At 37.8% G+C, this 144,179-nt stretch overlaps 4 protein-coding genes and 1 pseudogene across 9 annotated transcripts; 2 read left to right on the top strand and 3 right to left on the bottom strand.

Moving 5' to 3' along the window:
* Window positions 1-11,357: 11,357 nt before the first annotated feature.
* On the bottom strand, window positions 11,358-14,249 carry LOC109489296 (annotated as a pseudogene).
* Window positions 14,250-15,854: 1,605 nt separating this feature from the next.
* MED21 (mediator complex subunit 21) lies at window positions 15,855-22,183 on the bottom strand. Of its 2 annotated transcripts, XM_002917108.4 has the most exons (4): window positions 22,084-22,183; window positions 18,148-18,262; window positions 17,156-17,256; window positions 15,855-16,336 (listed from the first exon to the last, which is right to left on the bottom strand). In XM_002917108.4, exons 1-4 carry the CDS (start codon window positions 22,123-22,125, stop codon window positions 16,160-16,162), a joined length of 435 nt encoding a protein of 144 aa, XP_002917154.1. In that variant the 5' UTR covers window positions 22,126-22,183; the 3' UTR covers window positions 15,855-16,159. The 2 variants fall into 2 exon arrangements, with proteins under 2 accessions (XP_002917154.1, XP_034501489.1); XM_034645598.1 differs by lacking the exon at window positions 15,855-16,336 and having other exon boundaries at window positions 17,205-17,272.
* A 7,411-nt stretch (window positions 22,184-29,594) lies between these two features.
* TM7SF3 (transmembrane 7 superfamily member 3) lies at window positions 29,595-67,336 on the top strand. 2 transcript variants are annotated; one of them, XR_004621137.1, is made up of 13 exons: window positions 29,595-29,867; window positions 39,368-39,522; window positions 42,427-42,577; window positions 45,128-45,248; window positions 45,985-46,156; window positions 50,744-50,921; window positions 56,040-56,126; window positions 58,315-58,395; window positions 59,008-59,160; window positions 61,837-61,934; window positions 62,504-62,666; window positions 64,133-64,574; window positions 66,412-67,336. XR_004621137.1 is itself a non-coding variant. In XM_002917109.4 (12 exons), exons 1-12 carry the CDS (start codon window positions 29,777-29,779, stop codon window positions 64,393-64,395), a joined length of 1,713 nt encoding a protein of 570 aa, XP_002917155.2. In that variant the 5' UTR covers window positions 29,595-29,776; the 3' UTR covers window positions 64,396-65,737. The 2 variants fall into 2 exon arrangements, 1 of the variants encoding a protein (XP_002917155.2); XM_002917109.4 differs by lacking the exon at window positions 66,412-67,336 and having other exon boundaries at window positions 64,133-65,737.
* A 2,394-nt stretch (window positions 67,337-69,730) lies between these two features.
* On the bottom strand, window positions 69,731-107,905 carry FGFR1OP2 (FGFR1 oncogene partner 2). Of its 4 annotated transcripts, none has more exons than XM_034644592.1 (8): window positions 107,645-107,905; window positions 90,832-90,987; window positions 86,333-86,481; window positions 82,435-82,552; window positions 80,935-81,077; window positions 78,459-78,572; window positions 75,655-75,768; window positions 69,731-74,213 (listed from the first exon to the last, which is right to left on the bottom strand). In XM_034644592.1, the coding sequence occupies exons 3-8, from the start codon at window positions 86,465-86,467 to the stop codon at window positions 74,076-74,078; spliced, it is 762 nt and encodes a 253-aa protein (XP_034500483.1). In that variant the 5' UTR covers window positions 86,468-86,481; window positions 90,832-90,987; window positions 107,645-107,905; the 3' UTR covers window positions 69,731-74,075. The 4 variants fall into 4 exon arrangements, 3 of the variants coding, with proteins under 3 accessions (XP_034500483.1, XP_002917156.1, XP_011220497.1); XR_004621138.1 differs by lacking the exon at window positions 90,832-90,987 and having other exon boundaries at window positions 69,738-71,872; window positions 71,992-74,213; window positions 107,645-107,904; XM_002917110.4 differs by lacking the exon at window positions 90,832-90,987 and having other exon boundaries at window positions 69,736-74,213; window positions 107,645-107,904.
* A 136-nt stretch (window positions 107,906-108,041) lies between these two features.
* INTS13 (integrator complex subunit 13) lies at window positions 108,042-136,062 on the top strand. The gene is made up of 17 exons (XM_011222198.3): window positions 108,042-108,596; window positions 109,559-109,794; window positions 111,769-111,843; window positions 115,311-115,513; window positions 115,884-115,964; window positions 117,033-117,123; window positions 118,662-118,790; window positions 120,317-120,401; window positions 123,832-123,921; window positions 124,125-124,214; window positions 125,726-125,904; window positions 127,017-127,187; window positions 127,438-127,592; window positions 127,900-128,130; window positions 129,891-130,030; window positions 134,566-134,701; window positions 135,495-136,062. Exons 2-17 carry the CDS (start codon window positions 109,570-109,572, stop codon window positions 135,532-135,534), a joined length of 2,121 nt encoding a protein of 706 aa, XP_011220500.2. The 5' UTR covers window positions 108,042-108,596; window positions 109,559-109,569; the 3' UTR covers window positions 135,535-136,062.
* The last annotated feature ends 8,117 nt before the right edge of the window (window positions 136,063-144,179 follow it).

Raw genomic sequence — 144,179 nt, 5'->3', positions numbered from 1 at the left:
ATGTATCAATAATCTTTCAACCAAGAGGTTCTTGCAGCAATAATCAGGGGACTGCCTAGTAAGATTCTACCTCTCCTATGCTCACCTTGTGCCCACTGAACTTAAAGCCAACGCTTCTGATATGTCGCAGTGGCTCCATCTAATTTCCAGCACAATCATGGGAGTGAGATTCAATGCTCAGTCACCATGTAAGTCCTGCGTTCTGCAAGGTATGCTTTAGCGGACAACTATTTCTTTGTTTTGATTTAGCCAAACTGAAAAAAAGGCTGACATTGAACTTGCATCTCAAATCTGAAAAAGTCTTTCTGAATTCCTGTGTATCAACCATTGTTAGAAAGAATAAGTACAAATCAAGGGAATTAAGTTTAATCCCTCTAATAAATAAAGAGAGCCTCAGCCAGGGTTAGGGAGAAATCTCTCCCAGCAGGGCTCTCAGGAAGGATAGGAATTTACTGTACGATTCTGCATTATTTGCTGAAGCCCTGAGAATAAGCCACTGTCTGAAAGGGCATACTACGTCGGGGTGAAACTTAACTCTCTTCCAAAATTAAAGTGCATATTCAATCTCTTATTAGACTTTTTTCCTTGGAAAAGGCTTGTCTTCCTTAAGCCATTTCTTCACTGTGGGTTGAGAACAATAATTTCAAGATCACAGATATGACCACGGTACCTAAGGATTTTCTTAAATTTTTAGCTGTGGAAAGAGAAAATTGTCATTTAAGAAAAATTTTCCAATTTTAGCCAGTTCTTAGTCTGAAACATAAACATGATGAATGTAAATAGTCTGTGTAACTGCAAGGAAACACTCCACTTGCATGCCCAGCGGGGCCATGTGACTTAGGGAGGTTCATGGTATTGTCAGAATGCTTCCTGCCATGATAAAACAATTAAGATAAAATACCAAGCCATAACAGGCCTCAACTACAAAAGAAGAGAGTAAAAAGAAAAATGTAACCACTAATTGTTGTATCCATCCCATCACTGTTTGATGTAAGCATCTTCTTTTACTTCTACCCTTAACCAATCTTAGCACAGTAACGGGATCATGCTGTCTTATCTTTCTTTTGAAGACAGCAGTTCTCAAACTTTCTGGTCTCAAGAGCCCTTTATGTTCTTAAAAATTATCGAGGATTCCAAAGAACTCTTGGTCATGTGGATTATATCCATTAAAACTGAGAAGTTGGTAAGGTATTGATTTATTTTACCATAAAAATAACAAATCCATTATATGTAAATATGAATAATATAGATTTTATGGAAATTAACTGTATTTAAAAAAACAATTAGTGGGAACAGAAAGATTTTGCAAATTCTGGATTGTCATATCTGCTTCTGCACTCAAACTATTCTAATATGCTGTTTTGGTTGAAGTATGTGGAGAAAATCTGGATATGCAATTTGAACAGGGAAGAATATTTTAATTGCCTTTTCAGATCATTGTGGATATTCCTTTTTGATGCTGCACTAAGAATCAACAAGTGGCAGTTTATTAAAAGTCAGTTTCCATGTGATCCAAAATCATTATCAATGAACTTTCTGAACTGCGTTACATTAAAATCCATTGCATTTGAATGGATATTTTACTCGCAGATTATTTTGTAACACCAAATATCGGCCCATTGGGGAAATTTGGTTGCTGAGCTACTCAGATCTTAATACATTAACACATCTCATTAAACAATATTTTAAAAATCACAGTCGTTAATATCACCACTAATCTCATCAGAAAGATATCAGAAAAGTGTTTAAGTACCAGGAAGCTGTCAAGGTCATGCAGAAGATACAAGGTTTCCAGAACTCTAATTGTTTTTTATAAGCAATGAGGTTTTTAAAAATATTTTATTTATTTATCAGACAGACTACAAACAGGGGGAACAACAGGCAGAGGGAGAGGGAGAAGCAGGCTCCCTGCTTAGCAGGGAGCCTGACTCTGCTCGATTGATCCCAGGACTGTAGGATCATGACCTGAGCAGAAGGCAGGCAGTTCACCTACTGAGCCACCCAGGCACCCCCAGAATTGTGATTTTCACTCGAAAACTCAAATTTGATCATTGGTATCAAATACTGTCAGTTGTGTTCCTCGAAGTGACAGGATTACTTGATTAATTTTTGAGATACTGTCTCTCAAGTTACTAAGTCTGAATAACCATAATTTGTCTCTTAGTCATTAGTAAGTGATATTCACTGCAAAAAGCAGCTAGTAGAACCCACAAGTCAAAAAAATTGTGTAAGTTCTTTCTCCTTGATACAACCATAGTACTTGGATATGCAGAAGTGCTGTATGTAGGCTTCATATTTTTTGTCATACAGTATAATAAAAAGCTGTATACTTGAGGGTCAGGATTTAATAAAATTAATTTAGTTTTTTGTTTCTGTGAGTGCATGACAGTGAAGAGTATCATGACTAGCTGGGACCCAGGGTCTTGATTCATGCTAAGGTGCCAGCAGTTTTATCCACCATTTCTTTTGCCCCATCGGTACACATGCCAACAGAGTGAACAAGGCAAGTAATGTCAGCATTATGAAAATAGTTTTGACTTTGCAGACCCAGGGGTCCGTGGGCCACACTTTAAAAACTGTTCGCTAATAATAACATAGTACATTAATAACCAAATTAAAAGTACCACTTTCTAGGTTTTTTTGAGAGGAGGACTGCCCTAGAAAAATATTTTGACTAAATGTTGCCATTGAGATGACCTGATATTTACTTAAGTATATGGATTGTTTTGTCATCACATAGGCCCATGATCCCCAAAGGTTTTAATTGGACACCCCGTGTAAGCAATGTTGAACTGATATTACTGCTATATGCATATTTATTTCTTTATAAACTACATAGGTAGTGCTGTAGTAATATTTTTATACATTATAAGTCACACCTCCAAAGATAGAAATTTTGAAAGGATGAGATAGAAATAAATTCTATTCCTAATAATTTATATATAATATAACTTATATTAATTATATATTATATATAATAATAATTTATAATAAAATAGATTATTTTCTTATAAATAAAACATTTCTTTGCCTTCACCAAAGAAATTTTAGTGAGAGAAATGTAATCGAATAGTTTGTTTCTATAAAATTTGGTTTGGTACTATGGGATAAAGTGATACAAAGTTGTAGTTACAAATTTAGTTTATTTCAATATTTGGCATTAATGGCTCTCACAGATAAAAAAGATCTTGCAAATAATTATGAATTCAAGTTGAAGAGTTAGCTGCATTTACTAAATCAATCCATCTACCTATTTAAAAAATATTTTTTGACATTTATGTGGAAAATTTCTATCCCAGATATCAATAAGTTGTTCTTGCAAACACTAAAAGTTTTTGCATTTTCATATTTTAAACAAATGGATTCAAAACTAACCTTTTGGAATAGTTAAACATAGATTAGATAGTTTTATTTTAGATATATTTTAAGTGTTCAGATGATAAAATTTTATAGATGACATAAATCATGTTTGGCAAAAAAAGAAATCCCATAATGATGGAATATTTTCCAACATCTGTTATCAAAATGTCTTATATGTTTGTACAATGTTTAATGTATACAAATGTCTTATACCAAGGAGTTTCTTTCAAAATGCAGATGCATATTTTACTCATTGTTATATGTTCTCTTTTCATTGAAATGAGAGATTAAATGTGGTTTTTTGTATGTTTATTTTGTTTCTCATTCTTATTTCCATGCAACCACTTTGAAAGCAGTTTTGTAGATTCTTTTAAAAAGTTTAATATACCCCTATTATATAATCCAGTCATGCTACTCCTAGGTATTTACACAAGAGAAATGAAAGCATACATCCATACAAACACCTGTACATAAGTGTTCATAGCACTGTTTGTGTTGGACAAAAATTTTTTAAAATCTAAATGTTCATTAACAGATGAATTGGTAAACTGTGGTATATCCATACAATGGAATAATACACAGCAGTAAAGTGAATGAACTATTGATACATGCTGCAACATGGGTGTATCTCAACATAATTATGCTAAGCGAAAGAAACCATATAAAATACTACTGTATGATTCCATTTATATAAAACTCTAGAAAATACAAACTAATCTATAGTGACAGAAAACAGATTAGTGGTTGCCCGGGGACAGGAAATGGTTATGGGGGTGGGGGGGATAAAAGAAGGAATTTTGAAGGGGCTTGAGGAAACTTTTGGGAGTTACTACTACATATCTACTAGAATGGCTAAAGTTCAAAGACTTTACTAAGTGTTGGTGACGGTGTGGAACAACTGAAATACATTGCTGATAAGAAAGTAAAATGGTACAAATTTGTAAAATAGTTTGGAAGTTTCTTAAGAAGTTAGATACATACCTAACAAATACTCCAGGCATTCCACTTCTAGATATTTATTCAAGAACAATTAAAACATGTCCATACAAAGAGTTGTATATAGCAGCTATATTCATAAAAACCAAACCTAGAAACAGCCCAAAAATTCATCAGCAGGTGGAAGGATAAACACATTTGGCATATCCATTAAATGGAACACTATTCAACAGTAAAAAGAAGAATGAATTACTGATAAACTCAGCAACTCATACAAATCTCAAAATCATTATTCTTAATGGAATAAACCAGACAAAAAGACTACATACTGGGGCGCCTGGGTGGCACAGCGGTTAAGCGTCTGCCTCCATGCTCAGGGCGTGATCCCAGCGTTCTGGGATCGAGCCCCACATCAGGCTCCTCTGCTGTGAGCCTGCTTCTTCCTCTCCCACTACCCCTGCTTGTGTTCCCTCTCTCGCTGGCTGTCTCTCTCTGTCAAATAAATAAATAAAATCTTTTAAAAAAAAAAAGACTACATACTGTATGATTCCATTTATATAAAATTCTAGAAAATATAAACTAATCTACAGTGGCAAAAAATGGATCAAAAGTTACCTGACAATGGGGGTGGAAAGAGGGATAAGAGGGGTAAATTAAAAAGATTCGGGAGGAAACTTTTGGGGTTGATGGAAATGTTATCTTGACTTTGATAATGGTTTTGTGAGAGTATGTGTATGTTAAAATTTATCATACCCCACCCACATATATCAATTGTGCCTGAATAAATTTGTAAAAGAAAGAGGGGTTGGAATATGATGGTTGTTGCTAAGCGCTATCAATCAATGCAAGGTGGGGGGACGGGGAATAAAAGGCTAAATGTACTAATCACCAATTTAAGGCAAAGCCTAAAAGCCAGAAGTCTTCCTTGGTAGTAGACACTAAGCTCTTGTAGTCTAAAGGCAGAAAAAGGTGAAAATCAGATTCAGCCTTTAATTATAAGATAAGTGAAGCTCCAGAAATATTTGATTTTCAACCTAGGCAAGTCAGTTTTACCAAGGTCAGGGCGTTGATTAGAAAGGAGTGATCCTAAGACTTAGAATAGGGACTCTCTGATTAAAGCACGCAAAAATCTTAAATCCTCAAACTCCTCCCCATTGAAAACTAGCTCTGTCTACTCCCTGGAAGGTGATGCAAAATCTCTGCTTTGCGCGACGAATGCCATCCCCATCCACCCTTGTCCAGGATATGACCATACCTTATATCCCAGCTGCCAGATAATAACCCAGTGTCAGTCACAATCTGATACAGCTGAGGAGGTGCAAGACCTGCTGAGGAGGAAAAGGTGCTGTAGGACCTGACAAAGGTGTATTGGCAGGAGCCGAGAATATATGTTATGGGACTGGGACATGACAGGAGGGTACAGAATCAAGAAGATAGAACATAAAGTTGGACAAGGAAGAGTTTATCAACATAGAATCATTCTCCTATCCCATAACATTTAACATCTTCCGTTTAACAACTGGCTCATAATATTCCTAAAAAACGTAACAGCTCTTGTGAGAGCTGGGAAGAGCTACCACACCAGAGCTAGCACACCAGTGGCCAAGGAGACACTGGCACCACACTGGGCTACTTAACAGAATGGGAATGAGATGATCCCTAAAAAGCAGGGACCACATGGAAGTGCTTAACTATCAGAAGCAAGGTGGGCTCAATTATCATAATGAGCTGCAAAGTCAGGGTGGCTAGTAATGGGGACCCTGACTCAGAGAGCTATGGAGATTATTAAGAAAGCACAGGTCCTTAAGGGCAAGAGAGAGTCTGCAATCTTCAATCAATACAATCAAAAGACACCAAGGATGGATGATTAAACTCCTGAGAGCACCTGTCTCAATAGAAAGTCATGGTCTCTTCCCTATTTCCAAACCTGAACCCCCTTTCAGGTTCAGAACCCATTGATTTTATGCGGAGCTCCCATGAGAAAACCATACAACATAGCAAACGTTTATGATAATTCTCCCAGACCTATACCAAAGGGACCTATAGACATTTATTCAGGTCACTGTATACAAGGGAAGGAGAAATACCAAGGCAACTTGAGGAGTGTTGGCTCTAGGATCTGATTTGACATTAATACCTAAGAATCCAAAGCACTATGATGGCTTCTCTGTTGGGGAAATTAATAATAAATAATAAATGGTGTCCTGGCCAAGATCTCACACATAGTAGGTCCATCGGTTCCATGACTCATCCAGTCATAATTTTCTCCATCACTAATCTTTATAGTGAGCAGGACTCCCCAGGTCAGTTTTTCAGCCAATAGCATATGAGCTATGGAAGTGGAAAAAGCCAAGTAGAAGCTCTAAAACCGTCCCTCCCACTCTACCTTGGCCAACATAGTAAACCAAAAACAATGCGATATTATAAATAAAAACAAATATTGTAAAAATTTGAAAAAATATTATAAAATGTCATTAGAAACTTTGTAAACAAAAAAACAATATTGCCTGGAACTATGGCAGAAATTAAAGCCAGGGGCGCCTGGGTGGCACAGCGGTTAAGCGTCTGCCTTCGGCTCAGGGCGTGATCCCGGCGTTATGGGATCGAGCCCCACATCAGGCTCCTCTGCTATGAGCCTGCTTCTTCCTCTCCCACTCCCCCTGCTTGTGTTCCCTCTCTCGCTGGCTGTCTCTATCTCTGTCAAATAAATAAATAAAAAATCTTTAAAAAAAAAAAAAGAAATTAAAGCCACCCTTAAAGACATGAAAGATACAGGGACTGTGATCCACCACATCCTTATATAATTCACTAGTTTGGCTCCTACAAAAACCATGTATGTCCTAGAGAATGATGCTGCACTACTGCACATAGATGAATTTATTTATTCTTGATAACAACCCCATGAGGTAATTAGTAATACTATCCCTGCTTTACAGTTGTGCTGTGACACAGGTAACTTGCCCAAGGTCACACCGCTAGTAAGGGGCAGTGCTTAAGCAGTTTTTACATTGCTTTTCCACATAAGGCTGCCCTTCAGCTAGGATGTAGCAGATTTCTAATTTGTGCCCTGTCTAACACACACACACACACACACACACACACACACACACACACACGAACATGCACATGTGGCTACTGCCACCAAAGTAGCTAATCCCCAGGCATCCCTCTGGGTCACAAAATATCTTATCCAACCAGTTCGTGAATAGAACCAAAAGTCAGGGTCAAACTGCCCTCTTGTGGTGAAATATTGTTGTTTGGTCTCAGAAGCTCCAATCTGCAGCACCAGGGCCTTAACGGAGTTCTCCTACTATCTGAGGCCTTCTTTCGGCAACCAGAAAGGAAAAAAAATGAGAACCCTAAATAGTCAGAGACAGGATGAGGAGCAGAAACATGGTGACAAGAAGTTTATCTTGCTAAATTCTACCTACTGTTGAACTTTTGAGAAGGAGTATGGCGGACAGAATGTGGGTCAATCATGTGGAGGACGATTGAACAGCCTCTTCCAGCAGCATCTTTAATAGTTAAGAGCAAGCCAGTTTTGCCTGAATTCAAACACAGATGAAACAATATAATCATGCTGCTCAAAACTGTGCTGCTTTATGCCTTATTATTGAAAACATGACCTTTAGATATAGTTGCATTAGGGGCGCCTGGGTGGCTCAGTTGGTTAAGCATCCAACTCTTGATTTCAGCTCAGGTCATGATCTCAGGGTTATGAGATCGAGCGCCACGTGAGCTCGCGCTGGGCATGGAGCCTGCTTAAGATTCCCTCTCCCCCCCGCCCCTCCCCACCTGCTTGCACCTGTTCTTTTGCTCTCTCTCTCTCTCTAAAAAAAAAAAAAAGAAAATATAGTTTGCATTAAATATTGTTTTATTAAATACATACCTCCCAGTTCAAGAATATTATTACATTACCTTAAAAAATTCCTCTGTGCTCTTCCCTAATGGCATCCCTTTCCCCCCACAAGAGGTTAATCACTGCCCTAAATTTTGTCTTTGAAATCTCCTTGCTTTTCTTTAAGTTATATAAACCTACATTTACAGGCCTGCCCTGAACATATGTAGCCGTGTTCAAGAATACATGGAAACCTATGGACCACATATCCAAATGTATAAAATTTATAAATCAAGCTAGGAAAGCATTAAATTAAAAAATAACTATGCTTATCTTCCTACTTTGAAAAACAAACCTTCCTAAAGACCTAGAAAGCCAGATTCAAATTTCTCTGATTACCAATGAGGTGGTGCATTTTTGCTTCTTTCTCTACTAAGAAATTTTGCAATTTTTCTAATGGGTAGTTCATCTTTTTTGCTATTGATTCTTATTTCATAGGAGGGTTTTATCTATTCTAGATACTAACTCTTTGTGCAGTTACAAGTGTTGCAAATAACTGCTTCCAAGTTGAGCTTGCACTTTCACACTCTTTATGGAGTCTTCTGATGGACAGAAGGTCTCAATTTTAATGCAGTTCAATTTAACCTTTTCTAGAATGGTTAATATACGTAAGTTTGAAACAGTGTCTGACACATATTGCTTATTGTAATTTTTCTGTTATTTTCCTTCATGATGTGAACTTTCTGTATCTATTTTTAAAAACGCTTTCCTATCCTGAAGTCATAAAAATATTTTCCTAATAATGTATTCTAAAACATTTTAGGTATTCGTCCTTCACGTGTTTTTAATCCACCTGGCATGGTTTTTTAAAATAATGGTTTAAGATATAATTCACATACTATAAAATTAATCTTTTTACAGTACACAATTCAGTGTTTTTAGTATATTCATAGAGCTGCATGACTAATTCTAGAACATTTTCATCACCCCAAAAAGAAACCTGTAGTCATTGACTTTAATATATGGCATATATATAACCAATGTTCCAGCACCATTTCTATTCTTTTCCCAGTGGTTTGTAGCATCATCTCTGTCAAAATCAAAATTTCCTATCTGTGTGGATTTCTTTCAGATATCTCTGTTCTCTTCCATTGGTCTATTTGTCTATCCCTATACTAATATGTGTTAATTACTATTTTTAAAAGATTTTATTTATTTATATGAGATAGAGCAAGAAAGCAGCAGAGGGAGAGAGAGCAGACTCCTCGCTGAATGGGACCCCCCCCCCATCCCGATGTGGGGCTCCATATGGCCCTGGGATCATGACCTGAGACTAAGGCAGACACTTAACCAGCTAAGCCACCCAGGCGCCCCTGTGTTAGTTACTATTAAAGCAAGCTCTGTCATTATGTTATCTTTCCTCATGAGTGTCTTGATATCTATTGACACTTTGTACTTTCAATAAATTTTAGAAATCACTTGTCGATTTCCACAGACATCTCAGTTGGAAACCTAGTTAAAATTGTATTAAATCTATGAGTCTGTTAAGGAAAATTGTCATATTTACAATATTGACTCTTCCATTCCATAAAGATAGTATTACCGTTTCTTAAGGTTTTTAAAAATGTTTAAAAATTAAATTTTAGAAATTTTTCCTTAATTTTTGTCTTACATTTGAGTTGTACTTATTCCTTGCAACATCATTTTTGATGTTATGGAGAATTTTTTTTTAAAAGATTTTACTTATTTATTGAGAGAGAGAGAAAGAGAGAGAGAATGAGTGGGAGGGGCAGAGGGAGAGGAATCTCAAGTAGACTCTGTGCTGAGCCTGGAATCCGACAGGGGCTCCATCCCATGACCCTGAGATCATGACCTGAGCCCAAACCAAGAAATGGACACTTAACCGACTGCACCACACAGATGGCCCTGGAAAATACTTTTTGAAAGTATTTTTTCCGGGGCACCTGGGTGGCTCAGTTGGTTAAGTGTCTGCCTTTGGCTCAGGTCATGATCCCGGGGTCCTGGGATCAAGTCCCACATTGAGCCTCCCTGCTTGTTGGGGAGACTGCTACTCCCTCTGCCCCTTTCCTACTCGTGCTCTTTCATGCTGTCTCTCAAATAAATAAAATCTTTAAAAAAAAAAAGTCTATTTTCCTACCCTTTGTGGCTGGTGTGTTGCACATTGGTTTTACATTCAACAATCATTCCAAAATATATCTATGGAATCCTCTTGATTTTCTCTTCAGGTTATTATTTCATCCTTAAATAATAAGAATTTTGTTTCCTTCTTAAAATCTTATAATTTTTATTTCCTTCTCATGCTTAGATGTATTGGTTAGGACTATCAACACAAAAATAAGTGGATATGTTTAAAGCAGTCATCCTTGTCTTGTTCTCAAACTGAAAGGAAATACATTTGACCTTTCAATATGATGTTCACTGTATTTTGTAAGATACCCTTCATATTTTAAAAAAAATTTGTTTCTCCTTGGCCAAAAGTTTTTTTCATAAATAGATGTTGAATTTTATCAAGTTACATGATCATATGGTTCTGATTTTAACCTGTGACAAATTACTATTTTTAATCAAATCAAAGATTCTAGCAATTGTAAATCGTACCATTATGTTACAATAAGGAAGGAAAAAACCACCACCCATTGAATATTCCAATTTAAGATACAATTTAAAAAAATGGTCAGCATCTTCGTATTCATAAAAATGCAAAGTACTTAGAAAGATAAAACTCTCAAGTATCCCTGCAATTAAACATAAATTTGTGATATATTCAATTTTTAATACCTAATGGCTTTTAATTTACTAATATTTTTGCATGTTCATGAGCAAAACTGGTTTTAATTTCTGTACTGTCCATGAAATTTTGATAATAAGCTTTGTTTTGTGTGAAATTAGAATTTTTCTCTCTGAATGTTTAACAAAACTAATAAAACTCTCTATACTTAGTGCTTTATTCATGGAGACTTCTGACTGAATTTTTTTAAAGGTTATATGACCATGATTTATACATCTCTTTGAGCCTATTTGCTACATTATTTTTTTCTAGGGACACATCCTTTCTATCAAAAACTTTCAAATTTATTGGCATAACATTACTCAAATTATCTCAATATTTTAAAATCAATGTGGGTGCTTGGGTGGCTCAGTCAGTTAGCATCTGCCTTTGGCTCAGGTCACAATCTCAGGGTCCTGAGTGGGAATTGAGTCCCATATCGGGCTCCCTGCTCAGCGGGGAATCTGCTTCTTCCTCCCCTCTGCCCCTCCCCGCTGCTTGTGAACTCTCTCTCAAATAAATAAAATCTTTTTAAAAAAATATTTTAAAATCAATGCATGACTTTTTAGCTCTTCATCGTTTTACATTTTTTTCCTTGACCAAACTTGCCTAAGTTGTCAATTATTACTTTTTCAAGCCCAACTTTGAGCTTTCCTTATTTTCTCATAGTATGGTTTTATTTCTTCTGTTGCCTTTATTATTTCCTTCCTTCTTTTTTTTCAACTGGAAACTTAGCTCGTGAATTATCAGTCTCTTTTTTTCCTAATACAAGCAACGAAGGTAATACTTGCATTTTCTCCTAAATCCTTAGAAGAATGTCACAAGTTTTTGTTTCATTTTTTGTTTTAACAGTACTGGGTACTTTTATTATATGGAACTTAATAAACAAAAATGACTTCCATTCTCATGGAGTCCTTATGCGAGGACTTAATAAAAGAAAAATATTGAGAAGCTCTCTTTGTGGAGACTGAGGTAAGGGCTGCAGTTCTGCAAGGATGAAATTTGCTCTGGTGGCCTGGTTGCAACTGCTTTTTCCTCATCAACATTCTAGAACAAGAAGCCTGACACTAGTCTTTCATCTGAAGATTTCAGAGCCCTCAATAAAGCTCCATCTGCTGTATCCAGCACTATTAATCCCATTTAGATGTTTCCCTCCTCACAGAACTGTGTCCCTCACTGTCAATAGCTTCAGAGAGGTTCTTTGTATTTTCTTGGGTTGCATGTAAATAACCAACGTAAGCCACGGGAATCCAAAAGCCATTACAGGTTTGTTAGGTTTAATGAAAAGCTCTGAATTCACAACTTGAAATAAGGTTGTTGTACAGACCTCTGAGCCATGGGTTTCAAAAGTCTGTCTCTTTGGGTGGTTCCTTTTTAAAGCCAGGAGGCTCAGTTGCTGAAGACATATTGACTAATGATTTATTACCTGCTGCAAGGTCACCTCCCTTGCACACCTACTACATTCCTCATTTCTATGCATAATATTTTCATTAAGTTCAGAATTTTGTCTTAATCTCCATTATAATTTGTTCTCTCATCCCAGAGTTATTTATATCTCACAGGGTTGGGTTTTTAATGTTTACTATTAATATCTTCTTCATGAATTTTTTCCTAACTGTACATATAAGATGTTTTGAGAGATAGATTTATTACTTCACAGCAAATGAGTGCCTCAGCCCACTTTGCCCCAGCCTTAACCCCTGGGGGTATGTGATGAGAGATCAGGTTTTTTTCCTACACAAGTGGTATCAAGTAAAAACAAATCCAGGCTTAGGTACAGAAAAATTTATTGGAAAATATTGTGGCAATGAGAATGCTCTGACCATAAGATCTCCAACTGTCTCAAAGATCAGGTGGAAAAGAACTTTAATAGAAAGGAGTACGTAAACAATGACAGAAAAATTTCAGTGTGAAGGAGTGAGACAAGCAGGTGATATAATGGAATGGTTGATGGGTGAAAGCCTTTTTTAGTGGTCAATTTTCAAGTGTCACTGAGGAGATACTATTCCACATTCCAGTGCAGGTGCAGACAGAGAGTGGATTAAAGCTCAGGAGTTTGTGAGCGGAGAAGCCTAAAGTTTGATCAAGTTGTTTTAGGGCATTTTGTCCAGATTGGTCTGTGGAGACAAAGAGTTCAACTAACCATTTATGAGACAAAGAATGGGAATTTGGAGGTCTGGGTCTAGCTTCATCACACGTGAACAAAGTCATACAAGGAAAAGGTTCTTTGCAGTAAGCCATTGCCAGGAATACAAAAGGATGGAGGAACTTAACTGTTTTCCAGGAGCACAGCGTTCAATTGTCAGTGGCCAGGCACTTCATAGACAAAGGAGAGGGAGATGGGTTGGGGATTGTTTTACAGGTCACACGACTACCTCTCTACCTTTAGTGTGTCCTGAGTGGGAGTATCTTCTCTGGCATTTGTGTGAGAAATTACAAGCGTACAGGATGTCTAGTCCAATAATACATTCACAGAAGCCATGACTACAGTGTTACCATATCGGCCTCAAAGTTATATTTAGCAATAAAGTTATATTTAACTTTCTCACTGGTTACTTTGCCTAGACCCAAAGTTGAATTTGCACATCCCTTCTCCCCATTGGACCAAGTATGATAGTAACTTGGGCACCCATATCCAACAAAGCCATGAAGGGTTGTGTCCCTCCTTTCCTTATTCTCCAGAAAACTCCAAAAGGGATATGGGGTCTATGGTCCTTTGGGAAGAGAGAGATGAGAGCCCCATCTTCAAGGATTTTTCTCTTAAAACAACTTAGATATGGGTAGAAGGGAAGGGTGGGAGGAATCAGGAGATGAAAGACAGAGATATTCATTGTTTTCTGTCCTCCCAAAGCTGTGTACCAGGCAGCAAAACCATCACAGCCCATACAACCATTTCAGCTTTTAGGACTTTCTCATCCAACAGCCATATCCACAAAATGATGGCTAAGAGAAGCTGTTGTATACAGTCTTTTTATGTTATACAATCTTTAGAATATTTCAGAATGTATACTGTCTTTCTTCTGTAACACCTTAAACCAGAAAAAACAGACAATTTCAAATATAAAAAAATCTCAGGTAAGGATAAAGTAGTCTACCAGCTTAAGGCTGTAACTTTTTGTACTTCTCTCTTGAGACTAACTGTATTGCTCAGTACGTTGAATATTACCTTCTTTTGTGAGTTCTTTATCTTCTATCTCATGCTAGTATTTAAAAATAAAATTCAATTTACGGGGTGCCTGGGTGGCCCAGCCGGTTAAGCATCTGCCTTAGGCTCAGGTCATGATCCCAGGGTCCTGGGATGAAGCCCTGCGTCGGGCTCCTTGCTCAGTGGGGAGTCTGCTTCTCCCTCTGCCTCTCCCCACCCCCAGCTTGTGCTCTCTCTCACCTTCTCTCTCTCTCTCTCTCAAGTAAACAAATAAAATCTTTTTCAAAAAAATAAAAATAAAAATTCATTTTAAATGGGTGCCTGGCTGTCTCAGCCAGAGGAGTGTGTGCCTCTTGATTTTGGGGTTTTGAGTTCAAGCATGTTAGGTATAGGGATTACTTAAATGAAACTTAAAAAAGAAAGAAAGCATGATTACTCATGGGGCCCCTGGCTGGCTCAGTCGGTAGAGCATGTGACTCTTGATTTCAGGGTTGTGAGATCAAGCCCAAAATATTACTTAAAAAATAAAAAAATCTTACATAAATAAATAAAATGCATTTTAAGTGATGCCAGAGAGAATAAGTCAACATTTTAAATATTTATTAGCAGAGATAACACTTAATATAACTTTAAAAATTAATGATGCTATAAATTGTATTTTGGAGTTAAAATGTGCCTCTAAGCAGTATTTTTCAAGAACTGTGGAAGAGCTTGATTATGATGGGAATAACAGGCAGAATCTCAGACTATTGTTCTTGCACTTTCTTAAACTCTGGATAGTAACAGACTGCAGGAAAAGTAGCTCAGGATATTCTGAAAAATGTAGTCTCAGGAAACAGAACCAGTTACAATGTAGAATACATTTCAACTCCAGCATTCTTGTGGAAATAATCAGAGGCTTCACGGAGAAGGAAGAGTTGGGTGCACAATCATACTTGATAATATTGACACAAACGTTAGCAGTAACAAAATAAGGTGGAATGCAGAAAATGACTTAAAGTAACCGATGTAGTAGAATTATGTTCTGGTCAAATTAGAATGCAGGAATAAAGACCGAACGGTTAACAAGATCAGAAGTCAGAACGTTCAGATAAAAAAGATGAGAAGGAATCGATGACTCTGGGAACATACTTCACTATGCAAATTAAGAAGAATGAAAAAAGCAGGTCAAAAGATACGGGAAAGGATAGTTCAGGATGAAGAAAAATCCTCTCACAATACCACGGGAATGCTACAGATAGAGAAGATGACTTCTTAGTAGAAACACATGTGGAGATGAAGTAGAATGGGTATGAGGTTCTGGAAAAAGAGGAATGTTTCCAGAAAAGTGATCTAATCTCTCATCCAGCCACACTAGCCCTCTGTTTTTTTCTTTTTTTTAAAGATTTATTTGACACAGAGAGAGAGAGAGAACACACAACCAGGGGCAGCAACAGGCAGAGGGAGAGAGAGAAGCAGGCTTCCAGCCAACCAGGGAACCCGATTCACGGCTTGATCCCAGGACCCTAGGATCATGACCAGAGCCAAAGGCAGACACCTAACCAAGTGAGTCACCCAGGCACCTCATAACCCTCTTGTTTCTTAAAAACAACATGATTTCTGAAACTTTCCTTGCTCAAACTCCAAATTTATATAACGTCATCTCTGAAGAGGCAGAAGAACACCACCCTAAATTGAAATGTCCCGTATCTCTAAACTTATCATCCCTCCTCTGGCTTGAGGAATGTTTTGATTTGCAAAAAAGACTGTCGAAATTTGATAAAAATAAAGATAGAAATGTCACAATAGAATTTTAAAGTACATCTGTTTAATTACATTATAACCATTAATGCTATACCTGCCTCAATAATTTCATTTCAATAATAAAAAATGATGGTATTAATGATGGTTTAAAGCTGGTTCAATTGCAATTTTAGAAGCTTAAATATCAAGAGTGAAAACAGAAGAATATTAAAAAATAGCTAAAAAGGTAACGTGTGTCATAGTGCTTAATGTTTCTATAACTGTTGGTAAGGCTTACATCTAAATTTGATGCAGAATTCTTAATGGCACTGAAAAAGTTCTTTTCTCAGCCACGTGGTATATACCGGTACTATGAGTCTGGAAGAGACTGGCTATGGGTACCACTCCTTGTCTTCAGTTGTGACTGTGCAATATCAGCAAGTGCACTTTGTATCTTTTCCAGAAGCATGTCCCCTCGATAAACAACATCCTCCAGACACGTAGCAGCTTCGTGGTTTTCTTCTTCGAGCTTATACAAGCTAGCAGCCTTTGTAAGACAGAAAATAAAAAATCTTTTGAGAAGTGAAAAACTTGGAGATTAGTAAGAGTTGAGAAGGAAAAAAACTACAGAAGTATTTACTTTTAAATCTGGATGACTCTGAAACCATTCTGATAGATTTCTCAGTGTCAGAAATTCTAAAATCAGGTAACTTTTAAGAGTTTTCCCTGTATGAATTATTTAAAAGAATGAATTTTCAATAGAGATCTCTGGATGTTTATATGTGACTCTCTTCCACACTCCTTTAGACACTACAATTCTACTCCGCATCCCAGAATACCACCCTCCTCTCATTCTTTGCTACAAAAAGAGGTTCAAACTGAGAAAAATACGTTTCCTTAAAGCTCAAAATTGGACAACCATATGTACTTAGCATGGTCTTTAATAGACCACAGTACTTTACAATTAACAAAACTTAAATTTTACAATTTAATCTTGGGGCACCCTGGAGGGCTCAGTCTGTGGAGCATGCAACTCTTGATCTTGGGGATGTCAGTTCAAGCCCCATGTTGGGTGTATAGATTACTTAAAAATAAAATTTAAAAATAAATGCACACATACATACATATGACTTAATCTTAAGGAAACTCTGAATACTATAATAAAAGGTATTAAATCTCCTTTGGGGCACCTGGCTGGCTCAGTCAGAGGAGTACGTGACTCTTAATCTTGGGATCATAAATTCAAGTCCCATGTTGGGTGTAGAGATCACTTTTTTAAAAAATAAATAAATCTTTAAAAAAAAATCTATCTCCTTCCATCACAATTCTCTACTAGCAAACTTCTCAAAGGAAAAAGGATTTTTACCTGTAAAGCAGCTGTAGATTCTTCACTGGGTAATGAATCTATCAAAACATCAATGTCTTTTGCCGTTCGTGCAATCAGTGCTGCAAAAAGCTGGGCATATTCTAAAGAAAGATATTACTCATTCAGAGTACTAGGGAATGTCAAGTTTTCAGAAAAAGAAATTAAATTTGGAGCTAATGAAACCAGAAAAGTTCACAAACTTTTTCTGTACTAGGCTTTGAATGATTAAAATGTAATTTTAACACACTAATCCTATTACATGTTTGAGAATTAGCCTTACTATTAATTCAAATTGGGAATTAAACATAATTATTTCCTTTTTTAGGACAATATGCCAGTCAATTGAATAAAGGAATCTGTAAATGGGATGCCTTCCTTATTAAGGTCCCTCAAGTGAAATTCAGCTAAATTCATACAAACTCATCTCTAAAGGAGTAACAATCTGTTATTTGACATGAATAGAATTATGAGATGTTATGTAAATTGACTGTAACAAATTCATTTCTTTTTTTTTTTAATAATTTTAATTTTGTTATATTAGTCGCCATACAATACATCCCCAGTTTTTGATGCAATGTTCCACGATTCATTATTTGCATATAACACCCAGTGCACCATGCAATATGTGCTCTCCTTAACACCCATCACCGGCCTATCCCAATCCCCATCTCCCTGACCACATGTTTTTATTTACAAATTTATTGTGGAGTATAACATTGCTTGTTTTCAGTATATCAAATAAACTTTGAGATGTTTGTGAAGAGACACTTGCTGATGATGCACAATATATTTAAGAGCTTTTGGTTTTGCAATTTTTCTGATCAGGCTTCTTTTTAATTCATTTCTTTTGTAACAAAACTTGCAGTAATATTCTCAAACAAGACTGTAAGAAAGCCATAAGTAAGCTACATTTCTCAATAAATTTAATTTTAAAGTATTACAAGTAATATATATGATGGTCAAACTAAGAGAGGCCAAGAAAATCTATTTACCTTCTGTAGGATTAGCTGGCTGATCTTTGTTAATTGCAGTCTGAATATTACTAAATGAAGCAGGAGGACCACACTGCTGCAAAACTCCAATGGCATTACAAAACTGATCTGCAAGCTTGAGGCCAAAGAAAATGTGTCAGAATTAGAAAGGATTTATCAGCTTTCAGGATTTTATCAGTAATAGCAACAAAAATAAGTTTCTATAATAATGACCTCTGAGCAAGGGAATAGAACAGGAATAATTGTGGATAAAATTGGCCAGTTATTATTAACAATGGTTAAATGTTTTAATCATGCAGAGAAACAAGATTTGGTATCAACATATTTGAAAGTTAAAAGGAAATACAAGATAATCTTTGTTTTCTTCCCCACCTAACAGGATGATAAGAGAATTATATGCCAATATTTGTTACAAACATAAGTAAAGATTTTTTGGGGGGTGGTGGTGGGAAAGAGCAAATTTGACTGGCAAATAAAAGTATGGCCCTAGGACAATTTTAAAATGTGTAACTCATATACAGCGTACATAGTCCCTTTTTTTTTGAGACTAAAGTAGTTACAAGTATAAAGAAATTGTGTGGAAAAGACTGCACCTTAAGAAGTCTTAAGGCCACTGACGGATGAATGAATAAAGAAACTGTGGTATACACACACATAGGAACATTACTCAGCCATTTAAAAAAAAGGGAGGGGAATCTTGCCATTAGTCACATGAATGGACCTTGTGGGCATTACACTAAATGAAATAAGTGAGAGAGAGACAAATACTACATGATGTTACTTATATGTGGAATCTGAACAAAATAAAAACTGAGCTCACACACAGAGGACAAACTAGTGGTTATCAGAGGTGACGTGGGGGTTAAGGTGGGCAAAAAGTACAACCTTTCAGTTATAAAATAAATAAGTCATGGGGATATAATGTACAGTATGGTGACTACAGTTAATACTGTGTTATATTTTTGAAAGTTGCTAAGAGAGTAAATCTTAGAAGTTCTCATCAAAAGAAAAAAATTTTAACTTTGTAACTACAGTATGGTGACATGATTTATTGTGATTTCACAATATACACAAATATTGAATCATTATGTTGTACACCTGAAACAAATGTTCTGTCAATTATACCTCAATTTAAGGAAAAAAAAAAAAAAAGGAGTCCACCTTAAGTATTTGGGAATGTTTTTCTCCATGACTCAAGTTGTAAATTCCCACTGCTCTAAAAGTGTTCCTTAAGCAGTTCTGAAGACTGAGGATATCAATTCCTTACCATCAGCAAACTTAAGACTCCTATCCTACCCACCAGCGTCCCTCAATAGTCCTGACCTCTTGAACCTCACCTCCTTATTTCCAATCAGTGAATGACCATTTCCACTAAGCTTCTCTGACATTATTTAAATGACAGAACTCAAAAATCAACTGTTTCCTTTGTTTAATATCTAAGATGTATTGAGAATCTCCTAGTTATTAGCCAGTCTAACTTCAGACTCTCACTTTCCTTTCACCTTCACATCCATCTATTTCCTTTTCCTTCTATCATCATTGCCGCTGTGTTAGTTCAATTATCTCACAACGGAAATGTTGCAACAGTCTTCTTATTGTATTCCAGTTCACTATGTTATTTTACCCTGCTTAAAAATTCTGAGCTCAGGGGCGCCTAGGTGGCACAGTTAGTTAAGCGTCCGACTCTTGGTTTCGGCTTAGGTAGTTATCTTGGGGCTGTGAGATCCAGCCCTGGCTTGGGCTCCATGCCGAATCTGCTCAAGATTCTCTCCCTCTCCCTTAGCCCCACCCACTTCTGTGCTCTCTCTCTCAAATAAATAAACCTTTAAAAAATTTTTTTTAGCTCACCCCAATACGGCCTTTAAGATTAATGTCAATTCTTCAGGCTATTTCAAACCTTTCAATAATCTAACTCAATTCTACTTATTCATTTTCTACTAATCTTTCATATATACCTAACTAGTGACAAATTCATTCCTGACTATACTGTGTTGTTCACATTTTGCTACTTGTAATGGAGCAGCAGTAAGTGCTCAGAAGCTGTACAAATGTGGACTCCAATTCTGGTTCTAGTAACCTGAGCAGGGTTTTTCATTTTTAAATAGGGAACATTTTCACATTACACCATTGTCTTGAGGAATAGAGAAAACACACACACAAATATTCAACACAGTGGCTATCTATTGTGTTCTTCAAAAGCTCTCAAAATCCATTTATTCAACAAATATTTCTAAAAATAAAACTCTATGACAAGCATTGTATATAAAATTATAGTGATAGAGTGAAAAAGACATAGTTTCTGCCCTCATGGAGTTCTCAAGTGGGTAAAACAAACGTTATTTTAATATTTTTACAAATAATTATAATTCAGATCAACGCTAAGAAAATTTCCTCTATTTTAATTCATATCACTCTATATTCTAATTTACCTCAGCACTTACAGTTGAAAACACTTGATTCATTATAACTACCTAATCAAATACTACTTTTGTATTATTTAAATGTCTCTTGAGTATATGACATCTTTCTAATTAGACTGTGAACTCCTCAAGGAGTATTTCTCTGTAAACATGATAGTGCTTACATACACAGTAGGCATTCATACCAGTTAACCTAGAGGTTTCTCCAAAATCCAATTATCAGCATGCTTACCTGGAGTTAAGGCCATACTTACTTTCCCCTACTATCTTTCTGATTACAAGACATGTATGAATATGCAGCATTTCTCCTAAAATAACATTTCTACCCAGCAGCATCATTACTATCTGATTTTGAAAAACCTCAAAGGAATATCTCCCAGAGGGAAGTTGGCTGGCAGACCAGGCAAGTCATAATAAAGTAGAATTTATCTTACTGAATTCATCAACATTTAGGGGCTAGCCCTCTCAGTCCTGAAAGGTCTTATTTTATTTACAGATAGATCAGTTTTTCACAAAGAGATTCACAACTTTGAAGTGAACAAAGATTGATGCAACAATAAGAATCCTAACTTCTGAGCCTCCACTGTGAAAAAATTGGCAAGGGACCAGATACTTAGATTTTCCAGTCAACATATTCTCTCTGCAGTCATTTTACCTGGGACATGCAGTTATAAATAGAATGACAATGAGAAGTATAACTACTAATGGGAAACTCTTTTAACTGTTAATGGTAATGAGTTTATGAATCCTTCGGTTTGCATAGACCTTCCAGTTAGGCTTAAAAGGAAAAGTATTAAGAAAGCTCAAAGTAAGGGGACCCTTAACAGGAAATAGACTTTTTGAGACACATTAAAGACGACTTAAATAAATGGGAACATACACAAGGATTAGAAGACTCACTCCCATAAAGATGTCAGTTTTTCCCAAACTGATTTATGCTAGGGAGCGCCAAGAGATGGAGTAAGACCCTTTGTCTACAGGAACCAACTAAAATGAAACAAAACTTCTCACCTCACCATTACTCCCGCCTCAACCTGAAAGTCCAGGGGAAGGAATACTCTCGGCTGACATTTAACGAAAAAGCTCCAATCATCAAGAGCCTAATTTCTCCTCCGCGGCTTAACACTGATACGGGAAAAAGAAGCTTCTGCTGCCTCTCCCCTTACCCCAAAAGAAAGAGAAGCGATCCCATAAGCACTACTGACAATAAAATAACACTGTTCCCAGGGAACAAGACAGGACCGCGACGCCTAAGTGTCCTGACTGAGAGATCCTCTACTTTTCAGGCGAAAGAGGCTGCTTCCCTCCCTCGGCTCTCCGCAAAGCCGGCAGCCGGCCTCAAACCTCCCAGGACGCCGCGCCGCCGCCCGCCGCCCGCCGCCGCCGCCAGCGCTTTTTGCCGAAGACCTGCCTCGGTCCGCTCCCCACTTGCGGGTGTTTCTCTAGGATCCCTTTTCTTTTCTTGTTTTATTTCAGGAAAGGGGAAGACAGAGACTAATAGAGCGAAATTGCTCACCGAGTTCACCGCGTCCTGCAGCTGTGTAAGCCGGTCCGCCATGTTCCTCCAGCAAGCTGAGGAGGCTAAAGCAGCTGCTCGCGCACGACTGGGCAGCCTCGGGGCGCGTCGTGGCCAATCACAGGGCAGCGTTCTTGGAAGGGGTGGAGTCAGCGGAACTCCACGCCTGGCGAGAAGAAGGAGGGTGGGACTTTCCCGAAGCTTTATTTAGGTTAGCTCCAACCGCCAAAGAGTGCTGTTGGCCGTATTTGAGTAACTAGGGGGTTCTTCCGACTCCGTTTTTTGGGTCCAACATACTGTTCTTGAGGTTTTTGGGTGTTAAACACTTTACGGAGATTGTTAGATTCTGCGGTTTTAAAAGTAATGTTCCCTACCCTCCCTTGTATTCATGTCTAAACATTGCCTTGAATACTTGTGTTCCATTGGATTTCCAGGTGGACCCACAAAGCATATACACGGCAGGCAACTCAAGAATACTTGGGGGTCGCGATACCGATTTAAACTTCAACAAATCCAAATTAAAATTCACCAGGCAATCTTGGCTGCGTGAGGGTGCCTCCTCTGTTGCTTTTGGGGGCGGGGTCTCCCAAGCGGAGAATGGGTGCGTGCTTTAATTCTGAGTGTGGGTGTGCTGGGGAAGGTGACACACATGGGATGGAAAGCATCCGAAAAATTAAGTACTAAATCGAGCAGTATTGACTGTGTAAGAAGAGAATGGTTAGAAGAGGAAGGTTTCTGTAGGCAAAGGTGAGTGACGGAAGAAGAGCAATTTGGAGTTCAGAGGTAAGGTGTGAGTATGGATAACTAATAAGGATTTCTTTCCTTTGACAGCGAGGAACTTATTGTGAAAAACAAGAGGGTTTGTGGAAAGGAGATTGGAGGTTTCAGTGTGTAGTTGGGAGAAAGATTCCTGGAAAATGAGCCGTATGTGTAGGTAGGGCAGGAACAATTTTTAAACAGATAAGTTGTGCAGTTTAGACTTAGCCTTGAGATCTGTTGAGGGTTTAGGTGTGAAGGAACATAATAGAAACTTGGGTGTCTGGCCGTTTCAGGGAGTGGAGCATGTGACTCCTGATCTCCTGGTTGTGAGTTCAAGCCCCAGGTTGGATGAAGAGATTACTTTAAAAAAAAGAAAGAAAGAAAGAAAGAAACTTGGTATCTAAGGGAAGTTAGATAGTGTTAGGTAGTGTGGCAATAAATGAGCCTGGAATCAGCAAATGACTGGTTTGTGGACTTGGCACAAACTCATCTCATATACCCCACCTTCTCCGACTGATTATTCCTGCTTACCCTGCTGGGGTTGGGGGAGGTGCGGGGAATTATCCGTTGAAAACTCAGCTTGTCAGATTTACCCCAACGCTAGCTGGGAAGCTCTACTTCCGCTTCACCACTCCTTCCCCTCAAACCCCAATCTACAGACCTGCTGGGACCTAATTAGGAACCTCTCCAGGTGAGTCCCCCCTCCCATAGTGGGATTAATGAGAGATAACTCTAATGTGTTTTAACCGTAATATGGGGTAATCTTGTGACTGTCTCTTCCCACCCTCAGTTGAGAGTATACCTTATTGAATGCTTGCCACCTACGAAGAGGTATGTTAGGTTCTGGGCTTGCAAAGATGAATAAGCCAGGGGCTCATTGGGAGGAGGGTTTTGCAGTTTCAAGAATGAAATGGGTTGGGCCTAGACGAGGGTGTTGACTATGATAAGAGAAGAAGAGAGGCTTGTTTTGAAGGAAATGTTAGTATGGATTGGTGCCCAGTAAGATATGGAGGGATGAATGAGAGAACCCATAAAGGAGAATACTGTTTTGTGGCCTAATTGAAGAGAACTTGGGCACCAGGCAGAGAGGAGCCACTTGAAGACAACTCATGTTCTGACACAGTTTTTGTCCTGTTGTTATCTTCTTACAGTTTTTCAGGAGCTCCACCGAAACCTTAGGTTGATGGACAGCCATCTCTGCCTGGTTTTCAAGGGTCACTATAATCTGTCTTCAGAGAACAGATCCAGCTGTCTCTCCCAATAATATTTTGCGTGAAATCAGATTATTCATCCATGGTCCCTGAACCTTTGGTTTTCCTGGGCTTCTCAGGACCCTTCTGGCTATGGACACCTTTAAGAATCAGATGAAATCTATGGACCCTTTCCCCAGACCAGGCTCAAAATGTTGCACACATTTTTAAGGGGTTTATGAATCTCTTGAAGCTGTGGACTTCGGGGAAAAACCCACTGCCAAAAACAGTCTCTATTGCCATTTTAGGCTGGATTATTCTTTTTTTCTGGAATGTGTAGGATCATCACTGCCCTTACCCATGAAGTGACAATGGCAAACTCCCCTTCCAGGTGTGACAATACAAAATATCTCCAGATAGTCCCAAATGTCTCCTGCAGGGCAAAATTGCTCACAGCTGGGAACCACTTGTCTAGCTCTTCCCTCATTCTTTACCTTTTCCCAAATAATTTCTTTGCTGCTATTTCTTTACTCTTTTACAGTTTTACCTTTTTCATGTAAATTTTATGAATTACTGGAGTCCACATGGACCTCTCCTTTTTCCCTTTTATGATTTTGACACTTTTTCATATGATTTTTCACTTGCTGTTCTTGCAACCCCAACTGGATTATATGGTTTGAAGAGCAGAAACCCAGTATTACATATCTCTTAAACACATAATTTTGGTAAGTACGTTCTTTTAAACTTCATATTATTTTTTAAAGTTTATTTACTTATTTTTGTAGTAATTCCTACACCCAGTGTGGGGCTTGAACTCACAACCCCGAAATCAAGAGTCACATGCTTTTCCAACTGAACGAGCCAGGCACCCCAAGCTTTATATTATTAAAAGTTTCAAACATATACAAAAATAGAATAATAAGGTGGACACTCATATATTCACCACCAGCTTCAATGATCAACTCATAGCTAGTCTTGTGTTAATTACTTTGATTTTTTTTTTAATCTGCAATGACTCCTTATTTTATCAGGAAAAAAAATCGTTAACAATACTTCAGCTTAGTATTCTAGATTCTTAACTACCTTTATTACCTACTCAGTCACAATTAAACTTCTAAAACATTCCAAGCACTGGGCTGAAATATTATAAATAAACATTTGGATTCTAGATTCCCTTTGTTCCCTTCCTGACCATCCACTCACCTTATTTTAAACATTTCTTTTTTTAATAAAACCCTTCCTAAAACCCTACAGTAAGTTACTCCCAATATTCATTACGATTGTTCCTTATACTTCTGTTATTGCACTTAGCATATTGAGATGTAATTATTCATATATGACAAATTCACTCACTACCGTGAGCTTCTTGTGGGCAGGAAACATTTTAATTTTCTCCATGTTTCTAAACCTAGTACCTAGCATTTAGCCTGGCACATAGAAGCCAATGAATGCATGCTTGTGGACCAAATGAATGCATTTTCTAACGTAAGGATTTACATATAATAACTACTAAGCAAACATTTATTGGATTTAATTTAATAAACACAGTCAAAAAAAATGCAACCCACAGGAACAAAAGAGTTAAAAAAAATACAGAGAAAGGTGAGATTAGAGTGGGATAGGATAAATGGACAAGTTTCACAGGGCGCCTTTCCTGCCTTTCCCTTAGAGCCCTGTTCCCATCTCTATCCAAGGTCTTGGGTTTCATAAAGTATGTAGGATAGATTGCTGGTCTTCCTTCCTTCTTTTTCTAAATTTTAAGCAGACTTTAGGACTCTAGTTATCTGTATCTTGGGTTTAGGAACTGTCTCAGTTTTTGCATTTCCTTTTTTTTAAAATTAATTAATTTATTTATTTATTTATTTGAGAGAGAGGTCATGAGTAAGCAGAAGCAGGGGGAGTGGCAGAGGGAGAGGGAGAAGCAGGCTCCCTGCTGAGCAGGTAGCCCAAAGTGGGGGCTCAGTCTCAGGACCCTGGGATCATGACATGAGCTGAAGGCAGACACTGAATCAACTGAGCCACCCATGTGCCCTTGCCTTTCGTTTCAAAGGAATGACAAACTCATCGGCAAAGCTGCTGAGTCCATTTGCTTCACGGGTTGCCAGTGGACCTCTGACATGAGCAAGGAAACCTCAGCCAATATTCTTCCCATGCTGTTGCAGTATTTCAGAGCCAAGGTACTAAAGCCCTCTTCTGACTGCCGACACATCTGTCACCAGCTGTCCTCTGCAAGCAAAGGGAACTGCAATACAAAGGTATGGAGGGGAGACAGTGGGGTGAGTCCAGGAAACTGAAATTAATTCAGTGTGGCCGGCATAGAGGAATTGAGTTTCGTTGCAGCATGAACCTGGAGAGGTGGACAAGGGCTACATCAGTAAAACCATTGTATCATACTCAGGAAAGTGGACTGTTATCCTGAATGCTTTTATAAGAAAATCTTTAAAATTATACATACCTTTTAAAAATTAATGTTTTATTCAAAAGCAATACATATTCAGTGTTGAATTTTTACAAAGTGCAGAAATGTGGAATGAAAACCATTCTTGGGGCACTTGGGTGGCTCAGTCGATTAAGCCTCTGACTCTTGATCTCAGCTTAGGGCTTGATCTCTGGGTCATGAGTTCAAGCCCTGCACTGAAATTAATTATTAAAAAAATTAAAAAATTAAAAAATAATCATTCTTAATCTAATCACCCAGGGATAACTATATGAAACATTTTGATATTTTTCAACTTTTCTATGCATATAAACATGAATAAAATGAAAACAAGATAAAGCTCATACTACATATATTTGTTGCTTTGTAACTCACCTTTTCATAAACACTTCATAATCAGTTGCTTTCTAAAACATGATTTTTGAAGGGCTACAGAGTATGCTATTATAGATGTATCACAGGTTATTTAATCAATTCCTTATTGTTGGGCATTTAGATTGGGTTTTGTTGCTCTAACACCCTGATGAAGGGGCAACTGGGTGGCTTAGTCAGTTAAGTGTCCTACTCTTGATTTTGGCTCAGGTCGTGACCTCAGGATTGCAGGATCAGGCCCCACGTGGGGCTCTGTGCTCAGTGTGGAGTCTACTTGTCCCTTTTCCTCTGCTCTTCACATCACTTGTGCTCTCTCTCAAATAAAAAATAAATAAAATCTTGAATACCTTGATAGTTTTGTGCACTAATTTTATTCAGATATTTATTGTTTGTACATATATACATACTTAAATCTCAAAGTGGAATTATCATAACAAAGGTATAAATATTTTTAAGATTTTTGGTGCAGATTATGCTATAAAAAGTTGTGTCAATTTACTCTCCCACTGGTCCTATCTTAGAATGTCTACTTCTCAGCTCTTGCACCCACACTGGATATTCTTTTAAAATATTTACGTCTTATGTCTTAATTTTTTTTTTTTTTTTAAGATTTTTGTTTTGGGGTGCCTGGGTGGTTCAGTTGGTTAAGCATCTGCCTTCGGCTCAGGTCATAATTCCAGGGGCCTGGGATGGAGCCCTGAATCAGGCTCTCTGCTAAGCGGGGAGCCAGCTTCTCCCTCTCCCATTGCCTGCTGTTCCCTGTGCTTGTGCTCTCTCTCACTCTCTCTCTGTCAAATAAATAAATAAAATCTTAAAAAAAATTTTTGTTTTTAATTTATTTATTTTGAGAGAGAGAGTGCAGACCTGCACTAGTGGGGGGAGGGGCAGAGACAAGGGAGAGAGAATCTCAAGCAGAGTCCATGCTGAGTGCCGAGCCTGAGGCAGGGCTTGATCTAATGACCCCAAGACCATGACCTGAGCTGAAATCAAGAGCTAGAAGCTTAACCGACTGAGGCACGCAGGCACCCCCTCAGTGTCTTAATTTGACTTTTGTTGTTTTTGTTACTAGTGAGTTTAAATGTTTTTCATTTATTGGCCATTTGTATTTCTTTTTCTTCTTCTTTTTGGTCATTAACTTGGCTCTTTTTAAAGATTTATTTATTTTAGAGAGAAAGAGTACAAGCACGAAGGGCAAAGGGAGAGGGAGAGAGAATCTGAAGCCGACTCCAGGGTGGATGTCACCACCCTGAGATCACAACTGGAGCTGAAACCAATAGTCATTCACCCATGGGACTGGGCCGCCCAGGTGCCCCTTAACTTTTCATAGTGCTTTTGGTGTTTTTTTGACTTTCATACAATTTAAATTTTTAAGTAGCCAAATCTATCAATCTTTTCCTTTATGGTTTCCTCCTTTGTTTTTTTTGCTTAGAAAGTTCCTCCCCTGAATGCTTCTAACCACTTCCTGCTTGGCGCTTCCAGATTCAAATAGATTTTTGCTTAAATGAACTCTTTTAAAAGGAGGTTCCTTCCATTTTGAGATCAATTTTTTTTTTTTAAAGCATTTATTTCAGGTCACCTGGGTGGCTCAGTCAGTTATTAAGCATCTGACTTTGGCACAGGTTCTATCTTGCCATCCTGGGATCAGCCCCACCTCTGGCTCCCAGCTCAGGGGGCGGTCTACTTCTCCCTCGCCCTCTGCCCCTCCCCCCATTCGTGCTTGCTCTTTCTCTCTCTCTCAAACAAATAAAGTCTTAAAAAAATAAGAAGCATGTATTTTTTCTCTCTCGTGGTTTTAATGAATACGTTGGGATTTCATTTTGCTAGGGTGAGATAGAGTTCTAATCCTGCCTCCCCAATAGGGTGCAGTTAATCAGTTATCATACAGTTTATTAAATTTATCCATTGATTAAAATGCTACCCTTATAACCACTGTTATCATCATCCTGGGATTTCATCTATTGAGAGTTACAGGAATGACATGTGGGACAGAAGGAAAACAGGAAGAGTTGTGCCTGTTCAGATTATGGTGATTGCTATGGGTGTTTAGTAGTGGAATAACCGAATATGTATTTTTCAAGATAGTTACTCATTAAAATATCTAAATGAAAAGTTTAACGAGCAGGCAAAAGAGAACAGAGCAATTTTCCCCCAATAACTAATTCCACAATTAGCTCACGAGCCCTCTGTCACATGGACCGCTGTCCTTTAAACAGCCCTCAGGTATAAAACCTGAGAGAGAAAGTTGGGTTAAAGTCTGGAGTCTTCGAGGATATTTCGCTTTGAGAAAAAGAAACTTAATTTTTAACTGTGGAGCTCACCACTACAGAAATACAATTCGCCCCGCATTTTCGTACTAACATCGGCCTGAGCAGCTAAGGGAAACGACCTATTGCTCATGGGTTTTGAGTACCGGATTCGTATTTTTCCTTTTTGCAAAGGGCAGTTAAGCCCGGGAGCAGGAGCCTGGAGACGTTAGGCCGCAACAGAAAGTTATTTTTTACTCTAACGGCGGTTTTCGTAAGTGGGAAAGATACAAAAGTGAGAAGTACGGGTTACATCACAGAACTTTCCGGGGTCTCCCCTACCCCCACCCGCGCGGAGGGCCGCGGGGACTCTGGGGAGCGCGGCGCTGGGCAAACCTGTCGGGCGCGGGGAGGAGGCGCGCGCCGGCTGGAACCGCCCCTCCTCCTTCGCCCTTGGCGGAGGGGGACCCGCGGCGGTGACGTAAAGGGGGCGGGGAGAGGCGCGGTGTGGGGTTGCGGGGTTTTTGCCGGAACAGGAAACCTCTCGGTGGGGCGCAGGCGTGCGGCTGGTCTTGGATGCCCGCCCTGTGGGGCTGGCAGGTGTGCGGCGTGTGCGCCTCACTGGTGATGGAACCCGGCGCGAGCGCCCCGGGGTAGTGCGGGCGAGGCGGCGGGGCCCGGCTTGGGCAGTCATGGGGCTCCTTCGGCTCCTGGTTCTGGCGGTGCTGGTGTCCGAACCCAGCGTGGCCAGTGGAGCCGAGACCGTCGGGAATTTCAGCGAGGGTAAGGTCAGGGGAGCCTCACTTCTGCAACCTCAAGTTGGTTTTGCATTTCTTGCAAGGTTGCAGTCCAACTCGGGATCTGTGCATCTCGTAGGGTAGGTGGTGAGTTCAGAACCGTCAGGAGTGCATCAGGGTCTTTTCCTGCTGAAGGAAACTCGCATTGCCAAGGAGGCCTCACCGTCAACCTTCCAATTTAGGCCGAGGAAATGGGAAGGGTTAAGTAACCTGTTCAGACACGTTATTTTATCTCCCTTAGGGAGCAGCCCTGTGTTTGTAGGTTTAATTTAACGCATTAGAACACCTCTTTTGCTCTCAAGTGGTGTATCTGAGACTCGACAGGAAGGCTTGGTGCAGAACTAAGGGCTTTATTAATAATGTTCCTCCAAGCTGCTGCGGTTTTTTACACTCCAAAATCTAGATGCTTTTCTAATTGGTTATGCTTTACGGAGTTTGAAAGGAAAAGCGAGCCCAGAGTGGGACTTTGGATAGTATAGGTCACGTGCTGGGTGAATGCCTTTTAGTGATAGCTCTTGGTTTGTTAATATAAACCATAAAAAAGCACTAATTGTGCTAGGCTGATGATAATCATGTGCTTTTCCGTGACGTGAATCACATTCTTAGTTTTATTTCGAGCTTAAGAGATAAGTTGCAGTTCCGAACCAATGTATTTTCTGAATAATGTGGTTGTATTCTAATTGCTCATCTTAGAAAAGCTCTTGTGCAAACTGAATCATAGAATCATTGCACAGGAGTTAAGGCCAAAGCTGAAAAGGGCAGTTATATTTTTGCAGAAAAAATAGCCTTGTTAATAATAAGGGCACTGACATTTCATTGTGTGCAGTAAGTGCCAGCTGTTTTCCATAGCATTATTTAATCCTCACAACCTATGAGATCAATTACCTTCTTCACTCAGCAGGGGACGAAGCTGAGGCCCTAGATGATGTTCATTACACAGGAGAACAGTTAATAGGGGCACAGGCGGTATTTGAACCCAAGTGTGGTTTGCTGCAATTTTAATTTTCATGGTCCTTCCACTTCAACAAAGGTGCCCTCCTATAAGAATATTTTACTTAGTTTGGTGCTTTACACTTAATTCTGTGAATTCTCATTCCTCAAAATAGCTTATGAGGGAGGTAGTGGTGGTGCTATCTCCATTTTATTTCATTTTTTAAAGATTTATTTATTTACTTTAGAGCTAGGGAGTGAGTGAATGTGAGTGGGGGGGCAGAGGGAGAAGGGGAGAGAGAATCCCAAGCAAACTCCCTGCTGATGGTGGAGCCTGATTGTGGGGCTGGATCCTCCCGACGGCCCTGAGATCATGACCTGAGCTCATGACCTGAGCGGAAACCAAGAGTTAGGTGCCCCAACTATCTCCATTTTAACAGGTGAAGAATTGGAGAGATTGAGTTTGTCGTTGTGTTGTAGGCTTCTGAGTCAGGAGGGCTGTGATTCAGACCTTTTCTAGTTCGGTAGTTTTGTATTTAATACCTTTCATTCTTGTTTTGGATTCATATCCAGTAATTTACATGGAATTACATAGTAATTGGAGTTGAGCAGAATGTCGTGTGGGCCTACTAGTATTTGTGTTATTGCTGGTGCTGAATTTAAGGTAGTAGGCCATTTCTGTACTTCGTTGTAAGTGATCTCTTTTAAAAGTATGTGAAAGGTAGTGTGTACATTTCTGTGTTTCCTTTCAGCTTTTAGGGCTAATGAAAATTCATAAGATATAAATGAGACTTGGGGAGGGGCAGTTGAATGCTGACCAATTTAAGTATCTGAACTGTTTTTTTTTTTTTAGTTCACTGAAAAGAACTATAAAGACTTAGCTTTCAGAGATCTAGAATTTGGTTGTGTCAAAGCACAAACAGGTAAATTTTAGTAAAACAAAAAATAGAGTTGGATCATTTTAAGGTTTGAGTTTAGGATCTGATTGGGAAAGAAAAGGAAAAGATTAGAATCGGGCAGCTCTTTTTAGAAAGAAATTATTGGAAAGAAAAATAACCCTGGGTAGAAGTGGAGGAACGTATGAAAAATAGAAGAGAGTGCCTGGCTATGGGTCAGAAGGCAAAAAATATCTTTGGCAGAAAAAGCAGAGCCATTGTTTTTTAGAGGAGAGCCACAGCCTAAGTGCTCTGTCTCCACGTTAGCCATTTGTCTGCGATATCATTTGATGTGCTGTCTTTTTCCTTCCCACTCACAAAGTCATAAGATCTAATTATGCCTCATAAAGTGAATCCTTTTCCAGATGGCTTAGAGGAGAAGTTCCTGTTAATTTCTTCAGGATATATTTTGGATACATGTCTTCTTTTGCTGTGTCTATTCTTTGAGTAGAAATTAAATGCATTTTCTGCCAGACTATACTGTTAAGTTTGATTTTTAGTATTTTCCCCTGTCGCTCTGTGGAAGTCTCTTTCTCATTTTGATGTTTATGATGGACATGCTGGGTGTGTATAGTCCCCGTCTTTCTACTAGTTTATTTGTAGGGCCGTATTGAATGCCTGACTTCTTTTTTTTTTTTAATAAGGAGATGGGCCTCTGTAATGCTGGAAACCTAAGGGAAGTTAGTAATGATACTTTATTGTGTAGCATTGGACAGTTTAAAATTTGTTTTTCCTGTTTGTTTTATATTTTCAGCAGCCAAATGATGTATGCAGTACATGCCTTCCATTTCACCATGGGGAAACTGAGGCCCACAGGAAGTAAATTACTTTCCTGAGGTCATAACATTCAGCCAACATTCACCAAACATTTACTGTGTGCCAACTATGTGACTGGTACTGTACTAGACACCAGGATGTCAAATATAACAAGGCCCTGCATAGCCAAGAGTCAGACCACAACTGGTTTGGTGAATATGCAATCTTCTATAAAAATTGAGAAATGGCTAATAGACTGCCAAGGTAATACTGCCGAAGGATTTTCACACAGAAGTTAGGTTAAAGATGACTAAAAATAGGAAAAATATACTTATCCTTTCCTAATTCATTAAACATTATGTTAGGAGTTCTCAGACCTGGCTGAACATTAGAATCACCTGGAGAACTTTTTAAAAAGGCAGATTGGTGAAGAGACAACTAGAAATTGAAATTTAAAAGAAAAAATGAATTCCCATGAGCATCAAGGAACATAGAATATTTAGGGGTAATTATAATGAAATATGTAAAGATGTCTACAGAAAAAAAACCGTACAGCATTCTTGAGATAAATTGAGAAGCTAAATAAGCAGAGGGATATCTCAGATTCATAAATTAGAAAATTAATACATTCATTGTCATCCCAGTCAGACCCCCAGCAGCTTTTTTGTGGAAATTGATAATCTGCTTTTGAAAATATACATGGAGTTGAAAAATGGCCAAAATAGTCAAGACGGTCTTGAAAGGAAGGAACAAATTTGAGGCAGAAATGAAGATGATGTAATACTGGTGTTAGGATAGACAAAGAGACCACTGGAATACAATTAAGAGTCCAGAAACAGACCAACACTTGTGGTCACATATGTGAAAACTGGAATTGCAGAGTAGTAGGAAAATGGTGATATTTTCAATAAAGGCTGCTATGTCAACTCGATATGCATATGGAAACATGAACCTTGACCCCATGCCTCACACCATGTATAAAAATCAACTCTAGATTGATTTTAGACTTAAATGTCAAAGGTAAAAGAAAGGTCTAGAAGTTAACATGGGGAATATGTCTTCATGATCTTAGAAGATGTTGGCAAAGATTGGGTTAGAATCACACAAAAAGGACTAAGCATAAAAGAAAAAAATAAAGAAATTGGACTACATTAAAATGAAAACTTCTGTTAATCTAAAGGTAACAAGAGTGAAAAGATGAGCTACAAGAATCAGAAGATACACTGACAGAATGCTCATATCAATGATGTATAAAGAACTAAAATTCAGTAAGGACAGTCTATTTTTAAAGTGAGCAAAAGTTGTGAACACAGACCCTTTTACAAAGGAAGTGTCCAAATGACCAGTAAACAAAACAAGATATTCTTAACATCTTTAATAATTAGGGAAATGCACATTGAAATCACAGTGAGATACTACTATGCACCCAACAGAGACACTGATGATACCAAGTGTTGGTAAGACAGTTGGGCAACCAGAATACTGTTCCACAAGTTGGTAGGGGTGTAAACTGGCAGAATGATGGGGGAAAACTGTTTGGCAATATCTACTAAAGCAGAGCATAAGTATACCCTATTACCTGATAATTCTACTCTTGGGTTCTACCCGGTAGAAATGTTTACGTAAGTGCACCAGAAGACAGATACAAAAAATGTTTGGAGTTATTCATAATAACTTCAAATTAGAAGTAATCCAATTGTTGATTAAAGAAGAATAGATAAGTAAATTGTGATATATTCTTTTTATGAAGTATACAACAATGAAAATGAGTAAGTCATGGTTACTATAGTAGCTTGGGTGTATTTCACAGGTATAGTATTGATTTTTAAAAAGCTAGGTACAAAAGAATTCATCCTGTATGATTCTAATTAAATTTCAGAAAGAGGCAAAGCCCATCTGTGGTGTTTGAAGTTAGGGTCGTGGTATTTCTGGGTGGGAGGGAAGGCTTGGTGATTGGAAGGGACCACAAGGCCTCTAAGATGGTAGAATGCTCTTTCTTTTTTTTTTTTTTTTTTTTTTTTTTTTAAATTTTTTTTTTTTTTTTNTATAAGACAGAGATAGAGACAGCCAGCGAGAGAGGGAACACAAGCAGGGGGAGTGGGAGAGGAAGAAGCAGGCTCATAGCAGAGGAGCCTGACGTGGGGCTCGATCCCATAACGCCGGGATCACGCCCTGAGCCGAAGGCAGACGCTTAACCGCTCTGCCACCCAGGCGCCCCAGAATGCTCTTTCTTTACCTACAGTGTAAACTTCGTGCACTTCTCTATGTGTATGTTATTTCAATAAATGTTTTTTAACTGACACTTGTACCCTAACCCCTTGGATTTTTATTTAAGCAGTCTGGAAAGGGGCCCAGGCAGCAATAGTTTTTAAAAGGTACCTCCAGATGATTATAATATACAGCCAGGAAGGATAACCACTGTATTAGAATTTCTTTCTAATAGGGATACCTTATGAGTTCTATAGAAAATTTGAAAAATAAAGAAATGAGCAAAGAAAAGGAAAAAAAAATCATTTAAAATACACCACCAGAGGCACCTTCTTTTAAAGCCCCTACTTATTTTGTCAAGTGATCAGGTTTTTAAGTCATAAATACCTAATCTCTTTTATTACCTTCCATCTGCCAAGTTCCTGCTACAGGTATTCGGGGAAAGAGGGTTAGTGAGGTGTCGTCTTTCCCATGGCTTCTGGAAATCCAGGAAGTAATCAATGAAAGTTGTAGCCACGTGTTTTTCTTAAAGTCAGAAGCAGAGACTGTAACTTCATGTTTTGGTCCTGATCATTATATATTTTCACATGGACTGCTTGTTTTCATTTCTGATTTTCTTAATGCGAACAAGACTTTTTAGGTAGTTTAACCATTTAGGATCAAAGGTGATCTGTTATGCTGTCACAGCAAAAACCTTCTCAAATAGGTTGCCTGATGTGTATGTATGCTTTTTAGAAGACTTTCACAAAAACAACTATTTCTTATTTTTTTAAGCTGGAATGGTAACAGCCTATATGTTCATCAGTTGGGGATTTGTTAAATAATTATGGTTACATACAGAGTGAAATATTATGTAACTTTTAAAATGGTAAAGCTAGAATTATCTATGTTGGCACGCAGAGATGTCTAAGATCTATTAAATGGGCTATACCAAACATACTTATATTTTTCCCTGTATGTAGAAATACTCATTATATCTGCCTAAGTCCTAAAAGATGTATACCAAACTGTTAATAGTGATTATTTCTGCACAGTATATTTGCTGTAGGTATTGATTTTATCGACATTTCTTGCCTTTTTTATAATAGAGGTTATATATTATCTGGAAAAATATTACCATTTTAAGGGAAAAACAAAACAAGTGATGGAAGTGTTGAGAGAGTGTCATCATTTTGTCTAGGGTGTGTTCCTATTTTTATAAATTTTGAGATGAAGACTTGAGGTAGAATCTGTGTTTTGAGTGCTATCAAAAATGGAGGTTTTTTCCAAATTGTGCAGTTTCTGCTAAGAACATCTCGTTATTATAGAAATTTGATAAACAGTGAAAAGTGTAAAGAAAAGAAAAAATCCCTTAAAATACACTTGCAGTGATACCTACTTTTAATACCCCTATTTACCTTAAGTTATCAGTTGTTTAATAATGTGTTTTAATTTCTATGGTTCTCTTTCCTTACTGTCTTTTAAAACACTGAAATTTTTGGTTCTCCAAGTATTTCTGAGTTGTGATTTATTTTCATCCCTGTGTGATAGGTTAAGGGAAGGTTAAGAAAAGCTTGACACCAAGACTTAACTAGTTGATAGCTTTGTTTATTTATTTGTAGATTTTATATTTATTAGAGCAACAGAGAGAGAGAGAAAGCACAAGCAGGGGGAGCAGCAGGTAGAGGGAGAAGCAGACTCCCTGCTGAGCAGGGAGCCTGATCCGGGACTCGATCCCAGGATACCTGGATCATGACCTGAGCCAAAGGCTTGGTCAAGCTTAACTGACTGAGCCACTCAGGCATCCCTAGTTGATAGCTTTAATCTCTTCCAGGGCTTTTAAAGGTTCTGGGTAGAGTTTTGATTCAAGGCCTGTGTAATGGGGGATAAACATACAGATTATTTGAACAGTTTCTAAGATACACTTAAGGGCAAATTTAGTGAGAACTATGGAAATCTTGGACAACCTTCACAGATTCATTTGAACCAGTTTTGATCACAGTACCCAATAGGCAGAACAGGTGGTCCATAAGAACTTCATAAATATTTGTTCAAATAGAGAAAATGGGGGAGAAAGGGGAAGAACTGAAAAAAAAAAAACCTTAAAGACTGAAAATATGACTAGAAAAGGCAGATGGTAAATGAGCTGACTGCTACACCTGAAGCTAATATTAAACTGTTACCTACACTGGGATTTTTTTTTAAAAAAAAAAAGCAAAATAAAAAATGAGCTGAGTGCTTTGAACAGTTAAAGGATGGAAATCCAGCTAGTTCCTCGGAAAACAAATGTAGTGCTTTTAGTTTGACAGACGAGAATTTGTAGATATTTTGAAGACTTGGAAGTCAGAGGGTAGATGGGACCAAAATTAAAGTATGATACGTGCAATGTTTTTAATGCCACTTACTGAGACCCACTTAATTTTATGTATAATTTGGTTTCCTAATAAAATAATCACGATGATGGGAAAACCTGGAAAATGTAAAAAATGTTTTTCTTATTTCCCTTTATAAAAAGGAAAACAAAAAACTCCCTCGCATTTTCTAGACTTCCCTATCCAGATTCTATTAAATTCTTCCTAATATTTTTACCTCTGTTCTGGCTGGAGTTTAGTTCTACATAAAAGGTAAAACATGTGTCTGCTTACATAAAGAGGAAATATGCCATCTTCATTTGTCATTGTTGCCACTAATTAAAATTTTCCCTGGAGTTTCAGAAATTAAATCGTAGCCACCACTGACTTTTTTTTTCTATCATTAATTATAAAAAAGTTATGAAGGTAATATAATGGCATCACGAGGTTTGGGGAACTTTCGTAGAGTAACCTTTGATCTCAGCCTAGCATTATTCATATATTCTGTTTGGCTTTCTTGGTTAGCCATTGTTGGTAGTCTTTTTTAAATCATCCAGATGGAATACATGTGTTTAAAAAAAAAAGTGTTGAAAATTAACCTGTTTGGGAAATAGTACATAAGAATGAGTTTGAAGTTGTTTAACGTCTGGAGTACTTTCCTTTACCACCCACTGACTCTAATTTCCTTCTAAAATAAAATGATGGTTCCACAGTGGGACTCTGGTGACTTAAAGTCTTTTGTCAACTCTTTTTCATCTTTCTTAAATTTAAATCTTTTTTTTCTATTTTTAGACTCGAACCCCCCGCCCCCACCAAGCCTGCTTATGTAATGTGTGGAAGCTTGTCTGCAATTTCTGCAGAGAGATGCTAACTGCAGGGTAGAGGATGGGATGGGCGTCCAGGACCACACAAGTAAAAGCAACCTATTCGGTGGATTGTTTGAGAATTAGGTTGATCAAAGAAAGAACCGGGTGCAGCTGGGAGAAAGATATAGTGAGTGGATGAGTGAAACAGAAGCGGAGGCAAGAAGACAGATGAGAAAGGCCTAGATGAGGTGTTGCAAAACTGGTGTGGACTCTGAGCTTGATCCTTAAACAAAAGCTCCTTTTTCCAGAATGCCTGTGGTTCACGACTCTATGACTGTCTGTGAAGTACCTCATGTAAGCACTCAGACATTTTTGTCAGTGTTGATGGTACTTTCCTTTGCAAGCTAGGTGCTAACAGTCCCATTTGACAGATGAAGAAATTGAGCTTTAAGGAAATTAAGTAACCTGCCTAAGATCACACAGCTCGTAATTGGTGGGATAAAATTGAAGCCACCTGTATCCCTCTGGGCTGGGCTGACTTCAGAATTCACTAGATCAGGTTCTGTTTTTAATATTAGTGTATTCACAATTGTTAGTGCTTCTTTAGGGTAGTTAAATCCTTAAATTCAGGGGCTCTGTTTTTGTTGTTTTTAAAGATTTTGTTTATTTGAGAGAGAGAAAGAAAGCATGTGCACACGCATGGGGGAGGAGGGGCAGCGGGAGAGGGAGAAGCAGGCTCTCCTCCAAGTGGGGCGTCAGCCGCAGGCCTCTATCCTAGGACTCCGAGATTGTGACCGGAGCTCAAGGCAGATGCTTGCCCCACTGAGCCACCGAGGCACCCCCCCTTTTTTTTTTAATAAAAACAATTATTTTTTAAGTCAACTGTACACCACACGCGGGGCTTGAACTCATGACCTTGAGAGCAGGCGTCACATGCTTTACTGACTGAGCCAGCCAGGCACCACTTGGAGCCCTGTTTTGAATGGAATTGTTAGGGCTGCTTACAATGGGGAATGTTCTCGCTCTGGGTGCTGGGCATCTTAGGCATCCTGAGCATTCTTTTGTTTGCGTCTTTCGAAACACCTTTCTTATATTTTAGTGCTCAGTTCCACCATTTACTAGCTGCTCCCCCCTTTTTTTTTTTTAAAGATTTTATTTATTTATTCAACAGAGATAGAGACAGCCAGCAAGAGAGGGAACACAAGCAGGGGGAGTGGGAGAGGGAGAAGCAGGCTCATAGCAGAGGAGCCTGACGTGGGGCTCGATCCCATAACGCCGGGATCACACCCTGAGCCGAAGGCAGACCCTTAACCGCTGTGCCACCCAGGAGCCCCTACTAGCTGCTCCCCCTTCTTAAGCTTAACTGTCCTCATCAGTAAAATAGGGGCAGTAATAATAATATTTATCTCCCCCGGTTTTTCTGAGGATTAAATTAGGAGTGCATGTATGCTTATGTCTGTGATTTCTACACGTCGCTATTACAGGTACAAATGTTATAATGAAATGCTTCTCCCATTGCAGGTCTTCTTGAATTTTCCGTAGGGAAGTTTAGATACTTCAAGCTCAAGAGGCCCTCTCCAGAGGACGCCATTTTGCGTCATATTTCGAGCAATGCATCTTTCCTTATTTTCCAAATACACTCACAGTATCAGAACACAACAATTTCTTTTTCTAAGGTAAGTACAGAGAGTTATTTCTGTAAACACCATTTCCATATTTTGGGGTCTTGTATTTAGTAGAAACATTAGAATTTGATGCCTCTTTATGTTTAACTTTATGGCCTTAGAAAAATCAAGATTGGAGTCTGTCAAGTTAGTGGTTTAGACTGGCTAAGAGGCGTGTGTCTCAGGCCTTTCTTGAGTGTGGTGACCTCTGACTTAAAGAGAGGGTGAGCAACTGCCAAGTTTTGGGGGAGGGTGGCCTTTACCAGATGTCTCCTAGCTGCAGTTAAGCTCTCCTCATGATTTTTCACCTTTTTTTCTTACTCTATTGGGTCCTTAATGATTTTTACCTCTGAATATGTTTTAATGGGTTTCCATCATTGTTCAGCCATATAGTGTTAGTATACTAAGTTTACTAAGACCCTTGTAGGATCACCTTTATTCTTTGGAGTCTCATGGAAACAAAAGAAGCCCAATATTCAGGTCCTCTAGCCCTGTGCTCAGCTTCCTGCATTCAAGACGCTATTTCAGAGAACATCACTAACCCCTTCAACCACAGCCTCACCTTTGGGAAGTTTTTCAGATGCCCCGGATTAGCTTAACCCATGAAGGATCTGCCATTTATATTAACTTTTTATAAATCTATTTATATTCAGCCTACATGAGCCCCATAGACTAATAAATGAATTTCACTCAGTATGAAGTCGTGCTGCTTTTCATTTGTCCTCAGCCTATCTATTGTTATAAGCCTGTCTTAATATTCTGGAATTTGTTAAACAAAGTGGTCTGAGTCCAGTTCATGTATATTCTATAGGCATTGGTCATGTTATCTTTCAAACTAAATATTTTACATGTTTTATTCTAGCCTTCCTGCCCCTACCGTGAAGGTTTTGAAATTGTGTGTTTGGTAGTTTAAGAGACAAGAAATGGAAGAGTATGATCAAGGAAAAGAGGAAGGAATAAATTATGTTAATTGCAAAAGAGTTAACAGTGTTTATGACCCCCACTCAGATATTGTCTGCGTTCTTTGCAGCCAGAGCTGAAATCAAAGCATGTTAAATGTCATAACTTTCTTAGAAGGCAAAATCATTCCAGTTCTTCAGGGAAGCCAACCTTCTTTTCTGGCACTAAATTCAGAAGGAAACTTCCTATTCAGGCCCTTACATAGGAGACAAAGTAAAATGCTACAAAGATGATTTCCTTCTTCATAACATCACAGCAAAGACAGCATTTGAAGGAGGAGAAAGGACTGAAAAAAAGGCATTTATATTTTTTGCATGCCTACTAGGGGCTAGTTCAGTGGTTCTTAAGCTCTCCTGGGGCCACAGACTTTGAATCTGCTAAAGTCTCTGGACTCTGCCCATCAAAATGCAGGGATACATTTGTATAATTTCATGGGGACCTCTGGAAACTGATTGGGGCTCTGGGGCTCCTAGTTAGGAACCCCTGTATTTGGTTTTCCATATAATTAATTTAATTCTCACAACAGTTCAACAAAGTACTTACAACGCGGGTTTTTACATGTGAGGAAACAGAGCCTGGATAAAGGAGTGTTGACCTAACTCATGTGACTGAAGTGGCCTGAATGGGTAGCACGCTGGGCCTCAGTTTTCACGCAGAGTGGATCTTAGTTATCCTGAATGTTCCTTTCTTGGGCTGCCCTTAGTTCTCACTGTATTTATACTACTGAGAAGATGATGACCAGAACTGCACGTCGCTCTAGAAATGAGTGGTCTGTGTGAAGAGAGTAGTTCCTGTTTCCTCTACGCTTCTGGAAGAAGCGTGGCACTTTGGATTTTTTTGGGTCATCAAAGAAGTTGGTTCTTTGAAACTGTTGACTCTGCAGCTCGATTAGTATTTGAATCGTTTCCACTTACACTTGTCAAATTGAAACCCATCTGGCACTTTTTTCTTCCCATTTTCTTAGCTTTAAGAAAACACTCTGAACTACTACCTCTTAACTTAGTATTTTGTTATTCTAAAAGCTTTCCAAATGGATGGTCGAGTGGAGGAGTGTGAGGGAGGATTTGAAAGGAGCACGGAGTGGATAAGTTTGTCCACTGTTCTGATTGTGGTGATGGCTTACAAGTGTCTACGTATATCAAAACTTATCAAATGGTATTCTTTATGTGTAGTTTATAATACGATGATTATAGCTCAGTTTTTTAAAGAAACTTTCCGGAACTTGAATTCTTCAGGGGTGGGGCTCATGTTTTTGGTGATACAGTTATTTGTATATTGGACCTACAAGATGGAGGCTGCCTCAGTGGCCTGGTCCATGTCCCAAATCTAAACCTGAGTCAGCTTGCACTTACGGGAAACATCTGTCCAGGAAACCTACCATGACAGTCACTGTCCTCCAGCTCTGCTCTAGCCCGTTTACCTTACCTTAGAGAAGAGGACCTGCTCACCTTCCTTAAAAGGAAATTCCTGACCTCCTAGCCAGTCATGCTAGGAAAACCATGTTTCTGTTTTGCTTTTTCTAACACTGTAAAACTCACTTTTGCCCCAAATCCCTCAGGTGCTTCTTCACAGCTTATAAGGCACTGTACGCCCCTAATCTGTGGGTTGTTTTTCCTTGAATAAAGGACACCAAACTCTTTACTGAATTGTTTCAGTTTTGTCATTTGACAGTAGTCTTAGTACTTGACATAGTAAATCTTAATTTGGGGAATTGAAAAACTTGGAAATGTTACTGTGCGTCTCCTATTCCTATCAGAGATCATCTATTTAAATAGTTCTTCCATGACATGCTTGGGTACCTGCATATAGAGGTGAATTCTTTATAAGGAAGGTCTTTGTTTCTTCCTTCTTGTTTTGAGAAGGTTTGGAATAGGACATGCAGACTAGGTCCAGCCTATAATTTAAATATTTTGCTTAACACCCTATTCGTGATGACTCTTTTCTACCTAATTGCAGGCTCTCCTTCGCAATACCTCAGGAACAGGCACTGACAAAGGACTGGTTTTCATTCTTAGACCAGAGCAGAGTATGTGCACTTGTCACTTGGAGACTTTAGATGCTGAGCCTGTCCAAAACATGGCCGTCCCACTCTCCTACTCAGAAAGAGGTAACCTTTCTATCTTTGACCCCCTATTGACTCTCCAAAATGTGGAACTTATTCATGAAAATTCAAGGGAAACTATAATCCTTTTAAAAGTATTTATTGCAAGTAGAGTATATTGAATCAGAGATTTTAACAGCAAGGGACCGAAAGAATTGCATAATGATTGAAAGCCCAGGTAAGGGCATAGAAGAATGCAGTCATTAATTCAAAAAAAATTTAAGGAGCCCTTGGAGAAGCAGTAACAGAAAGGCAAGACACAGTTCTGAACACTTTAGCTGGTTATTCTAGGCAGAGGAAGGCATGGAAGAAGAATGGAGAGTATTTGGAGAACGGCAGAATGGTGGGTGTGGCTGGAACCACGAATGTGAAGGGCCATGTATGTAATTTGAGGTTTGTATTCTATTCTGAAGGAGCATAGAGAATTTTTAAGCAGAGGAATGATATACATTTCATCTGTCAGAAAGTCAACTCTAGAAGCAGTATGGGGAGTGGTGTGGAGAGGGCATCGCAGGGTCAGGACTCAGCACACCTTTAAGGGCTCAGAGTGAGATGTTTGGAAGGTAGCATTGATGAGACACAATGACCAGTGGTTATGGATTATAAAAGGGAGGAGCGTAGGCTTCCCATTTGGGCTGCTAAGAGATAGCGATGCAAAATAGGGTTGAAAGAGAGTTGTCGTGGTGGTGGACAGTTTAGGCAGTCGGGATGGGATAGATGGTGACTTCAGTTTGGGACACAATGAATCTGAGATGCTGTAGGGCATCTGGATGGAAATGCGTAGTAGGGAGTTCAAGGGCGTGGAGTGGAGACCTGAGGTTAGATGTCCACCTGCAAGGTTCTGAGTAAAAGCCATGGAAGCGAGTAAGATTGTCTAGGCGTGTACTTAGAGATTTAGGGGCAAAAACAATAGTGGATATTTTCATAGTGCCTACTACATGTCAGGCACTGTTTCTGGGCGATGCTAACTGCCGAGGAATAAGCATAAGACTAAGGAGGAGTCAGGGAGGTAAAAGAAAAGACTGGAGTTTCTGCTTTAAGTCAGGAGTGATAAATAGTACATTGCAGAGAGGTCAAGGAAGTGACTCTAAGTGTCCATATGATAGTGCAACTAAGAGTGGCCTTTAGTGAGAATCATTTTAGTGGCACAGTGGGGATGAAAACTAGATTACAGTGATTGAGGAGTAAAGGTGAGGTGAGGATATTTAGACTACTCATTTATTCTTACACAGTGTTCTATGTAGCAAAAGGTCACGACCTGATAGAAAACCATAGACTTTGGGTTTTCATTAAGGACAGTATACAAAGAAAAATTAGAGTAGAGCTTCCATTACAATCCATATCATTTTCTCGGGTGTGGTAAAGATTTGTAAATGCAGGGAAAGGAGAGTATGAAAGAAGAGCAGTGTTGAAACAGATATGCACATTGGGTTTCTCCATTCCAGATGCGGCCAGGGGAAGTCAACCACCAGAATTCCAACAGTTGGTGGAAACCAGGACCCAGCTGTGGGAATGATTGGATGAGTGTATGAAGTTGAGATCTTGTAGATCTTTAAATTGGTTTACCTTTATCTGTCTTATTTTAATCTTTCCACTCGAGTCTACCATAGACAGTCATTTGCATAGAATTGAGCTCATATCAAGTGACTTCTCTTAAGTTTTGTCATGCTTAACGTCATGAACAGGATTCCTAATAAGAAGAGCTGTTTTAGCTACATTATTGTAAATGAAATACCTAAAATTTGTATGAAATTAAATATTCAAATGCTATTCCAATACATGGTCTTGGGAGTCTTTGAGGTCTTTTTTATTTTTACTTTTTTATGTACACAAAGACTTTTCCAGCACTGAGGATGACACCATCTTTTTTCCAGTTTAAAGGAGCATGTGAAAAGTGGACACCCCTTTCTTTACTGCCCATGGAGTGCCTTTTCTCTTTGGCAGTGTTTTTTCCCCTCTGTCCCTGGGTTCTTAAGCTCTTTTTATGGGACCACGGACCCCCCAAATCTAGTGAAAACATCTCTCCTTAAGAAATGCATGCATTCAACCTTTGGCATACAATTTCAAGGTGTTCATGGGACCTCCAAAGCCCATTCTTGGATACCAGCTTAAGAATATCTGTCTCCAGACCTTTTCAACTCTAGAGCCGGGGTTGGCAAACACAGTCCATGAGCCAAATCCAGCCTCTGCCTGTTTTGTACATAAAGTTTTACTAGAAACAGCCATGTTCCTTTGCTGACATATTGTCTGTGGCCGCTTTCGTGCCTCGAGGGAAGGGTTGGGTAGTTGCCACAGAAACCATCAGGCGTGTGAAGCCTGAAATAGTCACCATCTTACTCTTTACAGAAAAGACTTGCTGACCTCTATTCCAGAGCCCTCAATCTCGATTAACTTTTCCCTCTTTAACCTCAGTTCATGGGGTAGTACAAAACCAGAAGCTCTATTATATTTAACTTCTATATGGAAAGTTCTTGTAAGAGTAGAGTTCTATTTTTCTGAGTACAATTTGAATGTAGGAGAATTCTATGTTGAGTAACTTCCTTATTTTTCGACCAGATCCTGTCCCTGGAGGCTGTAATTTGGAGTTTGATTTAGATATTGATCCCAACATTTACTTGGAATATAATTTCTTTGAGACAACTCTTAAATTTGCCCCAGCAAACCTAGGCTATGCAAGGTATGTCTTTCTATCTCTTAAAACTGCTTTTAGGACAGCATGACTAGCTGTTGTGTAGAGTCAGTGACCTCCGCAAATCCCCGGTTCTCTCTCGTAAAATTGAATTAATGTTTAATTTTATTTTGGAATGGAGGTAGTTTAAGCATTGTAAGTCATACGTGATCTGTCACTTACAATTAATATTGTCTGCCCTCCATTCTTAGGAAGAGCCAGATGTTGAGTCTCTGTTGTGACCTTAGAAGTACATTTAGTTTCTGTAGAGTTTTGAATATGGAAAGCATTCTGAAGCCATGAAACACCCTTATATTTTTGTAAGGATTTTTTATTTTAATTAAAACTCTGCCTTAGTTTCTACTTTACTAGCAATGCTAGCTAACATTGAGTAACATGGGAATGCTGTCTGTGTATCATCCATAGTGCTGAGTGCTCTTTGTTCTTGGTCATTTAATCCTGCCAGTTTTATTGAGAAGAGGTGGTGGTTCCTTAAGGGTCACTGAGATTAAGTGACATGCCCATATACACATAGCTAACAAGTGGCAAAGCTGGCATGTCACTCCACGCCTGACTAACGTTAGCATCCGGTTATTTAACCATACTGCCTCTCAGTATGTTACTTTTCTTCGTAATGCCAAAATTGGAATTGCTGCAGAAGTTTGAAATTTGAGCTTTTGGTTCCTTTTATAGATGAGACATGCACCACAAGAGATTGATGTTCCATTTTGTTGGTTGACTTTAGAGGCACAAATCCTCTGCCGTGTGACACTGGGACGGGACGGGACTCTAGGTGGAGGTTGCTGTATGATGTCTATCAGTATTTTCTGCCTGAGAATGACCTCACCCAGGAGGGCTTGCTGAAGCATCTGCAGAGGATGGCCGAGGTGCCGCAGGTGAAGGCCAATGCTATCAAGGTAAGTCTGGTTCTTACAATTTGTGTGGCCAGATTGTGACACTTTTGTAAGAGTTGAGAAGGGGAGAAGCTACCAGGAGCTTTTTTTCTTTATAGTTTCCTTGATCTTTCTGGGGTTCTCACTATTCTCTTTCATTCTGTCATTGTCTTGCTAGTGATATCCCAAAGTAATGTTGGCTTTTGAGGAGATGCATGTAAATTACGTTACATTTTAGTTGCTGTCACATAGATGACCGGGTAATCTTGAGCTATGGAGGAAAGTGATTTTTCTATGTACTCCCATAACTATTAGATAGAAACTTTTGGCAAATATAAAAGTACAGTGTTTTTTTTAAAAAAACAGTGAGCAACTGTTGAAGGATATACATATTGTCATTAATATTTGCTTATTTATTTAAAATACTTTGTTTTTATTTATTTTAGGGAGAGAGCACCCATGTGCACGTGGAGAGGGGGGGAGGGAGAGGGACCAGCAGACTCTGCGCTGAGTGCAAAGCCCCACATGGGGCTCAGTCTCATGACCCTGAGATCACACGACCTGAGCCAAAACCAAGAGTCAGCTGCTTAACCCCCTGAGCCACCCAGGTGCCCCTGTCATTAATATTTAAACCCAATCTCAGAAGTCTCTAACTGGAAGCGAAAGTTTTCTCTGACCTTTGGAACCCCTGCAAGCTCTTGGAATGCCCAGTGTGGGGTATGGGCCAGCAGCATCAGCACCAGCTGGGAGTTTGTTAGAACTGGCCTTGGCTCCACCCCTGACCTACTGAATCAGAATTTGCATTTTGAGGTCCCCAGGTGATTCCTATGCATATTAAAACTTGAGATTCATGTTACAGATGATTTTTGTGGAGGGCAGGATTTATGTCTTAAAAGGTACCTGATAGCAGTCTAATATAGAAGTTCATCCTTCAGTCTGATGGTTTATGGGTGGAGTTTTTCTAGACTGCTCTGACTTCCAGAAGGTTGATGGTTACCGGATTTTATAGAAAGCAGTGGCCTGTGTGATTAGCCCAGGCCCTCAGTCTATTGCAGAGCAACGTCTCATTTCGTTGTGTCCCGTAGGATGTCATGGTCACATGCTAAGAAGGAGCCTTATACAAGAGAACTTATCATGCTTATTCACAAATTTGGAAGCTCTTTGGATAAGTTTACCAGTTGCCTTTTTACATAGAAAATTTTAAAGATCATGTTTCTTCTCATGAAGAATATAAGAATTCATGTAACAGGACTGTTTTAGGTTACTCTTTAACTTTCAGTGAAGAGTTAGAATATTGTATGCCAGAGTTCAGGGAAACCCTCGTTGACTCATGAGGGCACGTTGAAAAGAGTTGGAGCCTGTTTGAAGAGGCTTGCACTGGCCAACTTTGGGACAATTCAGTCATCAAAAAGAGTAATGATTGATTATAGGTTTTGAATAAATAAAAACAAGTCCATACTGATACTCATCGGGAGAGACTCCTATACCAAATTACTCTGGAAATCGATACAGAGAAGGAATTTATGATGCCTTTTTAAAGAGGCACTGTAATTCATCCTCATTGATGAAAGAAGGCTCTTCATGGAAGAATGTTGGCCAGTCAATGTAGAAGGAGTAATAAGTTTAGAAAATCACCATTTTCTACCCTCACTGAAATAATTCAGGGAAGAATCAGCAGGTGAAAGACTCTTGAGAATGGGGTATTCCCAGCATGCTCAGATTAATTCTAATTGCAAAGGGAAAACTTACTTTTGGAGTGGGATGATCTGATGGTCTTGGTCTTATCCATGTGGTCAGTTAGCTTCACTGATAGCAGGTAGCTTGCCTTTTGTGCTCATGTGACTCAGTCTGACATCATCACCATCACTTGTGAAGTATTCTAGCAAAACATGTTTAACCTGAATTTAGTCTATTGGAGTTCCTGTTTATAGGAAATACGTGGGGTGGAAGAACAGGTTGGACACCTAGAGCATACTCTGACAAATCGATTGTGGAATGTTCTATGAAACAACTGCTTTTTTTTTTTAAGATTTTATTTTTATTTATTTTTTAAAGGGAGAGCATGAGCAGGTGGTAGGGGGTAAGGGGCAGAGGGAGAGGCAAAGGAGAATCTTAAGCAGACTCTAGCACTGAGTGTGGAGCCTGACAAGGGGCTCAGTCTCACAACCCTGAAATCACAATCTGAGCCGAAACCATGAGTGGGAGGCTTAACTGTGCCGCCCAGGCACCCCTTAAGATTTTATTTTTAACTAATTTCTATATTCAACCTGGGGCTTGAACTTAATAGCCATGAGATCAAGAGTCACAGCTTTATCAGCTGAGCCAGCCAGGTGCCCCTATAAGACGGCTGATCTGGGGGTGCCGGGGTGGCTCAGTAGGTTAAGCAACTGACTTGGTTTCAGCTCAGGTTATGATCTCAGGGTCATGAGATTGAGCACTTTATTGGGCTCTGCACTGGGCATGGTGCCTGCTTGAGATTTCTTTCTCTCCTTCTCCCCCCACCCCAAAACAAACAAATAAAAGACAACTGCTCTTAATCTCTTTAAAAATCATTGGGTGGGGGCGCCTGGGTGGCACAGCGGTTAGGCGTCTGCCTTCAGCTCAGGGCGTGATCCCGGTGTTATGGGATCGAGCCCCACATCGGGCTCCTCTGCTGTGAGCCTGCTTCTTCCTGTCCCACTCCCCCTGCTTGTGTTCTCTCTCTCTCTGGCTGTCTCTATCTCTGTCAAATAAATAATAAAATAAAATCTTTAAAAAAAAATAAATAAAAATCATTGGGTGGGTGGGAGAGAGTGATGGAAAGGACTGTTCTAGATATCAGAGACAAACGCCATGCATGAAATGGTTGGATTTTGGTTAAGGGGGAGAAAAGCTATGGAAGACATGGCAGGGGAGGGAGGCACCTGGGTCGCTCAGTCAGTTAACTGTCCGACTTGTGATTTTGACTTGTGGTTTTGGCTCAGATAATGATCTCATGGGTAGTAAGATGGACCCACCCCCACCCCCACCCTGCCCCTTGAGATTCCCTCTCTCTCCCTCCCCCCACTTGTGTGGGTTCTCGCTCGCTCTCTCTCAAATAGGTAAATCTTAAAAAAAAAAAAGATGTGGGAAAATCTGAGTATGGACTGTGTATTAGAGAAGAGATTATTGATTTTTTCAGGTGAGCTAAGGTATATGGGTATAGAAGAGAATATCCTTATTCTCAACCTTGCTACTCAGAGTGTGGTAGATGAATGGGTAGCAGCGGCATCACCTGAGAGATTGCTAGAAAAGTGGACTCTCAGGTGCCTCCTCTACCAGTAGAATCAGGATCTGAATTCTAACACCCTCCCCCCAGTGATTATAGGCACATTAAGCTTGAGAAACGGTGTTTTAGGATGTGCCCACTGGAAGTAAAATGTCATGATATCCGACTTATTGCAAGATGATTCAGCAGGAGGGGCGCCTGGGTGGCACAGCGGTTAAGTGTCTGCCTTCGGCTCAGGGCGTGATCCCGGCGTTATGGGATCGAGCCCCACATCAGACTCCTCCGCTATGAGCCTGCTTCTTTCTCTCCCACTCCCCCTGCTTGTGTTCCCTCTCTCGCTGGTTGTCTCTATCTCTGTCGAATAAATAAATAAAATCTTTAAAAAAAAAAAAGATGATTCAGCAGGAAAAAACAGAGATAGAGAAAAAATAGAGGGGAAGAAGGAGGAATAAAAAAAGAAATAGGATTAAATATTAACAATTGTTAAATTGAAATTGTGGTATATAGTTTATTCATTATATTATTCTTTCAGCATTTCTATAAGGTTGAATGTTTCACAATAAAAATGGAGTAGGAGGTAATGTTAACATTTTGTTGAACTTGACCAGTCCTTTGCCAGAAACACATTTTTGAAGGCTAAGCAATATTTTTAAACAGAAGAAGTTTTCTAAGAGGCTTATAATTATTTCTGAAACTCTAATATTAAATGTTCTCACTTGTATTAGCAGGAATGTATTAGTGTATTATGGCTAAAAAGTGCTTTTGTTTCTTCTGTTACATTTATTACCTATCTAAGAGACAGCCTTTAAAATGGAAGTTTTGAAGCAAAGGACCACTGCGTAATATAACTATATGGAATGTTTTCTTATTGAAGAAATAAGGACCCAGGTAAATGGGTCCTCTCTGTGAGATGTTCATAAACACTTGTCTGTTGGCAGTTCCATAGCCAGTAGTAATAGAACACTTACTGTGTGCCAAGCATTGTGCTAAGTACGGAGGGAAGAAGGATTAGTGAGCAAGATCTAGTTCTTGCCATTGTGTTGTTTACAATCTAGTAGATGACAAAAAAATTTTTTTTATTTTGTCCTGACTAGTGTTTACACTTTATATCATATTTTACTTAAATTGTTAACGTTTGATGCTGTACAAAAACTTGAGAAGCATTTTGTGTAAGAACTTGCTTATATTAGCACATATAAACTGTGTAGGACAGTTGTTTGAGAGCACTGAATGGGTTGGTGTGTATTTTAAACAAGAATTATAATTTAATATTACAATTTAATATCACATGCAGGTGGGGTTATAATTGAATAGCCTTTTTAAAAAAACTCTGAACACAAATCACACATTATTTTTGGCTTCAGGTGGTTACCCTAACAGCTAATGATAAGACAAGTGTTTCCTTCTCCTCTCTCCGAGGACAAGGTGTCATTTATAACGTCATTGTTCGAGACCCACTTCTAAATACATCTGCTGCTTATGTTCCTGCTCACACTTATGCTTGCAGCTTTGAGGCCAAGGAGGATAATTGTTCTTCCCTTGGTGAGTATATGGATTTAAACTTCGAAATTTCTTCTTTGACTTTGCAGATCTAGGTCAACCAATCCAGAACTTAAGAATATTAAAAAAATGCTCTTGTCTAGTCTTCATTCATTCAGCAAATGCCTTTTGAGCCCCTCCAATGTTCTGCTCTCTGTTCCAGGCACAGGGATACAGCAGAGAACAAAACAGACAGAATACTGTGTTCCTGGAGCTTGCGTTTTCTTGGGGGAGATGAGACAGACGAGATGAATTTGTAAAATATGCATCATGTGAGACTGCTGAGCGCTAAGAAGCAAACATTCAGTAGGAAAAGTGGATAATAACAAGTGACAGTGAGGGAAGAAGTTTGAGAGCCATGGCCAGGGAGGCCCATGCTAAAGCTAACCATCGGGTGGAGACCTGAGGCGAGGCAGGGAGTCCTGTGTCCGGGCAGTACTGCTGGGCGGAGGGAACTAAGGCCCTCAGCCAGGGGCCTTCCTGGTATGTTTAAGAACAGCAGCGAGAGCGGGGCTGGAGGAGCCTGAGGAGGGGGAGAGGTGCAGCCTGGTAGGTCACAGTGCAGGCAGAAACTTCTACTCAGAGCAAAATGGAGAGGCATTGGTGGGTTTGAGAAGGGAGTGCCATGATCTGACTCCTGTTGTGATGGGATCACTCCGGCTGCTTTTAGGAGAAAAGTCAGGGGTAGGATCAGACACGGAGACGGAGCGTGGTAATTCAGGTGACAGAGGACAGTGGTTTAGATCGGATGGTGGCAGTGGAGGCGTTGCAAGATCATCCTGTGTGTGTTTCTGAAATAGTTTCACAGAAAAGATGCAAAAATACAAAGAGTTTCTGCATCATCTTCACTCGGATTCCTCACATGTGAACGTATGATGCTATTTGCTTTTTATTCTTTATGGTGCGCTCATGTGCACGCTCTCTCCACATGTACGTACACATACACGACTCTTTGAGCCGCGTGAGAGTAAGTTGCAGACAGAAAGATATTTTTCCCTTAAATATTTCTATGTATTTTTTATGTAACCATAGTAAAAATGACCAAATTCACAAAGTTAACTTTGATACAGCACTGTTATTTAATCTACAGTTGTTGTTAAGTTTCACTAGTTATTCCACTAATGTCCTTTATAAAAAAAAATTTGATCACATGTTGCATTTAACTGACACATCTCTTTGGTCTTCTGTAATCTGGAACAATTCCTCAGTCTGGATTTAACTTTCAAGACCTTGACCTTTTTGAGGAGTACAGGCTAACTTTTTAGAACCCAGTTTGGGTTCGTCCGATGTTTCCTCATGATTAAATTCATATTGTGCATTTTTTTTTTTAAAGATTTTATTTATTTATTTGACAGAGATAGAGACAGCCAGCGAGAGAGGGAACACAAGCAGGGGAAGTGGGAGAGGAAGAAGCAGGCTCCCAGTGGAGGAGCCTGATGTGGGGCTCGATCCCATAACTCTGGGATCACGCCCTGAGCCGAAGGCAGACGCTTAACCGCCACCCAGGCTCCCCACATTGTGCATTTTTGGTGGGAATACAAAAAAGCGATGTTGTGCCCTTCTTAGGACGCACTTGGTATCTATTTGTCCCATTACTGGTGGTGATAACCTTGACTATTTGGTTAGTGGTATCTGCCAGGTTTCCCCATTATATTTTTCCCTTTCAGCATTTATTACTAGGTGGTTGCCAAATGGCAATTTTGTAATTTCATCATTTTTAATATTAGTTGGCATTCTATTGTAAGCAAGAGATTTCTCTTCTCCCCTATTTATTTATTTATATACATGAGTCCATGGATTCGTAATCCTCTGGATAATAATCCATTACTATCATTATTTTCATGTTAAATCATCCCAAATTTGGCCAATGAGTGGCTGCATATATTTCGAAATAGAGCCAGGGAATATTGCTGGTTGGATGAGTGGTTGAAGAAAGGTGTAAAAGACGACTACGATTTTGGCCGGAGCAACTAGAGAGCTAAAACTGCCATTCTGGGAAAGATTGGTGGAGGGGCAGGTTTGGGAGGACGTATCAGGAGTTTAGTTTTGGACACGTTCGGTTTGAGAACCTTAGGGAGCATTCAAGTGGACATGTTGAATTGTCAGTTGTAAGTATGCTGGAATTCAGGGGAAGGGTGTGGGCTGGGGATTACCTTGAAAGTCATCCAGTGAATAGACAGCATTTAAGGCCATGGACTAGATGGCCTTACTGTGGAGTGAGAATGTAGAAAAGACGTGTCTAAGGACAGAGCCCTGGGCTCTGGCGCTTAGAGGTCAGGAAATTAGGAACTGAAAAATGACCACTGGATTTAGCAACGTGGAGGCCGTTGGTGTCAGAGCTTTTTCAGTGGAGCACTGGGGTAACCTTACTGGAGTATGTTCAAGAACAAATAAGAGGAGGGGTGCGTGGGTGGCTCAGCCGTCAAGCGTCTGCCTTCCGCTCAGGTCATGATCACAGGGAAGTGGGATTGAGCCCTGCATCGGGTTCCCTGCTTGGTGGGAAGCCTGCTTCTCCCTCTCCTACTCCCCCTGCTTGTGTTCCCTCTCTCACTTTGTCTCTCGCTGTCAAATAAATAAAATCTTTAAACAAACAAACAAACAAATAGGAGGAAAGAAATTGGAGAAAAGTCCAAATAGCACTTTCCAGGAGTTTTGCTCTAAAGGGTAAAGTCTATCCATTGTGTTCAGGGACCAGGGTTCCTTCTCCTCCGTCATAGCTGTATCCCATCCAGTCTTCCACTGTCACACTCAGGATCCTGGAGAGATACAATGTAGGAGACCCAGGCAGATATAAGTTCTGTATTTTTCACTGATAGACTTAATCTAGGTTCCTCTAGTCCCCTTCCCTTGAGGCCTTCCTCACCAGAGCCCCTCCTAATTCGAAAGCCCCCCTCTCCTGGGTTTCCGTCTCCAAGTATTAGCCCAGGGGAAAGGGGGCTCTGATCCTGTTCCTCCAGCCTGGAGTTGACCCCTCCTAGTGATGCTGGTCCTAGTGTTGCTTTCATTCTCAAGCTTGATGTGTATCTTTCCTGAGCTTGGAGTAGGGAGGAGTTATCCACATTGCCTTTTATTTAAAACCTCGGCCTGTGTATCATAACCTAGAGTTATGATACCGTGATGATTAAACACTGCTCTCCTGGACTGTCTTCTATCCTCCTAGTCCATTCACCCCTTTGTCTTCACTGCCCCCCAGAGTGCCCATTTTGTCTCTCGTGTTGTCTCTAGAGTCTGCTTCTTATGAAACCTTCTGCTCTCTGGTTTTTCCTGTATCTTTTTTTTTTTTTTTTTTTGGTCCTTTCCTGGTACAGTGACAGGGGATTCCATTTAGTTCCTCTCTGCTGTCTGATACCGGGGAGGAAAGCTAACTGCCTGTGTCCGTTTTTATTGGGTTGGAAGATCTTGCTAACTTTGATGATTGTATTCGCTGGAGACTGCCACCAGATTTGCATTTGAAAAACAACTATCCCAGCAAACTCCACGCTTGTGGTGTAAAGATTAAATCATAGAACAGCAATCAACCACAGGTCTGAAATAAGCAGAATGTGGCGTTTTATCTTTTGTTTCATCTTTCTTTTGGGTGCTTTGTTCTCAGAAAAGCTGCTGTGTGGGTATGTATCATGCCCTGCAAATGCTGGTCTTCTGCCTTATGTTTGTTTAACGGTACGTCTTCCCGATACTTCCGTGTGAGCACTCTTAAGCGTTTTATGCGTTTTCACCTGTGGTAACATTGCAACATTTCCCACATGAGATTATATGCGTGTTTTGTTTCTGTTTTTAGTTCAGGGATTACTTTCTTGAGTTGATCTCAAAGGTCATAATGGTGAATTTAGTAAGTGTCGTTTTCTCTTTGGTAAACTATCTTTTGGTTCATGTTATTTATATTTAATTTGGTGCCTATTAAGGACCATGAGCTTTGGGATTCTTGGGCATCATGAACTATATTGTGCTTTATTGTTAGTTATAATGCTACATTTTTTTCAGAAGCAATATGTGGAATGAAGACAGGCAGTAATTTGTTCATGTGTGACTTACGGTGTAGTACATGTTCTTTTCTTTTATTTATTTATTTTTTTAAAAAGATTTTATTTATTTATTTGACAGAGAGAGAGACAGCCAGCGAGAGAGGGAACACAAGCAGGGGGAGTGGGAGAGGAAGAAGCAGGCTCCCAGCGAAGGAGCCTGATGTGGGGCTCGATCCCAGAACGCCGGGATTACGCCCTGAGCCGAAGGCAGACGCTTAACTGCTGTGCCACCCAGGCGCCCCATGTTCTTTTATTTTAATCTTAGTTTCGGTTAAAACTTTTTATGATGGAGAGCTTCAAAGAACCTTCATATACTAATTTTTCAGCATTAACGATTTCGATTCATGGCACGATTTGATTTCAGCCATATACCCACCTGGGTCTCTGCCTCCTGGTCCTCCTTACTGGATTTTTTGTAATAGCAAATCCGTGGCCATCATTTTGCTCACAGAATTTCAGTGTGTGTGTGTGTATATGTGCGCACGTGTGTGTGTGTGTGCGCGTGTCTTAAAGATAAGCTCTGTTTTATCACCAACACAAGTTTCAGTGAAAAATATTGAAGATAATTTCCTAATAGCATCAAATTAACAGCCAGTATTTACATTTTCCCAATCATCCTAAATGTTTTTCAGGTTTTTTTTTTTAATTTGAATCAGGTTTCAGATGACGTCTGTACATCTTATTTATTTGATATGTCTTTTAAATCTCTTTTAATCCCTAGTTCTCCTTTCCGTTGCCTCCTTTTTTCCTGCAGTTTGTGAAGAAACAAAACTATTTTATGCACACACAAAACCCCAAGAATATGTCAGAAGTAGTGCTGCATACCTCGTCCGGAAGCATAGATTGTTGCTTCCTCTTTTTGTTACAGCAGTAGCATTGCTATTCATTGCCCACATAAAATAATTTGTTAGGGGTAGCAAGGGTATTTCCAAAGTAGGTTTATAATTTGTATGCTTGTATTTGTATATGTATATATTATGAATTAAAGTATATATATTATTGTCAGCTCACTTTGCTTTTTTCATGAAACTTTGTTCTAGTAATTAAATATAAGGTATTAAATTGGATATATTATCCACTAAATTTTCATTATTTTTAGGAAGAGTATCAACCAAAGTGTTCTTCACCCTTTTTGCCCTGCTTGGCCTCTTCATTTGTTTTTTTGGACACAGATTCTGGAAAACAGGTATTACTGATGTAGTTGCTATTTACATGGCTTGTGGGTTTTTTGCTTAAATTCTGCTGGAAAATTTATGACCTTTAAGGAGATGAAGCAACCGCTTATCTCCAGCTATCTTCATAGATTGTGACTGGGTTCTTTTCAGTAAAGATTTTACTTAGTTGCTGTGCATTTTAATTTCTTCTCTTAGCAAGGGAGTATAACCTCTTATTAAGAGGGAAGCAAAACTGGATTTACACACCAAACTTCTTCAATTGCTAGGTCAGCTAGCTGACTAAAAATAACTGGGGTTGGAAAGCAGGAATTTGTGTAAGAATGTATGGATTTTGAAGATGGTGATTGATGTGGTTTCAAATACATCAAGCTGCAGGTCTGTGGTATATGTAGATTGAAAAGTCTGCTTAGTTCCGGGAGGTTCAGACTGCAAATAGGAAGGCCACAATCTTCTCTGTGAAACCCATTCAGGGAGTGGAATACAGTAGTTCCCTCTTATCCGTGGGGCATACTTTCCAAGTCTCCTAGTGGATGCCTGAAATTGCAGACAGTACTTGAACCCTACATATATATATATATTTTTTTCCTATCCATACATACCTATGATAAAATTTAATTTATAAATTAGCCACAGTAAGAGAGTAACAATAACTAATAATAAAATAGAATAATTATGGCAAGATGCTGTAATAAAAGTTATGTCAGTGTGATCCCTCTTTCTCAAAATATCTTTTTGTCTTGTATTTGTCCTTCCTATGCTGATGTGAGCTAGTAAAATGCCCATATGATGAGATGAAGTGAGGTGAATGATGTAGGTAGGAATTGTGACATAGTGTTAGGCTACTATTGACCTTCTGATGGAACCTCAGAAGGATTATCATCTGCTTCTGGACCATGGGGTAACTGAAGCCATGAAAAGAGAAACAGTGGATGGGGGGACTACTGTATAAATTATGCTCGCTGAATTGCTTTGAATTTTTGGGCTGTCTTTTATGTAACAGTGTTTGCAACTAAAAAAAAAAATCCTTATTTAATTCGTTAACAAGGAGTATAATGGAGCATCAAGGGAAGAGTGAAAATAACCCTAACCTCAAACTTTTAAAAATTGTTTTAATAAATTATGAATTATGGGGGTGCCTGGGTGCCTCAGTTGGGTAAGCGTCTGACTCTTGATCTCAGCTCAGGTCTCGATCTCAGGGTCGTGAGTTCAAGCTCTGTGTTGGGCTCCATGCTGAGCCTGGAGCCTACTTTAAAAAAACAAAAATTATGGGGTGTCTGGGTGGCTCAGTTGATTAATCGACTGTCTTTGGCCCAGGTCGTGATCCTGAAGTCCCAGGATCAGTCCCGCATCAGGCTCTCTGCTCAGCAGGGAGTCTGCTTCTCCCTCTGACCCTCCCCCCTCTCATGCTCTGCCTCTCATTCTCTCTCTCTCTCAAATAAATAAATAAAATCTTTTTAAAAAATTGTGAATTGAAGTAGGCAACTCCTTCATTATTATGGATGAAGACAGTGATTAATTATTCATCCTAAAGGATGAATAAAAGGTATAAAAGTCACTTTTTTAAAAAAGATTTATTTATTTATTTGTTTGTCAGAGAGAGAGAGTGAGCACAAGCAAGGGGAGCGGCAGGCAGAGGGAGAAGCGGGCTCCCTGCTGAACGAGGAGCCCGATGTGGGACTCGATCCCAGAACCCTGGGATAATGGCGTAAGCTGAACACAGTTGCTTAACTGACTGAGCCACCAGACTTCCCAAAAGTCACTTTTGACTTTGGAATATTTTGTTGTTTTTCCTTACCTTTTATTTTTGCTCATGTAACAAATTGAAATTTAGTGTGTTGTTGCAGATCAGACACAGTGACAAAAGTATACTATTCTTGTTTTCAATGGGAAGTATGAGGGTGTTAAAATGAGCTATGAAATTAACAGTTAACAACTTACCAATTGAAACTGACCTCTGTGCAGTGTATCTAATAGTTAATACTTTAATATTATATTCATTTAATAATATTTACTTCCAGTGACTTCTCAATTTTTCCTGAAAGACAGAAATTTATTTCTTTTCCCTGAATGTCCTGATGTGTGTAAATTCTGGAAGCTTAAGCATGTATCTGTAGGTTAGAAATTTAAATTGCGCTGTGAAAAGAATACCTAACCATACTTGTATTTTTTTTTCTTCTTTTTCTGATGGTTTGCTTCTAGAATTATTTTTCATAGGCTTTATCTTCATGGGATTCTTCTTCTATATACCGATTACAAGACTGACGCTTATTACATATGATGGTAAGTGAACATAATACAGTTTGGGAAGAAAGGGGTTGTGTTCATACTCCCCCTTTCCTTCTATAGTTTGACCACTGTGTGTGATAGATATCCTGTTACGTGTGTAAATAACGGGCCACCTATACTCGAAACATCTTTTCTAGGCAACTCATTTAGATCTTCTCTTTTGGATTTTTAATTTGCATGGTGAATTCGTTGGTACTAAGGAAAGTGAAGGGCTATGTTGATTATAAACCCGTGTTCCAGCTATGTGGTATATTGAAGATACGAGATTTACAACAATCAAAATATTAAGATTTTCTTTACCTTAAACACAACCCATCCTTCCTTGTCATATTTAACAAAATGCGTGTCGCCCCTTCTTCCTTAGTCCAGTTTTGTGGGTTGTGCCAAGCCACACCTACCGCTTGCCTGAGAGGTTTAGCTCACCTGCTGGTTTTCGGAGCTCAGAGCGGCCCCTCCTCAGAGGCCTCCCCACGCTGGTTTCATGGCACTGCCTTAGTGCCTGACGTGCTGAAAGGCTAAGTTTGCGTCTGGTAATGGTACTGTGTGTCTAACGCATGTGGTAGGAAAAGCTGCCTTTGCTCAAACAGTTCATCTTCTTCTGTGCAGTTCGTCTGATTCTGACAGCCGTCGCCGGAAGCGTTGGGGGGCTTCTCTTGGTAGCTGCCTGGTGGCGATTTGGAATCCTCCTGTTCTGCATGGTGTGTGTCGGATCAGTGCTGGGCTTCCTCATCTCCTCAGTGATGTTCTTCACTCTGCTGGGTAGGATGTGTGTAATGTTTTCTGGGTTCAGATTACTGTTTGCAAAACCTTGTGTGGGTTCTCTAGGTACAAACACTGCCCCATCAGGGGCTTGGGGCCTTGCCTGTAGAGTTTTGGAAATCTCTATGGATGATGTGGCACTTTAGAGAAGGCCAGTACAAAGTGAATCTTAAGCAGAAGCCCAGTATATCCCACAGATAAACTTGGCACTGCTCTGCCGGCAGTGGAGTTGCAGCCTGGTGCTTCGTTCCTGGTTGTCTTATACCCCAGCCTTCACTCCCACCATCTGCCAGACCCCAGGCATTCCGACGTACCTACTTGTCATCTAGGGCTGTGGCATAGGGGATAGTTCAGGGGATTTTTTTTTTTTTTTAAGTAATTCAGTTTCTATCAATTTTTAGAATGTGGTTAACTTGTAAGTTAACTTTCTTTTGTAGGGGAGGAAAATTTTCCCTTTTATCCTTCCAAGGTTCTTTGGCTGGTCTAATCATTAAATTGACATACGACAGATTAATAAGAGAAGAACAAATTTAACTTTGTATGTACAGGAACCCCTTAAAAATAGACCGAAAGGCAGTCAGGCCCGTGAGGCTTCTTTGTCATCCTGAGCTAAGGAATGGGGTAGTCGCTGGGGGTTTCAGAGGTGGGGAGGGCACTTCGCAAGAAAAGAAGAGCAGTTTGGTAATCAGGCAGTTTGCCCTACCAGGTAATCAGATGTTTGCCCTACTAGGCAGTTAAGTATTTCAGATACTGTTGTTTCCACTGGTAGTTGCTCCTTCTGGGTCCGGCTCCCTATGTAAATTCTTTTAGGCAGTTATTGAAGCGATTCAAGTTTTTCCTGACTCTGCTGGATCTTGATTGCCTTCAACTCAGAATAATCCACATGCCAAAGTGGCACATTTTGGAGTGGCAACTTCTGCCCCCCTTCACTTGGTGGTTGTAATAGTAACTTACATTTCGGGATTGTTGCCAAAAAATGCAAAAAAAAGAAAAGTGTTTATGTTCTAAGGTACTCTTTTAGGCTATTTCCTTCTTGTGATAATGTTTAGGTCTTCTATTATGTATTCCACATCAGATGAAGGTTAATGGGAATGTTAGCTGTAAGAAGAGCTGTCTCTTGAGGCTGTCATCTCTTGAGAACACAGGATGTAGTTTACAGAGTGCGGTTGGTTCGCTGAAACTTTTTTTTTTCCCCCAAGACCAGAAAGAATTGACATTGTTTACTGACCATTCCAAGGCTCTTAATTCTGATTTTAGCCAAATCTATAGTCAGGTTCATTCCCACAGGCCTCTTGCAGGTAGCTTTTTATCTACGCAGTCTGATGCAAAGTAGCAATGTTTAGATTTGGCTCAAGGACAGGCTCACAGGGATGTTTGTTGAAAATGCAGATTCAGGGCCCTACTCCAAAAGTGCTAAATCAACTACTTAATGAGCTCCCTTCCCTTTCTTTGTTAATGCTTGGAGAATGGAGGGATGATTGGTTGGACCTTTTAATAGTTAATGTGTTTATTTGTGAACTGTCTCCTTGATGAAGGACAGTTAGGGTGAGTGTCTCCAGTGGGTGCAAAATCATATTTTTTAAGCATTAAAATTTGAAAAATATTGGCTAGTGTCTCTGATCTAATTAAATTACTACTGTTTTCACTTTACGATGTTGCTAGCAAAGAGCTTATACTCTGAAAGGGTCAGTCTTCACATGCTTGCATCACAACTATTTTTAATCCCTGGATTCCTTGACTTTTTTTTTTTTTTTAAAGCTACATGTGTATTTTGTGAAAGTTAATACAGCTAACCTACAGAATATGATCCGTAAATTCATCTCACTGCAACATGTTGTAATTCACTTTCTGAGGATGTGGAGTCCCAAGGTCACATCTTACTACAGAGCTCCCCCTCTTCTGGGATTTATGGGTCTCAAGATACAGGGCCACCTCCAGTTGAACTGAATGATGGTGCCAGTATCAGTATAGTTGTCAGGCTTATGTTCTTGCTATTTAAATTTAATTTATAAATAGGAGTTCTAATAGCGTCTTTTGGGTCACTGCAGGCGTGCTGCATTTTGGAGAAGGGTTTAGTAGAAGCGCAGGTAAGCGGTTAGCTCCTTTCTTTCCGGATGCGTGAAGAATCGCATCTGCCAGGATGCAGTGGCTGGGCAGGAAATGCATTGATGGTCAAAATCTAGTAAATGGATTTTGCTGTTCATCTTGGGTAGGAGTTCATATAGTTAGCTCTGAATGCCATTTACTTGCACTTTTTACTTTGCAGTACAAAATCATAGTGTGATAGAAACATAGAGCAAGGAAGGATGATTTGGAGCTTGGACACGAAATAGTTCAGTCTTCTCATTTTATGGGTTGGGAAACTGAGGCCCAGCATCACAGCTAGTGAATGGAAGAGCTTGGACTAGTCCAGCCTCTTCTAAGTTTTCCTGGGAATAAATGCAGAGCATTGACCTGCTTGATTTTCCTCCCACCCCTCAACCTTCTAAGACACAGCCGTCAAAGGGGATTGTATTGGCAGTTAAATGAAAAAAGTCAGAATTCATTTCTAATTGCCAACCTCTTCCCTGATGGTTATAATAAACCTTCAATGCATGTCTGTGTTCAGATGTCGAGAAAATGAAATTGAACTTGGTAAACCTGTTGTTAACTCCTGCTTTCTTTTTGCTTTTTCAGGAAACCTGAAGATTTTTCAAGACGATGGTGTGTTCTGGGTGACCTTCTCTTGTATCTCTGTTATCATTCCAGTAGTTTTCATAGGCTGCCTAAGAATAGTAAGTGTTTCATCAAGTGAGATTTATTCATCCTATTGTCCCGGACCTTCAGTTGTTCACCTACTGCATCATTTTGCATGTTTAATTTACCTGGGAGAGCTACACGAAAATCTGTAGGAGATGATTAATTTTAAATAGCCTTGTTACTGTGAAAGCAAGAGAAGTTCTGATTACAATTAGCACACAGTGTTTTTTTCATCAAGTGGTGCAGGTCACCGCTGTCAATGCTTTGAACAGTGGGAGCAGAAGGTTGGGCTCACTGTAAATGCACAAGCTGATGGATCATTAGTTTCAACGGTCTCTCCAGAGGAAGCGTTCTTCGTCTAATTAGACTTTATTATTGAGGTTCTTTCACAGGGAAGACATTTCCTATGATTAAGGTAAACTGTGTTTGAAGAACTCACTATGGGTGTCAAAGGTGGTTTTCAGTTTACTTTATTCAGCTCTGAGACTTGACCCTGTTTCATGTGCCCTGAGGGAGCAGAAGTGATTCCCTGTGAGTGAGCAGGGTTAGAAACTATTCCTTGTTCTACCAGTGGCGATGCCTAAACGCTTGTACTCTTCCACAGCTGAACATACTGACTTGTGGATTCATTGGCTCGTACTCGGTGGTCTTGGCCTTTGACAGTTACTCGTACACAAGCCTTTCTCACATCACTTTGAATGTACTCAAGAGAGCACTCAACGTGAATTTCCACAGAGCTTTCACAAATGTGCCTTTCCAAACTAACGGTAAGACTAAATCCAAGAACCAGAGTGATAGCCAAGAAAGAATACTGGCCCACTTGTGCTAACAAGAGCACTTGGTAACTAGATTGAAAGAAGGTTAACTGGACAAGAGGAGGAAACTCACACGATACAAATGCTATTAGAGCCTTCTGTTAATGATCACTTATCATAGGAACAAAGAATTTAAATTTGTAAGATGGTTGAAGTTCACACTTCTAAAAATCTTCTAGGTGAACTTTGTTAAGAAATTTCTCAATTGGGGGGTGCCTAGGTGGCTCAGTCGTTAAGCATCTGCCTTTGGCTCAGGTCATGATCCTGGGACCCCAGGCTCCCTGCTCAGTGGGAAGCCTGGTTCCTCCTCTCCCACTCCCCCTGCTTGTGTTCCCTCTCTCCCTGTCTGTCAAATAAACAAAATCTTAAAAAAAAAAAAATAAATAAATAAAAAAGAAATTTCTCAACCAGGATTACTTACGTTACCTGGTCAATTCCCAGTGGTGAGAAAAATCCTGGGAAAAAAGCTGTTTGGTTGGGGTGGGATGAGGGATGAGAATGACAGCCTGATTGTTAAAGTTATTCCCTTGTTTCCTTCCGTTAAAGAAACATGTAATTTGCTACTTGAAAGTGAACAAGTGATTTTCAATCAGTAGGTGTTATTGTTTCTGCTATTGTAAGATTCTACCCATTAAAGGTTCTCTATTAACTTTTTGAAGAAAAAAATGACTAAATTAAATATTCACAACGAATGTAGGATGTATTGGTTTCAGAAGTGTTAAAATATGGAAGATAGAAAAGCATGTCTTGGAATTGAAGATATATAAGCACAGTCATGATTGCTGTGAATATTTAAGGACAAGTCTTTCCCTCTACCATCCTGAGCCTGCCCTCATTGATAAGAGGTTGGTGGTGGAGACCTTGAAATCCACATATCTTGCAAGTTTTACATGCAAAACATTATTTTGTCAAGCCTTTTACTAGAAGCTCAGTTACAGTTTGTTGAATCTCTCCATGCATTTCTGTATCCACTCTGTGTGAGGGCATGGGGCCCCGTAGAGTGGAATGGGAAAAAAGAGAGCAGGGTGGCATCTAGTTTCCGTGATATATGTTTGTGAGGTATAGCTAGAGGACTGCTTTCTCCCCACCCGAGCCCCAGAAAAACACAACAACCACACCTGTGGGCACTGGTCATAGAATATTGGAATTCCAAGGATCCAAACAACTGATTCCTTACAGCCTCTCTGGACTTTCAAATGCCTATAATAGAAAATTCCTATTTTAAAATTTAAGACTATAGCTTCTTTATTCATTCCTTGGTTGTAAGTGAAGAAATAGACGTTTGGCCAAACTCACCAGAAAGTCTAATATTGCGGAGAGAGAATGACACAGATTTATTAAACCATGAAAGGTTAAGTGTTAGAGCTATTTAGGGTTTAAAATACAAGAGTTCAAACTGCTTTTCTGCTGTTTTTTAGACTTTATCATCCTGGCAGTATGGGGGATGCTGGCCGTAAGTGGAATTACATTACAGATTCGAAGAGAAAGAGGGAGACCGTTTTTTCCTCCCCACCCGTACAAGTTATGGAAGCGAGAGAGGGAACGCAGAGTAACAAACGTTCTGGACCCCAGCTACCACATCCCTCCATTGAGAGAGAGGCTCTGTGGCCGACTAACTCAGATCAAAGAACTCTTCCGGAAGGAACAGACGGCTGGGGAGAGAACACCCCTGCTTCTGTAGATGCCGAAGGGCGGGGTCAGTGTGATCTTGAAGTACAATTCGAGCGTTACCCCAGCTTTGGTGTGTATGCCCAGCCTGCTTCGGCCATCTCCGGTGCAAGTCTGAGAAGAAAACAGGCTTTTGTATCTATCTGTGCTTTGCACAATATTGTGGTGTCCTTACTGATATATTATCAAAAGGTACCCTTCTTTTGTTTATTTTTAATTATGGTAAAATTGCACATTTACTGTATCAATCATAAAGTGTACATAGTTCAGTAGGCACTTTGTTTTTGCCTTTTATTGCTCAAAATGCTAATTTAAATACTAAATTATGTCAGTTATTTGAAAATAGGTCAACTTATATAGATAATAAAACTTTGATATGGCCTCGTTTTTTTTTCTTTAAAGGCCTTTTAAAGTAGCATTGACATCTGATTTCCAATTTAAAGCATTAGAATTGTTTCTTAGGAAACCAGTTGGCTCCTACCCCAATCTATAGTCTCATTAGTAAGGAAACCTTTTCAAATTTGCATTTTGTAGTTCTTTCTGCTAAATCGGTTTTTATTAGCATTGATGTAAAACACAGGTTTCAAAAATTTTCTCTTTCATATAAAGACTTTGCACCATCTGTGTTTTAGTGATGAGGAGGGAGTCAAAAAGGAATTAGGTGTTTAAAGGAGCTGCTTTGAATTAGGACCTTGGATTCTGTAAGCAAAGTCCCTTCAGTGTTGACTGTTTGCCCACAAGCAAGCACCTGGATGCCCTGGGCTGCACACCGATTCCTCATGGCCTTTTCTCTTAAGTGTCAGAGATGCTGCCTCTGGTTCTGTTGTGGATTGTAAGCTGGTGACTCTGACATGCCTGAGTCACAGCGAGGGTAGTTGTGGTTGGTGGCATACACATTGTGAGTTAACCACTATTTAAACGATGCTGCTTTTAAGAGTTTTTTCAAAGTACAATAGATTTTTGAAGTTTCAGATAACTGGAAAATTTTCAGGCTGAAACAAAGTGCAGACATACAAAACTAATCATTTTTTGCTTTGCAAAATTACACAGGTGTTTACCATTCTGTAATCCTGTTTATATAAGTTCAGTAATACTTGAAATTTTTTTAAAAATCACTTTAGGGATTCTGGCATCTGCCATATCTTCGTGCATTCTAACAAAGTTCTATGGAATGTTTGTGAGTTATTTTCTATACCATCAAAATGCATTGCCACTGAAGACTGTAAACACAGAGCACACTTTTTTGGAGGCTTGAGACAAACTGTTTAAAAATTTTCATAATTTGGGTAATAAAAAGCCAGTTTGTATAATTTTTTTAATAATAAATACCACCTATTTTGAAAAAAATGCTGAAACGTCTCATTATTACTAAATTTTTATAAAAATTTTTTACCAACTATGTGTACCACGGCAATAAGACAAGATAGAAGTTTCATAGGTATAGCATTACTTCATCTGGAGAAGTAAATCTTTATCTTAAAAATTCAGTTTAAGCCTAGATGAAATAATAGGAAATGAAGGAAATCTGAGGCAGTGTGTTGGAATTTATATCCCTTGTTAAGAGAGCTGATGTCTTCAGTGGCTTAATTTGCGTCGGTGTCCTTAGCACTTCAGGCTTGTCCAACTGAAGACAAGTAAAAAGTAGTAGTATTACCTCAAGTGTTTTAGTTCTGATTAACCTGTTACGGGTTAGCTACCAGGTTGCCAAACCACAGCAGCTAACTAGTGCTATGCACCAGTAGAGTTCTGTAGAAGGTTGGGATGAAAAATTGATTCTACCAAGGAAATTGCTAGACTGTTAGACCAGGTACAGACCTTAGAGATCATGTGATCTGACCCCTTACTTTATAACTGAGGAAATTCTTGATGACAGGGTCAATTATATGAAGTCACTATTATCAATAATGGTGCCCAGATCAAAATTTGGGATACCTGACTTCGCATCCAAGTGTGCTTTACACTGTATTATAATGGAAATGTAAATCATTATTTTCAATTTTCTTCTGCTGGTGAATTGGTGACAACACAGTGAGACGGCAGCCTTCGGCAAGCAGAGAGGCCTCAGTGGAAACCCATCTCGATCTGGGACTTCCAGCCTCCAGAATGGTGAGAAAATAAATTTCTGTTGTTTAAGCCATCCCGTGTGCGGTATTTTATGGCAGCCCTAGCTAGAAACTAACATACTTTAGGAATCATTTTACCCTGATTGTTGATTAAAAGACTTCTGGGCGATGTGACCAGTGTGTTTGCAAGGACCACTCTATGAAAGGGAGGTAGAGAGGGGCTCAAGCTAGCGGAAACTTGGACTTACCCAGGGACTACGACATAACCATTACACTGGGGAGGTTGGCAGGTCTGGGTCAGGCTATATCAGCAGAAGAGGTAAACAACAACAACCCCCCCACACACACATACAACCCCCCACATACTTGGATCTCACCTTTACTCATTACGTAAGTATGTGTTGAGTTCCTAAGTGCCAGGCTGTGCCTTGGGTACTAGGAAGAAGATGGTAACATATACTGGCAAGGCCCCTGCTTCCGGTTTAGAGTGCGATGGGACAGATACAGGGTCGTTAGAGGAGGTACAGTACACAATGAAATTTAAAACGGACGAGGGGGTAGAAGCCGGGATGCCAGGGAAGAATTCCCTGAAATGACACTTAAGCTGAGACTTGGAAGATGAGTAGGAGTAACCGAACCACAAGGAGGCTGAGTGCATTCCATGGAGTGGGGTTGAAAGCCTGCAGAGAAGCTTTGAGGCCTTCCCTTCTCTGTGGAGAGCCCCCAGTGGAGTCTCCCCACTGTGCCCTGCCAGTCCTTGCAGCCCTTCACTTTGGTGCTTGATGGGGTTAGTGAACCCATTCTCAGCTTTTCACATTTTGATCCAGAAAGGATGTTGTTGGTGTTGTTTTTTAAAAATTGAGATGTTGGGGCGTCTGGGTGGCTCAGTTGTTAAGTGTCTGCCTTCGGCTCAGGGCGTGATCCCAGGGTCCTGGGATCGAGCCCCGCATTGGGCTCCCTGCTCCGCTGGGAGCCTGCTTCTTCCTCTCCCACTCCTCCTGCTGTGTTCCCTCTCTCACTGGCTGTCTCTCTCTCTCTGTCAAATCTTTAAAAATAAATAAAAATAAATAAAAATTGAGATGTATTGACCTACAACACTATGTAAGTTTAAGGTGTACAGTATGTTGATTTGATACTTATATATTACAGTATGATTACCATAGAGTGAGCTAATGGCTCTGTCATGTCACATAATTATCATTCTTTTTGTGAAAACAGGATCTAGTCTCTTGGCAACCTTGAAGTTTATAATATAGTATTGTTGACCATAATTCCTAGTGCATTTGAGCTCCAGATTTTATCTACTAATTGTGAGTTCATTCCTTCCTTAGGTAACATTTCCCCAATTCTCCCACCTCCAGCTGCTGGTAATCACCATTCCACTTTCTGTTACTAGGAATTCAGGTTTTTAAGATTCCAACATAGACGTGATATCATCCAGTGTTTGTCTTTCTCTTGACTTCTCTCACTTGGCAAAATGCCCTCAAGGTCTATCTATGTTGTTGGAAATGGCAGGATTTCTTTCTTTTTCATGGCTGAATAATATTCAAATATAATTTATATATATATATATATGAATATAATGAATGCCACATCTTTTCCATTCATCCATTGATGGACACTTAGGATGTTTCCCTGTCTTGGCTATTGTAAACATGGGAATTAGCCATTTTTTTCAAGGTCTCGCTTTTCATTTCCTTTGGCTATATACCCAGAAGTGGGATTAATAGATCATATGGTTGTTCTGTTTTATTGTCTGTCTTCCTCATTAAATTTAATCTGTACTGTAAAACTACTCAGAGCATACCTTGTCTTTTTATTTACCTTTCTTTTTCATTTCCTCCCAAGCTCCTAGAATTTAGCAATTGTGCCCTGGCAGGTGGGTCAGAACACTTGAGTGATCCACAAGCTGTGGTCCTCAAATTCTTTCCTTCTGTTCCAGAGTATACAAGTATAATATACAAGTATATTCTATACAAGTAAACAAGTATACTCTGTACAAGTATAACATGTCTGACTCTGTTGCCCCCAGGGTGAATTCCTTCCCTTGGAAGGAGGTAAAAGGATGGCCCCAATAACCTTTTTACTTTGAAGTTCTTAGGAGCTAGAAGGCTTATTCACCTGAGGTGCATGGCTCCTCCTGCTAATGGTATCTCTGTTGTCCAGACTGGTTTGCATGTTCTCTGGCCTGCCTGAACTTGTGGTGGGTGCACTGGGCAGGGCATGGATGCCTGTGTCTGGGAGCTTTAAGGAAGGGGGTGGAAGATCAGAGAATGATGCAGATGGGAGAAACAGGTAAGACACATTAAGTGTGTCTTTGCTCTCCAATTCTCCAGTGTTTTCAGCAATTGAACTGGACTCAATGTTTTTTGTTTTTTAAAATTTATTTTGAGAGCATGAGTGCATGAGCAGGGGGAAGGGCAGAGGGAGAAGGAAAGAATCCCAAGCAGACTCCGCACTGAGTGCTGAGCCTGGCGCGGGACTCAAATTTCATGACCCCGAGATCATGACTTGAGCTGAAACCAAGAGTCAGACACTTAACCAGCTGAGCCACGCAGGCACCCCAACACCTTTTTAAAATAAACTAGCTGCCTCATTTGAAGGAGACCATCTATCAGAATTGTTTAAAACTGAAATATATGTATTTCGAGGGCTGGGCCTAGGGTTCTAGAGGACTACTCTCATGGACAGAATTGAAGGCTTTTCTCTGAAAACAAAAAAACAAAAACAAAACCCAACTCATCTTGCTTATTAATGCCTGAAAGTTTTGGGGCGCCTGGGTGGCTCAGTCAGTGAAGTGTCTGCTTTCGGCTCAGGTCATGATCCCGGGGTCCTGGGATGGAGCCCCACTGTCTGTTTCTCCCTTTGTCCATGCTCTCTTCCTCTCAAATAAATAAAATCCTTTAAAAAGTGCCTGAAAGTTTTTCAACACAGGACAGTCTTCCATTTTACAAGTAGAGCTACTCTTCTTCCAACCCAGCTCTCCCTCCTGAATTCCTATACCAGTGATTCTCTACTGGATTTTCTCCTGCATGATGTTCTTAAACCTCTTATATTCTATAGGTCTAGAGTCTGCATGACCAGGAATAAAAATCCTTATATGAAGTTTTTATTTAAATTCCAGTTAGAGATAGGTCTTAAAATGAACATATTCCAGAAGTTAACATTTGAGAAATTCATTCACTTGATCTCATCTCGCATCAACCTGTGATTTGATAGCACTGAGTACTTGACCACTGAGTGGTGCTGAAATCTGGGATGAAGCTGATAAATCCTTGGCATTTTAAAGTAGCCAAGGGCTAGCCCTATTCCTCTTGAACTGTGTATACACACAGAAGCAATGTGCTGAGGCTTGCGGTTACGCACTGTGACAGGGACAAGCTCTTGTAACATCGATTCTAACCAGCTTTCTTCTTCGTTAGTTTTATAGAAAGCCCAAATGTAGCTTTCCTAGCCATGTCTGATACCCAAGAAGTATATATCCTTTGCTTCAAGATTAGGATGTTTTTACTCTGGGTCCAGTTCTACCTACTGATACTGATGTCAATACAGTGAATTTTCTGAAGGCTTTAGTTATTCCAAAGCTGTGGGTTTACGCTTTTCCTTTTTTGTAGGTTTACTCCTTTTGTCCTCACATGGAAAAAAAAACTTGCAAGGGATATCATTAACTGAAAAAAAAATCGATGAACCAAGGTGTATTTGAGATTCCAATTTTGTGTGTGTGTGTGTGCATGTTTAAAAGCATTTATAGATTAAGTTTTTCTGATTCACAAGAAACTTGTAATTACCTCCGGGAATACATAGGTTGTAGGAAGATACTGGCTTTGAACTGTAATATTTTCTGTATGCTGGATTTTTTAACCATGTACATTTATTTTTTCCTTTATGCAAAAGATAAATTGTAACAAAAAGGAACATAACCTAACAAACTTTTGAGAATTTATACACCAGAAATAGGTACAGTACATAAAATATGTACATAGATGTTAAAGGAAGCATTGTTTTACGTTAGCAAAAATTACAGTCTGAATATCAGTAGGAGAAATAGTTGAATAAATTATGACATCTATACAAAGATAGTTTCTGTTGCCTGCAAACCAAAGTTTTTTGTAACTAACTGGCTAGTGTATGTAAAACAACGGAATTAGTTGGAAGTATACTGATGTTATTTGCTTCTGGACACTTCCCCCTATGCATTTGATTTTTACATAGTTGTAATTATATGTGCAATTTAGTATTAAGGTTTTTGTTATGTAAATTTAGGTACATATTTTTGTTCCTGTTGCTAGAATCTTTAAGCTGCAGTATATAATAAGCTGTACTGGGTAGATACTGATAGTAAATTAATAATCTGGACATAAACTATTTCCCTATTGTATGATATTTAGGTTGAATCTCATTTGTTCACTCTAGCACCTATCATAATGTGGCTTTAACCTGGGGAAGCAGTGGAGACGGTGAGAAATGGAGGGGGTCAATAGGATTTGCTGATGACTTGGGTGTGTGATATAAGAGGAAGTAGAGTCAAAAATGCCACCAAGGTTTTTGGCCTTAGCGGCTGAAAAGATGGAGTTGTCATCAGCTGAGATGGCTGGAGAGTAAGACTGCTTTGAGCATGTTGAGTCTGAGATGTCTCTTTGACAGAGTTGAAGGAGTCTGGAGTCAATGAGAGGTTTAATGAGAGCTGTAAATTTGGGAGTCATCAGCATTACAGGTGGTATTTAAAGTCATGCGACTGGATGAGATCACCAAGGAAGTCAGTAGGAATACAGAATAGAAATAAGGACTGAGCCCTGGGGCTCTCTAATTTTAAGTCAGAAGAAAGAACAAAAGCAGCCACTGAGGTAAAAAGAGAGCCCCTTCAAATTCCAATTAGAAGTTATACTTCATTGATGTTTCACTGAAAAATGCACTCCTAGTTTACGCTGACCACAAGAGAAGGTAGAGATCACCAAAAATTGAGTTATGGATCTATGATCTTCCACAGTTTAGAAATAAAAAATTTTGGAAGTCACCTTTATATTAAAGAATATCAATTTGAGCAGATAACAATAACACTTTATCTGTGAGGTTGTATGTAATTAGTTTTTTAGAATTGTATTTCCGATATAAAATAAAAAGTATAGTGGATAGATGATAGATACTCGTTTTCCAGGGCTGTCATAACAAATCACCACAGGCTGGGTGGCTTAGCAGAAATTTATTCTCTCACAGTTCTGAAAAATCAAGAAGACCAGAAGTCTGAAATCAAGCAGGGTTGGCCCCTTCTGCAGGCTCTGAGGCACAATGCATTCCATACCCTTCTCCTGACTTCTGGTGGTACCGTAGGGCCCTGAGGCTTGCATAACTCTCTGCCTCTATCTTCACATGGCTTTCTCCTCATGCCTCTGTTTCAAATATCCTTCTCTCTTCTAAGGATACCGGTCACTGGAGATAGATAGGGCCCATCCTGGATTTAGGATAATTGTATCCCAAGATCCTTAAATCTGCAAAAACTTAAAATATGGTCTCATTCATAGGTGCAGGAGGTTAGAACCTGGACATACCTTTGCAGGGACACTCTCAAACCCACCATATATAATAAAAAGGCTTGCAGGATCAGGAATAAGTTGCTGGCCAATTCCTAAGAAATACAGATAGAAGTTCTTGCTAAGTACTAGTTTTATGGTTAGAGAGAAAATGCCATAAAGATAAACTATATGTAAGAATAAATATAGGTGTTGTTCTCAAATTAACTTGGAGACCATATCAATTTCAGCCATTCATCTTTATTGATAAAATAGGCTCCCATGCAGTACACACTCTCAGACATAAATTTAAGGTTTTGCTTTAAAAAAAAAAAAGTATGGATGGAAAACTGTTGCTGTATAACAAAGTAAATGTCTTTAAACACCAAGATCTTAAAATTATATCCAAGTAAGAAGACCAAGAATAAATTAACTTGGTTTATAAAAATAATTATCAAGTAACAAGTAACATTTTGAAATAGAGCTGCCTCAATGAATTGCCTCAGACTTAACTGTGTAGCTTATTTTCTTTAATTCTGATGTGGGATTAAAACTATATGAATGAATGTGCCACCAAATTAACAGATACTTCCCCCAAAACCAATAGAAAAGTTTAAAAATAAAAACTGTCATGTATAAAATATCAATTAAGGCCTCTGAGGAAAGAAATCTATTCAGTGTTTGGGCCAGTAGCCCTTTTCAGTCAGCCCCATCGACTCCACTTACCCCAAACTTAAGATAGAAAAATTCCAAAGTGAAAAGCAGTTTTGAATTTTACCAATATATGAAATTATACACAAAAATTACCATGTGAATATTTCTTTAACAAATTACACACCCAAAAGCAGAATTTGCTACTGTGCTAATTTTAATATAAATCAGTATATTTATCATATGTGACATTTTTCTTTTATCCTTTTATTCTATAATCACAAAATAAGAAAAATTTAGATTTCAATTGATGTTAAAGTACATTTCTATTTCTAGTGGCTTTTAAAAATTTACATACTGGATATTATTTTGTAAAAAATAAAACAAATACTTATAAATCCATAGATCCTCCCCCATTCCCCTTTTGACTGAGAGGTTATAAGAAAAATCTTACAGGTTATGAGGGCCAGATAGAGCTTAAGAATAGATCCAGAAAACAATTTTTTTTTTGAAATTTTAACTTACTTCCTGTATCTCTTAAGAATACTTTTAAAAAAGGGTTCAATGAGGCAGAGCAATTCTCAATTTACTTTGAAATTACCATACCTAGCTTGCTATATCAAACGTTTCAACTCTGTTAGCTAAAAGAGCTACATAATATCCTTAAAGATGAAACAAAGAGAAAAATCTCATCTTCATTATTGATTTAGAACCAAAACTTAATCTTCCAAAGGAGTAGTTTAACCTACTAATATGTCTCTTATAAGATCTTCTTTCTTAGAAAGTAATATTCTTTCTCTTTCATTCCTGAAATGATATTTCATATACTTAAACAACTTATGGACAATTGTTCGCTATTTTAATTATGGTAAATTAGCTAAAATTAAATTACCTCTTTTGTTTATGGTGCATATAAAACATCCTTACAGCCTTGCTAACTGAATTTTCTTTGACAAAATTTATATTTATGGGAAAGTAAAGCTGAAGTCTCATGGTACATAAAAGCTGTTGTTAACTCTGACACGATACAGTGAGGAGAAATAAAATTTAGTATGACAATCTTCCATTCACAAAACTGTGGCAAAATGTGTATTTTAAAATTTAGATAATTTTATGAATCCCCAAACATTTACTGGGGATATTCATGCTTATCCAGGTACCATCCAGAATGCCAGCTGCACTGCTGAAAGCTCTTGACAGTTCAGCAGTCACTCAGAAAATCTTTAGTTTGTTCATCAATTAACAAAGTTTCTATTTTAAATTTATTTTGGAATAAAGTCTATGACCATTAACTATGCATTTTTTTTGTTGCTATCTCAAGAATGTCATTGCCAGTGCACTGTACATACTATAGAAAAAAATAAAGCAAAGGGTAGCTTGAGACAGGTTATTCTGTTAATTCATTCACTTTAGTAGGTCAGTCCCAGTGACCATTTGGAGCCTTGTAAGAAGCTCACAGACTTACAGGCTCTTCAGCTCTTCCTCAGACTCAGGTCACTATTGGTCACTAATGCTGACAAAGATGAACTTTCAGACACATCATCCTTCCTAAGGTTAAGAAATGATTCTCGAGTTATTTGAAGGATCTCTCTCAAGCCTTTGTTTTCTTGCTAAAAGAGGGCAAAAACAAAGATGTAGTCAGCAAGATAGCCCCAAGAATACAAACATATCTTAAGCCAAACAAAGGAAGGTGTGACAGAATGTTCTAGCATTCAAAAACAACAACAACAACAAAGTTCTATCATTAGCAGACATATACTAAATCATATATGCAGTTGAAGTTGACACCTTGAATCCAGAGAATACTTTTTTTTAAAGAGATGGGAACTGTGCTCAGCGTTTTGCACCAAAGCCTTCTTATTTATGCAGCTGTGACTGTCGATGGAACCTCCGAAAGGGCCTTATTTTACACTCACAGTACAGGTGAAAAAGATAACATCTAGATTTATGTTTCTATAAACTCAGCAAAGCCTGTGAATAGTACCCTGGGACTAGAATCTCTTAGTACTTTAGTACTTGTACTCCTTTCCACAAGAGCATGGAATGCAGGACAAGCCATCTGGTTTGGTTTGTTGTCTTCACTGGAATTTGAAAGCAACAGGGCTGGCTGAGTGAATCGTGGTATTTTTCAAGAAGGGAAGTGACTAGATCTAGCACTGATAAACAACTTTTTTTTTTTTTCTAAATTAGTTACTATAAGAAATTAGACATTTAAAAATAACTTTTGTAATTCTCAACCACTTTGTCTTTAGTCTTACTTTCTAAGTTTCATTGGTACAAAGCAGGGATCAGCAAACTACATACAACCTGGCTTGAGGTCTGTTGTTTGTAAATTACACGTTACAGGACTATAGGTAAGCTCAATCTTTTTTGTGTAATTGGCTGCTTTGTGTTACAATGGAAGAGTTGTGTAGTTGCAACAGAGAATGTCTAGTTTGCAAAGACTAAAATATTTTCTCTCTGGTCCTTTACTGAAAAAGTTTGCTTACCCCTGTTGTAAAGAATGCTCAGGGATAGAAATCACTTCTGGCCCTCTATAACCAATAATATCGCCACCATGATTTCAAAATGGAGCTTTTAAAGTATAAAAGTCTATTCTACTGATTTGAATTATTTAACAATGACTTATGCTTTTGCTACCACAAAATAAAGGACGGAAAAGCTTTTACACCCCCTAGAAGAATACGAGTGCCCAAGAAATCTGTGGATTAAAAAAGTTTTCCCTGCATCATCATCATCTCCAACAGAATGAAGAAATTTTTTAAATTACTAAATTAAAAAGCATATTCATCCAATAACAGGAAGCAACACAGGATCAAAACATTAATTTTCTCAAATATTGCTGTTAAGTTACTAATGATCCTGGACTCTTCTATTACTACGGAAATGGTCTTGCATCATATACCCGTATAACCAGTATCCAGGTTAAGAAAGAGAACATTGCCAGTTTTCCAGAGAAATGTATACATATATTTTTCAATAGGATGTATTTTCTGGCATAAATCTTTTTGTATGGGCAGTTTTGACGCACATTTGCAATTTAAAACTTACTTCAAGTTGAAATATTCGCTCCTGTTCCTTGCAACCCTGTTGCTCATCAATTTCAATGGCTTTCCTCATTACTGCTGCCATTTCCGTTATCTGATCAACATGTGCTTGTAATTCCTGAAAAAAAAAGAGATGGGAGTTGCAAATCAGTGAAATACTTTTTTATTTTTGGATCATCTCCTTTTAAAAAAATCTGCATTGCCACTTAATATGAATGTAATATTCTCACATTGCCATGTAACATGAAAGTACTACGTCAAACATATTTACAAGAAAGTTGACTGACCATAAATGTGCTTTTGAAATTAGATTTCTGTTAGGACTACAAGTAAGGATAAGCAGCACAATATAACTAAACCCACTAGCAAGAAGAGTACTCATATTTCACATTCTTCTCACCACAAATGATCAACACCTTTTCCTTTTTTATACCTACATATACTAATCAAAGTAATGGGGAAGACAAAAATTATTGACACATCTGATCTCTTTACCCCTAACATCTTCATGATTTACAAATCTTTTCTGTATTATCCATGCCTAAAAATTGATCTCAAACCAACCTAGAAACTTTTCCAGATTATAATCTTCCTTGAGAGCAGGAACTGTATCTTTATATTTGCCTGTGTCTGGTACATAATGGATAATAAATATTGAATAAAATGAACAGAAGCCTGCTTTTGAGTATTAAAATATTAAATGGCCTTCTTTGCAAACTGTTCAAAATATCACTTAGGTATAAAATAGCCATTTATTTGGTGCAGCAGGTAGAATAAATTTCTTCCAATCTCATGCTATTATCCTTTTTTGCACACCTATGATATGTCAGGCACCATGCCAGGCAAACAGGAATATGAAACCTATCAAGACATGTTCCCTGATTTCAAGGAGCTTAGAGTCAAGTGAAAGAGATAGGAGGTTTAAAAACCAACAGAAACTTGAGAATAATCATTTTTTCAACAAACAGCTTCTAAGACCATTGTTCACTGGCAGTTGAGGGTGATTTTATTAAGGTCAAAACTCAAAAGCTAAAAACTCCCCCAATAAACTTGTCTCTTAAGTAATTGCATATATCTGATTTGTAAAAATCAGAGGACCTCCAAAACCTTCAAAACTAGTAAACTGTGGAAGAAATATGTAGAACAAATAGTATCTTTAGCAAACCACACATTTAGTACGTTCTAACCAACAAAAATGCAGGTCCCTATATTATTTTAATGGGGACACCTATACAATGCCAGTATGCAGAAAGAAGGCAAAACAAAAGGACTAATCTACACTATCCAATATGAAGCTATATAAATGTCAATTAAATAAAATTAAACACTTTTTAAAAAGTGAATTCAGTCCCTGAGTTGCACTAGTGACACATCAAGTGCTCAGTAGTCACGTGGAGCTGGTGGCTTCCATGTTGAACAGCACAGATAAAGAACATTTCCATCATTTCAGGAAGTGCTATTGGACAGTCCTGGATTAGATTATGGTAGCAAGAGTAACATCAAGACAAACATCTGTCATATTCTGAAATAATTCTTTAAAAATGATTAAAATTCCTCCCCCTGGAAAGGGAGCAAATGTCTAAAAACAAGTACAGACAACTGCAGCAACAGACTGAGGATGATGAGTAAAAATTCTGAATACCAACATTTTCTTCAGTTTATCATTTAGTGTCCTCTTAGGGTAAAAGGCTGTACAAGAAGCAAATAATTCTTTGCCTTTAAAACAGAAGAAAATGAGATTCCACTAACTTTTTCAGGACAGAGTCTGTTCTAATTAAATCATAAGAAAAAAATATCCCAAGACTTCAAACAGAATAGTATTTTTATAAGCCCAGTTCATGGATGGTTCATTTATAACAATAAAATCTTTAGGGAAGCATCCTAGGTCTTTTAATGAACACAAGAGGCCAAGAGCTGTGCTTTCAAAACTGTCTGAAAGGCAAGAAGTGTCAGTAACATAATCCTTGAACTGTCAGTAATATAATCCTTGAACTTTCTTTAAGTGCCTTTCATTTGTAAATTTTGTTTAGGGTTATTTCAAATTTGCTCGATAAAGACCTGCTGCAATAATAATAACAAAAAAAGACAATATAGCATATATTACTAACATATACATATAGTATAAAACCTAAACAAAGGCATTTTTAAGTTATTGAGAACTCAAACTGAAGAACTACAAACTATCAAAAATCTGAATTAAAATTGTTCCTTTAGAGATGCCTGGATGGTTCAGTTGGTGAAGCGTCTGCCTTTGGCTCAGGTCAGGATCCCAGGGTCCTGGGATAGAGTCCCGCATTGTGCTCCTTGCTCAGCAGGGAGCCTGTTTCTCCCTCTGCCTGCTGTTCCCCCTGCTTGTGCTGTCCCCCCTGCTCTCTGACAGATACATAAAATCTTTAAAAAAAAAAAAACAAAACCAAACCAAAAACTGTTCCTTTAATAGTTCGAACAAAGTTTTTATGAAATCAGATTAAAATCACTTCCAAGAGAACACTTTGATGTCCACAAAGAGGATAGCTGTTCATAAAATTCTGCAGCAACAAAATGAAAATCTGGCTTGAACGACCTTTAAAGCCTGCAATTATCTAACAGGCTGTGTATGATACAATACACAGAGAATTAATGACAGATTTAAAGTTTCTACACTGAATTATTTCTGCATGGCTATCAAAAGCACAGTATATTTTTTAAAAGCAATTTCATTTATTTGCTGATTTAAACTGGCAGGAAAATTCAATGTCAAAAAATGTTTTAAATGGACCTCCCCCCTTCCATCCACACCCCAAAAGATGACTGTCTTATTTAGTGTACATTCTGATTTGCTTCCAAGTGCCTCCTCTCCAGTCCATGTTGAGATGCTTCAAAGATGTGTCGAGATGCATCAAGGAAGAATCCTTCGGAGCTGTTACGATGTACCATGTCAATCTGTAGTACAGAGTCATTATAATGTTAATACGGATATTATCCGTAATTTAAAAACTGAATGAGTGTTAGTTCATGCGTGTTAGCCAACTGTTTGAAATGTTTGTTTTTTTAAGATTTCCAAAAAGGCATCTGGTCAAAAATAACGTAAAAATGAGTATTTGGACAAAAATGAGTTCTTCTCAAACTTTTTATTGATTTTTCAATCTGTGCTCAAAACCTTCTAAGTGAGGGTGAAATTCTGTACTACAGTGGTCTCAAAATGATCTCTTATGCCAAAATGCTGTTATGTGTAACTCTGCTTGTTACCCCTAAATGTGTTATTAAATTTTTTTGTGTTCAGGCTCATCAGAGTGTCAATACCTAAACACGTCCTGGAATCTCATACTTCTGCACCTTTAGCATACTAGTTTCTCTGCTCACCCACTTCTGCTTATTGACCCTTCCCCCCCAATAATTAATTCAAGGCTAGATTTAGATGACTTTGTCTTTCTTTCCTGATACTTGCCCAGATTCTCCTCATGAGAACTAATCTTGCTTCCACTAGTATTCCCGTATTAAATCATATCTCTATTTTAAGGATTCATTACATTTTACCCTATATATTATGTTTGTATTTCCCTTTACACTATAAGCTCTTATGGCAGAGTAATGGAACTTATTATTTATTCATCTTATTATTAATAAACTAAGCCAGTGCAAGTGTTAATAAATGTTTGTTTAACTGAGTTGAAGTGTCTCCTTTTTGGGAAAAATCAAAATCACAAACATTAATATGTATTAGTTGGAATTAACAACAAGTAACTGAACAGTCATTTTATGGAAGGATCAGCACTTAGATGAATTCAGTCTGCATAATAAAGGATGGTTTACAGCTACCTTAAGAAACGTTTAACTTTGCTTATTAATAAAACTGCTCTAGTGAATGGTAAAATCTGATGTGTTCTAGAAAATACTTGCTTTTGGCATAGCTGCTACCCAGTGGAACTAGCAACCCGCAGTATCTTACACTAAACATTTTTTGGTAGAGCAATCTCTTTAGATCTTAATAAATTTATTTCTTAGGTTTTAAACATAAAGGCCTTTTGAAATTTCTCAAGATTATATTTATTTTACCAATAATTTAAGTCAATTCATCTTTGTATCTTTAAAAGAAACACTCAAGTTATACATTTAAATTTATATGTTTTTATAATGATATCTCATTAATGATAGATACATTTATATTCAAAAGGCTGCTACTTAAACATCCAAGGTTATTCCTTTCGGTTAGAAGATGAATAGTATAATTAGATAACATTAAACCCATATTTATTAATTATTATATAACCGACACAAGAGGTATCTATTACTAATTCTCTTAATATGTAAACTTGTCACACAAAGATCTATTTACTAGATATTTAATTTTAATAGAATAATTAATACCTTAAAAATACTTACAAGCACCAAGATGGAAGAATTATTTTAAGGACTCTAAGATGTGTTTCAGTAATTGAGAATGATAAAAACTTGTCTTAAAACAGTATTTCTTAAATAATGTTAGTTTTAACTAATAATAGTTAGCTCCCCATTATCCAATGCAAGTAATAGCTAGAAGTCACAATATTCTAATATTTTTATTTCACACCAGCAGTTAAAATTCAGCTTAAAATGTAAGTAGGAAAGGATTATTCTACTTGTCTTCATAGCAGTTGCTAACGAACACAGGGACATATAAAAAGCAAACAGACAAAGCGATGGTAATAAGTAAAATGAACAGAGGGAAAAACACTAATTTCTACCCAGTTCAGCTCTGTCTCTAAAAATGGTGTTAAGTGATATGTGATCGGAGAGTGGGGTGGGGTCAAATCTTAATATGTTGGTTCTTTTCCTCCCCGCCCCCCATGGTTTTTCCATCATAATCAGTATTATTTACAGTCTGGATTAATTAGCCTCATTCAGAAAACAGTCTTAAGAAAAACAAATCTACCTTTAGCTGGTTTCAGATTTCTGAAAGCGTTTTTCAGCATTTCAATTTTTGTTTTTGCAACAAATGTCAACACACAAATTTATTAGAAGAAATATTTCTTAAAAGCAGATAACCTTATAAAATAATTTTGAATTGAATATACTTACCTTTACTTCCCAAATAAAGTTTATTTTTGAAAATATGTTAAAGCTACTAGGGAACAACAGGAGTTAAGAGAGTAAATCAAACAAAATACGTAACAAGAAATGACAAAAATAAGGAAAAGCAGAAAATGCCAGAAAGATGAAATATTCAGTATCATGTTAGATACCTGTGATTTAAAAAAAAATCTCAACACAAGTTAACCAATTGTGCTTCTTTTTCATTTTAAATTATATTTATAAAATGGATTACCTTGGAGTGCTGCTCTTTTAACTTCGTTATTATACCCGGATCATCTTTTTTGCTAGCCATTAGTAGTCTAAACATTTGCTCTCGATACTTGCTCATGATAAGTTCCAAGGCAGACTGATGTTCTTCCAGGGACGTACGCAATTCTATCAAGAATCACAAGGATAACAGTATATTTTACTCAAACTTGAGTTAAAGATGTACAAAATATTCTCTTCCCTATTGTATTTACCAAAAAAGCAATTTACAAAGAGGGTGTTTTGAAAAGAAAACGTGTAAATCTCTTGCCATAAAGAAAGAAAGCACACCAAATGGAGTCTTTTTAAGTGGAGTTTTTTAAATGACTATTTAAAGCTCATTTTTAAAAAAAATCATTTCAACAAACATTTACTGAATAATTAAGTACCAGATAATGCTCTATATTAGGAATACCCAAAAGGCCATGAAGCTCAGAGTCTAGTGGAGAAAGCAAATACACTCTAATTATATTACAATATGTAAAGTACAGAGCCCTACCTAAATATATATATAAACAAAGTCTGTGAGGAGAAACTGGTGCAAGTTTCACATTATTGAGATAAACTTGCACTCAAGTTGAAAAATAAAGGAAAGGGCATTCTACACAGGGAGGCATGAAAGCAGATGCTGTGTTCAGGAACTGGTTCAGGAGAGCAAGAACAAAGGTTTCATGAAGAGAGATATGGGAAGAAGACAGGGTAAAAGGCCTCGAGTTGATTTTGAAAGCCTGGATAAGGAAGTTAAGTATACAATGAAGGTTCTAAAGCAAAAGAATAACATGACCAGATATGTCTAGGAAGAATGAATTTGATGCCTGTGTTGGAGACAGACTGAAGGGGGAAAAGAGACTAAAGTCACAGAAGCCAATTAGGACAGATCAGGCAAGAGACTGTGAAAACCAAAGCAAGGGACCAAAGCAGTGGTTCTGCAGAGAAGGAAAGCGTTACTTCACAGGTAACAACAATGGCACAAACTGGATATTGAGGGTAAGAATCTAAGATGACTCCAAGCAAAGTAGACATTCATAAGTAGGAAAGGATAACGACTAGTGCATATGATTTGGGCATATGGATCAGAAATGAGAATACCAAAAAGGAAATTTAGTTGGCCATTTCCCCATTTTTGAAAATACTAATTGGTCCCAAGTTAAGAGTCCAATTGTATATTACAGGTCTTTTAATTTTAACTAAATTCAATTTTAATTAAAGCCCAATGAACTATGTCCTTCAAAAGGGTATACTTTATGGTATGTAAATTATATCTCAATAACAGTAATAAAAGAACATGGGCAAAAGAAATGAAAGATGTTTTTAAATAAATGCGAATCTAACTTTAAAGCCCACTCCTTTATTCTCAAGGCATTCTGATAGCCACTGAGTAACATAATTCATTATAACATTCCTGGTTCTTAATTTTAGTTGTCAAACTCCTTTATTTTTTACAATTATATGTTCTTACATATAATCTTAAGATTATATGTCTTACCTTTGTTCTCTTGTTGCAGTTCTCTGATTTGCCTGTTTTCTTGCTGGATTCCCATAACCAATGTGGACCGTGGTCGATGCCTTGCAACTTCATTAAGTTCTTGAATTTCTTCCTGATACTAATAAAAAGAACATGGGCGGAGAAAAATTTGAAAGTATATATCTCAGATATATATCTGATAATGGTCTAATATCCAGAATATATAAAGAATTCTTACAACTCAATAACAATAATAATAATCCTAACTTAATACATTTAATACATTAAAAAATGGGCACACAAGATGAGTAAGTTCTGGGGAATCTAACGTACAGCATGGTGACTATAGTTAACAACATTATATTATATGCTTACAAGTTAGTAAGAGATTTTAAATGTTTTCATCACAGTAATTATGTGAGGTGATACAGGTGTTAACTAACTACTGTGGTAATCACTTTGCAATATATATATATGTATCAAATCATCTTGCACACCTTAAGCTTACACAATGTTATATGTCAATTCTATCTCAATAGAGCTGGAAAAAAGTGGGCAAGGGTTTTGAAGGGACATTTCTTCTCTAGAGAAGGTATACAAATGGCCAGTAAGCACATGAAAAGATGTTTAATATTACTAGTCATTAGGGAAATGCAATTCAATACAGTAGTAAGATACCACTTCACAACCACTAGAATCCAGAATGTATTTTATTTATTTATTTATTTTTTGCCTTTTTTTAAATTAACACATAATATATTGTTTCAGGTGTACAGGTCTATGATTCACCACTCTTGCACAATACACAGCGCTCCCTACAACACATACCCTCCCCAGTGTCCATCACCCAGCCACCCCATCCCTCCCACCCCCCTCCACTCCAGCGACCCTCAGTTTGTTTCCTGAGATTGAGAGTTTCTTATGGTTTGTCTCCCTCTCTAGTTTCATCTTGTTCATTTTTTTCCCTCCCTTCCCCTATGATCCTCCACCTCGTTTCTCAAATTCCACGTATCAGTGAGATTATATGATAACTGTCTTTCTCTGATTGACTTATTTCACTTAGCATAATACCCACGTCATTGCAAAGGGCAAGATTTCATTTTTTGATGGCTGCATAATAATTCCATTGTATATGTGTGTATATATATATATACACACATCGTCTTTATCCATTCATCTGTCAATGGACATCTGGGCTCTTTCCATAGTTGGGCTATTGTGGACATTGTTCCTTTGAACATTGGGGTGCAGGTGCCCCTTCAGATCACAACATTTGTATCTTTGGTGTAAATCCCTAGTAGTGCAATTGCTGGATTGTAGGGTAGATCTGTTTATAACTTTTTGAGGAACCTCCATAACTATTTTTCAGAGTGGCTGCCGACTTGCATTCCCACCAGCAGTGTAAAAGGGTTCCCCTTTCTCTGTATCCTAGCCAACATCTGTCATTTCCTGACTTGTTAATTTTAGCCATTCTGACTGGTGTGAGGTAATATCTCATTGTGGTTTTGATTTGTATTTCCCTGATGCCAAGCAATGTTGAGCACTTTTTCATGTGTCTGCTGGCCATCTGGATGTCTTCTTTGCAGAAATGTCTGTTCATGTCTCCTGCCCATTTCTTGAATGCATGATTTGTTCCTTGGGTGTTGAGTTTGATAAGTTCTTCATAGATTCTGGATACTAGCCCTTTAACTGATAAGACATTTGCAAATATCTTCTCCCATTCTGTCAGTTGTCTTTTGGTTTTGTTGACTGTTTCCTTTGCTGTGCAAAAGCTTTTTATCTTGATGAAGTCCCAATAATTCATTTTTGCCCTTGCTTCCTTTGCCTTTGGTGATGTGTCTAGAAGTTGCTGTGGCCAAGGTCGAAGGGGTTGCTGCCTGTGTTCTCCTCAAGGATTTTGATGGATTCCTGTCTCACATTTAGGTCTTTCATCCACTTTGAGTCTATTTTTGTGTGTGGTGTAAGGAAATGGTCCAGTTTCATTCTTCTGCATGTGGCTGTCCAATTTTCCCAACACCATTTGTTGAAGAGACTGTCTTTTTCCATTGGATATTCTTTTCTGCTTTGTCAAAGATTAGCTGATCATGGAGTTGAGAGTCCATTTTCTGAGTTCTCTATTCTGTTCCATTGGTCTATGTGTCTGTTTTTGTGCCCCACTAGGATGACCTTAATCAAAAAGTCAAATAGTAAGTGTTGGACAGAATGCGGAGAAATTGTACTGTTGACTGGAATGTAAAATGGTGTAGCTGCTTTGGAAAACAGTCTGGCAGATCCTCAAAAACTTACACACAGAGCCGATGACCCATTCATTCTACCCCAAGTGTGTGTATATAATATACCCAAGATAACTGAAAATATGTCTACACAGAAACTTGTACACAAATATTCATAGCAGTATTATTTATAATAGCTCCCAAATAGAGACAATCCAAATGTCTATCAACTGATGGAGAGACACAGTGCACTATATCCTTATGATGAATATTATTCAGCAATAAAAAGGAATAAAAAACTTATTAACATGCTACAACATGGATGAACCTCAAAAACATTATGTTAAAAAAATGGTTACAAAAAGCCACATACTGTATGATTCCATTCATATGAAATGTCCCAAAGAGATACATCCACAGAGACAGAAAGATTGGTTGCCAGGGGATGAGGGAAGGGAGAGCTAGGGAACAGCTGCTAATTGGAGGTGAGCTTTTGGAGTGATGAGACTGTTCCGGAATTAGATAGTGAGTATGGTTGCACAACCTGTGAATGTACTCAAATCCAATGAACTATGCCCTTCAAAAGGGCTAATTTTATGGGTATTGTGAATTATATCTCAATAACAATATTTAAAAGAACATGTGCAAAAGAAATGGAAAAAAAACTATAAATAAATGTGAATCTAACTTTAAAACTGTACTCCTTCATTTTCAAGGCATTTTGATGTGCCACTTAGTAATGTATTCATTATAACATTTCTTGTTCTTTAGTTGTCAAACGCCTTTGGTTTTACAACTCAATACCATATATATGTTCCTTGGAATGCATAAGTCAAGCTGGACAGTTAGGGAGATATATAATCTGTTTAGGGCAACAAAACAAGTAAACTTGCTCCGTTATTTCCAGCAGCTTTGTTAAAAGCAATATCCCAGGGTTGCTTCCTTTTACAAAATGGATGAATTTCACAAGAGTAGGCTATGAATATACATTTCCCCCAACTGATTTCCATCATAATATAAGAAATTGTATAATTCTCTTTGAGTTGAAAATTTTTATCACAAGAAGGTTTTTAAAATGGTAGCTAAACTCCATGGACCACTGGAAAGTTCTTATATACAAGTTCTTATATAAGAAAGTTCTTATATATATTATAAGGATAATTAGAAGTGAAGCCCTTTTCATTTTTTCTTTAACTGGTAGCATTAAATGAAAATTAAGGTAGGAAGTACAAATTCAACAACTGTATAATGTATAAACCAGATATTGCCTTACATCGTTTTTGAAAACTACTTTGTTGTTAAATAACATCACCTAAGTACTTTTATAAAGAAAAATATAAACATTTCTACATTATAAAATTTGAGACAGAGCAAAATATGTCACTATTAGTAAAAGATATTATTTGATCTTCGTCAAATATCTCTGAACCTAATGTATTCATATATTTTCTAAACAATATGCAACTTTGTCAGAAAAACAAGTAATCAAATAAACAGTTTTCAGAATATACATACATATATATATATCACCTGGACACGACAAAATGATATGATAATCTAAAGTTAAAACCCACAGATCAAACTACTTTTCAAGTTTTATAGAACATTAAAAAATAACTAAATATTAAGAAGATTATGACTCAAGCAATACATAAATGTCTGACTGCTTTTTTCAAAATGGAATCAACAAGAAAGAAAAATCAAACCTGCTTCATCGCTTCTACTCGCTTATTGAGAGCTGTGGTTTGCTCAATCAGAGATTCTGCTGCATCGTCATGATCTCTCAATCTTTCAACAAGAGCTTTAGCATCAGCAAGTGCCTTCTCAATTGTGCAACTCATTTCTAAAGGAATGCCTATAAAATTAAGGTACATTTGTTACAGGATTGTTCACTACACAGAAAAACATGTAAGACACTTGTGGTTTTGCTTCTGTTAGGATGGCAAAAGCTTCAGAGTGAATTTATAATACTAAAAAAAATTAGAGCATATATAAATGATTTGCAGACATAATCAGAGTGTATTTAAAACACCCTGAATTTATGGTGGGGAAAAAAAATACAAATCAAGTGAATACATTTTATATTACATAGAAATTATACTCTTCATGAGAGCATTCCCTTATCTTGTTATTTGTGAAAAAGGTTACTTTACTAAGTCTGTACTCTGTGGTCCATGATTGTGAGCTGCTAACTATGAGATCCTTCCTAGCCTCTGCTTGATCAGGTGACCTGAGACACCATTCACAACACACACTTATTGACCAGCCAGAGTGGTCTCTGTGTCATGCTATGTCAAAGTGTCCTCCTTTTGGAGGAACTACTTTTCTTTTTTTTAAGATTTTTATTTATTTTTTCGACAGAGACAGAGACAGCCAGTGAGAGAGGGAACACAAGCAGGGGGAGTGGGAGAGGAAGAAGCAGGCTCACAGCGTAGGAGCCTGATGTGGGGCTCGATCCCATAACGCCGGGATCACGCCCTGAGCGGAAGGCAGCCGCTTAGCCGCTGTGCCACCCAGGCGCCCCTGGAGGAACTACTTCTTATATGAAGTACTATAATCCTAACTCCTGTGCTTCCTTATTCCTTAGTAAATGGTTTAAAAAAATATGACTTAGAACACCAGCCATTTGGGAAATTTTTGATATGTTAAAATCAATAAATAATATGTTTAAGAGGAGCTCAAAAAATTAGGAGACAAAATATGAAACACTCAACAGTTAGCTTCTTTCTTCACTTAGTATGCAGAGACCTCAAAACAAAATCGTAATTTTAAAATAATCTCTCTCAAACACTTTAACCTTCTGAAATTACTATCTTTGAATTTTTCTCTTTATACTAAGTTTTACTTTACCTTTTATATGAGCCATCCTTTCTTCAGGGCTTCTCAAAAAGTAAAGTCACGCTGTAAAATTACTAGGCCAGAACTTCTATAGAAGTTAAATTAAAACTCTGGTATGGATTCAAGCTAAGGGCTATCATTAAGGATTTCATCAACTTTAGAAAGACAGAAATTTGCTACAGAATGCAAGACAGTTACATTCTACTGTGCTAGTTTAAACCTGCATAAGAGGATTTAATCAGAATAAATTAAAACTGCCAATTTAGAAAATACTCAATATACGACATTTCCAGAGAGCTTTAAAAATTAAACAAGCTGGAAATTAATACAATTTCTGGCTCTCCAGATAAAACAATAAAGAGATTTGTCTTCCAAGATTTGAGAGACTTAGAAAAAGGTACTTTAAAAAACGATAAGCAAAGGGGTCATTAAGTTACAACTGTCCCATACTGGCTAAAACACAAAAGGACGATTATCTAATATCTGTCCAAGATGCTGCTCCAAGGAAGACATTAGCATCCAACAATGCCCTGTCCTTTCTCTAAACTTCCAAGGAGAATTATCTAAAACGATAGATGAATAATACAGCCACCGTATCTCCCATTAACCAGTATGAAACACCAGATCCTTCAGAGTAAAATTGTAAAGTTATTTAAAGCCCCCTCACCAAAAGGAAACAAAAACAAAAACAAAAAAACAAAACTGGGAGGGGGAGAGGGGGCAAACTGACTTGCAATGAGTAAAAAAGAAAAAAAAATTAAAAATAAGACATATTTGTCTTACTAGATAATTGGTTGTACCAGATAGCCAAAGAAAATAATAAAAAAAAAAATTTGAAAGTCTAGAGAAAATTGTAAAAGACTTTAGAGACATGAAGTTTATCTTGGCTTAACAGAACAACTCAAGTACTAAGAACCTCTAACAATCCCAGGTCCCAACCTGTAAATAATATTATTGGGAACACTATTTGAAGAATACTTCTGTATGGTCTCTAACACAACATTTACAAATATAACACACAGGATCTGTTTCCAAACAGAATACACTAAGGCTCCTACATACGATTAGATGATAGGTGATGTAGACATTAAAAAAACTATACTGTGTATAATTCAGTGAGTTCCCCCGCAAACCGCCCAAATAAAAGGGGGAGAAGAAAAAAAAAAAACTAAGCTCCTAGATTCCTCTGGGCAAAAGAATCCACAGAGACTGACAGATTAACTGGAAGACAGCCCTGAATCTAAATGGAGTCTTTCTTTTTAAAATATGAAAAAGTTATGCTGTATTCTGGGGATATTAACTTCACAACATGGCACCAAAGAGCCACTGCTTATTAAATCCTATGCCTTAATTGAGTAGCTAAGATATACTTCTTCCCTCAGAGCAATCACAGGCCTAACTAAATTGGTTAAAGCATCTTCCAGACTTAAACTAGGTCTTTAAACCTAATGTTGCCATGTCGCAAATCCCTATTGCTAAAGGAAATCACTCTACATTTTCTACTAATTGCGTGATTATGAAATATTGTTACTTTCTCCTTTTCACATTACCATCCACTAGTGACACTCTTACCCCAACAACCAACCTAGTGAACGAAAATCTCATGATTGTGTCTCCATTCCATAAATCAAGAAGTGTTCAAGCCCCCAAATAAAACTTTTGAATTCTCTAGGAACAAATCTTGACTTTACTGCTTATTAATGGGCTTTATAGTAAGCACGAAAAGTGACAATACCAGGTGTGATATACAATAGGTATATCTGATACCTATTCTGATAAAATTAATTTTCTTACTGGAAGCCAAACTGATCAAATGACTTAACTGTAGCTGTTTAAGATAGAGCAACTTGCTTAAAAAAAAAAAAAAAGTAAACTTATATAGTAATAGCTGGATCATTTTTGGGATAATTCACTTCTTTGAAATGCTGCAAAAAAAAAAAAGTTTCTCAGATATCCCTTAATAAACAATGACTACATTAACTATTTGATGGCTTGATACTACCTAAAATAACAAAGACAAACAATAAAAAAAAAAATACCATACAAGCTAGGATGCTAAGTATGTACTACTATACATAGTATAATTAAGGAACTACCCTATGCTACAAACAGATTTCTTTGACTCAAAGTCCTTATGCAAGGGCCTCACATAAAACAATAAAATCGGGGCGCCTGGGTGGCAGTGGTTAAGCGTCGGCCTTCACGCTCAGGGCGTGATCCCAGCTTTCTGGGATCGAGCCCCACATCAGGCTCCTCTGCTGTGAGCCTGCTTCTTCCTCTCCCACTACCCCTGCTTGTGTTCCCTCTCTCGCTGGCTGTCTCTATCGAATAAATAAATAAAATCTTTAAGAAAAAACAATAAAATCATAAATCTATGGAGAAGTTAAAGATTCCATCACAGACACGCAAAATCTGGCCTGACAAATTCCAAAAAGAAACATGAGATGATCAAGTTGTAAAATCCACAAGGATAAGAGCTGCCACAATCAGAATGGTGTCTTCATAGCACCAGACGAAACCTCAAATGGACACTAGAAACTCCAGGAAACATCTCATTCCAGTAGGAAAAAAAAATTGGCCACAATATTAGGAACACTGACGGGAAAATTTTTTGGATGGCAGGGGATATGGCCCACTGCAAGCTTTATTTGTAAATAAATTAATCTGGAAAAATTTAAAAGATGAAGTGAGGACTAAAACCATTCCTAAAGATTTTCTGAACATCTCCCAGTGGATTTTATAGGGCTGTCTCTCTATGCTCTAGCAAAAGGTAACATTCCTTAATATACTAGTATGTTTATAATATGGACAGGCTGAAAAAGTCCCCTGTTGAAAACCCATAATAATTGCAGTAGTTAAAATACTACTATAGTTTGTATTTCCTACCAATGACATTCTAACTTCTCAAATAATATGGAAACATACTTTTTTTTTTAAAGATTTTATTTATTTATTTATTTATTTTTTTAAAAGATTTTATTTATTTATTTGACAGAGATAGAGACAGCCAGCGAGAGAGGGAACACAAGCAGCAGGGGGAGTGGGAGAGGAAGAAGCAGGCTCACAGCAGAGGAGCCTGACGTGGGGCTCGATCCCATAACGCCGGGATCACGCCCTGAGCCGAAGGCAGATGCTTAACCGCTGTGCCACCCAGGCGCCCCTAAAGATTTTATTTATTTATTCGACAGAGATAGAGACAGCCAGCGAGAGAGGGAACACAAGCAGGGGGAGTGGGAGAGGAAGAAGCAGGCTCATAGCAGAAGAGCCTGATGTTGGGGCTCGATCCCATAACGCCGGGATCACGCCCTGAGCCGAAGGCAGAAGCTTAACCGCTGTGCCACCCAGGCGCCCCAATATGGAAACATACTTAACTGGCACAATTATTTATGAATTTAAATTATGCAACACTGTCTCTTCCTCAGCAATCTTCCTGTCTTCATCATTCTCCGTCCTCAGCAAAACTCAAACAGAATAAACCCAAGAAGGTCTAAATTCATACACACCATAATCAAATTTCTGAAAACTAAACACAAAGAAAAATTCTTAAAAACAGAAAGACACAAATGACACTTATGAAGAACCAACAATTTGAAGGACAGCCAGAAGCCAAACTGATTGAAATAGAAAGTGGAACACTTAAAATACAGAAAGAACAGAACCGTCACTCCAGAATTCTATATCCAGCAAAAATACCCTTTATATATGAAGGTGAAATAAAAATCACTCCCAGAAGAGAAAGAATTCATTTCTAACAGATGTATTCTAAAGGTATCAGAAGGAAACTTAGAGCATTAGGAATAAAGGAAGCATGACATAAATAAGTAGGCAAATACCATAAACTATCCTTGAATGCTTTAAAATGTCTGACATTTGAAAACAAGAACTATAACTTCTGACAGAATTTTCAGTTTATGTATATGTAATATATAACTATGACATAAAGGTGGGAGGATAAATGGACCTATATAGTGATAAGGTTTCAACATGTCACCTGAAACTATTAAATGTCAACTGTAAGTAAAAGTTTTATATAAGTGTATATATATGTATACACACACACACACACACACACACACACACACAAATTCCTAAAGAAACTCCTAAAGAGCCTGTACAGAGATAATAGTCAAAACCACAATAGATGAATTAAAGTGAAAAGTGTTCAATAACCCAAAAGAACGAAAAGGGGGAAATAAAGGAACAAAATGTTGAAGGAACAAATTATGAGATGTGGACTTAAATCTAAATAGATTGATAATTACACTAAATGTAAATGTTCTAAACACACTAATTAAAAGATATATTATCAGAATGAATTAAAAAACAGGACCCAGGGAGGGGCTAAGATGGTGGAGTAGGAGGATCTTCAGCTTACCCTGTCCCACAGACACACAAAAAGACAACAGTCACATCTGTACAAATAACTCTAAAAACGACCCGAAGACTGGCAGAACACACCTTCCACAGTTAATGACAGAGATGAGGCCACATTAGAAAAGGAGAGGTAGAGACTCCTTGGGAACCAAACCCCTGGTGAGACAAACCACAAAGGGAAGGGATACCATAAGCACAGAGAATCAAGAGTATCAGGCCCCACCCCAGACACCCCAGGTACCTCAAGCCCTGGGGACTTTCACTGTGAAGACAAATCCTTGTAACATTGGCTATGGAAACCAATGGGGCTTAACTTCTGGAGCTTTAAAAATCAGTGGACTTAACAAAAGAGGTGGGAGGTAATAGGAAACTGAGATCCTGACCTTAAAGAGCCAGGATAACAAATAATTCGGGCACAGAAGCAGCAGTTTGAAAAGTGCCTGGGGTGTATGTGAAACAGATTTATTTCCTAGTCGCAGAACATATGCTGGAGGAGCAGGGATCTTCAGGAGATTTCTCTAAGAAAAAAGTGATGGTGGGGGCCATTTCTCTTCCCCTCCCCTAGCCTGGATAGCCGGACAGCTGCAGGAACCAGCACTAAAATTCTCCACACTTAGCACTGCATGCCCTGCCCCCACATTCCCCTGCCACATGCCTGTTCCAACCCTGCTTGCCCACCTTGGTAGGCATCCCTCTAAAGAGGCTCCTGCTCCTCCACATCCTGCAAGCACCCCTGGCAGGGAATGGTGTTATTCCAAAGAAACTCCTGCCTTGGGGAGGAGGCAGATAATTCTACACACCAGCTTGCCCACAGTTCCAGGAGTCAAGTCTTTTAGCAGACTGTACAGGAAGAAAGCTCTGCCATAGGGTGTGCCTGCAGCTGCAGCCAGAGGAGGACTATAAATATGTAGTCTGACTGCCAGTACTGGCCCTCAACAAAAGCCTCTGTGGGCTCTGCAGGGAGAAAGCCCTTCCTTTCGATGTACCGAGAGAGGCTAATTGCAGACAGCTAGCCTGACTGCTGACCCTGCCCACCTCTCAGCCAACCGAGATCTCATATAGGCTCCTCAACAACTCAGGGACTAAACCCTGCCAGTGCACCTACAGGAGGCAAGGCAGGTTATGCAGCCACATGTGGGCTGAAGGCAAACATGGCTCAGCCACAATAGGAGGGAACCTACAGCCCACACAGAGGATATTGCTTGAATACCTGAGCCTGGTGACCAGGAAACACTGTGTTATAGGGCACCATAGAACTCTTCTGCAGAAAATCATGAAGATACTCACTGAACTTGAGAAAAAAGTGAATGAACTCATGAGAACTTCAACACAGAGAAAATATAAAACAGAACCAGCAAGAAATGAAGAACTCAATAACTGAAACAAAAAACACACTAGAGGGGCGCCTGGGTGGCGCAGCGGTTAGGCGTCTGCCTTCGGCTCAGGGCGTGATCCCGGCGTTGTGGGATCGAGCCCCATCAGGCTCCTCCGCTATGAGCCTGCTTCTTCCTCTTCCACTCCCCCTGCTTGTGTTCCCTCTCTCGCTGGCTGTCTCTATCTCTGTCAAATAAATAAATAAAATCTTTAAAAAAAATAAAAAAAAAAAAACAAAAAAAACACACTAGAGAGAATCAACAGAGGATTAGGGGAAGCAGAAGAATTGGTCAGCAGTCTGGAAGCCAGGGTAATGGAAAGCAACCAAACTGAACATCAAAAAGAAAAAAGAATTAAAAATGAGATTATTAAGGGAACTCAGTGATACCATCAAGCATAATAACCTCTGCAATACAGAGATCCCAAAAGGAGGGAAAAAAAGGACAGAAAACCTATTTGAAGAACTAATAGCTGAACACTTCTCTAATCTAGAGAAGGAAACAGACATCTGGATCCAGGAAGCACTGAGGAGCCCCAACAAGATTAGCTCAAGGAGGTGTACACGAAGACACGTAATGATTAAAATGCCTAAAAGTAATGACAGAGAATTTTAAAAGGAGCAAAAGAAAAGAAAGCAATTCATACAAGGGAAACCCTACAAGGCTATGAGCTGATTTTTCAGCATAAACTTTGCAGACCAGAAGAGAGTGACATGATATATTCAAAGTGCTGAAAGGAGAAACTAGCAAAGTTATCATTGAGAATAGAAAGAAAGGTAAAGTTTTCCAGACAAAAAAAGTTCAAGGAATTCATCACCACTAAACTAGCCTTACAAGGTATGCTAAAGGGAATTCTTTGAGTGGAAAGAAAAGGCCCTTATGAAAGGAAAAAAATTCACAGGTAAAATCAAATCTATAATAAAGGTAGTAGATAAATCACTTATAAAGCAAGTATGGAGGTTAAAACACAAAAATAGTAAAATCAATCATGTCTACAAAAATTCGGGGATACACAAAATAAAAAGATGTAAAATATGACACCATCTACATAAAATGTGGAGGAGGAAGTACCAATTTAGTGCTTTTAGAATGTGCTTAAACTTAAGCAACCAACAACTTAAATAGACTGCTATACAAATAAACTATTATATACTAACCTAATGGTAAGCACAAATCAAAAACCTAATAACACACACACACACTAAAAAATAAAAAGAATGCAAGCATAACACTAAAGAAAGCCATCAAACCACAAAGGATGAAAGCAAAAGATAAAGAAAGAAACGAAGAACTACAAAAATGACTAGAAAACAATTACCAAAATGGCAATAAGCAAATACCTATCAATAACTAGTTTAACTATAAATGAACTACTCCAATAAAAAACATAAGGTAACTCATGAATAAAAAAACAAGACCCATCTAAATGCTGTCTACAAGAAACTCACTTCAGACTTAAAGACTTGTACCGCCTGAAAAGACTGGAAAAACATATACCATGCAAATGGAAGCAAAAAAAAAAAAAAAAAACNAAAAAAAAAAAAAAAAGCCAGGGTGGCAATACTTTTATCAGATAAAATAGACTATTATTATTATTTTTAAAGATTTTTTAAGTAATCCCTAAACGTGGGGCTTGAACTTACAACCCCGAGATCAAGAGTCTCATGCTCTATCAACTAAGCCAGGTAGGTGCCCCAGACAAAACAGACTTTATTTTTTTTATAAATTTGACTTTTTTAAATAATATTTTTTATAATATTATGTTAGTCACCATACAGTACATCCCTAGTTTTTGATGTAAAGTTCCATGATTCATTACTTGCATATAACACCCAGTGCACCATGCAATACGTGCCCTCCTTAACATCCATCACCAGCCTATCCCATTCCCCCACCCCCCTCCCCTCTGAAGCCCTCAGTTTGTTTCCCAAAGTCCATAGTCTCTCATGGTTCATTCCCCCTTCTGTTTACCCCCCCCTTTCTTCTTCCCTTTCTTCTCCTACCGATCTTCCCACTTCTTATGTTCCATAAATGAGAGAAACCATATGATAATTGTCTTTCTCTGCTTGACTTATTTCGCTTAGCATTATCTCCTCCAGTCCTGTCCATGTTGCAGCAAATGTTGAGAAATTGTCCTTTTTGATCGCTGAGTAATATATACAATGGAATATTACTCAGCCATCAAAACAGACTTTAAAGCACAGATTGTAGCAAGAGACAAAGAAAAGCATTTCATAACAATAAAGGGATTGATCCATCAAGAGGATGTAACAATTGTAAATATCTATGCATCCAAGATAGGAGCACCCAAATACATAAAGCAATATTAACAGACATAAAGGGAAAAATGAAGAGTAATACAATAATAGTAGGGGACTTTAACACCCCACTTATGTCAATGGATAGATCATCTAGACAGAAAATCAACAAGGAAACAATGGCTTTGCATGACATATTAGACCAGATGAACCTAACAGATATATATAGAACACTGCATCTCAAAACAGCAGAATACACATTCGTTTCAAAACATTTTCCAGTACAGGTTACATATTAAGTGGTAAAACAAGTCTCAATAAATTTAAGAAGACTGAAATCATACCAAGCATCTTTTCCAAGCGCAACAGCGTATGAAACTAGAAAAAATCTGGAAAGAACACAAATACGTGGAGGTTAAGCAACATACTACTAATGAATGGGTCAACCAAGAAGTCAAAGAAATAAAAAAATACATGGAGAAAAATGAAAATGAAAACACAATGGTTCAAAATATTTGGGATGAAGCAAAAGCAGTTCTAAGAGGGAAATATATAGTTATACAGGCATACCTTAAGAAAGAAGAAAAATCTCAAATAAACAACTTAACTTTACACTTAAAAGAGTTAGAAAAAGAACAAACAAAGCCCAAAGCTAGCAGAAGGAAGGAAATAATAAAGATCAGATTAGAAATAAGTGAAATAAAGGCAAAAAAAAACCTCGGAGAAGACCAAGAAAACCAGGAATTGGTTTCTTGAAAAGATCAACAAAGCTGATAAACCTTTAGCCAGATTGATCAAGAAAAAAAGAACACTCAAATAAATAAAATCAGAAATGAAGGAGGAGAAATAACAACCAACACCACAGAAATACAAAGGATTATAAGAGGAAATTAGGAAAAATCGTATGCCAACAAATTGGACAAGTTAGAATAAATGGATAAATTTCTGGAAACATAGATTCATCTAAAACTGAACCAGGGAGAAATAGAAAATTTGAACAGAGCAATTATTAGTAATGAAATTGAATCAGTAATCAAAAAATTCCCAAAAAACAGAAGTCCAGATCCAGAAGGCTCCACAGGTGAATTCTACCAAACATCATACCAGAAGAGTTAATACCTATTCTTCTTAAACTATTCAAAAGGAAGAGAGGAAGGAAAACTTCTCAATTTATTCTATGAGGCCAGCATTACCCTGATACCAAAACCAAAGACACCACCAAAAAAAAAGAAAACTACAGGTCAATATTTCCATTGAACATATATGCAAAAACCCTCAATAAAATACTAGCAAACCACATTCAAAAATACATTTAAAAAAATCATTCAACACAATCAAGTAGAATTTATTCCAAGGATGCAAGGGTGGTTTGATATTTGCAAATCAGTTAATGTGATACATCACATTAACAAGAGAAAGGATAAAAACCATGTGATCATCTCAATAGATGCAGAAAAGCATTTGACAAAATACAACATCTATGCATGATAGTGTCAACAGAGTAATTTTAGAGAGAACGTGCCTCAACATAATAAAGGTCATATATGATAAACCCACAGCCAACATCATACTCGATGAAAAACTGAGAGCTTTTTCTCTACAATCAGGAACAAGACAAGTATATCCACTCTCACCACTTTTATTCAACACAGTACAAGAAGCTCTAGATACAACAATTAGATGAGAAAAATAAAAGGCATCCAAACTGCTAAGGAAGAAGTAAAACCATCACTATGCACAGATGACATGACACTATACATAGAAAACCCTAATGATGCCACCAAAAACCCATTAGAATAAATGAATTCAGTAAAAGTTGCAGGACACAAAATTAATATGTAGAAATCTGTTGCATTACTATACATTGATAATGGGGTAGCAGAAAGAGAAATTAAAATAGTCACCTTTACAATTGCACTAAAAATAATAAAATACCTAGGAATAAAGTTAACCAAGGAGGTGAAAGATATACTCTCTAACCTGTAAAACACTGATGAAAGAAATTTAAGATGACGTGAACAAATGAAAAGATATTCCATGCTTACGGATTGGAAGAATTAATATCATTAAAATGTCCATACTACTAAAGCAATATACAGATTCAATGCAATACCTATCAAAATACTAACAGCATTTGTCACAGAACTAGAATAAATAAACAATTTGAATGGAACCACAAAAGACACTGAATAGCCAAAGCAATTGTGAAAAAGAAGAACAAAGTAGGAGGTATCAAAATCCCAGATTTCAAGATGTAGTAGAGAGCTGTACTAACCAAAACAGTATGGTAAGGCACACACACACACACACACACACACACACACACACACACAGACACAGAGATCAACAGAACAAAATAGAGAGCCCAGAAACAAACCCATTATTTATACGATCAATTAATCTATGGCAAAGGAGGCAAGAATACAGAATGCGGAAAAGAAAGTCTCTTCTGTAAATGGTGCTGGGAAAACTGGATAGCTTGAAACTGGACCATTTTCTTACACCATACATAAAAATAATATGGATTAGTGTCTTAAACGTGAGACCTGAAACCATAAAACTCCTAGAAGAAAACATAGGCAGTAATCTCTTTCACATCAGCCACAGCAACATTTTTCTAGATTGGTCTCTTCTGACAAGGTAAACAAAAGGAAAAGCTATTAGGATTACACCAAACTAAAAAGCTTTTGCACACTGAAGGAAACCATTAACGAAACAAAAAAACCAACCTACTAAATGGGAGAAGATATCTGTAAATGATACATCTGATAGCGGGTTAATACATCCACTATATAAAGAACTAACACAACTCAACACCAAAAAATGGCAGAGGATCCGAATAGACACTTCTCCAAAGAACATACACAGATGGCCAACAGACCCATGAAAAAGTGCTCAACACCACCAATCATCAGGGCAATGCAAATCAAAGCCACAATGAGGTATCACGTGACACGTGCCACAATGGCTAGAGTAAAAAAAAGACGACATAACAAATGTTGGCAAGAATATGGAGAAAAAGGAACCCTCAGGCACTGCTGGTGGGACTGTAAATTGGTGTAGTCACTGTGGAAAATAGTTTAGAGGTTCCTCAAAAAATTAAAAATAGAACTACCACATGATCCATTAATCCCACTACTGGGTATTTACCCAAAGAAAACAAAAACACTAATTCAAAAAGATATGTGCACCCCTACGTTTATAGTAGTATTGTTTGTCATAGCCAGGATATGGAGGAACCTAAGTGTCCATCAATACAGGAATGGATAAAGATGTGGTATATACATAGAATGGAATATTACTCAGCCATAAGAATGAGATCTTGCCATTTGTGAAAAACATCGGTGGACATACAGAATACTATGCTAAGTGAAATAAGTCAGACAGAGAATGACAAATACCATATGATTTCACTTACATGTGGAATCCGAAAAAAAAAAAAAAAAAAAAGAAAGAAAGAAACAAGCAAAACAAAACAAACCCAAAACCAGACTTTAAATACAGAGAACAAACTGGTACGTTGCCAGAGGGATGGTGGGTTGGGTGGGGGATGGGTAAATAGATAAAGGGGATTAAGAGGTACAAGCTCCCAGTTATAAAATAAATAAATCATGAAGATGAAAAGTACAGCATAGGGAATACAGTCAATAATGTTGTAATAATATATAGTGACAGATGGTGACTATACTTTTCATGGTAAGCAATGAGTAATGTTGGAATTGCTAAACCAATCTGCTGTATACCTGAAACTAATAATATTGTAAGTTAATTATAATTCAATAAAAAAGAATAAAAAGGGAAAAGAAAAAGCATAGAATAGAAATTTAAAAAATAAGGTCGCCTGGATAGCTCAGTCGTTACGCGTCTGCCTTCGGCTCAGGTCATGATCTCAGTGTTCTGGGATCGAGCCCCGCATCCGGCTCCCCGCTCAGCAGGAAGCCTGCTTCTCCCTCTCTCACTCCCCCTGCTTGTGTTCCCTCTCTCGCTGCCTCTCTCTCTGTCAAATAAATAAGTAAAATCTGAAAAAAAAAATTAAAAAAATAAAGCAAGATCCATCTATAAATAATCTATGTGAAACTCCCTTCAAATATGACATAGGTAGGTTAAAAGTAAAAGGATGGAAAAAGATATAGTATACAGACACTAATCAAAATAAAGTCAGAGTGTTAATAAGCAGGGGAAAAGATACTCAACATGATTAGCTATCAAAACCACAATGAGATGCTTCACACCCACTAGGACGGCTATAACAGAGAAGGCAGATAATAAGAACTGATTAGAATGCAGAGAATTTCTTTCTCAGTAATTGATAGAATTTGTACCCAGAAAATCAACAAGGATAAAGGCGGCATGAACAAACATCGAGATGGACTGAATTAATATCAACAACAGCAGAATACACATTAAGTGTGGATAGGGCATTCACTAGGATAGATCTTATCCTAGACAACAAAATAAACCTTAACACATTTAAAAGAATTGCAATCATGGGGCGCCTGGGTGGCACAGCGGTTAAGCGTCTGCCTTCGGCTCAGGGCGTGATCCCGGCGTTGTGGGATCGAGCCCCACGTCAGGCTCCTCTGCTATGAGCCTGCTTCTTCCTCTCCCACTCCCTCTGCTTGTGTTCCCTTTCTCACTGGCTGTCTCTATCTCTGTCGAATGAATAAATAAATAAAATCTTTAAAAAAAAAAAAAAAAGAATTGCAATCATACAAATTATGTCCTGTAATGACATTAAACTAAAATAGGTAACAGATAAGAAAATCTCCAAACATTTGGAAAGTAAAAAACACACAAGTAATCCGGAAGTCAAAAAAAAGCCTTTTTGGAAATCAGAGAATATTTTCATCTAAATAAACATGAAAATACAAGATATCAAAATTTTGACATGCATATATAGCAGTACTTTGAAGAAAATTTGTAGCATTAAATTCTTTTATTAGAAAATTAAAAAGATCTTAAATCAATTACCTAAGCCTCAAACTTATGAAAACAGGAAAAGATCAAATAAACTCCAATGTAAATAGAAAGAAGGAAATAATAAAAGAGCAGAAATCAATGAAACTGAGAACGGGAAAACAACAGAGAAAAACAAGTGAAACCAAAACCTAATTCTTTGAAAAAGCAAATGAAGTGGATAAACCTCCAGCAAAACTGATCAAGGGAAAAAAAAAAAAAGAGAGAGAAGGTATAAATTACCAATGTCAGGAATGAAAGATGGGACATCACTTCAGACTTCTAATTCATTAAAAGAATAAGTGAATACAGTAATAAATTTCATACACAGTAATTGGATAATTTAGATGAAATGGACTAATTCTCTAAAAACCATAAACTACATAGTCACACAAGAGGAAATAGATAATTAATAATAGACCTATAATCACTAGGTATAGTAATTATAGTTATAAATACTAATATCCTATAACTATTCCACAATAGTCCTATTAACTATTAAAGAAATTAAATTTGTAGTTAAAAATCTTCCACAAAAAATCTCTACTTGGATGATTTCAATGGCAAATTCTACCGATTACATACAGAATACCAATCTTGTACAATCTCTTTAAGAAAATAGAAGAAAATACTTCCAAACTCATAAAATGATACAAGCATTACTCTAAAACCAAAACCAGACACATTCCAGAGGGACAGAGAGAACCAGAATCCAATATTCCTCATTAACATAAATGTAAAAATCCTCAAGAAAATATTAGCAACTCAAATTCAGCAACATATAGAAAGAATAATACACCATGACCAAGTAGGGTTTATCCCAGAACTCAAGGCTGTTTCTATTTTTAAATATCAATCAATGTAACCCACCATAAAAACAACAACAAGCACCTCATCATACTAATTGGTGCATTTGAAAAAAAAAATCCTTTCATAATAAAAATTCTCTGCAAATAGAAGGCGACTGCCTCAAAATGAGAAAGGGCATCTTCAATATAGCCAATATCATACTTAAGTGAAAGACTGTATTCAAAAAAATGAAATTTTGGGGTATAAATCTAACAAAACAGGGGCGCCTGGGTGGCACAGCGGTTAAGCGTCTGCCTTCGGCTCAGGGCGTGGTCCCGGCGTTATGGGATCGAGCCCCACATCAGGCTCCTCTGCTATGAGCCTGCTTCTTCCTCTCCCACTCCCTCTGCTTGTGTTCCCTCTCTCGCTGGCTGTCTCTATCTCTGTCAAATAAATAAAATCTTTAAAAAAAAAATCTAACAAAACATATGTAGGATATGCACACTGATAACTACAAAATGCTAATGAAAGAAACCAAAGAGGGTCTCAATAAATGGAGACACACCGTGTTCATAAATTGGAAGACTCAACATAGTAGGGATGTCAAACTTCTACAACTCATCTATAGACTTAATGCAACTTCCAATCAAAATCGCAGGCCTTGTTGTAGAAATTGACCAGCTAATTCTAAGATTTCTATGAAAATGCAAAGAGACTAGAATAGCCAAAAGAATTTTGAAAACAAAGTTGGAGAAATCACACCGCCAAATTTTAGGACTTATTATAAAGTTACAGCAATCAAGACAGCATGGTATTGGCAGAGACAGAAGACAACAGAGGTCAGAAATAAGCCCACAGAAACATGGTCAACTGTTTTTTGAAAAAGGTGCACAGACACTTCACAGGGGAAAAGACAGTCTTTTTTTTTTTTTTTTAAGATTTTTTATTTATTCATTTGAGACAGAGAGAGAGAAAGAGGCAGAGGGAGAGGGAGAAGCCGACTCCTCGCTGAGCCAGGAGCCCGATTCGACTTGGGGCTCCATCCTAGGACCCAGAGATCATGAACTGAGCCCAAGGCAGAAGCTTAACCATCTGAGCCACCCAGGTGCCCCAGCAAGGACAGTCTTGTCAACAAATGATTACATGCCAAAAAATTAACCCCAACATAATTCTTACACTTTATTTTTTTTAAATTTTTTTAAAGATTTTATTTATTCGACAGAGATAGAGACAGCCAGTGAGAGAGGGAACACAAGCAGGGGGAATGGGAGAGGAAGAAGCAGGCTCATAGCGGAAGAGCCTGATGTGGGGGCTCAATCCCATAACGCCGGGATCACGCCCTGAGCCGAAGGCAGACGCTTAACTGCTGTGCCACCCAGGCGCCCCCTAATTCTTACACTTTATACAGAAATTAATTCAAAGTAGACCATATATCTAAATGTAAAACTTTGAAAAGTGGACAAAATCCTTGTGACTTGGGATTAGGCAAAAATTTTTTTAGACATGATATCAGAAGCTTGATTCACTAAAAAATATTAATAAACTAGACTTCATCAAAACTAGAAACTTTTGCTCTGGGAAAGGTACTTTAAGACAATCTGAAAAGAAAAGCTACAGACTGGAAGGCAAAATATGTAAAACGCAGATCTGACAAAGGACTTTATTTAGAATATATAAAAAACTCTCAGAAAAAACAGTAAGAAAATCATCCAATTTTTAAAATAAGCAAAAGACTTTAACACTTAACCAAAAAGATATAAAGATGGCAAATAAGCACACAAAAGTATGCTCAAAACTATTAGCTATTAGAGAAATGCAGTTAGAACAACAAGATCCACTATACCCCTATTAAGATGGCTAAAAAAAAAAAAAAATACTGACATTTCAAGTGCTGCAAGGATACAGTGTGACTGGAACTGTCATACAACGCTGGTGACAATGCAAAATGATATGGCTATTTCAGAAAATGGTTTGGCAGCTTCTTACCAAGTTAAACATCTAGCTACCATATGACCTCGCAACACTACTTCTGGGCATTTACTGTAGAGAAACGAGTGGATAAGCAAACTGTAGTACAGCAATAACATGGAATGAAGTACTGATACAGACAACAATATAGATGAATCTCAAGGGCATTAATACTGAGTGAAAGAAGATAGTTTTTGGCATTGCCAAAAAGACAAAACTACAGTGCACTTCCCGTCCCCAAGGTTTTGCCTTTGTCATTAATTCATCTGGTTGTTATTTGAACGTATGGTATAAGGAAGCTCTCTACTTGTATTTCCCTTGTCTTATGGGGACAACTAGTTTCCCCAGTCTCATTTATTGCACAGCACATTTTTCCAGCACTGAATTTTTTTCTATTGAAATATATTTGACATATAACATTATGTAAGTTTAAGATGGACAGCATATTGATTTGGTATTTATATACTGTAATATGACTGCCATTGTAATGATAATTAGCATCTCTATCATGTCATATTATTTCTTTCTTATGGTTGGAATACCCCCCTCATTTTAATGCCACACCTGTTTTTTCAATAAATTTATGTATGGGTATGTTTTTGAGCTCTCTATTGTACCTCTGGGGCTTTTTATCTATCTCCACATCAACACTATGGGGCTTCAACTATGATAGTTGTAAAATACACCCTTACTATCTGGCATGGCAAGTAACCCTTTTCTCTTTAAAAATTGTTTACTTATTCTTAGTTTTCTCTTCAACCTAATTCAATCCAAATGGAACTCCAGGGGCACCTGGGTGGTAACTCCTGATTTTTGGCTCAGATCATGATCTCAGGGTTAGGAGGCTGAGCCCTGCGTCAGGCTTGGAGTAAAGCCTGCTTAAGAGTCTTTCTCTCCTTCATCCTCTGCCCCTCCCTTCCTCTAAAAAATAATTAAAAAACAACAAAAAACAAATGGACCTCCAAAGCACTCTAGATCAAACTGCTAGATATTAATTTTAATTAATTCAAATGTTAGTAGACTTCTGAACCCAAGGAATACTACCTTATATTCTTTTGGTCAATAGGACAAGTGTTATTCCCATTTTATCCATAAGGAAATAGACTCAGGGTTCCCAAATGTAAGGAGCTGAATGACAGTACCATGCAGCAAGGAAGGAGCCAAGCTAGTACCAGAAATAGAATTTCTGATCCTGAGTCTAGTGCTCTACTGAGAAGCCAAGGTGGATCCTCAGGACTATTTACTTTTAGCAATGTAAAAACCATCTGTCTCCCTGAGTGAAAAAACAAAGCAAATTCCCTGAACCAATGGGATTTCCAAGATATCAGAAAAACTGTGTATCAAACCAGCAACAGAAAATGAATGGAGGTGTAAATGAAGAAAAAATTAAAAAACCCCAAATTCCAAATATTTTCCCTTATAATAAAAACCTACCCATCCACTTTAATTAGGCATCGCAGTTAATTACAAAACCAATAGGTTTTATTGAAACCTATTTCAATAGGTTTACTGACATGTTTTTTGAAATTACAATTAACATCCACTTTAAAAAACCTCTAGATGGCATAATGAAATACTGTCAAAATGAACTATATTTAAAATTTGCTTTGTAACTATAAAAATATACCTATTCAGAAAAAGGAATTATAAACATTAGGTAATTGAAAGCATAATTTTGTTAACACTTCAGAAAGATAGTGACACAGTTTCTAAGAATCTGCATGTTCATTTCCTGTATGTGAAACAACAGAAAAGTTTAAAATATTTTATAACATGCATTTACTTTGCCACCTTTTTTGAAAATCATTGTTTTCTCCCTTTTTGGCTAGCAAGTGGAGTGGGAAGAAGACTGTTTTCCTAACTCTCTAACAATTGTTAAGTATTTAAAAATAGACTCCTGTAAAAAAAGGGAGCATTTTCCATTTATCTGCCTATTTTTACAGTGCCTGTCATAACTGATCAAGGTGCACTTACATTATTTTCTATAGGTAGGCCCAAATTATAGGTGAAATTTTTCTACAGGTTTTCCCCGGCCTGCATTAGCCACATTCTGCCCACTTTGCCACCCAAAGATATCCGCAGACTCCTGGCAGAGGATTCAGAACATTCTGCTGCTCATAAAAGAGAAACCACTACCCACTCAAGATAGCAACTGCCAGCTGTTTAGTTTTACATTTTGGTCAAGAAAAATTTAAAGACATTCAAGTCACTCTTCTTTCTCTTTTATCCACAAATCCACTATCCCATAACTGGACATACACAGAAACACTGTGACTATTGATACACCATGAGTCTGTCTTTAAATATCAACAACCTAGTTTAGTTAAAAATTTTTATTGGATTGTTCAGGCAGGTGCCACAAATATTAATTAATAGATAATATTAACAGATATATATGGAGGGGCGCCTGGGTGGCTCAGTCAGTTAAGCATCTGCCTTCAGCTCAGGTTGTGATCCTGAGGTCCTGGGATGGAGCCTAGCATTGGGCTCTCTGCTCAGTGGGGAGTCTGCTTCTCCTTCTCACTCTCCCTCTCTCTCTCTAATAAATAAATAAATAAATAAATAAAATCTCAAAAAAAAAAAAAGAGATACATATGGAAACAGAAAAATAAAAAGGCATAGCTATGGCTTTCTTAGAAACTTTTAATCTAAAGAAATCAAGAATGTATGTAAATTACATACATAAGCATCTTATACAGACAATATATTACTGTATTTGAAAGCACAGAAAATTTTCACGATCTTTGAAAATGATGGAAACACGTTTGGAGCTTTATGAAGAGGCTTTATGAAGAAGATAACATTTTTAAAGTTGGAAGAACAGAATTTAAAAGGACACAGGAGAATTTTTTTTTTTACCTTAGAATTGTAGCTAAATATAAGTTGCATATACATATAGATTCAAATGGGTATGACAGGTCAAGGAATTAACCTAATCTAAACCAGTTATTTATAACCTACGGGCCAAGGAGTCATTGGAAGAGTTACATGGATGTACACACACCAAGTATGATCTTTAGTCTAAAATATTTTTCTCACACATTTAAAGATTTCTCTACTTTTCAAATACAGATACTAGTATAATAAAATATAAAATCATTTAAAAGAACAGTTTTTTCCATTATGCATAATCTCAATCAATGAATACTAAAAATACAATTACTTGTGTGTTGGGGTACAGAGTTTCTCATATTCAAAACAGGTCAGGGCCTTTAGCTAATGTACAAGGTTCCTTCTGGCTCTAAAACTCTGTGATTTTAAGAGCACTAAGGACTCCTACTATGAATCTTTAGAACTATTACATTATAAATATGTATACATATGTATATGTATACAAATGATGCCTGCTATGTTTATACAAATAATGCCTACTATGCCCCCAAGCACTGGACTAGCAGCTTTTGTTACAAAGATGAACAAGCCAGGATTCCAGACTTAACCTCAAATTGACACAAGAGACAGATACATGAACAAATAAGTGCTTTGGGAGCACAACGTTATTAATAAGACCTGGGAGGGGGTCTGAGAAGACAAAAGCTCTATGAACTGGGTCTTGATGGGTGGGAAGTGGGGTAGAGAGAAAGATAAGTATTCTAGACAGATGGTACAGCACATATAAAGGCACAGAGTTGTGAAAGTGAACATGTTTGGGCAGCCAATTCTGGTATGGCTGGATATTACGGTATCTGGAGGAAAAGCAAGAGGGGACTAAAATATAAAATGGCCTGGAACAAGATAGTTAAAGGTCCTGAATGATATGCTTAACAATTAAGACTTAATTCCATTAGGAATAGGGTTACTGAAAAAGTTTAAGGAAAGGAGTGATATAAACAGATTTTAGGATGATAACTCTATGGAAGGATGATGGTGGAGAAACTAGTGTGTGGGGCGGGGTTGGGCAACTGCAATAATTCTGGTGAAAAAAGGAATAATTTAGAGCAGAAGGAGTGGAGATGCAGAATCAAGGATAAAGGTTTCCAGTTGGACAACAGGATGGATACTGGTACCATTATCAGATATGGGATACAGAAGAAAGGCAGGAAAAAAACCAGTAAGAGTAGTATTCCTTGGAGGGCAGCTTCAAGACAGAGGAAATAGTTATATACATGTAATATGTTGCAAAGCTGAAAACTGAAAACTGAAGCGTCCCTCTTTCCTCCTGTCAGTGGTAAGCTCCCAGGTGGGTTTAGGCAGGAAGAAAAGAGAAACGGAAGATGCGTCCAGACAAGGTTGGGCCAAGGCTTCAAGAAACTTTCTGCACCTCAGACCCGGAAAGAGGAGCACACAGCTGAGGCCGTGGAAAAGGATACCGCTCCAAGGAGCGGGTAAGCAGCACAGGGAAACGGCTAGTACCAGACGGGTGACCAGCAGTTCGAGAGATGCAAAGCACCACAGCGGCCCAGGGAAAGCAAACTTCCAACTCCCTACGCCCGCTCTTGTCCCTCGATTTATTTCCACTTACTCTGGTCTCAATCCCTCGCAGCCGTCTGATGTGGCGTTAGGACTCAAAGCCTCTGCTAACAGGGACCTACACACCCAAGGGAAGAGACTCCTCTCGCCTGTTCAGCTTCTTCAGCGAGCAGACGCAGAACCCAGCAGAGACAGTCAGTGGTGGGGCTGCTGCAGAGGTCAGCGGAGCTCAGCCCCATCACTGGCCCGAAGAAAACCTCCACTGGTCGACTCGGATCAGAGCTCTCAGAATGCTCAAACCTCGCGAGATTTCCTGCCTCACGTTACCGTGGGGGGCAGAGCCGAGAGGTATTTGCGGCTTCTCGCAGACATGCGCGAGAGGTGGGGGCGGTTCCATTCTACGTCCCGCCCCATCGATCTACTCAGGTTTTTGCTTGGCTTCTCGCAAAGTGTCGCGAGTTTTGCCAGGGGAAGCCGACCTGGGTGGAGAGACCAAGAAGGGGAGGCCGGGTGGGAAGGTCTTGCGCTTAAGGGGCCGTGGCTGGTTTAGCTGGTGCTGTGGTTGGTACTTCGCTGTTGGGGAGGCTCTGAGGTCGCCCGAATCAATCTTCCCAATGGGTTATTGGGAAAATTAGCGGGTTGAAAGTCTTGAGGGTCGGAGGCATTTTTTTCTTGGCTCCGCCCTCTTCCTGTTCTGCGAGCTGGGCGTCTGGCCCACCGAGGGGGAAGGGCAGCTTGGCGGGGCTGAGGAAGAGGGCTTTGCGCACGCGCGAGTCCAAGTGTGTGAGTGTTTGTGTTCACGCGCACGCGCGCGCGCTCCTGCATTTAGGAAGCCTGGGAAGGACCGGTGTGCTAGGAGATGAGCGGGGAAAGCATAGTTCCCTGTCTTTGGTACCAGACACTCCTGACTGTGCGCTGACCCTCCCCACCCAGCCAGCAGCCTTTTCCAGAGAGGCTGTGGTCCATAGCCTCTGTTCGTTTTCACTGCAGGACCAGGCACGAAAGTAAGCGAACCTCGATCCTGAGGTCTTCCCTATCTACTCACCTTGTACTTTCCACCCCCCACCCTCCCGCAGAGTGTGTTTAGGTTTCTCAAAGAAGAGTTTGCATGAAGGGGAAATGCGTTTGAAAGCAGAAGAAAATAGCTAGATTGTAAAAAGTCAGTTCGTTTTGATGAACACTTTTGCTCTGCTTACCATGTGCTTTTTGAATGTGGATTGTCTATTCAGTATAGGTTTTATTAGCGAAGCAAGGGAGTTTTTATAAGAAAAAGTTTAAAAGTTTGTCCTCCCCAGCAATGTGAATGGTAGCAACTAAGTTTTTCTGTTCTACATGATAAATTACTTTGGTGTTACAAAAGCTAAGGGGGAGAGTGTGAATTTGGGGTCCTTATCCTAAAGCGAAGACCCGGTATGTCTTAGGAGATGTTTATTATATTTGGGGCTTTCCTTTTGCTGTCACTACTTTCCTGTTAATTCTGGCCCACCTTAACCTTTCTCAGAAGTCTTGAGACTTTGGAGGGAAGTCCAAACTGCTTACTTGGGTTAGTGTGGGGGTTTATATGTGATTAATGTCAGTTAGCAAGAATCATCAGAAGTGTATTTTAAGAATATTTGTCATTTATTATGTTTGGTATTATGTAAGGCAATCAAGTACAATTATTTGTAAACATTTTTTCTGACAATTTTAAGTTCATTCAGAAAGCAAAAAATGTATATGGACTGTAATTTTGCCTGTGACTGATAGAGTGACAGCTTAATATGGTGTGGCTTATCCCTCCAATTGATAGTTACTTTCTGGTCATGACCTCATTAAATCTTGTCCTTTGTTGAATAAATTTCTTTGAATACTGATTATTCATGTTCCCTACCAAATATTTTTGAGGAAAATACATTAATTAGGGACAATTTAAAGATATTAAATGTCATGTATGAGACATTTGGCTAATATATTTTATCCCTTACAGGTTAAAAAAAAATGAAGATTTTTTCTGAATCTCATAAAACAGTATTTGTTGTAGATCACTGCCCTTACATGGCAGAATCATGCAGACAGCATGTCGAATTTGATATGCTGGTGAAGAATAGGACCCAAGGAATCATCCCTTTGGCCCCTATATCTAAATCATTGTGGACTTGCTCGGTAGAATCTTCCATGGAATATTGTAGAATAATGTATGATATATTTCCTTTCAAAAAGCTGGTGAGTGTGAAGTACAAGCAAAATGACTTTGGGGGATGGACTTAAGTGCCTGGTACAGTTTTTACATAAGAATTTACTATAGATTTGACTTACAACTGTTTACTACTTTTAAAATGTGGTATGTAGAACTCTTTTTCATAATTAACATGCTGTGTATATTTAATTAGGGCCAACAACAATAATAACAGCTAACAGTTATGGAGCATTTACACATGCCAGTCATTTCCAAAGTGCTTCATATATATTTTCTTTAATTCTCACAACAATCCTGTAAGGTAGCTACTGTAATTAGTGGGAGAATATTCAAAGTATATAATAACCAAAATAGAATAGGCACTGACCATTGAGAACTGTTACCGGCCTAAACAGAATAGATGTTGGGTGTAAGCAATGTCAGATTATGTTGGTCTGTATCCTCTGAATATCAGCTTTGCTTATTATTGCCATGTTGGAGATCTAGAAATTGAGGTAAAGAGAAGAAACTTGTCCTGTGTCACACAGCTAGTTAGAGGCAGAGCCAGCATTTTTACCTAAGCAGCATGGCTGCTTATAGATTTAGTGAATGCACACTAAACTCCTGCAGGATTTGGCCTTATTAGAAAGAAAAGCTCTTAAGAATGCTAAGTGGAAATTGTTTGGTTTTTTTTTTTTTTTCACAAGAAGAGAGATTGAAGATTTATAGATTCCAAATATGAAAATTATCTTCAGGTTTCATGATCTCAGCTGTTTTATTTTGGGAGTCATTTGGTTAGCCACAAGTGGATGATTTGCTTTGTCTCATTTGGAGCAGCCTAGGCTGGGACCTAGCCAGTTCTTAGACTAGCACAGGCAGGGCAGTAATAGTAAGGCTGAACATAGAGAATCTAATACATTTAGATATATTCCAAATTAAAATGTAAGCTGTTTTTAGTTCCTCCATGAATTGTGCATTATGTGGGGTAAAAGAACATGAAGGGGAGGATAAGTAGTAATTTGGGATGCAGGCTTTGGTTCAAATTCTGGCATCATTAGGGACCACAGTGTGACCTTGATCATATTGCTTAATTTCTTCAAGCCTCAGTTTCTTCCCATGTAAGCATAACATCTCTTTCTATGATGTAAGATTTCAATGAGATATAACTGAAGTGTCTAGTAGACTATGTCCCTGTCAGAGAAGCCTTAGGAGAGAAGACTACTTATCAGATTTTTTTAGGGATACAAAACTCGTATTTCATGAACAGTAGGAAAAAAGATCATGGATTAGATCATGTAGTCCAGGGGAAAGAAAGAATCTCACCCTCCTTCCAAAGGGAGTGATCATCATTTTATGTATTTTCTAATATATCCTTCCTAGCGTTATCATCTTTCTCGATAGTATTTTTTTGTTTGCATATTACTTTAGAATAAAGTCCAAATGCACTATTTTGACTTTCAGTGCTTTTTGTGATATGGCTACTACCTATTTCTCTGAGCTTATCTCCCACCCCTTTGCCTGCTCTGACTTTTCACCCTTTTGAGGATACACATTTAGAGGCCTTCGCATTTGCTGTTTGTTGTAGCAGGAATTCCCTATCCCCAGCTCCATTTATGACTGGTCTCTTGGTCATTTGGATTCCAATCAACTGCCAGTTCTATAGAGAGCCCTTCTCTGACCACCCAACCTAAAGCAGCTAACCAATTTCGTTTTCATAGCATTTATCACTCACGGAAATTATCTTGTGCATTTGTTTGTATTCTTCCTATACTGCCCATTATCTTGCCACTACCCCCAAACCCTTGACTTTCCTTGCATTGTGAGTAATATAACTTTTATTCATTGCTGTATTTCCAAATCCCCAGTGCCAAGGATAGCACCTGGCATATACTAGCATTCTTTAACTATAAAGTGAATGAATGAATCAGCAAGCCAGTGCTAGAGACTGCATATTATTTTAAATATGATGTGATTAAGTGGAATTGGATGTGAATACTAATTATGTCTTTGAAATCTATCAGGTGAATTTCATTGTGAGTGACTCTGGAGCACATGTTTTAAATTCTTGGACTCAAGAAGACCAAAATTTGCAGGAGGTATGGTTAGGTTTTGAGCTGTGGCCATTTTTGAAAATTATCTGAATGTGGTAATACTTTCTTGAAAAATGATTTAAAGATTTTTTTATCAGTATAGTATTTACACATAGTTTTAAAACAACTAATACTAAATGAAAAACGGCTATCTTCATTCCGGTCTTTTCCCACTTCTTAGAAGCAAACTTTCAACTCTAGCTCATCTAGTCTGTACTTCCATATTTCTAAGTAACAGTTTTTACTGCTATTGATAGAGTTCTCATTTAGTCTTTATTTTTTATCTTTATTAATGAAGATTTAACTTTTTTCTGTCACCCATGCCCTTATGCCTACCCTCTTACCTTCCCTCATTTTCTTGGTGTTGTTATATCAGAATTTTATTAATTTAAAATTGCATATTTGCATTATGATATCTATATAAAGTGTTGTTCATTGCTAAGCTAAGTAGTATATGTGGTTATTTCCTTTCTCTTTTTTTTTAGGTTTTATTGAGATATCATTGACATAACAGCCCTGTATAAGTTTAAGGTGTACAACATAATGATTTGACTTACATAGTCTTTACTTTTTTCTGTAACTTTTTTTATTCCTGCAATTTATCATTACTTTTTTTGTTAATTTGCTTAATTTTATGTGTATCTGTTGCTGCTTTTCCTCATGTCTCCATAAAACTTGCCAATATTTTTATCATAAATGTGTGAGAAATTTAGCAGGTTTCTTTTTTTTTTTTTTTTTTTTCCTCCTTGAAAAACTTGGAGCACAGTCTTTTGCACTAGTTGCTTTCAGTGAGCTAGCTGCTTTCTAGGTCTGGTGCTTTTTAAACATTATCTGTCTAAGGATATTGAGATTTGTGATAGATTATGTTCTTTGCCGTTGAGTTGGATGGAAGACTTCAATTTACTGGGTTATTTACTGATGAATATGAATATGAGAGACAGGCATTAGTGAAGTATTTGAATACATTTTTTGAATAATTTCATGTTAAAATTTTTTTGTTAGTGGATATCCTTCAGTGGAAATAATTTCATCTAAATGTGTTTTAAATGGAACATTTTTAAAGAAAATGTGTTTATCACAGTGTTTGGTCTTAAGATGTTGTGATTAGTGTTTTAAAGTGTAAACATATCTAATCTTTTATTCTTTTGAGGTAACTTGAACAGTAGACTTTTATTGGTTTAGCTTTGCAGTAATATTACTCCAGAGTGTTCTTTATTCTTTCTTTACTTTAAAAAATAATGTTAAGGATTCTGTACATTTTCTCTGCATTGTCTTTTTGAAAGGGCATGTTTTTTTGCTTTACGTCTTTTATGAGGTACTGTGAAGGAAGCTTGAAGCCTGTCTAGTTGTGTATAAATAAAAATCAGTACAAATTTGTATAGATTGTCCTTACTTCACCTCTGCAGTGCAGTAAAAGTTGTGCATTTGATAATGGTACATGCACTAATGATAAGAGAATTGCTACTTCCCTCTGCTTTCTGAATGTGAAGGCACATCCTATCAGGCTTATTGCTTTTAAATTGTGAACAGAAGGGGAAACTATTTGGAAGGCAACTATATAGCAGATCACTGGTTTTTAAGATTATAAAAAATAATTGACATTTTGTATAAATTATGTGTAATCTTGTTTGGGTTAACACATTTAATGTTTAGCTTTGGTTATCCATGTCACACCTTTCCCTAGTTACTGTGAACAATCGTTGAGTAACAAGTGAAGTAGATTGAAGACGAATTTTTGGGCTAGAAGGATTGTAGACATCCTTTCCTTTGACTCCTTCAGTGTGCAGGTGAAGGAATGGAGGCCTGCTGGGGCCAGAGGTTTTTTGACTTATACCTGGGTCCAGGGTTCTTTCTGTTATACCACATAACTCTATCCTATACATCTTAAATTTTGTCACCAAAAATTGTTGGAGTTCAGAAGTTTCGTTCTGGTTTTTGTAGGCTTAATTAAGTAAAGTTTGAAAGTATTGCACTAATGTGGAGCAGGTTATATTATTTTCACTTTCAGGTTAGGAGAGATTGACCAGGGTTACATAGTATTAAAAGGCCTAGCCAGGGGCGCCTGGGTGGCACAGCGGTTAAGCGTCTGCCTTCGGCTCAGGGCGTGATCCCGGCGTTATGGGATCGACCCACGTCAGGCTCCTCTGCTATGAGCCTGCTTCTTCCTCTCCCACTCCCCCTGCTTGTGTTCCCTCTCTCGCTGGCTGTCTCTATCTCTGTTGAATAAATAATAAAATCTTTAAAAAAAAAAAAAAAAAAAAAGGCCTAGCCAGAATTTCATTCCATCTCTGACTCCAAAAGTTAAGCTTGCTTTCTGCTACTTTCCCCAGGACCACAACATCCCTAAAAAGCTACTTTTTATTAAGTTTCTCCTATGTACCAGGGACTTTGTATGATCATTTATGCACAGTCTTTTTCTTTTCTGATTACTTTTTATTAATAGGTAATACCTATGTAGTTTAGAAATTAAATTTACATATATACATACACATGTACATGTGTACACTTATGCATATGTGTATGTGTAGTAAAAGGTAAACCTTGAAAACTTTACAGTTCATCCCCTGACCTAGTTAGTGGTGTGCTAGACCCTGCTTATACCAGTTTCGGAGAGGTGAGTGTGTTCAAGTCCTACCAACTTAGTGTCCAGTGAAGCTTGAAACCTGCCATGGTGGGAATATTTTATTTAACCATAGATATTGGCAAACACAAATTAGGGCTCCCTTCCCTGCCCCGCCCCCCCTGCAGCCTCCGACTTTGGAGAGCTGATTTACCAGCAAATCACTGTTTATCCCCACCACTGTTAATTTTTTGTGGCTCATTCCAGGGTGTTTTTATGCATATACAAAGCAAAGTCCTTCCAGTTTGTTCTCTTTCAAGATTGTTTCAGCTATTCTGTGACCCTTGTAATTCAGTGTGAATTTTAGAATCACTTTGTCAGTTTCTACAAAGAAATCAGCTGTAATTCTGACATGGATTAAGTTTACTCTGTAGTTCATTTTAACAATATTAAGTCTTCCAACCCATGAATATGGGATGATTTACATTCATTTAGATCTTTAATTTCTTTCAACATAATGTCATCTGTAGGTTTTTTGTAGGTGCTATGTTCTGCTTGAGGAAGTTCCATTCTGCATCTAGTTTGTTGAGTGTTTTTATCATGAAAGGTCCTGAATTTCATGAAATGCTTTTTCTGTGTTTATGAAGATGATCATGTGAGTTTTGAAATATTCTATTGGTATTTATGTTAATTGATTTTCAGATGTTAAATCAACTTCACATTCCTGGGATATAAGTCCCATTTGTCGTGGTGTATAATTCTTTTTGTATGTTGCTGGATTCAGTTTGCTAGTATTTTGTTGAGGATATTTGTGTCCATATTTGTAAGGTATAGTGGCTGTAGTTTTCTTGTGATGTCTTTGTCTGACTCGTGCATACTCTTGTCAACATAATTATTTTCTCTTTTACTTTAGCTAATGGCAGCATTAGCTGCCGTTGGGCCTCCTAATCCACGAGCAGATCCAGAATGCTGCAGCATTTTGCATGGTCTCGTTGCAGCAGTGGAAACCCTGTGTAAAATTACAGAATACCAACATGAGGCTCGAACTCTACTAATGGAAAATGCAGAACGTGTTGGTAATAGAGGCCGAATAATTTGCATTACTAATGCAAAAAGGTGAGACGTTAATCACAGTAATTCTTTCTCTGAGGGAATTTTAATGTCTTACTACAGTTTTTATTTTAAAAAACAGGGGCAGCATGTTAGCATTTAAAGTATATCTCAAATAGCCTTTCTAATATTGAAGCCGTATTTATCCAATTCTAAAATAAAGACTCACTTCAGTGAAAGCTGTTTAGAGTGTCATCATATAGGTTAATTTGACTTTTTTGTCATTAGGTTTTCAGCTGATTCTTTGATGTTATGAGTCAACATGCTTGAGACGGTTCTTATTGAAGTAATTTTAAGTGCCTGTAACAGGATACTACAGCCGAATAGCGTGTTTAGTTTTTTTTACCGTTTATTCACATTGTTTTTAATGCCATAGTGATAGCCATGTGCGAATGCTTGAGGACTGTGTCCAGGAAACAATTCATGAGCATAACAAGCTTGCTGCAAATTCAGATCAGTGAGTATAATCATAAGTGAAATAAATATTCCATTTTATAGTCATGTATTTCGTTATAATTATCCCAGTATGGTAATAGTAATTGATGGCATTCCCTTGAATTCTCCACTAACTCTACAAATTAACCAGAAAATGTATGTTTGATCAGAAAATTTTTCCATTTTCTCTTTCACTTTAAAATTTTACTTTTTTTTGATAGGAAATGTGCTCAGAAGGATACATATTTATAAAACATTTGTTTTGATGGCTTGGTCTCATACTTTGTGTTACAAATTTGTAAAATGAACAAATTGTTGCTAGTGTTATTTAATATGTACCAAATCAAAACACAACAACTAATTGCATTGTATGAATTTTTTTAAAAGAATAAAGCTGGGGTGCCTGGGTGGCTCAGGCTCAGTTGGTTGAGTGTCCGATTCTGGATTTTGGCTCTGGTCATAATCTCAAGGTCATGAGATCAAGCCTTGTGTTGGGCTTGGTGCTGAGCGTGGAGCCTGCTTGGGGTTCTGGGTTCCCTCTCTCCCTCCCTCTGACCCTTTCTCCACCCCCCCATCTGCTCTCCTAAATAAATAAATAAATAAATAAAGCTATTAAAGACAGGTGTAGGGCAGTTGCAATATGGAGTTTGTACTAGACTGAGCTATTACTAATTTTCTTAAGTGGAGTACTGGTATTACTGTTAATGAGTAGGATTATTTTCAATTATTATTTCCTGATTTTGTCCTTAAAAATCGTTAGTAAAAGGGAAACCAATATACGATATATTCATTTTCTCTGTGGTACTTATCTATTGAAAATTATTCCTGATTACAAGACATTTTCCTTTATTTTATTTTTCAGACACACAAAGTATCATTTTTGCATTTGAACTAAATTCGTATATTCATTAAATGTTCATACTAGTCTAGCAGTTATACAGTGTTTCTAAATATTTAGCTTTTGTGTTAACAGTAACATCTGATAATAGAGATACACTGTTTTGGTATAGTAAACTTTTAATAGTTTACCTATCTGGATTCTTTACAAACTATGTATTCTTATATGCTAAGTAAAAAGTTTCTCTTTAAGTCTCATGCAGATTCAGAAGTGTGAGCTGGTCTTGATCCATACTTATGCAGTTGGTGAAGACAGCCTTGTATCTGATCGTCCTAAAAAGGAGGTAAGTGCAGAAGTAATAGAAGGAAAGATCACTTACATATTAAGAATAAGTGCTGAGAAGGGTTAGCATAACAATGATCGTATTGCCGACATTTTTCTGCCAAGAACGTGTTTAGAGTTTTCAAAGCAATCTCCATGGCAAAACACCTAGGTTAATTCTTTATAATTGTAGATGTTAAAATGTTTTCTGTTTTGCTTGCCTGGTGAAGTTTAACTAAATGTGTTGCAAAACCATACATAGTCTGTATTGTTCCTAAAATTTCAGTTACTATAATGGTTTCAGTTGCTTTAATGACTTTTTATTGTATAAAAATTTTTTTTCATTATTAGAAGGACAACACACTTTTTAACAAAAATAGACTCCAATAACAATTAATTTTACCTGTCCAGAGGACAAAAGGCTAAACCTAATTTCTAATATTGGTTTTACTTTTTAAATATAAATTCAAACAATTTTAAAGGAAAAGATGAGTCTGTTGATTTTTAAATGGATTTGCATCACATAATATTCTCCATCAGTGTGTTTAGAAATACGGATGTATGTATTTATATAATTATATTAAATGTGTATGTTGTTATGTTCTGGTTTTTCATTTAGCCTTAGTTCATATAAACATGTCTTTGAGTGTTTTATAGTTAAGTGGTATTTCTAGGTCATTAGCTCTATCACTGTGTTTTTAGGTAGTTTCCAGTGTAAGCCTTTTTTTTTGTTAACTTTTTTCTGCCTCTTTTGATAATGTGGCTACATGTTGGCTTTATTTTATGATAACTAAAAATTTATTTACACTAAATAGTATACCTTGGACTGAGTGAAGGTTTATGTTATCTTGTTGTAAGTAACTTTTGGCTGCTTAATCTCATTTATTGGTGAAGAAATACGGTGTTGTGGCAATTTCCACATTCCAATAAATTGTTTTATCTACGGGGGTTTTTCCTCTCCACAAAATTAATTATTTTCTACAGTATTTCTGTGGGCCATTTCAAATCCATTTTGCATATAGATAAGTAGAAGTAAAAATTATAAATTAAAAATTATTTAAATCAAAGACTATTCCACTGTGAGTTTGAAGAGGACAAAGACTTTGCCTGTTTACTGCTGTATCTTCTAATAGCTCACGTTTCTGGCACATAATATGAATGAATGAGTGTATGAAAATTTATTGCTAAAATAACGATCATAGAGGCGCCTGGGTGGCTCAGTCGTTAAGTGTCTGCCTTCGGCTCGGGGCATGATCCCAGAGTCCTGGGATCGAGCCCCATATCAGGCTCCTCCGCTGAGAGCCTGCTTCTTCCTCTCCCACTCCCCCTGCTTGTGTTCCCTCTCTCGCTGGCTGTCTCTCTCTCTGTCAAATAAATAAATAAAATCTTTAAAAAATAAATAAATAAAATAACGATCATAGTTAATTTATGGCCTTTTTATTTTTTCTAAATTCTAAAAAATAAAAGTACTTATATTTTACTTCAATCTATAAATATTTTGGCACTAGGTCACACTATATTAATGTTTTATGGGTTTTTTTTTTTAATACTTTTTTGTAGTTATCTCCTGTTTTAACCAGTGAAGTTCATAGTGTTCGTGCAGGACGGCATCTTGCTACCAAATTAAATATTTTAGTGCAGCAACATTTTGACTTGGCTTCAACTACTATTACAAATATTCCAATGAAGGTAGGCCGCTCTTTTTCTTGCTATTTGAGAGCTCTGCTTTGCTTTTTAAATATTTGTTTGACATGTATTATTATTTTAATTGAACCTTAACTTTTTCTTCCCATATCATATTTTCTATTTTGCTAGCCCACATTCAGTGTCTTTGACCAGGTCAGTACATAGTGAAAAGCAACAAGAAAGGATCACAGAACAAAATTCTGTATTTTTTTTTTTTAGTAGGAGCACTGTATATCGATTTTTTTGTTTTTAACTATATTCTCATTATTTTCATCAAAATGTAATCTGTATCTTAAATGATGACTTTTTCTGTGATTCTTTTTCTGACAATTATTAGATTTTACTTTGTGCATCCTAGTGGATCTTTTATTTCCTATATTTTTGTTCTTGCTCATCTAGTATGAAGGTGTTTGTAACTAATAGGTCTGACAAGGAAAAATAGCTCAGAGTTTTAAAAAGTTTATTATATCCTGGCTGAGAAACCAAAGATATAAGCCATATGATTTTACTAATGGGTTTTCTTAGGAATCTGTTGGTATCTGTTCATTTCCATTATTTTATCATTAAGTTGCCTAGGACCAGCACAATGCCTGGCCCATAATAAGCTTCACGTGAATTTTTATTGAGTGGAGTTGAATTTAATTTTTATCAGTTATGTTTGCAAATATAAAGTGATCACCATCTCTAAAAATTCAAATTGGCTTTAAATCCAGTTTCATTGTTTTGCCACCACATGATGAGCACTAAATTTCATGAGAAATATGATCTGTTCATTATTAATTTCCTCCTTATACCAATGTCTGGCTCTTTGGTAGAAATTGTAGCCTTATCCAATAGAATGATTTGGATGCAGAAGCAATTATCAAGTAAATTAGCGTAACATATTTTAATATTTGTAATTTCATGAATTGCAAGAAAAATACTCTGAAGGTGACAGATACCTTGCTTTTTAAATTCGACCACATTTGTGTGCAACTGGTGTGACTCTTCAATCTTTGTCTTTTTCTTGTAAATAGATAGTATTGAAGTTCTTATTTAATAATTAGTGAAAACAAGTTACTAAACTTGTTTATTAGTCTGTATTTGCTATTTTATATAACTGGTGTTTGCTAATTTCCTATAGGTATTTAAAGATGCTGTTTCCTCCTTTTAACAACTATTTCACTTTTAATTTGTATGAACTATTTCAATTACATTATATTTATGTATAAAATGTATTGGCAAGACAATGCACTTGGAGTAAAAAATCTCAAGTTTTTGAGGAGTCATTTATGTTAATTCTGATATAATGTAAGAAAAATCATTAAATACTTTATTACTTACATATAGCTAGTAGTTTTTAAATAGAGTTCATATTACCTTGGAAAACTATTGCATCTTTAAATAGATCAATTACTGAGCAAACTGTCCCATTATAGCTAATTATTGTTGGGTATATTTTACCTCAATTTAAGCAAAAAGCAAAATGAATAATTAATAACTTAATTATTTTGAAAATAAAACCAAGTTATTTTAAATTTTGCTTTAAGGAAGAACAACATGCTAACACGTCTGCCAATTACGATGTGGAGCTGCTTCATCACAAAGATGCACATGTGGATTTCCTGAAAAGTGGTAAGTAAGAGACGCTGGAAACTAGCATTTTCTAAGATCTCACATATGAAAGCATACTAACAACTTTGAGAAGTTTGTCAGTAAACAAACCTAATGGACAGTAGTTCATTTCTTTCCAGACTTGTTCCACAGTATTGTCTATGAATGACCATGGAACTGGTGTGCTGTAGAATTTTCCTCTGGGAAACACTAGGCTACTGGAATAAATACTGAGAAAGACAGCCATGACAGTCATGTCATAGTTTCTCTTTTGCAAGCAAACTACTTTGGGAAAGCAAAGAGAACAAGAACTGACTTGAAAAAGTGATAGAGTTCCAGCTTGCCTGCATAAAAACCAGTTGTTTTGAAATTTAAATTTGTTTTCTTTCCTCTAAAAATTATTTGAATCAGTAGGTCTCGTTGCCAAAATCATGATTTCTGTAACTGTATCAGCATGGTTTTGGGGGAAGAGACTCTGGAGATAATAGATAAAAGTCTTAGCTAAATCTTTGCCACCAGCTAGCAAGTCCCATGTTTCTAGACTTCATGTTGCACACTTTATTGAATTAAAGATGCTGATTAGATGAACTGTAGTATTCCGTCCATTCCTAAAATTCAGTGACATTGCCTTTAAGTTTTGACATTTGGTTAAACCCTTTAGAATATTTTCTATGTAATTTGATGCTATCAGAAAATTAAATGGTTGACTTTGATCATGTTGTATGCATCTTTTCTGAAGTTAATACCTTCATCCAGTCATAACAGTTGTTACGTGTATAAGGAGTCTTGAAATTAGCCTAATACAAATTTCTAACATGAGAAAAACTACTAAGATAAATGGATATATTAATGTTTAACAAAGGAATGTAAAGAACTTGTTTTTATAGTATGTGGAAATTACTAAGAATCTGTGAGGTAATATCAACTTTTAAAATATTTATTTTTAAAACAAAAAATGTTAAGAGTGTTCTTTGTGATACAAAATATTTCTTTAAGAGTTATTGCTTGAGCTGTGGTTGTATGCGTGATACATGGGCACCATGTGTAAATGCTAGAGTGGACATAGAAACAGGGTGCTGTGGGAACACAGGGGTTGCGTGTGATTATGCCTCCATGAGTTAGGCAAGCTTTACAGAGATGACATTAGAGCTGGATTTTGATGAGTAAGCTTACACTTTAGCCCACATGCCTTACCTGAACTCCAGATCTACAAGATTCTGCTGGCTAGTAATATCTATTAAATGTCTCTCAGGCACCTAAAACTCAACATTCCCAAAACAACTGAGGAGCTCCCTGAACTGTTCAGTTCTTCTTCTTCTTCTTTTTTTTTTTTAAGATTTATTTCTTTTTTAAGTAAATCATTTTTAAAGATTTATTTATTTACTGGAGAGAGAGAGAGAGAATGAGCATGAGCGGGGGGAGGGGCTAACGAAGAGAGAGAAGCAGTCCCAGGACTCTGAGATCATGTCCTGAGTCGAGGGCACATGCTTAACCAACTGAGCCACCTAGGTGCCCCTTGGTCTTCCAATGTTCCCTCTCTAAGTGAATGACCCTATTGTCTGTCCAGCTATTTAAGGCAGAAACCTCAGTCATCTTTGAGACATCTTTCTGACATTCTTCATATCTAGTCCATCATCACATTTTCTTGATGTTATCTACTAAGTATCTCTAAAATACATCCATACAACTGCATCTCTACCACCATTACCATCTCTCTGATCTAGCCCATTATTTTCTTACCTAGTATCCCATAGTAGCCCACTAAGTGGTCTGTCTACTCTTGACGTGCTAGCTAGAATAGCTTTCAGAATGCTAATCCTGACCATGTTCCCCTTAGTTTACAATCCTTTATTGTTTTTCTGTTACCCTTAGGATAAAGACTCAACTGTTTAAATGTCTTACCAGGCCTTGCATTGCCTGGTCCGTCCTCCTTTCCATTCTCTTCTCACAATGTACTCCTCTCCTCTGTTTGAGGGACACGGACCTAAACTTTTTATGCTCCTTCCTTTCACAGTATCTTGGCATCTGCTGTTTTTCTTTCTTGCTCAAATATTCCTCATTTCCTTCACTTTCCTTTATTTCTTTAGTTAATTTCTACTTATCCTTTTAGACTGAAACTAGTTTTCACTTCTCAAAGAAACCTTCCCCTAATTTCTTAGATTAGGTCAGATCTCTGTATAGATGCTCATGGTACTGTATACGTCATCTTCAAAGCTTTGTCAGCTTTATAGTTTGTGTTTGTTTAATATTACTGTTTTTTTCATGGAGGAATACTTTATTTCAATTAATATATCGGCTTAGGAAATTAAAAATAACATCCTTTAAAGTTGGACAAAATTATTTCAGCATTTCTCTGAAATAATAGACAGTTGAGAACAGTTAGGACGTTTTGACAGAAAAGATGATTTAAGGAGGATTTGCCTTACCAGATACTAAAACCAATTTAAAGACATGTTAATTAAAACACATGGTACTGACATGAGAATAAATAAACAGATCAATGGAATAGAAAAAAATGATTATAAAATGAGCCTTCGAATATTTAAGACATTTGGGTATCATATTTACTTCTTATTTTTTTATGTTTGTTTTTTAAATCACAGATCAATGAGGAAGGGATGGAGTGTGTGACAAATAGTGTTTAAGAAAAATGACTAATTATTTGGGGGAAAATCTCCCTTACCTCTTACACGGCAAAATAAATCCCAAATGCATTAAAGAATTTAAAGTGAAAGCATTAACAGGAACTAGAAGAATATAATGGTGACTGTTTAAGCACACTGAAGATAGGAAAGGGTTTTCTAGGTATAAAATGTAGGAAAAGAAACAACGGAATAAAATACTGATCAATTTTGACCCCACGAAATTTTAAGTTCCTGAATTTAAAAAATAGAACAAACAAAATTAAAAGGAAAAGTAGAAATTGAAAAATATTTGCAATTATGTGTTCATTATTATTTTATTAACATTTGGGCACTCTATTTTACTGTAGACTCCCTTAAGGCAAAACATGTTCACTGTTCCATCTTTTTATATATTTATTTTCTAGACCTCTCATTTTATGTTTCTTATAAATTCATTAGGATTCAGTATGGTCAGTTGTGAATTTTAGATTCCTGAAGCTTTCTTTCAGTATTTAACCATATTAATACTTATTTAATGGTGTCAGAGGGAAGCAGTTGTAGATTCTTAAATTTTTAAAGAATTTTTGCTCTTGATTATCATTGCAGTGACTGAAATGATTAATTAATGAGAAATTTGGAGGATAATATTATTTTAATCAGAGCTAATATCCAAATCCATTTGGTATTTTTCTAGGAGACTTGTATAAAAATGATGTCCTCCCAGAGTTATTTTCTCTTCTAGAGTTTAAACTGTTTTTGGAAGACTTGGGTAAACAATTTTCAGTTTGTGACCTATTTAATAATGTTTTTCTGGCTTATTCTTAAAGGTGATACCCACATAGGTGGCAGCAGTAGAGAAGGCTCATTTAAAGAAACGATAACATTAAAGTGGTGCACACCCAGGACAAATAACATTGGTAGGTATTTTAAAGAAATTGAAAGAGGAGAATAAATCAAAGGTTCTTAAAATATAAATATATATATATATATATGGATCATTAGTCTCTTTTTGAATTTTTGTTTTTCATTGTTTTAGGGGCTCAGTGAACACTTTTTTCCTCTTTTAATTATGGACATATTCCATTATATTCTTTCAAATCAGTGTTTTCTTCCATTTCAGAATTACACTATTGCACTGGCGCTTACCGAATTTCACCTGTAGACGTAAATAGTAGACCTTCCTCCTGCCTTACTAATTTTCTTCTAAATGGTAATTTTCAACATTTAGTTGTTTTGTCTGAGAATATTACAAGTGAAATTATTAGTAAGAAATGTGAAAATCTGAACTCTAGAAAGCTCTTTTCTTTAAGATAGTCTAAACATATTTTACCTCCCAAAAGTTGTGTAATCGTAAGTACCCTTTTAGCAGTTTTACTGATGTTTAAAAATAAGATGACTTTATGCTTTTCAGATTGTTATATCTAAAAATGTTGCTTAATATATTTTTTATATCTAAAAATGTTACTTAATATATTTTTAAAGTATTTTTAATTTAAAGATTTGGTTGTTAGAGTCTAAGTTGATTTTTCTGGTAGAATAATACAGACCATTTATTTTGGCCTGTTGTATTTTAAATTGCAAAGTATACATTGACTTCTTTTTTGCACAGTTTACCTTAATCATAAATAAACATATTTTCAATATTATGCCATATGATTCTTAACACATATGACTTTAAATCCATGGTTTCCTTGTGTGAAAATTAAAAAAAATATTAGAGTCCATTTACTAGATTTATTTATTTATTTTAAAGATTTTATTTATTTATTTGACAGAGAGAGAGGCAGTGAGAGAGGGAACACAAGCAGGGGGAGTGGGAGAGGGAGAAGCAGGCTTCCCGCCAAGCAGGGAGCCCAATGCGGGGCTCAATCCCAGGACCCTGGGACCGTGACCTGAGCCAAAGGCAGATGCTTAATGACTGAGCCACTCAGGTGCCCCAGTTTACTGGATTTAAATTCTTAATAGCTTCTCCAGTGATTCTTGTGATCAACTAGGTTCAAAACCACTGATGTGGCAGGTCAAAATTAAGCAAAATTTGATTATCAGACTGTATAAAGTCCAGATTAAATAACCTTTGGTCATGTGAAATAGAAAGTAGTTATGATAACCATGCTGATATATAGGAGGTATTGTGGAAGTGAATGGAGACTTGGCTTTCTCCCCCAAATATTGTGTAGCTTTGATAATTAGAGAGTTATCCAACAGTTATCTCACTTTCCTTCTTGATGCCCAGGAGAAAAATTTTATGTACTTGTAATGTATGAAGAATGTAACCAAACATTATACCAGAGACCACTATCCTTATTTTGAAAATGTAAGCTTGGAGTGATCAAGAGAAAGCTAAGACTAGAATTCAGACTTTTAGGACTTGAAATGCAGATATACTGAATTAGCCAATGCTGCTTAAAATATGAGGTTTAAGGGGAGCCTGGGTGGCACAGCGGTTAAGCGACTGCCTTCGGCTCAGGGCGTGATCCTGGCGTTATGGGATCGAGCCCCACATCAGGCTCTTCCGCTATGAGTCTGCTTCTTCCTCTCCTACTCCCCCTGCTTGTGTTCCCTCTCTCGAGGGCTGTCTCTATCTCTGTCGAATAAATAAATAAAATGTTTAAAAAAAAATATGAGGTTTAATGAAATGAAAAATCTAGACATAAATTTTAAGGGAAAAAATAAGAGGCTATTTTAACTTTATCACTGATAGCATAATCTTGCTTTTGACAGGTCGTTCTGTTTTATTGGAACAACCACGAAAGTCAGGTTCCAAAGTCATTAGTCATATGCTTAGTAGCCATGGAGGAGAGATTTTTTTGCATGTCCTTAGCAGTTCTCGATCCATTCTAGAAGATCCGCCTTCAATTAGTGAAGGATGTGGAGGCAGAGTTACAGACTACCGGATCACAGTAAGATTCTAACATTTATAAATTGTATGTTTTGACTATGTCACATTCAGCAAGTAGTTATTGAATGCCTATTACAGGCTGAGATCTGTGACAAAATGGGGTTTGGAGAAGTTGATGATATATTATTATTTTGATTAGGTGACTTTTCTGTAATACTTACTCACAAGAGCTATTTATCACTTTATAGTCTTTCTTATGTATTCAGTGTATATCTAGAAGTATATGGATAGCAGTGACAACTGTAATTGTAGGAAACAATGGAAATTGATTTGAACTAGTATTTCAAGTGGAAGTTTATTTTCTAGTAACTTAATGGCAAATAAAAACATTTCAGTATTTGGCTGCTGCTACTTGGAAATGATACTAAATTTTGTTATTTAAAGGTATACACAAAGAAGTTGTGTCTGTTTTGGGTAGAAATTCTGTTCTGATTTTAATTTTTCAGTCCCCCTCCCCTCTTTTACGTTCACTACTTAATGGTTGTTTACTTTGAGGTGGTGTGAAAGTTAAATGTGATTAATGTATAGGAATGTACTTTGTAAATCATGAAAGTGTTACATACTGCAGGTAATTATTTTTGATCAGAATTTTCTTTATTATTTTTATATCTTTTTTTTAATAAGGAGAAAACAAAGTATTTATTGTAGAAAATTTAGGGAATATAGATATCTTTTTTAATCAAAAACAAGGACTAAATCACCTATAATTCCATCATTCAAAGTTCACCACTGTTAACATTTTTTTGATGTTATGTCAAGGAATTTTTAAGTAAGCATTGGTATTCTAATATGATTAATCCCTTCCTTTATCTGTGTATGATATAAAAGAGTTAAATTATAGAAGTGAAGAAAAATGAGTGTTCCTTGGTTTTTAAAAAGTAGAAAGAACCATGAATGCATTTATGTTTGAGCCTTTCTTCATCTCCACTGTAATAAAGGCTGCTAGGCTTCATGTTCAAAAAGAAGGGAAAAAATTAGTAAGGGGACTGTTAGAGGAAATACCTTGTTGCATATCACAGGACAGAAGACATCAGGGAAACAGACTATTACATGTAATCCATACTGAAACATTAGAAAATAGTTTCTAATTTTATTTTATTTGGTTATCATTAGGATTTTGGTGAATTTATGAGGGAAAACAGATTAACTCCTTTTCTAGACCCCAGATATAAAATCGATGGAAGTCTTGAGATCCCTTTGGAGCGAGCAAAAGATCAGTTAGAAAAACACACCCGTTACTGGCCTATGATTATTTCACAAACCACCATTTTTAACATGCAAGCGGTAAGTATTAAATAGTTTTCAACCTTTCTTCTAGATTAGTTATATGTTCTTTACAGATATCATTTCGTGAGCAAAGAATCACATATATGAGTTTGCTACAGATAAAGAGTTACTAATAGAAAATTGAAATGATGGTTATAGGTTATCTCACCATGGTGATGTTTAAAATCAATTGAAGTTCTCCCTAGATGCTTTGATATTTGTTTTTCAAGACAGATTTTCTTTTTATTTCTTAAAAAAATTCTAACAGGTAGTTCCATTAGCCAGTGTTATTGTGAAAGAATCTTTGACAGAAGAAGATGTGTTAAACTGTCAAAAAACAATATACAACTTAGTTGATATGGAAAGGAAGAATGATCCTCTGCCTATTTCCACAGTTGGTACAAGAGGAAAAGGCCCTAAGAGGTAGTTTTTTCTTACTTTCTCTATATATCACATTACTTGATACATACTGTTTTTTAAGCTAACGTATTTCATATGTAAATTATATGGTTGGAGGTGTATATAGGTACATATATGTGATTGAGATGAAATGATATAAAATACAGAATAGCAGAATTGGATATTATAACTTAGAATTACACCATGAGCTATCTAGGAAGAAAAAGTCCATGTTTAATGATTCCTTTTATTTTATTTTACCAGTAGCAAGTGACACTTCAATATTATTTAAATAGTATTTCTAAGAACCTATTTTAAATCTTTACTTCAGAGATGAACAATACCGTATCATGTGGAATGAATTAGAAACCCTTGTCAGAGCTCATATCAACAACTCGGAGAAACATCAGAGAGTCTTGGAATGTCTGATGGCATGTAGGAGCAAACCCCCAGAAGAAGAAGAACGAAAGAAACGAGGAAGAAAGAGAGAGGACAAAGAGGACAAATCAGAGAAAGCAGTGAAAGATTATGAACAGGAGAAATCTTGGCAAGATTCAGAGAGGTGACTTGTTGATAATGTAGTACCATGGTGCCTTTTGGCATATCACATTCTGTGTGTAGCACATTCGTACATTCATTTAATATGTATTTATTTCAGTTTATAACTATAATTTTATCATTTTTAAAATCTAAGATGTCTTGGTGGTGTTAAGAGTTGTAGGGACACCTGGGTGGCTCAGTTGGTTAAGCATCTGACTTCGTTTCAGCTCAGGTCATGTGATCTTAGCATTGTGAGATGGAGCCCCAAGTCTGGCTCCTTGCTAGGCATGGAGCCTGCTTAAGATTCTCTCCCTCTCCCTCTGCCCCTACCATGCTATCCCTGTGTGTATACGCACTTGCGCATGTTCTCTCTCTCTCTCTCCTCTCTCTCAAAAAAAAAAAAAAAAATTGTAATTTTTTTTTTTACTGTTGGGGCAAAGGTAGTGTTTAATTTTTTCCTAATGATCTTCTGAAAATCATAATATACCGTGTTTGGTATCAGTCTTCGCTTTATGCATTATGAATATCAAAGATGTGGTTTTATTTCTTTGTTCGGTAAATACTAAAATGCCTTGGATATGTCAGGCGTTTGGTGTCAGATTTCTTGCCCTGGAAGAACGTACAGTGTTGTGGTAGAGAGAGGCATGTAAGTCATTGATTATAGCAAAGTATGGAAAATGCAGTTATAAAAGTAGGCACAGGATGTCCTTGGGAGCATAGAGGAAGAGCAGTCTTACTTCTGAAAACCTTCTGCAATAATGCACTCTTTTTCCTTAGTTTGTGATTTATATGGTAACATCAAGGTTAAATTTAAAAAAAACATAGAAAGTAATAAAGGCTTCTAAATAAAAGTATCATAACGTTTCAGCTGGCTTTGTCTTCTTCCTCCTTGCCAGAAATCAGGCAAAGAATCAGGTAAATACTATAATGGCGATGTTAGTTAAGTCCCTTAAAAACAAAACGGAACCTACTATGGAAAATTTCAAACATCTACAACAATAGAACAAATAGTTACTCATTTATTTTTAACAATTCATGGCAGATCTCATTTCATATATATCTACAGCCACTCACCTCACCACCACCACCACTATTCCTCCCACATGGGAATATTTTGAAACTAATTCTAGAAATCATATCATTTCATCCAAAAATAAGTAGAACATTTTATTCTCTTTGACCATAGAAGTTCATTTCTTTCTTAGGCCTATTGAACTTCTGAAACAGAATTAGCTCACTTTAAGAAGAGGGGGAAAAAACGTATTCTCATTCAGCCACACTGATCTTTATATATTTTGAGGTGTTTCTGTTCTCTGATGAAACTCAAAATGAGCTTAGAGGTTAGTTCTTAATTTGCGGACTGTAAATACATTTCTACAGCACATAAACTAGGACACAAATGATGATAGATTTCTTAATCTTATTTGTAATTTGAAATAGTGTTTTGTCCATATTTGTAAAAATTAAAATTGTGACATTTCTTCTAAAGATTACATTTCTGACATTTTTAACTTCTTAAATTTTCCTCCCATGTTTTCTTATTTTACAGTGAACTATATTACTGAATTATTACATTATTGTGGGAGGAAAAGGGAAATATGTTTAATTCATTAAGTTTTCTTACCTGATTCTAGGTTGAGATTTATCTTTTGATTAGTTTCTGGGTTTACTCTGTGAGAGCAGCTTTTATTAAAACCAATTTGCAAAGTTTAGTTTAATTATTGAACCAGTTAGATTTTTTTAAATTTGAACTTTAAATTTTATTGTTTGTCCCTCTAAAAGATTAAAAGGAATCTTAGAACGTGGAAAAGAGGAGTTGGCTGAAGCTGAGATTATAAAAGATTCGCCTGATTCCCCAGAACCTCCAAACAAAAAGCCCCTTGTTGAGATGGATGAAACTCCACCAGTAGAAAAATCAAAAGGTAGGGTAAGAACTGTGTTGGTAACTATGTTTGTTAAAAGTTTTCTAATTTAGTTTGTTTTCTGCAGTGTTATTTAATATTGTTGTATATATGAGGAGGAGCTACTAACTGTTCTGGATGTCCTTTGGGAGATTCTTTTTACAGCCTTGGAAAATACAGGCAGAAAATGTATTTGTTGGCATTAAAGAAAAAGTAGTGTCATACCTTCATTAATGAAGCCTTTGGAAAATAAGCACTTTTATTATAAAGTCTGTGTTTTAAGAAATTTTAGTTATGTAAACTTGACTTCATTTACATTCCTGATTCTACGCTAAGTATGCTAGGTTTATTGAAGACAAACTCTTTTCCTTAAACTCCTCCTGAACTTAGGAATAGATCTACTATTACCCATCTACAGTGTGGTGTGAATGAGTTTCAGTAGAGGAGTTGTAAGTAATGTTTTCATTGTTAAAAAAAAAAGCCACAGGGGCGCCTGGGTGGCACAGCGGTTAAGCGTCTGCCTTCGGCTCAGGGCGTGATCCCAGCGTTGTGGGATCGAGCCCCACATCAGGCTCTTCCGCTATGAGCCTGCCTCTTCCTCTCCCACTCCCCCTGCTTGTGTTCCCTCTCTCGCTGGCTGTCTCTATCTCTGTCAAATAAACAATAAAATCTTTAAAAAAAAAAAAAAAAGCCACAATGTTTTAATTTCATTTTATCTCTTATTTATAGACTGAAATGCTTAATTTCTTCTTGAAGGAATACTGGGTATCAGAGATATGAGTTGGGTTTGGGGGCTCCTGAAATTGTAGGCTTTAGTTGTTTTGAAGATAAATTAGATTTAGTCCTTTTGGGATAAATGGCAAGGTAATAAGACCTGGGGGCTGGCCATATTATGATTTTTGGCAGCTCATCCTAGGGAGAAGCCTTGTTTGTGTTTTTATATACTTCTCCTTAGTGTATATATAATGTGATACATGTAAATATTCTCCATTCACTGATTTGTTTGAAGTCAGAGATAAAGGTGATCTTACCATATTTGCCTTTCAGGCATTAACCAGAGTGCCTGGAAAATAAATAAATGTCTGATAAATTATTCTAGTTCTTACAAGGCCAAAATATGCCAATTGATTAGGATGAGAAATTTAGGCTTAGTCTAAACAATGCTTCGATGTTGCTTGGAAAATAGAACTCTAAAAATTATTTGTTAGTGACAGAATTACAAGCAACCGAAACCCTATTAGTAAGAAAATAATTAAATAACAGTGTGTTTGTAGGGTGGAATTTATATAATAAGCCCAAGAATAATGATTACTGTTCCCTCTTGCTAATGTGTGTCATTCAGATTTCAACGTAAGCAAGTCCTTTTTCAGGAATGACTTCCCTGACCTCCATTCCTAATTAAGTTAGGTGCTTCCATTGCACCCCAGGATTACACTGGGGTAGCACTTAAGAGTCCTGCATTGACACTGCTTATTGACTTCATGCCTCTGCTACTAATCTGAAACATTTTAAAATATTGGGCTTTTTATTTTTTTAAGTAGGCTCCATGCCCAATGTGGGGCTTGAACTCGCGGCCTGGAGACTAAGAGTCTCATGTTCTACCAGCTGAGCCAGCCGAGTACCCAAAATGCTGGGACTTTTAAGAATTTATTGTTATGGGACGCCTAAGTGGCTCAGTCAGTTAAGTGTCTGCCTTTGGCTCAGGTTGTGATCCCAGCGTTCTGGGATCAAGTCCCACATCAGGCTCCCTGCTCAGTGGGGAGCCGACTTGTACCTCCGCCTGCTTCTTCCTCAGCCTGTCACTCCTGCTAAATAAATAAAATCTTTAGACAGTATTAATAAGAAGAAAAAATAATAAAATAAAATTTACTCATATCACTACCACTCAATTTCCTGGCCCATAGTAGAAGTTCAGCTATTACTTGTTGAATGAGTGAATGAATGAATATATAAGGTAAAGAAAAAAAAAAGCAGGCTACAAAACCATATACACCATGCTCTCCATTTTATTTTTAAAAAGAAGTTTGTATACACACATAAACCCGCTTGTCACTTTATTTTTTTTTTTGTCACTTTAAATTAAATAGATCCCTGATGCTTCACACATTGGAAGCACTAAATGTAGTGGCCCATATGAGAAGCAGCTTGGTTGCAAATCGCTGTCTTCAACCCTTATAACTTTCCTTTCAAGGCTAGTACTTGAAATTTGTTTCTTCTTCCATTACAACCTAAGTCACATGTCTCTTCTAATCAGCAACTTTTATATGGACCTTTTATTATATACTGCAGTTTCATCTGTTTTGGGAAATGACTTCCCAAGACTCTCCAAAGTGAATTTTGTGCCTGAGATATACTGTGCATATAAGGTTGGGCTATTCCAAATAGGCCCTCTAGATTTGGTGGAAATCTCTTCAGCTCTCTTTTGTATGATGAAATAACAGAAAAGCCAAAATGTCATTTTCTTGGCGTTGAAGAAAGACCAGAATATTTATAGCTGTTAGAGCCAGGGGTATTATGGATGATTTTATTTCTTCCTTTGTATGTTGTTTTCTAAATTTTATCTAATGAATATGTATTAGTTTTATAATAAGAAAAAGAAAAGACTTTTGTTAATTTAGTTTTGGGAAAGGTATATGCAGAAATTTTAACTCGTTTTGGTGTGCAATTCTGTGAGTTAAACAGTTCCATCACCCAAAAGATTCTCTAGGACTGCCCCTTTGTAATCATCCTACACTCTTCTTACTCCCAGTCCTGTATAACCATTTATATGTTTTCTTTTCCTATAATTGTGCCTTTTTCAGAATACCATATAAATGAAATCATAAAGTATAGTGCCTTTTGAGGTTGGCCTACTTGATATAGCATAATGGATCTGAGATTCATCTGTGTTGTGTGTTTGTCAGTGTTTTTTTTTTTTTTTTTAACCTATTGTATATAACTAGCTTTATTAGAATCCGCCAACTCATTTTTCCAAACTGGGTGTATCGTTGTGCATTCTCCCCAGCAGTTAATGAGAGTTCTGGTTGTTCTGCATCCTCAAGAGCACTCGTTAGATTTCTTTTTTTTCCCTCCTCTGCTAGGTATGTAGTAGTATTTCATTATGGTTTTCATGTTCTATTTCCCTCATGACTGATGATGGTGAGCCTCTTTTCATTTGCTTATTTTCCATCTGTATGTATTTCTTTAATAAAGGGCTCATTCAGATATTGTGGTTATATTTCAATTGGGTTGTCTGAGAGTTTTTTGTTGGATTTTGAGAATTCTTTATTTTTTCTGGATACACATGCTTTGTTGGATATGTGATTTGCAAATATTTTCTCCCAGTCTGGTTTGTCTTTCTCCTAACATTAGGTGACTTTTGCAGAGCTGAAATTTCTAATTTTGATGAAGTCCAGTATATCAAATTTTTTATGGTTATGCTTTTGGTGTTATCTATAAGAAATCTTTGCATTGCCCAAAGTCACAGAGGTTTATTCTAACCTACATGTTTTTTTAGGAGTTCTGTAGTTTTAGATTTTACATTCAGGCCATGATCCATTTTGAGTTTGTTTTTTAAATTTTTTCCATATGGTGTAAGATATGAGTTAGTGTTCTTTTTTTTTTTTTTAAAGTAATATCCTAATTGTTCCAGCAGCATTTGTTTAAAAGACTATTTTTTTTCTTCATTGAATTGCCTTTGTACCTTTATCATATATCAATTGATTTTATATGTGGGAGTCTATTTCTGGGTTTTCTCTTCTGTTCCATTGGTCCATGTATCTATCCTTTTGCCAATACAATACTGTGATGATCACTATAAGCAGAGTTTTAAAATCAGGTAGTGAGTCTTCTTTTTTCTACTTTTCAAAATTGTTTTGGCTGTGCTAGTGCTCTGCCTTTTTTTTTATATTGTGCAGGAAAGAGATAGCATAGCGAGCTTGAAACTGTTATCATTAATAAAGCCTCCTTACAAGTTTGGCCCGTGGTTGGCATCTGGGAACTTGGCTTTTAAAACATTCCCTATATGATGAAGTTATTTTGTCTTACATCTGAACTGAACACTTGCCTTCCATCTTAGAGTCTGGACTTTTGGTAATTGTAGTTTGGCAGAGAATGCCTTTGTGTCCAGCTCTTAATAATCCAGGATTCTGAGTCTTACACAGGCTTCCTGGCAGAAATTTTGTACACACATGGCTACATTTTTGCTGCTGGAGGGACTATGCACTTGGTGTGACCCCTCACTGCAGGGAGAGAGCATGGAAAGCCTACAAGTGGATTCTTCCGTCCTTTGCTTAGTGTATCTTTTGCTCTTACTGATCTGGCTGTATATCCTTACTCTGTTGCTGCAGTGATTCTTAGCTCAGATTATAACTTTATGTTTAGTTACTTAAATCCATCCAACAAATCACCAAGCTAGTAGCTGGTCTTGGGGACCCCTGAACATTTGGAATAAGGAAAGATGATATTCTTTAATTATATAAAATTAACAATGGAATTAAGGGTGAATTTTTTAAATTTGAAAATTTTGAAGTAATAAATTGTTCTACCTTTTCCTCTTCTTTCACATGTAACACCAGGGCCAGTGTCCTTATTATCCCTGTGGAGTAATAGAATCAATACCGCCAATTCCAGAAAACATCAGGAGTTTGCTGGACGTTTGAACTCTGTTAATAACAGAGCTGAATTATATCAACATCTTAAAGAGGAAAATGGGTCTGTATTATTTATTGTAGAAATTGGTTTTCCTAATTGCTTTATTATAAGTTAAAGTAATAAACACTGCTCGTTTGCTGTGTTCAGCAATTTTTTATTACTAATATAATGAGCTGATACATGTTACCTATAAAGAGAAAGAATTAACTGCTTTGATCCTTGGTACTTATAAAAGATTTGATTTTATTGATCGTAACCCTGAAAGTACTCCTTAGAGGGTTTCATTGCTCAGTAAACATCACAGAGGGAAAAATCGGGGAACAACTTAATATACAATACTGAATCTTATAAAAAATGGGGGAGAAATACTTTTCTATTAAGCAATACAGTATTAGCAATGTTGATTTTAATTGAATAAGTCTCAGGTCTGATTATTTTAATATCCTTTTTGGAAGACCTCTTGAAAACGTATTGGTAAAGGAGTTTCGTTAGTGGAAAAGGAAATAAATTTTTGACTAAATGGTAGAGATTTTTTTCCTTAGTTTTAAGCTTGAGCAGGTAACATGAAAAAAGTGACTTTTGAAATGAAACCTTGGGAAAGTGACTATTTCTCTGCGCTTCAATTTTCACTCTTATCTGTGAAACAAGGAAGGTAGAGTAACCAGAGGGACCCTAACTGTAGTCCTTTCCTAAAGGACGTTCTTTTGTCTATGAATATATAGAGTTTAATTTCGTGTGAAAGTTCTTTTGTCCTATGAATATATAGTTTAATTTCGTGTGAAAGTTGGAGAAAAAATCTGGGTAGTTACTGAATGATACATTTTACCACTCATCTTTTCCTTCTGTTTTTCAGAATGGAGACAACAGAAAATGGCAAAGCCAGCCGGCAGTGAGGAATGACTTGAGGAACTAAAATTTACTATATTGCATATGTATTTTGGGCAGAATTTGATATAAGTACTTTTACAGCAAGAATGTATAGTTATGTTGCCTGGACTGGTTTTTACATTTTTAAAATATTTCAACTAACTTTATCTTTTTTGTATTAATTGTAAAATTGGCACATATATCAAAAAATATACATTTGAAATTTGTCCTCCCAAATCACACAAATTTATTTTATGGTAAAAGGATGTTCCCTCTGGAAATGTTTTTTAAAAAATTCTTAGGCTTCTCTTTGCCAAATAAAACTATTAAAATTTCTGAATGCAAAATATTGGAGTATTCTTTTAGAAGAAAGAGAATCATTTGTTGACAATTTTTAAACATTAAAAAAAACTATCAGGATTTAGGTGAGATTTGTAATATTTAATATGAAATCTTTTCTATTAGTCTGCATCATATACAGTGCTTTTCCAAGAAGAATGTTGTTTTGTTTATTTTATATCTTACTTTAAATTATTTTGTGTACATGTTGGCCATTTAAAAGCAGAATTTATATTTACCCATTTGAATAATGTTGCATTTTTTTTTCCTGCTAAAACTGTACTGTCCATTCACTTATCATATTGAAAAGAAGCATAAAGTTTACTTCATAGACTTAGAAGAAAGGAAGCTACTAGGTTGTTTGTTTTTAGCCCAGAATAGAATCTTGGTCTCTTTACCTCTCAGAAATGTCATGGTTATATGGTGTATATTTGGTGAGACTTCTGCTTCTTCATCTGGGGGCTCATAACATGCTACAAGAAACATGTTGTTTCAGTGTTAAATGCTAATTCTCGGCTTGTCATTTTTCCTTGAGTGTTTATAGAGGAGGACAAAAGCTTTGTTTAAACATAAAGTCAGTATTTTCTATTAAAACTACTGGTGTTTAAACAAGGGTTTGCTGGGCTCCCTTGTCAAGCCAGTGAAATTAATACTGCTCTTTTATCAACTCCTATCTTGGTCCCAGCCCTTGCATCTGTCCTCTCCCCTAAGCTAGAGCCATTTTTATCCTTACCACCGTGTGTAGATATTCACCTACGCACAAGAGTGACCAGGCCTGGTTAGTGCCTTGAAGATTTAAGGAGCTATAATCCAGTCCTGTATTATTGCATTATATATAATTCTATTTGGGTTCTGATGTTTGTGTCTTATTCTAGATACCGAGTTTTCAACTTGTGCCCACTTGGGGTTCCTGGTTTATTTCTTCATCCAAAATGTTTCTTGCACAATGCATCTTCAAAGACTGGGATCCTTTTGTACTCTTGACTTAGCTTCTCCCTTTCCAGTGTGCTAGGACCATGCTACCTATTTACAGTCTTGTCTTATCTATATCGCAGTCTGCATTTTTAGGTACTATTTATGAACTGTTGTTACTGTGCTCTACCAAGGGGGAGAGGAGATATTTCTATGGATTCATTCAGAACTACTATGCCAGTAGCCTTCTGTATTATTCCCTGTTGTTGGTTGTCAACATCTAGCTGACTCACTCAGCTTGCTTAGCTAGATGTCTTTTGAGCATCTCCCAGTATAACTAACCCCAAAGAGGATCAGGCTTTACTTGGCCTTATCTTGAGATACATTCCAGCCTTTTGATGAAAGCGACCATTTTAGGATGAACATAGAAGAATGACTATTAGTTGTTGGTTCTTTTGAAACAGGAACCATATTAAGGACTTACTAGTCAAGAGAAGTAGAATTTAAATTTTAAAAAGTTACCCATTCAAAACTGGAATCTAAGCTTAAGTCCAGACGTAATGATTCCAGGAATCAAAGTTACCCTAGAGAGAACGGGTGCACTTTAAATTAAAAGATTCTGACAAAGCATCATGGTAGCAAAAGATGTCCCTTGTTTTTGTCTCTTCCCACCCTCCAAAACAAAAATTTGGCATTCACCCAAGACAAAAGTGCCTTTGAGGGAAATGCAGGATCCAGCATCTATCATATGCCAAAGAACCTGGGAGGAGTCTCCCCTACCTATGTGTCAGGTAATAGGTAGACAAATCTTCGTTCCATCTATGGACCATGCACTAGTTTGTGAACTGGATCCAGTCCCTCTTCAGCCATGTTCCAGGAGCCCCTAGAATATACTACCTGAGACAATTACCCATGGACAAAAGAGCTTTGTGGAAGTCCAGATTTCTAGAGAAGTTTCAACACACCACTGGAACAAAAAACAACAACAACAAAAATACAAGTCTGGACACACTGAAGTGGGTACAAGAAATAGCTTGACTTTACCTGCATCACACTTCCTCCAAGGCAGCACAGCCTAAGGCCAAGAGAGACCTCAGCCCATTATTTGTCCCACGGGTGAAAGGGAGAATGTGTGTGTACCTGGCTTCCCCACCTGTGCAGGACACTGCCAACAGGTCTCCTTTCTCTACCCATCCAGAGTACCGAATCATGAGCTACATGAGTGGGAGGCGGGAAAAGGCTGGGAGAGCAACAGATAGAGGACTCTTGGAAGGCATTGAAGGAATGTGGATCCTACTGACTGCATTCAGATGCTTGGACGAAACACCTACAACCTGTTGGGAATGTCTTACCCATGGCTTTCTCCAACTGGCCCATGGGCAACCTCCAGCACTCCACGTGACTCAATCACACCCCCGCCGCTCTGGCCACCTTGCTGTGCACACTCCTGAAGGCAGTGGTGAGAAATCGGATAGATAGCTAGTGAACACATGCAGAAAGCTGGCTCAAATCTGCAGGCCAAGTGAGATCACAAACTTCAGTACCACCTTTGGGAAAATGAGAGAGGCTGACAGCACTCTGGTGCATTGCAGGATCCAGAGAAGGCATGCAAGCTTAAAATGTTGCCACAAGGGGAGCAGGGGAAGATGGCGGAGGAGTAGGGGACACCTTTTTCAGCCGGTCCCCTGAGTTGAGCTGGATAGGTACCAGACCAGCAGGAATATCCACGGAATCAGCCTGAGACGCAGGAAGATACATCTGGATCTCTACAAATGAACATCTCCAGCGCTGAGTATCGAGGTACGAAGCGGGGAGCCGTGAAACCGCGCACAGATATCGGAAGCTAAACAGAAGGGGGAGGGAGCCGCCGTGTCAGGGCGCCGGGAAGCGGTAGCCACCTGCAAGGGGGAGCGGACAGACCGCGGACCCGCACGCTTGAGACAGCAGGCTGAGAAGGGAGCTCCGGGAGCGCACGCGGGACGGCTGGCGGTTGGCGGGCCACCTGCACGGGGGAGCAGGCGGACTCGCGGACGGCACCCGCGAGACAACAGACTTAGAACGCGAGCTCCAGGAGCGCGCGCGCAGGGCGGCTGGCGGGCCACCTGCACCGGGGAGCGGGCGGACCGCGGACCCGCACTCTGGAAACGGCAGACTGAGTCCGTGAGCCGGGAGCGTGCACCACCAAGCATCTCACGGAGCTCCGGAGCTCCGGTGTGCTCACTGGATCGAGGCTGAGACCGGGAGCTCCGGGAGCGTCCGCGGGGCGGCTGGCGGCTGGAGGGCCACCTGCACGGGGGAGCAGGCGGACTCGCGGTCAGCACCCGTGAGACACCAGACTGAGACGGGGAGCTCCGGGAGCCCGCGCGGGGCGGCTGGCGGCGGGCGGGGTTGGAAACACAAAGGACAGAGACGTGCCGGCCCTGGAAGTGAGGGCTGGGACGCCGGGTGTGGGGCGCACAGCCCGGGATGCTGCAGGGTTGAGCAGCACCAACAGAAACAGAGTTAAAGTGGCCAGAACATCAGTGGAGAACGATCCGCGATCCCTCTGTTCTGAGACAGAGGCTGAATTTCAGCCGCTGCTGCTCTCTCAGAAGAGGCATAGCAAACCGCCAGGGAAAGCCGCCAGAGAACAAAAGCCCGGAAATACCGGCTCACAGGGTGCCCATCCCCATCCCCCCTCGCAAGGGACACAGAGACTCTACCCAAACAGGGTTTTCTGAGTACCGGCAGGCAGGCCCCTCCCCCAGAAGGCAGGCTGAAAAATCAAGAAGCCCACAACCCGGAGCGCCTGAGTGGCGCAGTCACCAAGCACCTGTCTTCGGATTAGGGTGTGTTTACAACGTTCCGGAAAGGAGTCCCTCATCGGGCTTCTCCACCGGGAACCTGCTTCTTCCTCTCCCACTCCTCTGCTTGGGTTCCCTTTCTTGCTGACTGTCTCTCTCTCTCTCAAATAAATAAATAAACTCTTTAAGGAAGAAGCCCACATCCCTAAGATCTCTATAAAACAAGGGCGCACGGCCTGGGTCCCAGTCAACACTTGGGCTCTGGACAACCCTGCAATCTCTCTTCATCAGAATGACGAGAAGGAGAAGTCCCCCCCAGCAAAGAAAAGATAATGAGTCTGTGGCCTCTGCCACAGAATTGGCCTCGGCCACAGAATTAATACATATGGATGTATCCCAATTATCAGAAATGGAATTCAGAGCAACAATGGTCAAGATGATGAGTAAACTTGAAAAAAGCATCAGAGAAAGCGTTGCTGAGAATATAGAATCCCTAAGGGCAGAAATGAGAGCGAATCTGACAGAAATTAAAAATTCTATGGGCCAAATACAGTCAAAACTAGAGGCTCTGACGGCCAGGGTCACCGAGGCAGAGGAACGCGTTAGCGAATTGGAGGATGGGTTAGTAGAAGAAAAAACGAAAATAGAAGCTGGTCTTAAAAAAATCCACGCCCACGAATGTAGATTACGGGAGATTACTGACTCTATGAAACGATCCAATGTCAGAATCATCGGCATCCCTGAAGGGGTGGAGAAAAACAGAGGTCTAGAAGAGATATTTGAACAAATTGTAGCTGAAAACTTCCCTAATCTAGCAAGGGAAACAAGCATTCGTGTCCAAGAGGCAGAGAGGACCCCATCCAAGCTCAACCAGGACAAACCTACGCCACGGCATGTCATAGTGCAATTCGCAAATATTAGATCCAAGGATACAGTATTGAAAGCGGCCAGGGCAAAGAAATTTCTCACGTACCAAGGCAAAGGTATCAGGATTACGTCAGACCTGTCTACAGAGACCTGGAATGAGAGAAAGGCTTGGGGGGGCATTTTTAAAGCTCTTTCAGAGAAAAACATGCAGCCAAGGATCCTTTATCCAGCAAAGCTGTCATTCAGAATTGATGGAGAAATAAAGACGTTCCAAAATCGCCAATCATTAACCAATTTCGTAACCACGAAACCAGCCCTACAGGAGATATTAAGGGGGGCTCTATAAAGGTAAAAAGGCCCCAAGAGTGATACAGAGCAGCAAGTCACAACCGATACAAAGACTTTAAAGAGAAATGGCATCATTAAAATCATATCTGTCAATAATCTCTATCAATCTAAATGGCTTAAACTCTCCCATAAAACGCCACAGGGTTGCAGATTGGATAAAAAGACATGACCCATCCATTTGCTGTCTACAAGAGACTCATTTTGAACCCAAAGATGCATTCAGACTTAGAGTAAGGGGATGGAGTACCATCTTCCACGCAAATGGACCTCAAAAGAAAGCTGGAGTAGCAATTCTCATATCAGATAGACTGGATTTTAAACTAGAGGCCATAGAGAGAGATACAGAAGGGCACTATATTATTCTTAAAGGAAGTATTCAACAAGTGGATATGACAATTATTAATATATATGCCCCCAACAGGGGAGCAGCAAGATACACAAGCCAACTCTTAACCAAAATAAAGAGACATATAGATAAGAACACAGTAATAGTAGGGGACCTCAACACCCCACTATCAGAAATAGACAGAACACCCTGGCAAAAACTAAGCAAAGAATCAAAGGCTTTGAATGCCATACTCGACGAGTTGGACCTCATAGATATATATAGAACACTACACCCCAGAACCAAAGAATACTCATTCTATTCAAATGCCCATGGAACATTCTCAAGAATAGATCATGCTCTGGGACACAAAACAGGTCTCAGCCAATACCAAAAGATTGAAATTATCCCCTGCATATTCTCAGACCACAACGCTCTGAAATTGGAACTCAACCACAAGGAAAAACCTGGAAGAAACTCAAACACTTGGAGGCTAAGAACCATCCTGCTCAAGAATGACTCGATAAACCAGGAAATCAAAAAACAAATTAAACAATTTATGGAGACCAACGAGAATGAATACACAACGGTCCAAAACCTATGGGATACTGCAAAGGCAGTCCTAAGGGGGAAATACATAGCCATCCAAGCCTCACTCAAAAGAATAGAAAAATCTAAAATGCAGTTTCTATATTCTCACCTCAAGAAACTGGAACAGCAACAGAGGGACAGGCCTAACCCACTGACAAGGAAGGAGTTGACCAAGATTAGAGCAGAAATCAATGAATTAGAGACCAGAACCACAGTAGAGCAGATCAACAGGACTAGAAGCTGGTTCTTTGAGAGAATCCATAAAATTGATAGACCACTGGCAAAACTTGTCCAAAAACAAAGAGAAAGGACTGAGATTATTAAAATTATGACTGAAAAGGGAGAGGTCACGACCAGCACCATTGAAATTGCAAGGATTATTAGAAACTTTTATCAACAGCTATATGCCAAAAAACTAAACAATCTGGAAGAGATGGAGGCCTTCCTGGAAACCTATAAACTACCAAGACTGAAACAGGAAGAAATAGATTTCTTAAATAGGCCAATTAACTATGAAGAAATTGAGTCAGTGATAAACAACCTTCCAAATAATAAAACTCCAGGCCCAGACGGTTTTCCTGGGGAATTCTACCAAACATTCAAAGAAGAAATAATACCTATTCTCCTAAAGCTATTTCAAAAAATAGAAACAGAAGGAAAGCTACCAAACTCATTCTATGAGGCTAATATTACCTTGATCCCCAAACCAGGCAAAGACCCCCTCAAAAAGGAGAATTACAGACCGATTTCTCTAATGAATATGGATGCCAAAATCCTCAACAAGATCCTTGCTAATAGAATCCAACAGTACATTAAAAGGATTATCCATCATGACCAAGTGGGATTCATACCTGGGATGCAAGCATGGTTCAACACTCGCAAATCAATCAATGTGATACATCATATCAACAAGAAAAGACTCAAGAACCATATGATCCTCTCAATTGATGCAGAAAAAGCATTTGACAAAATACAGCATCCTTTCCTGATTAAAACCCTTCAGAGTGTAGGAATAGAGGGTACATTTCTCAATCTCATAAAAGCCATCTATGAAAAGCCTACTGCAAGCATTATTCTCAATGGGGAAAAGCTGGAAGCCTTTCCCTTAAGATCAGGAACACGACAAGGATGCCCACTCTCGCCACTATTATTCAACATAGTACTAGAAGTCCTTGCAACAGCAATCAGAAGACAAAAAGGGATCAAAGGTATCCAAATCGGCAAAGAAGAAGTCAAACTGTCTCTCTTTGCAGATGACATGATACTCTATATGGAAAACCCAAAGGAATCCACTCCCAAACTATTAGAAGTTATAGAACAATTCAGTAAGGTGGCAGGATACAAAATCAATGCCCAGAAATCAGTTGCATTTCTATACACGAATAACGAGACTGAAGAAAGAGAAATTAGGGAATCCATCCCATTTACAATAACACCAAAAACCATGCGTTACCTTGGAATTAACTTAACCAGAGACGTAAAGGACCTATATGCTAGAAACTATAGATCACTTTTGAAAGATATTGAGGAAGACATAAAAAGATGGAAAAATATTCCATGCTCATGGATTGGAAGAATTAACATAGTTAAAATGTCCATACTACCCAGAGCAATCTACACTTTCAATGCTATCCCGATCAAAATACCGAGGACATTTTTCAAAGAACTGGAACAAATAGTCCTTAAATTTGTATGGAACCAGAAAAGGCCCCGAATCTCCAAGGAACTGTTGAAAAGGAAAAACAAAGCTGGGGGCATCACAATGCCGGATTTCGAGCTGTACTACAAAGCTGTGATCACAAAGACAGCATGGTACTGGCACAAAAACAGACACATCGACCAATGGAACAGAATAGAGAACCCAGAAATGGACCCTCGGCTCTTTGGGCAACTAATCTTTGATAAAGCAGGAAAAAACATCCGGTGGAAAAAAGACAGTCTCTTCAATAAATGGTGCTGGGAAAATTGGACAGCTACATGCAAAAGAATGAAACTTGACCACTCTCTCACACCATACACAAAAATAAACTCCAAATGGATGAAAGACCTCAATGTGAGACAGGAATCCATCAAAATTCTAGAGGAGAACATAGGCAACAACTTCTATGACATCGGCCAGAGCAACCTTTTTCACGACACATCTCCAAAGGCAAGAGAAATAAAAGATAAAATGAACTTATGGGACTTTATCAGGATAAAGAGCTTCTGCACAGCCAAGGAAACAGTCAAAAAAACTAAGAGACAGCCCACGGAATGGGAGAATATATTTGCAAAGGACACCACAGATAAAGGACTGGTATCCAAGATCTACAAAGAACTTCTCAAACTCAATACACGAGAAACAAATAAACAAATCATAAAATGGGCAGAAGATATGAACAGACACTTTTCCAATGAAGACATACAAATGGCTAACAGACACATGAAAAAATGTTCAAAATCATTAGCCATCAGGGAAATTCAAATCAAAACCACACTGAGATACCACCTTACGCCAGTTAGAATG

Source organism: Ailuropoda melanoleuca, chromosome 16 (genome assembly GCF_002007445.2).
Source record: "Ailuropoda melanoleuca isolate Jingjing chromosome 16, ASM200744v2, whole genome shotgun sequence".
NCBI lineage: Eukaryota > Metazoa > Chordata > Mammalia > Carnivora > Ursidae > Ailuropoda > Ailuropoda melanoleuca.
The sequence above is the reverse complement of the archived record's forward strand: the minus strand, read 5'-3'. Positions and strand labels throughout refer to the sequence as shown.

What these genes read in the sequence shown, in the direction of transcription:
- MED21 (XM_002917108.4), bottom strand. Translation starts at nt 22,125, where the DNA reads ATGGCGGACCGGCTTACACAGCTGCAGGACGCGGTGAACTCG. An exon ending in TGCAGGACGCGGTGAACTCG is followed by an intron (nt 18,263 to 22,083) that starts GTGAGCAATTTC and finishes TTTGGCCTCAAG; the next exon opens with CTTGCAGATCAGTTTTGTAA. An exon ending in GCCAGCTAATCCTACAGAAG is followed by an intron (nt 17,257 to 18,147) that starts GTAAATAGATTT and finishes ATCTTTCTTTAG; the next exon opens with AATATGCCCAGCTTTTTGCA.
- TM7SF3 (XM_002917109.4), top strand. Translation starts at nt 29,777, where the DNA reads ATGGGGCTCCTTCGGCTCCTGGTTCTGGCGGTGCTGGTGTCCGAACCC. An exon ending in TGAAGGCCAATGCTATCAAG is followed by an intron (nt 46,157 to 50,743) that starts GTAAGTCTGGTT and finishes TTTTGGCTTCAG; the next exon opens with GTGGTTACCCTAACAGCTAA. An exon ending in ACACAGATTCTGGAAAACAG is followed by an intron (nt 56,127 to 58,314) that starts GTATTACTGATG and finishes GTTTGCTTCTAG; the next exon opens with AATTATTTTTCATAGGCTTT.
- FGFR1OP2 (XM_034644592.1), bottom strand. Translation starts at nt 86,467, where the DNA reads ATGAGTTGCACAATTGAGAAGGCACTTGCTGATGCTAAAGCTCTTGTT. An exon ending in TAAAAGAGCAGCACTCCAAG is followed by an intron (nt 78,573 to 80,934) that starts GTAATCCATTTT and finishes TCTGTACTACAG; the next exon opens with ATTGACATGGTACATCGTAA. An exon ending in AGCGAATATTTCAACTTGAA is followed by an intron (nt 74,214 to 75,654) that starts GTAAGTTTTAAA and finishes GCCCTCTTTTAG; the next exon opens with CAAGAAAACAAAGGCTTGAG.
- INTS13 (XM_011222198.3), top strand. Translation starts at nt 109,570, where the DNA reads ATGAAGATTTTTTCTGAATCTCATAAAACAGTATTTGTTGTAGATCAC. An exon ending in AAGACCAAAATTTGCAGGAG is followed by an intron (nt 111,844 to 115,310) that starts GTATGGTTAGGT and finishes CTTTTACTTTAG; the next exon opens with CTAATGGCAGCATTAGCTGC. An exon ending in TCTTGGCAAGATTCAGAGAG is followed by an intron (nt 128,131 to 129,890) that starts GTGACTTGTTGA and finishes TCCCTCTAAAAG; the next exon opens with ATTAAAAGGAATCTTAGAAC.